At 42.3% G+C, this 144,179-nt stretch overlaps 4 protein-coding genes across 8 annotated transcripts; 3 read left to right on the top strand and 1 right to left on the bottom strand.

Annotated features, from left to right (window-relative positions):
* Nucleotides 1–6,030: 6,030 nt before the first annotated feature.
* LOC117402046 (microtubule-associated protein futsch) lies at nt 6,031–16,515 on the top strand. The gene is made up of 4 exons (XM_059007071.1): nt 6,031–6,730; nt 7,278–7,368; nt 11,316–11,494; nt 12,740–16,515. The coding sequence occupies exons 1-4, from the start codon at nt 6,145–6,147 to the stop codon at nt 16,126–16,128; spliced, it is 4,245 nt and encodes a 1,414-aa protein (XP_058863054.1). The 5' UTR covers nt 6,031–6,144; the 3' UTR covers nt 16,129–16,515.
* A 4,827-nt stretch (nt 16,516–21,342) lies between these two features.
* LOC117402015 (UPF0575 protein C19orf67 homolog) lies at nt 21,343–31,720 on the bottom strand. The gene is made up of 7 exons (XM_034002807.3): nt 31,650–31,720; nt 28,827–29,199; nt 25,277–25,421; nt 24,518–24,618; nt 23,338–23,526; nt 22,769–22,867; nt 21,343–21,663 (listed from the first exon to the last, which is right to left on the bottom strand). The coding sequence occupies exons 1-7, from the start codon at nt 31,687–31,689 to the stop codon at nt 21,501–21,503; spliced, it is 1,110 nt and encodes a 369-aa protein (XP_033858698.3). The 5' UTR covers nt 31,690–31,720; the 3' UTR covers nt 21,343–21,500.
* A 5,588-nt stretch (nt 31,721–37,308) lies between these two features.
* Nucleotides 37,309–109,596, top strand: LOC117962439 (serine/threonine-protein kinase N1-like). Of its 3 annotated transcripts, none has more exons than XM_059007069.1 (22): nt 37,309–38,103; nt 85,212–85,512; nt 85,630–85,775; nt 86,597–86,726; nt 89,766–89,911; nt 90,913–91,126; nt 91,769–91,969; nt 92,841–92,950; nt 93,418–93,561; nt 95,339–95,414; nt 97,657–97,816; nt 98,826–98,937; nt 101,186–101,277; nt 102,047–102,122; nt 102,908–102,999; nt 103,629–103,805; nt 104,376–104,438; nt 106,013–106,089; nt 106,798–106,940; nt 107,105–107,212; nt 108,213–108,293; nt 108,915–109,596. In XM_059007069.1, exons 1-22 carry the CDS (start codon nt 38,083–38,085, stop codon nt 109,116–109,118), a joined length of 2,874 nt encoding a protein of 957 aa, XP_058863052.1. In that variant the 5' UTR covers nt 37,309–38,082; the 3' UTR covers nt 109,119–109,596. The 3 variants fall into 3 exon arrangements, with proteins under 3 accessions (XP_058863052.1, XP_058863051.1, XP_058863050.1); XM_059007068.1 differs by lacking the exon at nt 37,309–38,103 and adding an exon at nt 73,758–73,901; XM_059007067.1 differs by lacking the exon at nt 37,309–38,103 and adding an exon at nt 76,405–76,680.
* A 3,429-nt stretch (nt 109,597–113,025) lies between these two features.
* On the top strand, nt 113,026–143,577 carry LOC117968273 (dual specificity mitogen-activated protein kinase kinase 7-like). 3 transcript variants are annotated; one of them, XM_059007282.1, is made up of 12 exons: nt 113,026–113,261; nt 115,828–115,875; nt 120,896–121,040; nt 122,399–122,465; nt 124,148–124,261; nt 125,226–125,345; nt 126,304–126,411; nt 127,621–127,800; nt 129,455–129,535; nt 129,971–130,113; nt 133,333–133,378; nt 135,425–143,577. In XM_059007282.1, exons 1-12 carry the CDS (start codon nt 113,126–113,128, stop codon nt 135,563–135,565), a joined length of 1,329 nt encoding a protein of 442 aa, XP_058863265.1. In that variant the 5' UTR covers nt 113,026–113,125; the 3' UTR covers nt 135,566–143,577. The 3 variants fall into 3 exon arrangements, with proteins under 3 accessions (XP_058863265.1, XP_058863266.1, XP_058863267.1); XM_059007284.1 differs by lacking the exon at nt 113,026–113,261 and adding an exon at nt 113,763–113,779; XM_059007283.1 differs by lacking the exon at nt 115,828–115,875 and having other exon boundaries at nt 113,027–113,261.
* The last annotated feature ends 602 nt before the right edge of the window (nt 143,578–144,179 follow it).

Below are 144,179 nucleotides of genomic sequence, written 5' to 3'. Positions count from 1 at the left end.
TCAAACAGTGTTTGCTAAAATATTACGATATACAACCTGGGGATTGTGTATTGGGTACCCTTTAAACAGCCCTTGAAAAATGTAACCCATGCCTCTCTCGTACGAAGACGGACCCTAAAATAAAAACACCTTCAGACAGGGGTGTTTCTGTGTTGCAGACACCCTTCTAAATGCCCTTGGATTTCTGTAGCTGGCTTTTCATCCGTCTGGTTATTTGAATATGACTCTGAAGAAGTGAAAGCCCACGACTTGCTCTCCACCACAGTCACGTCATCCGGAGGCTGGGACCCATTGGAGACTTGCCACTGGTGTTGTCGGTAGATAAAGAGAATGTTTATTCTGCAGCACAGGATACAAACAGCTCATAGCGCAGCTTCACAGGATACAAACTGCAGGCAGACCACTTCAGGTACAGAGGTACAAACGATCAGTTTCACTTTCCTCTACTATTACCACCCACCCTTATTTAGTGTGACACGCTGGCTTTGGAAAACATAAGCTCTCTAAATGATTCTACTAGTTACGATGTTTAAACTGCGTAAGACGCTGCTCCTGACAAGCCGACAAACCTGAGCATCTCTCTCTCTCTCTCTCTCTCTCTCTCTCTCTCTCTCTTCCCCCCCCCCCCCCACTAAACCACTGTGCTTGTATGCGGTACAACTCCCCCCCCCACTACTACACAGGTAGTTTATTTTAACATGTTGCTTGTTTTTACATAAACTCCTACCTATGTACTGTTGTATATTTTATACAAAAGTACATTTTTAATAACAATAATTACAACATCATAAATACAAACCCATCCTCCCGGGTAAGCTTTGTTTATTTTAAACCGTGATGGTTTTCCGTCACTGACTCAAACTGAGAGCAGGGATTATAATATTCTGAGAATGTAAAATGGAATTTGTGTTGACCGCGGTTTGACTTGTATGGGTTTAAGAGTGACCTTTCTCATCTGCAACGAGTTCCTGACTCTTCCTGTCTGTGCTTTGGGGATGTGAGTGTGTGTGGGGGGGGGGGGTGGGGGGGGGGGGGGGGAGGTTGTTCTAGTTGACCAGAAAGGAAATGTCCATTTTTCCGCCTGTGTTGATATCAAGAAGTGTTCATCTTATCTGTTAATCCAAGGTTATGTTTGTGGATATTCACTTCAGTGTTTACAGCAGGGCAAATCAACCATGTCTTCTACCAAGGACTGGTTTATCAGATTTTACACCCTTACACACAAGCTGTATTTATGTGATGTTATACAATATTTATTTAACTATTTTTGATTTTATATATATATATATATATATATATATATATATATATATATATATATATATATATATATATATATATATATACACTGTTGCAGAAGTTCCCACAAATGTGTTGCACTTGTAGGTTGCTTTGCTTTCACCCTTCTGTCCAGTTCATCCCAAACCAGCTCGATGGGGTTTAAGTCTGGAGACTGTGCTGGCCATTCCATGATTTGAAGCCTACCGTCTTGTTCTTTTCTTCTAAGGTAGTTCTGACATAGCCTGGAGGTATGTTTTGGGTCATTATCTTGCTGTACGATGAACCCCTGACCAACTAGGCGTATACCAGAGGGTATTGCATGGTGCTGCAAAATGCTGTGGTAGCAGTTTTGGTTCAGGGTGCCACTCACTCTGTGCAAGTCGCTGACTCTGGATCCAGCAAAAGAGCCCCAGACCATCACGCTTCCTCCTCCATGTTTGACAGTTGGTGTCACACACCGAGGAACCATCCTTTCGCCTACTCGACGGCGTACAAAAACCCTGCGTGATGAACCGAAGATTTCAAATTTTGATTCATCGGTCCATAAGACCTTCTTCCAGTCTTCAGTGGTCCACTGGCGGTGCTTCATGGCCCAGGCAAGCCTCTTTTTCTTATTTTGCCATCTTAGCAATGGCTTTCTTACTGCCACTCGACCTGTCAAACCTGCAGCTCGAAGTCTTCTCTTCACAGTTGAAACTGAGACTTGCTTACTTCGACCAGTGTTAAGCTGTGCTTGAAGCTGTTGTCCTGTGAGCCGCCTATCACGCAAGCTGTTGACTCAGAAACTTGTCTTCTGATTCTGTTGTGGCTTTGGGTCTGCCAGACCTCTTCCTGTCAGTTTCCTCCAGTTTCCAAGTGCCTTTTGATGGTGTAGGATACAGTACTCACTGATACCTTGGCTTTCTTTGCAATTTCTCTAAAGGAAAGACCTACACTTAAGGGTTATAATGGTCTGTCTGTCTTCCTTTGTTAATTGCCTTTTTTCTCGCCATTATGGCAGTACAATACTGTACAAATAATGCTTAAGAGGGTGTAGTAACACAGTCTGTTCCAACACTGCTTTTATACAGACAGAGGGTTTGTAAGTAATCAACAGAAGTTGGGACACCTGTAGGAATTGTTAGCATCAACTTTCAAGGCTTAATTTCCTTCCATTGCTGCAGAACATCTGTAAGTTGTTAACCCATTACTTGTTCCCTGAAAAAGGCCTTTTTGTATAACTCTGAAATGTACATTATGTTTCAGTTTTTGGTAACCTAAACTTTTTTTTTTTAACCTCTAGCAGTTTACCGCTTACCTTTGTACCATTTCAGGTTATTCACTGGACTTGAACTGCTTAAATTTCAATAAAAACTGGAAAAATGGGGGTGTTCTAAAACTTTTGACCGGTAGTGTATATTATATATATATATATAGGTGTCATAAAAGTACCTGAAAAGCTGTATTTGCAGAATTAAGTTAGATTTAGACTTGGCTTTTGTGGTTAAAACAAGAGTAAGTTACCATAACAATATAGTTAAAGAGAAAAGGCAAATAACAGCAGTTAAATATACGCCAAAAAATTACGAAGTAGCCTGACAATGGCACTTAATGGGTTGAGAGATGTGGGGGTGGGGGGAGACGTGTACAGTACAAAGGCTATACATCTCTAATGGATTAACTGCTGTGTAAATAGTCCTTTACCCTCTAAACTATCACATGTTAAAGAAAGTAGACTTGATTCAGTAGCTGTAGCCTTTTCAAATTTGACGTTGATTTTCACAAACCGCATTCAGTTAGTGGTTTAGAATGCATAGGTAATGTGAAGGGTGAAATTAAGGGCGGGCGGGGCAGGGGGTAAACATTTAAATACTACGTCATTTCGGATTTGCATTGGTGTACTGTTTTTAAACCTTTATACAATATGCATCTTGATGTCCATTATACCAAGGGATCATCTGGGACCAAATGAAGAGGTGTGGGTTGAGCCAAACACTTCTGCAAGCCCTAGCCCTGTACACGGTCTCCATCGACGCAATGTTGAGCCGTTCCTTACAGCACTCGAGCGCCTTCGCGATGGCCTTCTTGACTCAATCAGTTTTGAGAATCCAAGTCATTTTGAGTATTTCTGTTGGAGCGCGGCACTGTGCATGCTTGAGTGCGTTGGAATGGGGGAGGGTAAGGATGGAGTCCTCCATTGTGGAGGGGGGGGGGCGGAGTCATCCATTGTGGAGGGGGGGCGGAGTCATCCATAGTCTCTGAACTCTTGGGGCTCAGCTTGGTCCCTATTGAGGTCTCTGAAGGGCTTCCACTGTTCCTGGCACATAGCCACTTCCCTGTTGTGTAAGATCCATATGTCTGACACGCCATGTCGCTCCAGTCTCGCTCGCATGCATACAATGCCTCCCGTGCTGGATGCATGTCCAGTGGGATGGGGGGGTAGGGTTAGCTGCAGTGCTGCGCTTTCCTTAAGTTCTGGAGCAGGCTTGGGCGACTCCCATCCTCCAGGGCCAGTCTGTACCAAATGTAATGGGTGTCTAATGAACTAGTTTAGGCGCTGGGTGGAGGTTTAATTGGTTAAATGATTAGCATGGGCGGAACAAGGACCTGGCAGGAAGGGAAAAGGTTGCTCATCACTGTATTGTAAGGTGTGATTTCAGTGGGTGGAGGTGCAAGGGGTAGGCCTGACTATACCGTGAATCTGCCTGTACAAGCATTTCACACACAGCATCGCTGGTCACCACAATTCATGTGTCATTTTATTTAACTGCTTATGAACTACACTTAGTCCAGCACATGTGTTCCCATTTCATACGGCACACATGTTGCACCTGACCCTAGCCAGGATCATTACAGTTCAGTAGTTCCTCTACCCTTCTCGGTGCTTACCGGCAGCAGAGTCCTAGCAGTGCTTCATCAAGCTCTCGCTCTTTACCTGCGCTCAACTGCAGTCTAAAGGGCCGGGGCTGAACAAGTCTGAAAGGCATGATGGGACCAAGAGGGGTCGTGAAGATGGGAGTGAATTCAACTGTGTGAGAACCAGCCCTGTAATAATGATGAGTCTGGTGACCCATGCAGTATTTCTTGTGGTATGCAATCAGCTAACACCTTATTCCATTACTTCCTTTGCTTTGTTCTCTCTCTCTCTCTGCTCTCTCTCTCTCTGCTCTCTCTCTCTCTGCTCTCTCTGCTCTCTCTCTCTCTCTGCTCTCTCTCCCTGCTCTCTCTCTCCATTCTTGCTCTGCTGTCTTTTGTTTCCTTAACTGGCTCAACAATAACCCCCCACCCCCATTCCTCTAAACCAAGTCTCCAGTGAGCTTCGATACCCGGACAGCTGGACTAACCACAGCCCCTCAATAAACAGGGCTGTGATCGCAGGGGGATTCTGGTAGGGGCTGATGGGGAAGCACAGCTGACTAGCTTCCTTTAAGGGGAGGGTGATGTGTGTGGTTTAGGTCTAGTTTCTCTGGATGACATGCATCCCTGCTGGTAAAGGAACAACTGAGTAAACTTTGCATTAACCATCCCCCCCCCCCCCCCCCCCCATTGAGGGTCTGGTTATTCCAAACTGTTGGTTCAGCCTACATAATTACTTTTAGCTCTTTCTCTATTCTGATTAACATGGGTGGATGGGGCATTCATGACTTCCAACAAGCTTGATTTAGGAACACCCCTGTGTTGGGAATGGATTCTTGCAATGCAGCGGGTTTGTGCATTTGAGAAAGGAGAGGAAGACTCGTGAAATTAATTGGACTCAAGTTGATGAGAAGCAATTACCCTCTGCTGTACGAATTAAAACGGTGTACTGCTTTTTTTATACGAAAAATGAGAAAAAGCAGGTTGCGTAGAGGATTTATACTGGACCCTGACGCACCTGATAAAACGAGGGAGTGGTTGTACAGTGTTTGTATTTGTTTTTCTGTGGGTCTCTCGCTATATCACGGCCCTCGAAATATTTCAGATTTATATTGGACTCAGACACCCGCGATATATCGAGTGGGTGGTGTACCACTTATTTTATTTCCCTATGTAATTACTGTTTCGTTTTAACTTTTGTATTTGAGGGGTAGGTAATAGAAGCTTAGTCTGGTGGGATTGCATTGCTCTTGGGTCGTCCAGTGTTGGTTAACTCCACGTCCGTAGTGCAGTGTGTGTTCTGTACTGCGCTATACCCATCAGCCATTCATAACGATACAATGCCGTGATACCTATCACCTTATAGGCGACGGGCTACATGTGTGATGCATAATGAGATCGAATCATTTCATGATGATCTGTTAAGACACGTTTAAGAAATGGGAAGAATATGTATTCATCTCAACTATAAAACACACTTTATTCTAATTCAATAATCCTTTTACAATGAGCAGTGTTGGTGTCTTGCATTACAATAGATACCTCTTGAGATACAGTATCATCATGTAAAGAAATCACAGTAGAATAATGCATGGTAGAACGACAGTTTCCTTTTATCCTTGCTTCCCAGTTATCCCTTCAATGCTGGGAATGGGAGAACGAGCTGTGCAGAGGATGTTCAACCCCTCGATTTTTCTGTCCCTTGTTTGCGCTCTGTCCCCCTGGGGCAGTGTCTAATCTGGTGTTCATTAAGAATGACCGTGTGTGTAAGTTGCTTAAACATGTGATTACTTGCTGTTTGTTAACAAACTGCTTTGCAGTCCCTTAGCTTATTGAATGAGTTCACAACTAGAAATTGAAAAGGTATAAGGAACGGAACCCACATTTCTGTACTTCCTTGCCTAATGCACTTGTATTTCTATTTTAACAGGTTGTTTTAGCAGTTGGAAAAAAAGAGGGACTGGCTCAACTGATCCTACGAGTCAAGATCAAGCACTGCAATAGACTAAGCAAGGAAGCGCCAGGGAGATGAAATCGGATGGGGTTGCCACAGCGACAATGGAACCTGAAGCTGGTATTGGGGTGGAGCCTGTGAATGAGGCAGCACCCCCAGGGGAGGAGCAACAGCAGCAGCCTCCTCCACAGCCAGAGAACAAGCCAGCCACTGAGGAAACTACTCCCCCTGCTGAGGAGGAGGTGAACGACAAGGTCCCTGTTGCCCAAGTCAAACCCAAGACCAAAGGTGCTCCAGTCAAGGGGAAACCTGGCGCAGCAGCTGGGAAGCCTTCTGGGACCACAGGAACGTCTTCCAAGACCAATACAGCCCAGCAACGGACCAGTAACGGAGATCGGAAAACGGTTTCCAATGGAGTGGCCAAAAAAACGGTGGCGGCAGCAGTCGAAAAGAAAACCACTGCATCTGTTGCTCCAGCAAAGAGACCTGTTGGCACGGCAACATCCAAAGTGGCTGAGAGGAAGCCAGCCACAGCCAGGCCAGCCACTGCACCCGCCTCTTCCTGTGCCGCGGCCAATGGGGTGAAGCAGCCTCCGGTGAAGAAGATGGCGGCTTCAACTGGGACAACCGCCACAGCGAAAGTTCGGCCCAGTACTGCAGGTGCGTGTACGCTCACAGGAGTGTGTGTGTGTGTGTGTGTGCCCTGCAGCTCTCCATTTCTGAGCCTTTGCATGTAGCAGCAGACTGTTTTAAAGAATGTATTGGGTTAGGTAGTCTAGTCAGGGAACACTGCCTCTCTTGTTCTGGGAAAACCATGCATGTTACATTAACAAATCATTTGTGGTTGAAATGATTAGAGCCGAGGACAGGGAGGGAAGGGAAGTTGTGGGGTTTAAAGCTGAGAGGTTGATGTATGATGCTTAATTTTAACTACCTTTTTTTATTTTATTATTACTTTATTCGCCTCGTGCAGAGGACCTCAGAAGTTTGTGTGTTTTCATTCCTTAATACAGATTGAATTGATGGCACAGAAGCGCAGTAGTAGATTGTAATGGCTTCAGTTCTACAAATATCTCCTATGAAGTATTTCCAGCTGTCGTGGGCACAACTCTGAGTACCACTGAACCAGCCGGTCGTAACTTCAGTCCACATGGGTGTCGCCTTCAGTATTTGCATGTTATTTACGGTGTATTTGTTTCTCTGATAGGTTCTAAACCCGGTACGACAGTGCAGCCTTCAAGAGCAACATCAACGGCAGCAGCTAAAACCGAGAAGGCGGCAGCTCCCAAGACAGCCAGGTAAGTTGCTGGAAATAACACTCGGATTCCAGAGTGGGGAAAGTTGATAGGAAACTGGATCCCTGTGTCCGCCATGTTGGCTCTCCACATGTAGCATTCGACATAACATGTCCTTGGCGTTGGAGCCGCAATGGAGTGTCGTTGCCTTAACCCCACTTGTCAGCAACTGCAAGCCCATGTCACAATCGATGGGTAAACCCCACGAAGTTGACAAAGGAATGGAAGGTCGCGAGTGGCTAGAGGTGGCGTGGATGTTGAATTTGTTGATGTCAAAGCGTGATGTGAAAATTGTGACTTTCAATAGTGTTGGCTGCTGTTCTGTATGCCAGTGAAGCTAGCGGAGTGACACTCGTGTGTTGAACTTGTGAGCTGAAGTTCGCTTGAAAACCTGCAGGTCATTGACGCACTTCAGCCTCTTGTGTGGCACTTTAGTTGCTTTCAAAGTTTCACGTGGCATGAAGTTCTCGAATGTAAATTATAAACTCAGAGCTTCACTGAACTGAGTTTTGGCTGCTCTGGAGGTGAAATAAAGCACGGTATGCTTTTAAAAGAATCCAAGTCTATAACATTCCTTGTATCTTACAAATTAACAGTGTGGTGTACAAAAAAAAAATACATTCCACTGAGCTCCACCTTGATTAGTCATTTTTAATGTGTTGCAGCTGGTACAGACAATTGCACGATGATTTATTACTTACGAACAAGTAAAAAGCATAAAATGAGATTCTTATTTAAAGCCTTTCAGAAAGCCATAACTGGCCTTTACAGTCAGCTTTGATCAAGAAGATTGCACAGAAGGCCAAGCTGTGGAGTTTTGTGGTCGACAGACCGCAATGAAGGATAGCAGAACACCCATGCAGGACAGCTTTCAAAGGGGTTTACTGTTGAATAAGTTATGAGAGAATCGGAGTCTGGTTAATTGAACATCACATCCCCGGGCTATTGGGTGAATCTCAGGAACACGTCTGGCCAGCAGGGACTTGAAACCCCATCATAAGAAGCCCTACAATAGAGAGTGGCGTGACTTTAAATTACTATGATGAATGTACAAGCATACAAAATGCTAACGCACATGCATATTGTAGATGTTAAATGCTTGAGCTAACCTTTTAACATATGCTAATGTTTAAACATTTTAAACTCCAGTTGGCAGCCCTGCTGCCAAGATGATAGTCTGGTCCTGTGCAAAAATCTTAAGTTTAATAGCGTAGTCTCCTAGTATTTCTATCGTGTGTGTGTGTGTGCAGATCTTCTGTAGATACCACTTGTGCATTGCATCAGAGATCTCCTAATCTGGATGCCACATCATTTGTGCAATGTTCAACAGCAAGTTGATCTTGAACTGTGGGGGGGAGGGCTCTCTCCTTTTGAATATGGGTTTCAGGTTTTTCCTGTCCCAAATGAGATCTGCTCGTCTCGCTGTGAGAGGTAGACTAGAAAAAATCAAGCAAAGCGTCTGCACTGATTCTCATCTCTGGCACTTTATAAGAGACATGAAAGCTGTTCATAACCTCCCACCCCCTTTCCACTCAAGATGGCATGAAACATTAATGAAGACATTTCCAAGCTAATATCCTGCCTCGTAAACCAATCCCGGGCTGCTGTGCGCTCGGAGACCAGCTGGAGCTGCTTGATGGATCCTCTTAGGATGTGGAGTAGTTGGTGTCTCTGTGCACGTGGGAGCGGATGTGCAGGTCTACAGCACACAAGAGGAATGCAATCTTGCTCTTGGGGGCTATATTCTAGTAAAGGGCCAGCAAGCCACAAGGTGAGCTGGATTGTAATGCGCTGTTCTGGCCAGCGCTTTTGTCCTGGATTGTAATCAGCTCAGGCTGTGCTTGATCAATAGAACTGTTTCCTCGAGAGAAATCAATGAATCGGTTGGTCTCGGCTTGTGGCATTTTATTTGTATTGCACAATGTGGGTAACACCTGGAATCGGGCGACCGCTAGGGGGAATGAGTCTTGTTTGGCTGGAAAGTGGTCTGGTTTAGTGTGTGTGTATTTGTATTTATTTTTAAAGGGTGCAAAGTGAAATCTTCTTCTGCTTGACTTGGTTTTTTATAGTTCTTTTACAAAGGTCAGTTCCGCTTAAGAAATTGAGTAATTTTGCCTAAAAAAAAATTGAACCGATTTTTACTTCTGCCTTTTTTTCAGGCAGTGGCTTCCTCCAACCACTGCCTAAAATAGGCATGTGCGGGATGTTTTTTTTGATGGAATGGCTTCCTAGAAAAAAAACTGATACCCTACAATATCGGATTCACCTAATTTTGCTTAATAGTGCATTCAAAAAATGTTTTCTGGAAAATCTCTGAAAAATGATAGGGTGAGGAAAAGCCACAAACATTTGTTTTCTTTTCTTCATGTTTTTGGTTGGGGACAGGAAATAAGTAGAGGTTCACTATAGCAAATGAAATTGTGGGTTTTCCAATTTTTCGAGGGCAACTGATCAGTAAGACTGGAGAGGCGCTGTTATAAAAATTAGATTAGGTTTCTATATCCGCATCACTCATGTTTATTATAACCTGTTGCCATTCTTTTTATACAGTACTTGTAAATATGAATCGTATGACTAATCTATATAACCGCCTGTCTTCCCTGGCACTATAAAGCAATGTCTGGCACTGGGCATGTCAGGATTCAATATTGAAAAAAGCAAGACCCTGCAGTGACCTGAGGCAGAACTGCAAATCAGCTGAGGTCATGGATTTGATTTATTATACACGAGTGTTTGTACTTCAGAATTCAAGGGGATTATAGGCGCCTAGTAAACTGAACACTGCTCTTTGCAATGCCCCAGATACACTGGCCAAGACTGGGAACATTTTAAAGCAGATTTCCTATTGACTCACTTGAATCTTTTTTTATATACTGCATCTTGTGTTCGGCACTTATATTTTTATACATGGGGCGGGATTATCAGTAAGGGATTACATTTCTAGTTGATTTGTTTCAACCAAATGTAGTGCTCCTGGAAAGTGCCCCTCATTCATCCAGCTTGTCTTGACGTTCATGATAAAGGTCAGAAGCCAGGGGAAGAGAAGGGAGTTGATGTTGTGAATAGCATAATTACACATCTGCCCTGCGGTGATTTCTATTAATCCTCTGCTGCGCTGCATGCCGGACGAGACCTTGGATCATGCCGTCATGTGAAATATATAACACTGGTGTGCTTTTTTGCATAATCCCTTTGATGAACCTGCTGGAGGTAATGCATGCAAATAGATGCACTGTGTTGTTCACCTTGCTTGAATTATTCAAACCAGGAGTGTGGAAGTCTCCCTCTTTCTGAAATAAAGAAGAATGTCTTGCAGTTGATGGCGTTGGGATTTGTCCCAATTGTTTAGCAGGCTCTTGTTTTTACCAGCGATCGAAGCCTGGAGCTGCGGTTCTGTGCCTAATTAAGCCACGTGCCTAATTAAGGAAAATGTTAATTGGCTATTGAATATGTAGGAACTTCTATATCGCCACTTATTATTTTTACAGTATACAACTTGAATGGTAGAGCGTATAAAATGCTAAATTCTAAAGATGTTCAATTGTCAGCTCATTTCGTGGTTCTTGTATTGGGGGTACCCAAAGTTTAACCAGGGGGTCCCCGGGAAATTCTGGAGTCTTCTCGTTTTGTAAAACATCCACACATTTAAGGTATAGAAATGTTGTGAAAATTGGGTTTGGCAGTGCAGTCTGGTGATTGTGGTCCAGAGACAGGTCTTGTGATGCTTCCAGGCAAAATAAAACACAAAACATCTACTTGAATTGAGTTTATTACATGAGAAGGGTGTGAGGCCGGTTTTAAATCTTTTCCTCTGTTTTCCTATTCAAGAAGTTAAAGAACCTCTGGGCTAGATTATTGCATTAGTCAGGTTCCCACTGGATCTATTTAGTGCTAATCTGACTCATGTTAAATGTGCAACACTGATTCTCCTTGTGTTTTGTTCTTTTCAGACTTGCTGCTTCCTCCCGCCCAGCAACCAGTGCTGCACCCAGACCCGCCCCAGCCAGGGCTGGAGTTTCAGCGCCATCTAGTGCCAAACCTGCTGCATCGCAGCCTAGCAAGACAACCACTCAACCGAGCAGGACAACCGCCCTGCCCAGCAAGACCGGCTCGGCTCCTGCCAAAAAAGGTAGGCGGGAGGTGGGAAGGACTTTAAAGGGGGCTGGGTGAGAAGCAAGAGTGTTCTTTAAAGGGAGTTCCCAACTTTTTTTGTTTTTACGATTTCGAAAAGGTCTCCCAAGTGCCCTTTGATTTTCTTGTTGACTAAACTTGAAGAAATGAATCTGTTTCCATGCAAGTGATTTTGGTTATGATTTCATATTGCAATGCATATAAATGTTCAGCAGCGTTCTAGCCTGTGAAACACAAGACACCCAGATTTTGTGTTTTTTTTTGTTTGGCACATTTTTAACTGGCCACATTTAAACCTACCTGTTTTTAATGTTCTGTTTTAACTATATTGTTATGATGACTTTCTCTAATTGTTAACCGTAATAGTTGTCAATGTTACTGTTCTGCAAATATACAGGTAGTGAACAAAAAAATGGAAACCCCAATGTAAAGTCACTTAATAGGGCGTTGGGCCACTATGGTATCCCGCTCTGTGGAGTTCTCGGCGGACTGTTTTTGATTAAACTGGCTGCTCGCGCCCCAGGTTGAAATTTGCAGTCAATTGATCTGCAGTTGCTCGCCTGTTTTGCCTTGCACATCGAATCAATGCACGGATATCACGATCCTGGAGTATGCGCTTCTGCCCACTGTTGCCCTTTGCTGATGATGTCTTTCCCTCGGAGTTCCATGCCGACATCACCTTAGACACCGTTGCTCGTGGAACATCAGCAAGTTGAGCTGTCTTGGTCACTGAAGCTCCTGCCAAACGCGCCCCAACAATCACCCCTCTTTCAAAGTCACTGAGGTCTCCTCTTGCAGCCATGCTAGCCATAATTATAGGCAACTAGGCCTGTCCAGCATTTTATACATGACCCTAAGCATGCTGGGATGTTGTTTGCTTAATTAACGCATGAGCCACACCTGTGTGGAAGCCCTTGCTTTCAATATACTTGGTGTCCCTCTTTTACCCAGGTGTTTCCATTTTTTGTTCACTACCTCCAGATGCTTTTTATTACGCCTCAATATAAAATAAGAAAATGAAGTCTAAAATGTACCAGTTTCGTGGTGTTTTGCTCCCCACAGTAATGATAAAGCTCAGTTTTCTATGTGTTGAGCTTCATAGCCGGCGTGATATTTCACTGCTCTGAAAATAGGACGCAGCAGATGAAATGTAATTGAGGTGGTTTTATAGCCTAGATTGTTTTACTATTCTTATGCAATGAATATCTTTCCATGAAGCTAATTCCCTCCTTGACTGTTCCAGATGTCACAACCGCCTCCAAGAGGCCTACGACCACGGCTGCCCCAGCAAAGGCTGCCCCGGCAAAGACGGCTGCAGTGAAGCCCATCAGAACCGAGCCAGCAAAGGTGACCCCTGCTGCTGCTGCTGCCGTGAACAAGAACGCGGACCCCAAACGCTTGCCCTCAACTCCCAAGGCGACTGAGAAAGTAAAATTGAAACTGGATTCGAAAACCCAGTCCTCTCCGTTAAAGAGCGCCGGGAGTCCTCGCAATCCTACCAAAGCCGGGCTGATAAAAACCGCCTCCCCCAGCCCTAAGAAATCCATTGGGAGCAGCGCTCCAGTGCCGGTTAGGAGGCTGGGGACTAAGCCCACGCAGTCAGTTCAGCCAATCGTGACTAGCGTGGAATCTAAGAAAGGGTCCAAGGCGACGCCTGCTTCTGCTGCGGTTGCTGAGAAAACTATTGCTGTTGCAGCTGTTCCGCCAACTGAGCCAACAAAGCTGCTCCCCCTAGACCTGAATGAGGAGGTGGTTGTTCCACAGAGCGCTGTCGAAAGCTACACTACCCCGATAGAGGATGCTACTGTGCCGTCTGTGCAAGCTGTTCTCCCTTCCCCCGGGGCCGCAGCCAAAGAGGTGGTTGTTGGCGAGGGAGCTGCTTCAGAAATGCATTATGATGTGCCTGCAGTAGAGCTCGAGAACACAAATGACATTCCGCCCGTCGCTGGAGAGAAAGGAAATGCAGCTACTCTTCTTTCTCTAAGCGAGCCGGTTGTCCCCGAGCCTCGTGTGGAGGAGACAGCTGTTGCATGTTGTGAAAGCCAGGAGAAGGCTTTAGCTGATGAACCAGTGGTGGAATCCATGTTGCCAGAAGAACCAAAAGAAGTCCAAGTGATGCCTGAACAACGTTGGGAACACCAAGAAGAATTTAAGTTGGAGACTCCATTGTGTGAATCAGCATTACTGGAGAAGACTGAGCAACCAGAACCGGAGGAGGAGGAGGAGGAGGAGGAGGAGGAGATGCCTCCTTCAGGGGGTGCAGAAAGAAAAGAGGCAGTCGTGCCAACTGATGACGACAACATGGGAGCACAAAAAGACAAGAGCGAGATTGAAAAAGCAGATGCAGAAATTAACGAAGATGACGAGATTCGGTCGGAAGAAGATTTTAGTCACTCTTCGGTGTCGGAGATGGGGGAGTCCCAGGCCACCGAAGAGAGGTCCAAGACAGTGGCAGAGCAAACGGAGTACATGGAAAGGAGTGAACCCTCCGGGATAGACATGCACCAAGGGCTGACTTCCGAAATGGACTCGGAAGACGTTAGCCAGCCCTGCATGTCCGAACTGAGCGCACCACAGTCGGACGCTGGACTTTTAGAAGGAATGGAAAGCATGGATGATTTGAGGGAGGTTGGCCGTGGTGGTTCCCCTGATATTGGAGCGGCGCCTGATGTTCAACAAGACTACTTCCTGCAAGAAAGAGGCGCGCCGCATCCTGTTAATGCTTTGGATTTGGAAGACCGGGAATATGATATGGATGTCGGATCGGAAAAAGTTGACCCTGAAAGCGCAGAGAATGTGGAACACGAGGACGATGAAGATGTCGAGATGGTGAGCGAGGTCGTTACAGAGAGTGGGCTGGAAAGTTATGGAAATCCTGATGAAGATGACCTGGTGGAAGAGATGTCACGTGACGTGGACCTTAAGACCCCTGATAACTTGAACTTCTTGAGTGCTGCTCCTGCGGTGGTTTTTGAAGTGCCAGAGCACGCTGCCCGAGCGGTCCAGCCTCCAGCAGAACCTAAAGTACCGGAAAACCATTTGTCTGAGAACAATCCCTTTGTTTCTTTCACTCCTGAAGCCGACGCAAGTCCTGTGCAAGAAGAGCCCGCTGGATTTCAACTAAATTCTGCTGAAAATATAATGGACCCATACAGTGCGGACTTGCAAGAGGATACTACATTCAGTGCCACTAATATGGAAGGTGAGCCACAGAGTGTGGAAACTGTATTCTCAGAAAAAGGTGCAAGTGATTCAGCTTGCATGGGAGTTGAGCTCAACTCTTCAAGTCCAGATGAACTGCCTACGCCTGTATGTGAGACCCCAACGGAACAAGAACTGCTATACTCCATGGCAGCCAAGCCTCAGTCTTTGCCAGTTGAGTCCCTGGCGGAGCTGTGCAAACAAGCAGAACTTCACAATCCGCCCAAGACCGAGAAAGAGGCCACACCTGGCAGCCCCCAAGAAGAGGCTGACAAACTGCCCTTCGAGAGCCTTGCCTCTCCCCCTGAGAGGGAGCCAGAGAAAGGACCGTCAAAATCAAGCACTCTGAGTGGCCCAGAACTGGCCGCCCAAAGCAGCAGCGAGACCAGCACTCCAGAGGAGCTGAAGGATTACGACAGCAGTTCTGGGGTCGAATCTAAATCGGAAGAGAAGCTTGGAGGAATTCAGCTTCATCACCAGATTATCAGCCCGCTCGAGGACCTCCCGATAGACCAGGATTTGGGGATACACCTAGAAAAGGGGGATGAGGAGACAGAGACCCTCCCCGCTGATGACATTTTGGGTGATCCCCCAACAGAGTCTGTTGCATCTTCTGAAGATGTGACCGAAGAGGACCACTCCGACACCGAAGGGGAGATGCTGATTAATGACCCAGGAGTGGTTGGATTCATTGGGATAGACAACGTGGCTTTCGAGGAGAAAGGGAAGAAGTTGATGGAGGAGGAAGCTGCTGTGGATCCCGACTGCAAACTCCCGGCCGGGCTCCAGTCCGTAGATGAATACGAGGAGCAACATATGATGTCCACCGATGCCGGCGGGCCAGACACCCCGCATTCGACCAATTCCGTGGCTTCGTACGCCTTTGACTGCACTTCCAATGCCCACTCCATGACAGAAAGCTGCAGCAAGAGCCCCGGTATCTTCTCTCTGGAGAACGAAGATCAACTCCTGGAGGAAAGCAAGGACCCCACCATGATGAAGGAACTGAATCTCCAGCAGGTTGAGGAGCAGACACAGGGGGCTGTTCCAACAGCGCCTGACTCCAAAGGAATGGACTCTTACCAGAACAACAAAGACCGCAACGTGGATCTCCTGCCCTTGGAGGACACATCTCCCTGCGAGACTGTCCCGCAACTACCAAAGTCCGGGAACAAGGGAGACTGCGAGTATATGTTTTGTGTGAAGCCAGCGTTTCCGAATGTGCTCGGAAACCTGGATACAGACTGTTCCTCTGCAAACACCGGCATGCCAAACATGATCAGTGACTTGCCTAGTGAGGAATCCGACCGTGATTCCCCTGACCATGCACTTAACTCTCCGGCAGCTTCGCCAAGTGATGGGGACCATGCTCCACCCTACTACTCCGCTATTTGTGAAACCACTGATAGCATGCTTACAGGTAACGTATAGTAATGCATTCGGGGAATCGCCCTTTAGACTTGACCCAGTGCCACCCTTTATAAAAGCTTAAAATCTTGTATGTGCAATAGCTGCTAGAACCTACCCTTGAAGAATAACACTACAATACACTTAATCATTTAGCCCCTATGGATTGGAAGACGTTTTCCTGTGAAGCCCTTAATAGAACTATTAAAGGACTCTCACCTTTTTGTATATTCCTTCTGTTTTTAACCTGAGACTTTTCCCTTTATAATTTGTTTTTGTATGTGCGTCATTGGAATGTGTTACACCTCTTTCAAACTTAAGGGATTTGTACTCTTCATTTCCTGTTTTGTTTGTTTATTTGGGGGGTGGAATTTCAATATAGCTTTAAATAAAAGTAGATATTTAATATGACACTCTTTTTGGTAGTTTTTATTTTAAAGCGTTTAACTTTTCGAAGGTTAAGATTTGCACAGCATTGTAGAACGACACTAGCTTGCCTCCATAAGGTACAAATTATGTAACCTGTGAAAGTGACCTATTTTAGTAACACCATATTTGACACCACCACCAGGATTACATTGCCGTCATTTTGTTTGTGTCTCATTGATTCCAAACTCAAACCCTCTCCCAAGATTTCCTCCCCTACTCTATGTCTGGGAAGCAGCACCACATTGTCTTGTAGACTGTCCTTGGTGAACTGGCACACTGTAGGGAGTAAGGAACACCTTGAGAATGGGATGATGGCACCAGTGTCATGCATGACCACCTATGAGTTCCGGCTTCCCTACACTGAAAATCTTGGGTACTGCAGCTGGTTCCTCCGTTTTAGAAGCACTAAACACACAGCAGCATTTAAACATCATGGAGAGAATCAACATATTTGATTTTGAGAAGGTCCTGTTTTGACAAGTCCAAGGTTGCAGAATTATTGACATAAAAAAACCAAGGCGTCTGCAACATTAGTGCTACTGTCTTCAATCCTTTTCTAGTCTAGGTGTCAGTGACATGGTTGGATCAAGATTGTGGACTGGAATGGATGTTCATAAGTGAGCGCCCCCCATCACACATTTATTAAATTGCATGAGTCTTGGGTCCATCAGGAGTGGGCAATTCTGGTCCTTCCCATCCAGGTCATTTTATCAACTGTGTTAAATGTCTAAATCATTTAACCATCTATCCAGCCCCTACACTTGTTCTACTTGGTGTAAAATGATCCTCTAGGACCGGTGTTGCCCACCACTGTCAACACACACCACCCAACTCTCTTTAAAGATTTACTTGGTCAATTTCATGGTCCAGGGTAAAAACAAATACATGTCCTTACACCTTTTCAATCCAGTACAATAGATATTACTGCCACAAACTTTGTGTGGTGATTTTTGAAACACAAAGACCTGCAAACAGAACTTTAAGGTATATATATTCTCAAGAGGCTTCTGCACATAAGTAAATACGGTGTCTCAGAGGTATATATACTATTCAGCTCCAGAGGAATGCTGCTGGGAATGCAGCATTGGGGAGTAATCTTTCATTTCGACCACAAAGAAATGTATTACGAAGGTAATCGTTTTTAAATGTCACAGAGACACGTGACGCAATTATACAACGCAACCTTTTTTGGGGGTTTTGGTTTAAAGTTGGGTAGAACTGCTTTTTATAAAGACGTTTTTGTTATTTCATTACTATTGTGTCTTCTGCCTGTTGCGTAAATGCTGGCATCTCATACAGGACCATTGGTCACTAAGCGGATACTTTCCACTGTTCCAGAAGATTTCAAATGTCATTCTAGAATGCCACCCTTTGTGTGTTTTGCCCCTTTTGAACATTCAGCCAAGTGACTTCATCTACCTGCTTTTTAGACTGTCTTGAACTAGAAAGGGTGATGTGCAGTCTACAAGGAGTGAGGCCAAAATATTAGCCATGTTGCCATAGCAGATCCAGAAGACGAAAGCACTCAACCTTTTTTATTTATATTTAAATACGTAATTTGGGTATTTGATTATTTCCCATATTAATGGGATCAACACTTTTTCTTTTTGCCTCGCTTCTAACACTGAACCCTTTCTATAGACTTATTTGATGTTTCATTTTTGCCTTGTCCTGTGTGTGTGTGTGTGTGTGTGTGTGTGTGTGTGTGTTCTTATTTAACTGTCTGTGTTGTGGTCCATTCCGCCTAGTAAAGTCCACCTTCTGTTGCGGGTTCAGTCATAGACCCTAGCAGTAGCTGTAGTAGCAGTCTTAGCAATGTCCACCCTTTTCATCGCTCGTGTGTAAAGAAAAAATAAGACAGTCAGGCGCCCTTTAACGATCCAAAGTGATGTCGACTGTTTCGCAGGAGACCCGAACGGGAAGATGCAGATGTCCGCCGCCCCTAGTCCTCCGAAACCCCCTGCCTTACCACGACCTCCGCCCCCGACACAGATGATCATCTCCCCAGGACAGCACTCCCCCTCTTCAGTCCTCAGCACCATTTACGAAGCCATGGAAACCACCGAAGACGAAGAGGAGGAGCTAGATGAGGACGATGTGTTTGAAAAGGAGCTGGGAGAGCTCGGAGGAGACTGTGAATCTGAGAGAAACGGTGACAAGGATGAACATCCGCTCCAGACCAGGAAGCGGCTTCTCCTTCTCGGCTGCGGCAAAGCAGACATGGTCGAGCAGCTCATCAACCAGACCCTGCTGATCTCTGGAGAGAGAACCCAGCTCCTGCCCCACAAAGGGGGCACCATCAGCGAGGTAGAGATCGGCCAGTGGACGCAGCTGATTTCCCCAATGGACGACTCGCGGGCCAGCATCACCTCTGTGACCAGTTACTCTCCTGAAGACATGACATCTCCACACGGGGATTGGACTGTGGTAGAGTTGGAGACCCATCACTGACATCCAACCTGGATAATCCAGTTTAACTCTCCTTAAGCAATGATTCAAGGTCTTCCAAAAAAGATGGTGGTGCAGGAATGGACGGATGGCTCTTGTTGCCTTGCAATACTTTAAATGTCTGTGTTAGGAGCTTAGACAAACGAAGGGTCTTTTTATTTTATCCCCCCCCCCCTTCATAAACCATGCACCGTAGGAGCTCACCCAGGACAAGCTAAATGGAATCAAAGTATACAAAGCTCAATTCAAACCTGTTCGTTAATGTGTGAGTGGTGTGTGTTTTTTTTTGTTTTTTTTTCATATGCAACGTGTTTACAAATCGTCTTGTAAATGTCAAACTACTCCGCTATGGGCGTCTTACTTCCAGTCGATGGTAGAGGTTTAAGACGGGCTCCTAGATTTCCAACACTCAAAATTGTGTGTTGCCTGGTGTAAAAACCAGGAAAGATACTATGTCTTATAAGATGGTGGCCACTGCCTTGCGCATTGATTTGTGTTGGTTTTAAAAGCACACAGGTAAGATTTTATTTGTTTTTTTTTCTATAAAGTGACTGTGAGAAATATGGAGAACGCCAGGTCTTGCACACTGTAGCTTCTGTTAGTCTCTTTGTTCTCAGATCAGCCATGACTCTCCTGGATCTAATTGAAGTCAGGTGGACTCTCAAGAGGTCTGGAATGGATACACTGAATTCTACTCAGGTTCTGAATTGTTTCAGTTTTTAATACGAGGTTGAAAAAAGCAGCTTTGATTTACTAGATGACCAGATTCATGCGTTTGGGAGGGTTGACACTAAACTTAAGGTACCCAAATCCTTCCCATACGCCCAGCGCAAACTGCGTTGAACTCTGATGTCTAGATGGTACTTTTTTAGGTTAACAAGTATGCAGTATCTTGTGTCTTCCGGATTTTAAAATGCTGGATTTGTAAAGAAGTTTTCAAATGTTAAGGAGGGGTGGGGTTAAGATAGCTTGACTGTACTCCCGAAGGCAGTTTCTCAGATTAGAAATTAACTTTGTATAGGGCCTGCCCTGTAGACTGTAGGTCATTCATTTTGCTGCAGTTTTTGTTTTTAACTGGTTCTATTTGATTGTGGTTCTGCATTTCATACTGCTATAGTTTCCACATTTTAAAACAGATGAGCTCATTTCCTTTGTGTCGTTTATTTGTGGAAGCGGTGGTTGGATTTTGTTTCTTGGCATTACTCCGGTGATGGAAGGTAAAGGCAAGGAAGACTGCTAAGCAGTCCTTGGAGATGTGTTCTGTACTCTCACTACATTAACCAGGGCTAGGCAAAATAGATGTGTGTTCTGCAGATGTTTTGGATGTCCTTCTGACTTGCTATCACAGTCTCTGTGGGGAAGCAAGTCATTTTCAACTCTTTGTATGCAGGGAACTGTTGTATTGTGAGTGGTTTTATACATTTGTCGTTTCACTTTTAATGTGACTGCCTTTTTTGAGTTGAAAATGTGAGTTTTGAAAATGTGAATTTATTTATACTTTAGACATTAATGTGCACTAGTGGTGGGTATTTAGTGGGACTGTGTTCTACAGCTGAGATTAAATGTAGATTGTATGGTACCTCATTAAAAAATATATATTTACATTTTAAAACATAATGCATCTTTGTATTAGATTTTAAATCCTAGCCATATTAACACAGTAAGCTGTTAGTTTTAAGGTCTAGGATTGAAAAGGCAGCTTGATAATGGAAAAACAATATGAAGATTTGATATGAAGTTTTTGTGGCAGTTTTGTAGCATTTTAATTTATGTATTTTTTTGTGTGCGTGTGAATAAAATATTTCTTAATGTGAGGATTTTTCTTGTTTTTTAATATACAAACCTATATGCCTGACTGATATATTGCAATAAATAAAATTCTCAATTCTACTCCCAACAAAATATGATCTCCTTGCAACACAAACTCTCCCCTGGGATGTTAAATTATACTGAAACTAAAACACAAAAATATTTCAACAGCACACAAAAAACTGAACAGTCGTTTTTAATTTTGCCACAAATATACCTTACAGTCCCTCTGAGGAACATGAGTGCGTAGAATAACTATTGCAAACAATTCACGTGCAAGAGGTTTCAGGTAGGAATGTAATATCACAAGAAGCCCCTGGATCAGTCATTTAAACTCCTAAACAATCTTTCTGTACAGTGTTTTCAATGGACTAGTAATCAAAAAAAGAATAGGCACTTTTGTGCAGCAGGATATACTGCATTGACAATTTGCAATGTATTTTTACAACACTATGTAAGAGCAACAGGAGTAACCAATTTAGGAGGCGGGGGCTTTAAGAAGAATAAAAAGTACAACTGCTTTTTAATTTATTTTATTTTTTTCTACTGTGTATTGAAACAACTACTTAAACAAATCTAACTGCTGACAAATCAACATTGGTAAGAAATATATACACGCAGCGGTTCCAAGCACCTCTTTGGACGAATCTCAGTGCAAAAAACCCAGCTGTGGGGTGGGGTGTGGTTTGCAGGAAGGCTGGCAGGGGCATTCAGTGCATCGTGCTGCCCCTGTCACCGGGGGATAAAGTCGGCTGCTCCCTCTGGTTCAGCAGGACTTCCAGAAAGAGGTCAGTGGCCTGGATCTGAGAGGGCTCTTCAAACCCAATGATCAGCAGCTGCTTGTAGTCTCCGCGGGACTGAATGCACGTGATCCTGAGGAAGGAGGCAGAAGCAGGCTTTCAATTATTACAGTGTTTTGGACCATGAAACATGCGTTATTAATAAGGACGGTTGTAATGCAAGACCAAGTTCCACCACAGAGCACGTGTTGGGCGGGCAATTCCTTTAATTCTGGAAGGTTTTTGAGTAACTCCTCATGTAGTCGGCTCCTCTTTTGGGTCACCTCTGATATTTAAACAGTAGCTTTGCAATGGTGAATAATAAACTGGTGCTGCTGGGGGGGGGGCAAACACGGGTTTGAACATGCTTTCATTTTGAACTGTAGTGCTTCCTCGTTGATCCCATAACACTCATTCGGGTCATTCCTAGCTAGGCCATGTTGATAGCAAGAGTCCAGTATTGTACTGTGTATATGTCCTGTACTCGTTCACTGCTTTCAACACATTTTTCATGACAAATGGTGAAATAAGGGTGCAATTTTACTGTGTAATACTGCTATATTAAATAGAAGAATCTCACTCAAATATTACCTGTTAAAGGAGAGAACCCCTCTTCTGTACAGTAGAATGGGTGCTATTTATTTCAGACCTCGTTTATGCATTGCTCATCTGTCATATATAAATTCTGCTATCTGAACAAATACACAATTTTTGCAACCAAATGCATTCCAAGCAGTGTGTGTTTGGGTATTCAAGTATTTGTCCCCGCACTGTAACTATCGTCATGTTTGAAGCTCTGTTTACATACCCTTGGTGCTGTTTTCACTGCTCCCTTATTGTGCAGTTGATTTTTTTTTTTTTTTTTAATCAAATTGAAAACTTTTAAAACTTTCATTTTTAAAAGTGCAATACTAAAAAGCAGGTCTTTCCTCAATGTAGGTCCCCCTTAACTCTTTAAGGTACAAGAGACTTAAGTGTCCCGCAAATAAAAACAATGCCAACTTAATTCATTTTGCAATGAGGTGCACGAAACAGGGTTGGATCCGGTCATCCAAATTGTCAGTTTCCTCCTCGTGATACTTAAGTCGCTCTCAAATGGACTTTAAGAAGAAACCATTTGAACAACCGCTCAATTTCTTGTGTACCTGAAGGGGTTACAACCACAAACCCTCCCCACCCCCCCAAACCTGAAATCTTACCAGGAGAACAGGTCGTCATCCCCTGGCTTGGGGTCGGTTTGGATCCACTGACCGATTGACCACACACCCAGGGCCTTGGACTCGCAGCACAGGAAGTAACTGCCATTGCAAATGAGAGAGAAGACTGGGTAATACGTCTTTGTAAGAAATCCAAATGTATAGAAATACTGAAAGAAGCTTAAAATGGGGGTGCAAAGCTTCTTTTAGTGCTACTTTCTTTACAGGCGCTATCATATAATAATAAAGGTATGTATCATTTGTAACATGACACAAGACCAAAAGCAGAACAGAGCTTGTATGGTTCTTGAATGAAGGATAAGTGTTGTCTTATAGGTGCTATGAATACATACCCTCCCTCTCTGTTTCTTTTAACAAAACAGTCCCTCGTTATTTGATCTTATTATGCATCATACATGTATCGCGATGCGTGCCATATCGCAACCTGCATATCGTGATACGTATCGTGACATTACAGTATCGTTTATACTTGACAAACTCGATACATCTTTCTCGATGACGTTGAGTGTGAAAGTCGACCCTGCTGAACCCCCTCCAGCTCTCGTACTCACTACTCCGTCTCCACAGGGCTCCCATCCCCTGCGTTGGCGCTCTCCAGAACCTCCACGTTCCACCTCATCCTCTTGTACAGGCCGGGGGGCTCCCCGGCCGCGCTGTAGGGCACCGGACGACAGTAGCGGAAGATGGAGATGTGGTACCATAGCCCCAACTGCACCTCCCCGCAGTAGAAATACGAGACACTGCCAGGGAAGAAGGGTACAGCTGCAGTTATTACAACTGTAGGCATGTACCTTACAGCACGGGTTTACTTACACTGAGGGAATACAAAGCCACTTTGTGGCTTGGGACTTGGTTTCAGGACTGCACGGCACAGCAGGGGAGACTTTGGGTTTGATACATCAAAGTTGCCTCAAACTCGGTCTCCTGATCTCCTGGAACCAGGTTTCAAGCCGCTGTTCCTGAAAAAGTGGCTTTGTGTTCTCTTAAACCTTTTAGTCTCAAGGCCCCTATGACATTAAGCACGCTGACAGAGGTCCCCCACCCGAAATCCAGATTTGGATTCCTTTTGTGAGAGAGGGTGTTCGTTTGTACTGGCAGAAGTACTAATGCTTTCATGATGTTCAATGTCGTTTCTATGATGTTTGAGAAACCGCTCCGCATAACCCTACGTGGTCGTGGTACGCTGTCTGCAGATGCAACTTAAATCTGCCTATAAAGGTGAGTGGGAGCGGTCTGGTTTATTTTATTTATGTAGGGGGAAGACAGTATATCAAGAACTTCTACTGTAAAACCATACATTGACAGAAATCCTGCATTTTTATTAATTTTTTTATTGAAAAATATAAAGTGCATCAATATAATTGCCTATTTTGTTCTTACAATCGCCCTCTTTTGTTGTATAATGGTACATAATGTGCTGTTAGTACAGGCATGAGCGGATGTTAATGTTATATTCAGAATAACCCCAAGTGTTCGTATAACATTTCTTTGTCCGGGTCGTTTGGAAGAGAACACTTCTGTATGTGTTCTGGCCCCCCTGAAACCAACCTGTGGCCCCCAGGGGCCCCCTGCTGTACAGGTATATAACTGCAGTTCCATGTGTCAGGTTATCGAACCCTTGTGAGCAGTGTTACCTAGTCCTGTCCTGTTAACTCAGTCACAGGCGGAAGTGTAGCACCGATGGCTTCCATTGGAATTGAATTGGTTAAGGGCGCAGTGGCAGCGGCGTACCTGCAGGGGTCAGTCTCCTCCAGTGAGATGAAGTCGAAGGAGGCGTACATCAACACCAGGTGCTCAAGGCTGCTGGAGAGCTGCTGGGAGAACTGCAGCAGCTGCAGGAGGACAGCGACAGACAGCCTGTTACACAACGCACTGCACCACACCCATACACTTTCAGTGATGCAAGACTCCCCATAGCAGCTTGAGCTCAAAAACACATTCCTGAGCTTAATCTAGACACAGCCTAATTTAAGAGCATGCAGATGTTAAACGTTTAAACATGACATAATACTAAGTGTGCTGGCCAGTTTATCTCGTACAGCAGCCCCTCGCACATAGACACCATTGTGCCGTATACTGTATAGGCCTACTGTACAGATTTAGATTTTTACATAATGTAATGTGTACAGAGAACACATGCATGTTTTTTAGGACAACCTGTCTGTCTCCCAACATGTCCGGTTTAGCGAGGGACTACTGTAGTCAATATTTCTTCAGTCTTTTCCATATACAGTGCTGCACACACATATAGACATGTAGCAGTCTTTTAACAAAATGTGTTTAATCCTGCAGTTTAAACGCAGATGACTGGTTTCACAAGACCCCAATCAGCACTAATCTTGATACTGTGTTATCTCAGGTCAGGTAGCCCAAGATTAGTGCTAATCAGGGTCTGGAAACCAGTCACTAGAAGATTGAACAGAAGCCCCTACCATGCCTCTATTAGGATCCCCTACGGGTACGTGTTTGCTCAGTGGCAGTGTTCCTCACCCGTTTCTTGATGTATTCAGGCAGGGGTCTGCACTCGGGCAGCAAGCTGCGGGCCGTAGACTCCAGGTACCCAAAGTACGGCTGGCACGTCTTCAGGAAGGTGGGCACTGCCCGGGCAAAGTCTTCCTTGTGCATGCGATCTCGGCTGCAGGAAAGGGAAAACAACACAGCAGCAGCTACATGTGAATTATACTTTCAAACCTGATCTGCTGTCTTGTAACTAGTTCTGCAGTATAAAGGGCTTGCTTTGTAAATGGAGCACACTATGTATATATAAATATATATATAGTGATTGTCTGTTTCCCAGTTTAAGTTTGCAAAAAAAATAATGTTTAATTAAAGGTAAATTACTTCTTTTTTACAATAGGAAAACACCCATCAGATCACAAATAATTGCAACTGTGCCAAAATCTGACAGCATACCACTTTCTTACATTACAGGGGTCAAGTTTTGGTACACGTTCCACATTCTAATGATGTACCACTAACACTACACCGGCTCTATAGTCCAGATCACGTCTTCTATCAAAGTGAAAAACAATGTCCACAAACTTGAACTTGAAGCTTATTTATAAACTTCAGGTACATTCAAACAGTATTCCAATTCCAAAAGAAAAGAAGATGGTGACAGACAAGTAGAAAAAGGCATGCGAATAGAATAATCTAGCTAGAAAAAATAAATCAAATTCATTTTTTTTGTATTTTTTTTGCATTTTTTTTGCATTTTTCCTGAGGGATATCAGACAACGTCTGTTAGGTAAACTGTTCCCCCACTGCTACCACTAGTTTAATGAAAATTGATTTGAGTTTGTTTCAAGGACTCGTGACTCAGACTCGAATGATAGTGACTCAGATTATCCTATATATATATATATATGTGCTGAGATGGTCGCTTATAAATTACGAAAACATTTCAAGCAGCTTTTGTTTGAATTGTGCAATATTTGCCCCCACACTAATATTTATCAAAAAAAGAAATGTATAGGTGTTTTGAATGTACTTTTTATAGCATTAGTATGGCAGTTTTCACAGTAAAATAGACAGTTCCAAAGAACCTTAACCTGACCTGTACAGAAATCATTAAGACATTCAATAAAGTCACTTTCAAAGGTCAAACAAAGTTCAACGTCAACAGAAATCAGTAACGGGTATGCCCACCATTGGCATCGATGACGGCCTGACATCTCCTGTCCATGGATCGAATCAGAGCCTGGATAACATGCCGGGGAATGGCAACCCACTCCTGCTCAAGTGCCTGGAAAAGTCCTTGTGACCTCTGTGCCTCGGGGTGACGTCGTCGCACACGTCGATCAAGCTCGTCCCACAAATGCTTAATGGGGTTCAGATCTGGTGATCGAGACGGCCAGGGAAGCACTTGAACTTTGGTCTGAGTGAGGAAAGCTGTGGTGGTCTGGGCTGTGTGCGGTCGTGCATTGTCATGTTGGAAAGTGACGTTACGATGCTTCATGAATGGGATCACGAGCCGTATGATCTCATGACAATAGCGCTGAGCTGCCAGGTTGCCTTGAACGTGAACAAAGTTGGTTCCGCCCCTGCCTCCAAAGCCCGCTCCTTCTCCACCCTTGCTCCGCAGTGGTGGAATGACCTTCCTACAGATGTCAGGACTGCCCAGTCCCTGACCACATTCCGGCGCCTCCTTAAGACTCACCTCTTCAAAGAGCACCTGTAGAACTCCTCTGTTTGTATCCTGGGACACTATCACCCTTCATGTAAATGTGCTTTATTTTGCTCTTATCAGCCCCCTATTTTACTGCATTTAATCCTGTACTTCAGAATACTCATATCATATCCTGATGTAACTATCACTATTACCTGCTGTATTATTGAATTGTGGTTTGTCAAACTTGTACTTTGCTTGAACAAAAGTTATTGTATTTCTTGCTCTTATTGTATTACTTGTATTAACGCTTGAAATGTTTTTGCTTACGATTGTAAGTCGCCCTGGATAAGGGCGTCTGCTAAGAAATAAATAATAATAATAATAATAATTCTGTGATTGCCGCCCACACCATGACACTCCCACCACCAAATCTGTCAACCTGTCGCACACAGCTGGCCCCAAAACGTTCATGACGTCGCTTGTGTACCCGGGCTCTTCCATCTGCATGTCGAAGCAGAAATCTGGATTCATCACTCAACACCACGTTTCTCAATCTTTGTATGGGCCATATTCTGTGATCATGACACCAGTGAAGTCGTTGTCGACGATGTTGCGGTGTAAGAATCACTCCTCTAACTGGCCTTCTTGCTCGGATACCTGCCTCCCGTAGGCGGTTTCTGACAGTCTGGTGGAAATTCTATGCATGCCTGGTACTGCAGATGTTGTAGAGGCTGCAGTGGTGAACCTGTCAGGCGTATAAATCTGTCCTGGGCTGCTGTCGTCACACATGGTCTACCGGATCTTGGGCGGTCAAGTGTTGTTCCACGTTGCTGGTATCAGTGCCAAAGTCGTCCTATAGTGCTCTGGGAAACATTCAGACGCCATGTCATGGCAGACTGAGATTCTGGTTCCCAAATGTCCAATAGCATTATTCCGTTGAGCCTCGGTAAGTCTAGGCATAACTTCAAATGTGTCTACAGTGAGCATCAATAAGACATGCAAGCTGAGAACCCTCCACTTTTATAGCCACATCTCTGCATGTTGCACATGCAGTGAATGCACGAGAAGTCTTAAGCAAATGGTGTTAATTTTGGGAATATTCACGTGTTTTGTCGTTCTGGCGTACGTCATGCGTTTTTGAGCCTGACAATGTGACACTGTCAGCAAAATGTGTTTAAATAATATACAATTCTTTTGAGGGGCTCCCAAGTGGCGCATCCAGTAAAAGCACTCGCTAGAGTGCAGGATGCGCTCTATAGCCTGGACGTCGCCGGTTCGAGTCCAGGCTATTCCACAGCCGACCGTGAATGGGAGCTCCCAGGGGGAGGCGCTCAATTGGCCAAGTGTTGTCCGGGGGGAGGGAGGGTTAGGTCGGCCAGGGTGTCCTCGGCTCACCGCGCACCAGCGACCCCTGTAGTCTGGCCGGGCGCCTGCGGGCTTGCCAGTAAGCTGCCCAGAGCTGCGTTGTCCTCTGAGGCGGCTGCACGGTGAGTCTGCAGAGTGTAAAGAAGCGGGCGGCTGACGGCACACGCTTCGGAGGACAGCGTGTGTTCATCTTCGCCCCTCCCGAGTCAGCGCAGGGGTGGTAGCTGAGCCTAAAAATAATTGGGCAATTCAAATTGCGGAGAAAATAATAAAAACTAATTGGCAACGACTAAATTTAAAAAAAAAAAAGAAAAATACAATTCTTTTGATCAAGTTTTGTTGCAAGAGATTGAAGAAAAAATATCTGCTATGCTATATATAGATCAGCTATTTATATCTGACTTACCCATTTTCTGAAGCCCCTGATATGTAAAGAGTGATAATAATCCTGCACATCGCAGACTTTATGTGATATTGGACTTGGAATACAATAGTGACTGTGTGATATTTGTTAAAATATGCAAATAAAAAGTATTTTAAATGTATGAATAAAAAATAAATGACCTGTAGACGAGATGCGTTTGAAACTCCTCTGCCTTCTTCAGAAGGTACTGGAGCTGCTGCTCTACTGGCTGCAGCTTCTCCTCCATAAGGGTGATGTCATAGTAGGACGGGGCTGTCCGGGGGTCTCCTGCATTCTCCTGAGCGTCCTGGAAGACGTACGGGCCTTGACAGTTTGAAGGGAGCCCAGGCGAACGCAGGAGAATCGTGGTTTCAATCTTTTCTCCGCCACTTTGAGCTAACTCCTGGTTGTCTCCGTGAATGTTGTCTGGACAATACTGGCCCATGGCTATCTCAGTTTCGGAGATCAAAGTCTTGCCGTGCTGGCTCAGTTCTTGACTAGTGGTGGCCGGCACGATAACTGAGATTGAATCTTCTGAGTGAGACATGTTGAGGCGGAAACGTTAAAAAAACACATATTAAACACATGGTTATCAAGATCATAAACAATAGTAAGAGAGTTATTTCCTAAACAGGGGAGAAACGGAATAATAAAAAAGTAGGTAGCAGATATACAGTCAGCCTCGGTTAACTCGACTGGTGGATAACTCGACACCTTCGCTTAATTCGACAGACAGTCTAGGTCCCGAATTTTCTCCATATAAAATATATTCATCCTGCCTCTTTTAATTTGACACCGTGCTTTACTCCTAACGCGACACTTATTACAGGTACCGAAGGGATAAAAACTATTAAAAAGATTAGTGGATAACTCAACACTGTCGTTTCATGTGACTGACCTCTGACTGGAAACGGATCGTTCATTCATTCAAACACAACTACCAAGTGCAGCTGGTCACAGTGTCAGTTCATAATGCGTGAGAAGTGAAAAATTACTTCTCCTTTAATTGGTTTTAAAGCTCAGGTTATTCGGGTTAACAAGCTTGTCAGCAGAACTTTCAAACCATGTCTTTTTGCATGCGAAACAATCGACAATGCTTGATTTCTGTGTGAAACTGTAAGTTGTTTATTATTGTTTTTGTTCACCGAGTTAATTCTGTATGAAGTACATTTGTTAACTTTCACTATTTAAGTCGTCAAATTAGACAGTACAAGCCAATACCTAAAAGTATAGCCAACAGTTTTCTTGGTTGGATTGTTTTTCGTAAAAATAACTCTAGTTATTTTATTAATTCTTATTTCAATCGAACCATACGAGTTTGTACAGTACTGTATACTGTAATTGATTCATTCACTGCAGGTCTTTAAACCGTTTTCATAAGGACATTTAACTAAAAATAAACTTGTAAATACCGTAATACTGTAAAGGTGTGAGTTCTGTTACTTATATGCATGTTAATGCCATGGCTAGTGTGCACCCGTGGTTAACGCGGATAAGTCAACACTAGTGTGTTTTCCATCCAATTATCGAGCAGGTTACTTGGTAAAATTGCTAAAAAAAAAATAGTAGCAACATAAGGACGAAAAAAAGGTTTTCCATCCACTACAAATTCTAGAGAGTCCAAGGGAATTCCCTGTGACATTTCGTGATGTCATAACCTAATTTGCATGTGTTGCTACGTTTTCAGGTTATTCGCAAAAAATATGACTTGAGGAGACTAGTGGCCCCAGATCAGCCAATCAAAAGCCGAGTTTTAAAATGGGAGAAAAAAATTACTGATTATGAAAAGATTAACAAATTCTGACATTATTTCTCAGTTTGTGTTATTATTGCGTACATCCGAAATGATACAAAATAATGCTGACAGTTCTCCCATTTACAAATCGCAGGTGAGGGGAGGGGGGGTGTTTACTGAGTCATTTATTTTAAATTAATATTTTTATCAAAAGGTGACGCATTCTATAAGATTTGCTTGTGTGATTGTCAGGCAAATCAGTACATTTTTGGCAGTGCCACGGTAAAATGAAATAAAAAATACTGATTCATCTGATTGGTTTATATTTGGGGAAACCCCTGATAAGTCCATATATGGATAGTATTCATCACATGATTTGAATTAAAGTATAATATGATTCAGAAGGATTCCCTAAAATAGTCAGGGAGCAGACTACTTGTTCATAGAAAACAAATTCATGATTTCAAAAGTACAGTTTAATAGCATAATACACATTCAAACAACTCACACTGCAGGAAATTAAGTTTCTACCACTTTATCAGTAGTCTAACATAAAATAAAAAGGTCAATTTCTTTCACATTTTATAGATTTAGATAGAGAGAGACTAGATAGATAGATAGATAGATAGATAGACAAGATAGATAGATAGATTGATTTGTGCTAAAACGTTTCTTGCTCTTATGTTCTTAGCTTGTTTTTTTTTTTTTGTTTAGTTTAGTTTTGTTTGTTTTTTGCCATGGTTTTATTAAACAAAATTGCATTTTTTTTAGACCTTTTTTTTAATTGAAATGCATGGGTAGAAACTTTGAACTTAAAACTTAAACAGATCAAGTGCAGAGACATCATCATATTCGTTCAGTACCGCAATTGTAAGAATAATTGTGTTTCTTATTTGCTCCGTGTCTGCCAACTTGTTTTTTTTTTATCACTGGAGCATGCGCATTAAACAATCTGACGTCACTGGAATGCCAAGAAGGGCGTTAGGAGTAAAAATTCAAACCACCTCTAGCGAGGGAGCTTGTCACACGAGTAAAAACTTCTTAAAAGTCGACTTAAACCGTTTTCCATGGCGTTTGTCGCATTTATTTTCTTATTGGCATAACTTTTACCGAGCTTCAAAGGTGGATGGAAAAAGCCAAGGCCTACTATTGTCATCCCCGTGGGGTGTCGCGTTAACCGAGGCTGACTGAGTTGAAATTACACAACAAAGACATTATCTGAAAAAAAAGTACTTCTTCACAATCTTACCAGCCTCGCTGCTTGTCCTTGCCAGATTAAAATCCTGCATTATAAGTTTTAATCGAAGTATTTGGCGTGGATAAAGCCATTCAGAACGCGAGTATACGTTAGAAGCGTTCAAACGACGCTTGCCGTTGGCGTCAACTGTCGCTTCTCGACTCCTAATCCTATTGGTTGATGGATTCAGTTGTTTTTCAGTTAATAGATACACAGGACATTTTTTTTAGTGTGATGCAATATAAATTATAAGATAAGAATAAGGACTAATACTTTTTCAGATTTCAAATCTACGTTCGTTTTTGCTATATGTAATTTGAGAAAACGCCAGCCGCTGTGTCGTTTCCTGCAGTGCACGTGTTTACCTCTGACATACATATTCGGTTTTAATGTCTTTAAACACCGACCAGCGTTTGGCTAACCTTTGAATAGCAGCTGCCTGGCTAGCATTTCTATTCCCAAGATACTTGTCCTGTAATTCACGTTTTCGTCTGTGGCTAAAGCCACTCACACGCCCAATTTGCTCTGAATTAATAATTTAAGCAAATACTGTATAGGCGTTATTTGTTCTTACCGGTAGATGGCGCCAGACTACCAGACGCTGCGTGTGAAAATAAATGACCGTTGCTACAGTACGTGGTATGGTAATCCATTCTAAATAATGGATATCCTTTATTGTGGTATTCATTTAATCAGCAGACTGTAAGAGTGCCTAACATTGCTACCCACAGATCTTTTGCTTTTATTGAACTTTCTTCATGGCAAAGGCGCATCAGTGTAAAGCATGATTTAATGTGACTAAATTAATTAATCACAGTGCCATTGCAAAGCCCCTCCACATTAGATACAGCACAACCATCTGACTTCCATATATATATATATATATATATATATATATATATATATATATATATATATATCAAACTACGTTTTTTAGTAATTATACAACATGCTTGTTGGTTTTCTGTTAATTTGGGACCACTGTACACACTGTTGACTTTTTAGTTTTTCTCAATACTGTTGTAAAAATAAATGCTGTCTTTGACATCACAATCCACTGTAGTGTCAAACAGCTTTCAGGACTTAACATTAGAATGTGTATATTATAGACATGCTCATCTGATCCTATTATCAATTAGTCATTTAGCAGACGCTTTCATCAAAAACTGCTGCTGCAGAATCACTTACAATAGGATCTCGGTTTTACATCTCATCCAAAAATTGCAGCACAAGGAAGTTTAGTGACTTGCTCAGGGTCACACACACAGTGAGTCAGTGGCTGAGCCAGGATTTGACGCAACCTCCTGGTATTATTATCATTATTATTATTTGTTTATTTAGCAGACGCCTTTATCCAAGGCGACTTACAGAGACTATGGTGTGTGAACTATGCATCAGCTGCAGAGTCACTTGCAATTACGTCTCACCCGAAAGACGGAGCACAAGGAGGTTAAGTGACTTGCTCAGGGTCACACAAGGCAGTGGCTGAGGTGGGATTTGAACCGGGGACCTCCTGGTTACAAGCCCTTTCCTTTAACCACTAGACCACCAAGTACATTTGTTTTCCTGCTACAGGGGCTAGCACTGCTCATCCTGTTCTGCAGAATTTAAATGACAACTACTCTGAGTAAGGTTACCAGATTACCAGACTGAAAAAACAAGATGTTGTCCTTCAATTCATGGATGCTGTAGCAACTCTGAAGCAGTTAAAATGACTATATATAATAACACAATCTTAATTGAAAATTTAAACATCGGGTGTGTTTATTGCAGATCACAACAATTCACTGTTTTCACACTTTTGTCGCCTGATCAAAACATGTTAAATATACAAAGAGCCAGGTTAGGAAAATTCAGTTTTCCTGGGACGTCTGGTAACCCTAGTTTTGAGCATTTCAGATTAACTCTGTCATTTAAAACTCAATCCATCAAACCGCAGATGAATAACAAGTTGGCTTCCATGGTGTGAAAATGCTGTTCTAGGTCTCAGACTCCACTCATGAGTAAAATGGCCTGTATGGCTATCTTGTGGCTCTGACATGCTGAAATCACCATGCCTTCCTCACTCGGGCAGGACAATGGGATATTACTGAAAGCTCTCCATACATCACAGATCACACACACTCGGGTATTTTCACCTGCAATACCTCTAGAACTTTATCACCAGTGACACAGTCAAATATCGAATTTGCATAATGTACTCTTGCCCTGTCAGTGATGGAAACAGCCTCAAGCATGGCTGTAGTCACAAGGGAACAGCTCATAGATGACTATAGGCTTTAGTAAGCCAAAGAAACCCAGTGAGGGACAGAATCAAACACCCAGATTCAGAAACAAAGTGTCAGTGCTCACTTAAGCAGGGGTGCAAAGCGTTTTGAAAATTGGTGCTAAATTGTTTTGAAAGTTTAGCACCAGAGAGCCTACTGGTGCTTAATGATCAAACCCTGCCCCAATCAAGAAGCGTCTCCTTCAGCCTCTCCTACAGGACTAGGTAACCCATTCCATCCCCTCACCACTCTCTGTGTGAAGAAGAGTCTCCTTCAGCAACATGACTAGGAAACCCATTCCATCCCCTCACCACTCTCTGTGTGAAGAAGAGTCTCCTTCAGCAACATGACTAGGTAACCCATTCCATCCCCTCACCACTCTCTGTGTGAAGAAGAGTCTCCTTCAGCAACATGACTAGGTAACCCATTCCATCCCCTCACCACTCTCTGTTTGAAGGGTCTCCTTCAGCAACATGACTAGGTAACCCATTCCATCCCCTCACCACTCTCTTTGTGAAGAAGAGTCTCCTTCAGCAGCATGACTAGGTAACCCATTCCATCCCCTCACCACTCTCTGTGTGAAGAAGAGTCTCCTTCAGCAACATGACTAGGTAACCCATTCCATCCCCTCACCACTCTCTGTGTGAAGAAGAGTCTCCTTCAGCAACATGACTAGGTAACCCATTCCATCCCCTCACCACTCTCTGTGTGAAGAAGAGTCTCCTTCAGCAACATGACTAGGTAACCCATTCCATCCCCTCACCACTCTCTGTGTGAAGAAGAGTCTCCTTCAGCAACATGACTAGGTAACCCATTCCATCCCCTCACCACTCTGTGTGAAGAAGAGTCTCCTTCAGCAACATGACTAGGTAACCCATTCCATCCCCTCACCACTCTCTGTGTGAAGAAGAGTCTCCTACAGCAACATGACTAGGTAACCCATTCCATCCCCTCACCACTCTCTGTGTGAAGAAGAGTCTCCTTCAGCAACATGACTAGGTAACCCATTCCATCCCCTCACCACTCTCTGTGTGAAGAAGAGTCTCCTTCAGCAACATGACTAGGTAACCCATTCCATCCCCTCACCACTCTCTGTGTGAAGAAGAGTCTCCTTCAGCAACATGACTAGGTAACCCATTCCATCCCCTCACCACTCTCTGTGTGAAGAAGAGTCTCCTTCAGCAACATGACTAGGTAACCCATTCCATCCCCTCACCACTCTCTGTGTGAAGAAGAGTCTCCTTCAGCAACATGACTAGGTAACCCATTCCATCCCCTCACCACTCTCTGTGTGAAGAAGAGTCTCCTTCAGCAACATGACTAGGTAACCCATTCCATCCCCTCACCACTCTCTGTGTGAAGAAGAGTCTCCTTCAGCAACATGACTAGGTAACCCATTCCATCCCCTCACGCTCTCTGTGTGAAGAAGAGTCTCCTTCAGCAACATGACTAGGTAACCCATTCCATCCCCTCACCACTCTCTGTGTGAAGAAGAGTCTCCTTCAGCAACATGACTAGGTAACCCATTCCATCCCCTCACCACTCTCTGTGTGAAGAAGAGTCTCCTTCAGCAACATGACTAGGTAACCCATTCCATCCCCTCACCACTCTCTGTGTGAAGAAGAGTCTCCTTCAGCAACATGACTAGGTAACCCATTCCATCCCCTCACCACTCTCTGTGTGAAGAAGAGTCTCCTTCAGCAACATGACTAGGTAACCCATTCCATCCCCTCACGCTCTCTGTGTGAAGAAGAGTCTCCTTCAGCAACATGACTAGGTAACCCATTCCATCCCCTCACGCTCTCTGTGTGAAGAAGAGTCTCCTTTCCTCCACTCTCTGTGTGAAGAAGAGTCTCCTTTCCTCCGTCCTGAGTCTCCACTTATGGTTGTTGGTAACGTTGAACCCCCTCAGAAATGACTGGCTTTGAAATAGAAAGTAGAATGTGGGGGACTTGTCTTGTAAATAAGCATTATTTAAGGGTTGAATTTCAATCGGATTTTGATGTAATTTGATGTTGAGCTGTGCAGAAAGTGCGTCATTCGTCAAGCCTATAATGAAAGGGCGTTGATGACGACATTAGCTAAAAACGTGTGTCTGCTTGATATAGTTTCTTGCACAGTTCCAGGGTTCTTCAGTGCATGAGTGTACAGAAATAAAAATCCTGAATGGATAGAGTCTCTCATAAAAGGAATTTTGCACTGTAATCTTTTCCCATGGTTGGCCATGTGTTTTTTAACATGCATTACCATACATCTCCGGGCTTCACAATGTTTACCTATTCTTAACCATGCTGTACTACACTGTGCTGCGCTTTTACTAACTTTTATAAATACATGACCTGTAGACGAGTTAGAAATAGTAAATAAAAATATAGTGAGTCAAGGAGAAGTCTCCACAAAAATAGGAATGCAAATAGGAACGTGTACGTGTGTGTGTGTGTGTGTGTGCGGATGCGCCAGGGAGGTCGTAAATAAGTTGGCTCCGGCAGCCTCATTACACTTCAGCCATCAGCACAAGGCTAATAGGAAATCAAATTACGTGGAGGAAAAGCGCTGAAGGCTCATTTATTACAGTGAAGCTACGGCATGTTTGGTCCCCACCGCTACTATTTCATCTTGGCGAAAGCGAGTCCAATACTAGCATGAACTCAATAAACAGCTTCTCTCATGTAATACAGATCGGCAGTGTGCAATTTGGAGAACCTTGCAGAAATGTGAACAGCTTCTGTCATGCATGTAGCTGTGTGATTGTTTATTTTATTTATTTATTTTTTTAAAAGCCACAGGTATTACGGCTTCATGCAGCGAGGGAAGATACGAGCCGACCCCGTGCACCGGGGCGCCTATTCCACAGCGTTTGATTTGCGGGTCAATGAGACAGGAAGACCGAAAATGTTTGTCCACTGGACCGTGACGTTTATTTTAGTTTATTTATTTATTTATTTATTGTTATTTAGATTTTATCTTGAGTGTTTAAAGTTGTATATGGATTACATTCATCTCTGGTTCGTAAGCGTGCTGTTGAAAAGTAGCGTATTGCGGTAGATCACTAGTAAAAGCACGCTGACTATTATTAGTTTAGCCAGGCTGTTGCAATAAACCCAGTGGTGGCGAATTTGTGCTTTTCTTATAGGCTTATAATAATAATGATGTAGCAGCAGAAACGACACATTCCAAATGCCACTAGCAGGTAATTAACGGTCCCTATAATTAATACATCCCCATTCAGTAATGATTTTTTATTTGAATTTTTAGAAATTAAAAAAAAAAAAAACATTATGAAATAGATCCATAATAGGAATAGTGTACGGAACTGCAATAGTCGCTTGAAAGTACACACACACACACACACACACATATATATATAATTCTTTTGAAGGACTGGTCTGTTCTATCAACCCTGGATGACGTGACCGCGGGCGCGTTCCCGTGTCCTTTCTCTCCCTTGCTCGCTCGCTCCAGCGGCATCAGTATCAGCCTCTCAGTCTGCTTGCAAACCAACTGGCCGAAAACAAAACAGAAACAGCAGCGAGAGGGAGGGAGAGGGAGAGAGAAAGAGAGAGAGAGAAAGAATAAACTACATCGGGACTTGTCACAACAGCTGCCTGTTTTAAAAACACCTATTGATCTTACCCGACTACCGGGATACTGATAAACAGATCTTACTGAACGCGGAGTGGCGATGGCTCGTTGGTGCACGGAATAAGTCGGTTTTTTTTTGGTTTTTTTTTTTACATTTTGTTTTGTTTTGACAAAAGGGAGGTGTTGCAGCAACTGGGAGGGAATTTTTTTTATAGTGTGCCCGAATATATTCGCTGCGGACCGATAAACCAGACCAAACCGCAGCGGTAACAGAATTAATATTGCACCAACGCTACGCCTGATATTGATTTTAGTTGAAAATAACAATAATATCACGGGAACTGCCACTCTTGTCAAATAAGTACTGCACGTAGGGTGAAGGCAATTTCACGTTTGCCAATGATACTAGACTGGGAGGAAGCGATCAGTAAGCTAACCCCGCTTCTCTCGTCTCTATCTCCCGTCATGAAGGATTCGTTTACTCGTAGATCGGAATAAAACACCGCTTTAAGAAGACGATTTGGGGGGGAAACCAAGGCGGTCTTCAAAGCATAACAACATACACTTTGTTCGTGGTTTCTGATAAGAAGAGAAGAATGGCTAATGATTCATTGCAAGTAAGTTAAAATAAACGGTTTTGTTTATTTATGTATGTATTTATATTTGTATTTGTTTAACGCCCGGCTTGCTGTTTGGGAGGCAGCAGCGGGCGTGTGTTGTGTTTTGTGGTTTGATGATACATGTACAAGTTTAATTTGCATTGAAAGACAATGGAAATACACGCGATCCTAAATTACTGCGCCCGGCAATGTTCAGTAATATTTCAAGTTTGTCAGTCCGTGTTTCGCCGTCACGCGTTAGTTCCAGGGAGCACGATCATGTTTTGCTGTAATGATTGGTAATGTTGCCTTCGCTTTTATTAGTGTTATTGTTCCTTTTAAAGTCGCAAAACAAGTATTATCCCAAGTTTAAAAGCATTTGTAAGAACTGATCGGTTTGCTTGCGTTGCACTGTTGTGGTATGAGCATTGAGCTGGGTATTAATTCGTTAAACCGCACTTTCACATTATTATTATTATTATTATTATTATTATTATTATTATTATTATTATTATTATTATTATTATTATTATTATTATTGCATTTTCCTTAAGTCCCTAAACCTGTATTATCATAAGTTTAAAAGCATTAAATAAATAAATAAAAACGAATCGTGTGCTTTCATTGCACTGTCCTGATACAATGTGATCAATACGCGGGGTATTTAAAAATTAAACAGCACGCGATTGCGTGTAACTTGAGCCGACGTCTGTTAGACAGTAAGCAGGTCTTTTATGAAAGCAACATGTTACCGCATACACACTGAACCACTGACCGTAAATAAAAGCATGGCGCAGAATATTTATGAATGTCCTTTATAACAATCTTGATACGATTGAGTCGCTTGGCAGAGCCTTGGCATTTATTTATTTCATGAATGCATTTCTTGTTAAAGGACACACTCTTTATTTAAAATGCACCTGTCTGTGTTATGGCCGTCTTTCTACCATTTATGCTTGAACGTGTATAAAAATAAATAGAGAAATAAATAAAAACACAAGCATTGCGCTTGCCACCCGTTCCTTCCTCTTCAATGGAATGGTCCTGATCGTGTCACATCACCCTGCCAGTCTTTCACGCTCTAATCCCTCCCCAGTTACGTAGTGTGTTCACTGCGCTGTGGCACAGCGTTTCCTAGTGGAACCGGTTGTTGTGTATTGCTTGCATATGCTTGCGCATTGCTGCCTGCACGCTGCTTGCGTTGTCCCTGCAGCCAATCGGGTAAGTCATGGTTTGACGAACCGGAGTGATCCGCGCACGGCTCCATTCTGTCAGTTAAGTGCGGTTTGGGAAAGGTGTGGAAGCAAAGGTTATCAATTTGCATGCAGTCAACGCTTTATTACGAAACCGCGTGGTCTCTATGGTGAGGTGGGGTAGTAGGGCTGCCTATAGTGGCCATTCTTTGAACTACTGTACGCAGTATGAACCCTTTTTTTATTTGTAGGTCTTTCCATATTCAGTTACAGCGGTTTACAATTCATTATGGAACTATAAAAACGTTTCTGTTGGGTCCTAGTGATATATTTATATACGTGTGTGTGTATATATATATATATATATATATATATATATATATATATATATATATACACACACACGCAAAAGCCATCTTGAGAAACCCTCCATCACAGCAACATCTTTTTGGGAGTGATTTTGTGGTCTCCAAAAAACAATACCTTGTCTGTTTATTGAACAGTTTGGCCAATGCAGCTCATTCCAGTTGTGTCTTTATTTTGTCTTCAAATGCAGTGACGAACCCACAGTGAAAACTAGTTTCCATTGATGTTCCACACATTTCAACTTCATCTTGGCAATGTTTATAACCAGCCAGAACGTTTTAAGGGTTAACACATATCTGATGTTTCAATGCCAAACACTAACACCCTTACCACAGTGGTTACCACCCCTGCCTTTGGGGTCACTGATCTGAACAGCGACTGACCAGGGCTAGCAATAAGGGCTGAATGAATGTGCAGAGATGGGAATAAGACTCCAGGTGCACAGCAGTTAGATCCATTCCTGGTTTCACTATGAGTTTGATAAGACATACCTGAGCTTGTTACCAACACACTGTGGCTTATCAAGCTGGTAGTAAAACCTGGAATGGGTGAAACTGCTATGCACTGGGAGTCTTATTTCCATCCCTGATTTGCCTAAATGACACAAACCCTGTGTGATTCCCTCAACCATCTCTGCAAGCAGGTTGACTCTGTCCAGGCTCAGAATTCAGTGCTCAGTCCAAGCATCCTCTCCAGTGACTGCTGGAGTCTCCTATTGTGTGCAAGGTCCGACCCGCCCCTGTACACACGCTCTGTCACTGAGAGCTCAGACCAGTTTGCAGGGCGCCAGATCCTGCCAGAATGGTTATCAGCAGAAAGCTGAAGTCACGTCCTGTTTTGTTAAGTGTTGCCTATAGGCTAACCCATGCTTCTGCTCTTAAAAATGTGGCCGTTCCCACTGCATTGCAGGTCTAGCATGCCATGCAGATGGGTCTGCAGTTGGTACAGCTCAGCGTTGGTGTGCTTTTTCTGTTTCATTTGAACAACAGGTTTAAACCAGGCGCACAGAATGCTCATAATCTCAGACTAATGTAAAGGTTAAAAAAATGTTTGCAGGAGCAACTGTTAATCAATCTATAGCCAGATGAATCTGAAAGGTGAATAGGAGGATAGGAGTCAAGTTTGGGGAAGATCTGTGAAAATTCATGGCATTGATCTTGTTCACTGTGGACAGACAGACAGACAGAATCTCTACGTAAGGCAGTCCTCTTTTTAAATGATGACCTTAAACAGGACTGGGTGCAAAAATCTTGGAACATTTTTTATTCTGTTTTTTAATTTATATATATTTTTAATATATATATTTTTTCAATTTGAATTTATACATTAGAAAAAGTTTGGTGCTTTAATTAACGTAGAATAAAGTGCTCGGATGACATCCTTGGCGTTGACCCTTACAGAAATGCACCGGGAAAGCATAGCAAAATTGTAATAAAGCATATTGAAAGCCTGGTAAAGCATTGCAAAATGTAACAAAGCATAGGTAAGCATTGTAAAACCCAGAGAGGGATGGTAAAGCATATTTAAAAAGAAAAAAAAACACATGGCAAACCAGGGGGAAAAGCAAAGGGAAAACTGCAGCATTTTCATAGAAATCTACCATGGTAAACTTCTATAAGGAATGCCAGTGATCTACAAACCAGTGCACACCCTAGCACTGCATTAATCTGCCTAACAGCTGGATCTTGTTTTGCACAGTCAGCACGAGGGTAGGTATCCTATGATGACTAACAAAGGAGAATTTCTTTTCAAGGCAAAAGACCAGGCGTGACTGGGGTAAGCCTGTTCCATCCCCAGCGCAAGCAAGCCGTCAATTAAAGGCTTTGGAAAGTTATATACACATATATAGTCATGTACAGTGGATCAGCAGGCAGCTGTGTTTACAGTGTTAAGACAGGCCTTGCTGCTGATCTGCTAGGCGGTACAGTGTATGCAGTCCATGCATGTGCCATGCCCTTTCTGTTCATGAGTTTTGTTAGAGGCTGGCTCTTCTAGTTTAGATCTGCATTGCAGATTGCATTTGTACTGTGTTAGGGTTAGGGTTATACTGCAGTAGCACTGGAACCTCTGTGCTAACCAGGCTGTTGGTTCGCTTAACAATAAAAAAAGAGCCTGAAATGTCATCAGTGAACCTGATAAAGATGAACCGTTTGGTTCCAGCAGCATATCGTGTTCATAGGTTAATACGTCCAGTGGCGGCTGGTGGTTATTTTTGGGTGCTCACACCTGAGGTGCAGGTGAGGGGTGGGGTACAGGGGGTCCTCCTCAGTGGTAGAAGCACTAGTGGATCTGTTTCTTGTTGGAAGCGATACAAAAAGTTTGCTTGACGTCACCCCTACAGCCAGCCTGTTCACAGGCTAGCAACAAGATTTAAAAAAAATAATATAAAATATTATATAAATATTTTAAAAAAACACAAATATACTGTACAGTATATTTAATAACCGATTACCCCAAACAGGCAGTAGTGGTCTGTAAAAAAACAAAGAAAAATAGCCAAACACAGCACCTGCATGATGTTGGAAATCCGACAAAACCCAGCAGAGCTTAACCAAGTGTGTGTGAAGTGCTGCAAGATCCAGGACTTGCTTAAACGAGTAAGCATGCTAGAAATGGAGCAGCGGGAAGTGACAGAGCAACAGGAACTTGAGGAGCTGACACACCCCGAGTTCTTGGAAGTTTTCACCCCAAACAGACAGAAAGCCACCATGGAGATAGAGGGTCGAAACAGCTGGATTCAGGTAGGCAAAGCCAGGGAAAAAAAGAAACTTAGTCAAACACAAGCACCAGAAATCAAAACATAAAAATTTAAATGATCAAAACCAACATCAAGAGAATGAAAGGAACAACATCCAGGACCCTATAAACAGTGCTGGCCAGGCAGCAAAAAGAGGAGGTCATGATTGTTGGGGACTCCATATTGAAAAACACAGCAAGTTCAGTGTGCAGCCTGGACCACCTCACAACAACAGTGTGCTGCCTTCCAGGAGCCTCTGTCAAGCACATCACTGAGAATGTGAACAGGCTCCTAGAACGAACAGGAGACAACCCGGTAGTAATCATCCACATCGGTACAAACAACATTGGAAGAGATCCCTGCAAAACAAATTCAGAGAGCTAGGAAGGAAATTAAAAGACAAGACCAAAACTGTGGTATCTTCTGGGATACTACCAGCACCTTGCAAAGGACCATATGGACAGCTGGAAATACAAAATCAAAATGCATGGCTGAAATCGTGGTGCACACAGGAAGGCTTCACCTTTCTTGAACACTGGAGCACATTCTACAACAAGGACTATCTATACAGGTGGGACGGACTGCACTTAAATAAAAAGGGAACCAATCTACTCAGAGAAAGGATCCTCAAGGAGGTTCAGAAGCATTTAAACTAGAAAGGAAGGGGGGAGAAATCAACAAAAAACAGAAGGGAGACCACATCAAAATAAGGGCAACAACTCGGGTATGATAGCCATTCTAAAAGTCTCAAAAATAAAATGTTAGAACTTGAAGCTACTGCACTATCAAGTAACTACGATGTGATAGGTGTTATAGGAACTTGGTAATCCGAGAGTGATGGAGACGAATATAATATTAGTGGGTATACACTGTATAGGAAAGACAGGCAGGACAGAAGAGGTGGAGGGGTAGCGTTATACATAAGAAATAGTCTTGAAGCCCAGGTGCTAAATCTGGAAGAAAAAAACAATGCAGAACAATGGACAAAAATTCAAAGGGCATAATAATAGGGCCATGCTATAGACCGCCAAATTCAGACGCCGAGCAAAATAATCTGTTATACAATGACATTAGAAATGTGTGTAGCAAAGGAGAAGCCATACTAATGGGGGATTTCAACTTCCCCCATATAAAATGGGAAAACCCGACGGGGAGCACGACAGCCGAAATTGAAATTGTAGAAATGATAAATGACTGCTTCCTAACGCAATTTGTCAATGCACCAACTAGAGGGGAGGCATACCTTGATTTAGTCTTTTCAAATAACAAAGCCAGAATAACTAACTAAAACAGAAGTCAGAGAACCATTGGCAAACTCAGATCACATCATTAATAAGAGACTGGGGGGGTCAGCGAGCAAGCAAACACTGGTAACCAGCCGCCCCTGAATACGTTGTGTGTAGCGTGCTCTAGGATAAATGTTTGCCTGCCAGGCTCATCCTTTCAAAATACGCAGTCAGTTACATTTCATTATCTGTCAGTACCTGGCACTTAACTCCCCTCCCGTACTTGATTCTCAAAACACTGAGCAAAATAACAAAAACACAATCTGAGGTTATAATTAGTATTGGGAGAGACCAAGATGCATCACAGATTAAGCATTTAATTACCCCCTTACAAGTTCCTGGTAATTAGCTTCTGAACAGGTTATTATGATCAGCTGTTTCTAAACAGCTGGGCTATTGCTTAGCAGTAAGCAGAGGCTTATTTTGAATGCAAACACAGTTTCTTCCCAACTGTGTTTATTTATGTTCTTTCAAGATAGGCAAATATTTCAGTGTCAGTAATTCAACTCTATTGATAAACTGCTGCTTGTCACAAAGGCTGATTGCTGCTAGAGCATTGGACTGTGTTTGAACTACAACACATTGAAATGATTATATGGAAGTAAGCAGACATGACTTTTCATCTATAGATCAGTGGTTCCCAACCCTGGTCCTGGGGACCCCCTGTGAGCTGGTTTTCATTCCAGCTACGCTCCCAGTTACTTAGCTAGACCCTTCATTCAACTGATAATGTATTAATTAGACCTTTTTACTTGTTTTCAGCTCTTAAACAGTGGCAGCTATGACATTTTATAAGTAACTTGAACTTTGTGTTCTCTTTGTGGTGTGTTCTCTTACTATTTTAAATTAATTGCAAGTGTGGCCTTTTAAAGTAATCGATTTTAAATTCGACAATCACTATCTTGCCTATTTTGGCAGGGTTTTTTTTTGACTTTCAGTGAAGTGGTTTGGTTTCATATGCATAACATATCCAAACTACAGAAGTAAAGGGGTGATCTAATAAATTTGCACACAACTCTAGACTTCAAAAAGCCTTCAGACACAGCATGTGTTAGCTGGTAATGTAGGTTAGGACAAACCCCCAGCACAAAGACTTTGGGATCAGCAGCATGTATTTGGGGAGCATGGAGTACAATGCAAGATAAAGCATTCGGACTCGCTCGATTTGGGGGTCCATGGCTGGGCTGTTGGGACACAAGGTTGACAACAGGATAACTGAAGAAAGGTGGAGGGATGGGATTCGATGGAGAGAAAAGAGGGGTGAGTGACAGCTCCATGTATATGTTTTATCATTGGCTGAAAGGTGATGTGTTTGGGGAGGTACAGCAGGAACACAAACTCGATTGCCTATCATCTACAGCTATGGCCAACATAACTCGTTTTGCTTCATAAAGTCGAATGAAAGCTGCTGAATAATGTTACGGTAACATATTGAATTGCATACCGCGTTGTAGTTTTCCATATACTGAGAGAAATTGAAAAAATGTGACATTTCGAAATCTAACATGAAATACTGTACTACTAGTATGGCTTCCGGTGGACTTTTTGCAATATCATTTTGTAGTTTCTTTGATTAAATGCATGTTAAGTAAAACATTTAATTTATGTTCATATAGTGTCAATCCTAAAATTCTAGGTGATGGAAAACTTTTGGCCAAGCTGTACATGTCTGGCAATCTATCTTAGAGCCGTTTAATCTTTCCTCAACCCTGAACACTTCTATTCCTTTTGGCAAGAAATTGAATTAAACCAATCTGGAAATATCCTGCAGCTGAAGAACAGGGCTGAGCCTCGCTGCTCTCCCTCAGGGACAGTCTGCCCTGCTGCCCTCCTCCCTCTGATTCCTTTAAAGCATCAGCCAATTGGCAATCGAGCTGCAGTGTCTCTGTCCAATCAGAAGGGCCGGTCGAGCAGAATGTTTTGGTGGAAGATGTAGAGATGAGTAAGAACAGATTGCTAGCAGCTGTCCTTAGTGTTTATGCTTAGAAACGTTCTTTCTTTATTTCTGCTGTTGGCAAAAGGTTCTGAAATTACATTTAAACCACAAGAGCCCAACCCACCCCCAAATTTCTAACCCTGCTCAGACATCTGGCTCCTGATCATTTCAATAATAGACTTTATTGAGGGGAGTTCTGAACCCCAGGACTGGGTGAAGCAGCAGGGCTAGTGTGAGTTTCTAACCCTGCTCAGACATCTGGCTCCTGATCATTTCAATAATAGACTTTATTGAGGGGAGTTCTGAACCCCAGGACTGGGTGAAGCAGCAGGGCTAGTGTGAGTTTCTAACCCTGCTCAGACTCCTGGCTCCTGATCATCTCAATAATAGACTTTATTGAGGGGAGTTCTGAACCCCAGGACTAGGTGCAGCAGGGCTAGTGTGAGTTTCTAACCCTGCTCAGACTCCTGACTCTTGATCATCTCAATAATAGACTTTATTGAGGGGAGTTCTGAACCTCAGGACTGGGTGCAGCAGGTCTAGTGTGAGTTTCTAACCCTGCAGATGATTCCAGGGCTAGCGTAAACTCTGTGGTTCATGACTGTGTCTTATCTCCCTCCAGGTATGTCCAGTGACACTTGCAGTTAAACGTGGAATGACTCAAACTGCTGTGCAACGGGAGTCTTAAGTATTTAAGCCCTGATTTCACGGGGGTTCGTTGACGGATCCTTTTATTAAAAGGAGGTTTGCCTCCCCGAGCTTCCAGATTGCACTTTGCTACGCTAATCCAGTTAATGCATTCCTCTAAAACAAGGGTGAATTTTAATAGGCTTTTGATTGTGGTTCGGAGCCCAGAAGGTCTAGGCAACAGATATTGATGTGAGCTTCTGTTAACCCGAAAGCAGATTCATCCTTTGTGGACAGCAGTCCGTCTTGAAGCAATGTAACCTCCACCCTGGTCCATTAATCCATTATGATGTTGTTATATTATCCCAGAATTGAGCACCCCTGTTTTAGTTATCCCAATAGTGATGAAACTTGCTTAGGATGTTCTGTAGTTATTGGGAGTTCTATCCATTAGAGGTGTACTCAATCAGCCTCCTGTGTCCTGTAATAAGCAATGCATTAAAAAAAAAAAAAAAAAAAAAAAAAAGTATTCAACAGCAAGATGCAAAAAAAACAAAAAACACTTGCGTCTGCATTTATGCATTGATAAAACGTTATCCTGCATATGCATAATATATGCATTGATAAAACGTTATCCTGCATATGCATAATATATGCATTGATAAAACGTTATCCTGCATATGCATAATATAATATATGCATTGATAAAACGTTATCCTGCATATGCATAATATAATATATTAAATATTCCAGATTTTACCAAAAGCTTGGTTTAGCTTGATTAGCCATAGTGTTGAGGTACAGTAACAAACTCAAGTGTGTCTTATTACTTATTAGGACTGGGTGCAGCAGTAGGGCTATTGTGAGTTTCTAACCCAGCTCAAACTCCTGGCGCCTGATCATTTCAATAACAGACTTCATTGAGGGGAGTTCTGAAGCCCAGGACTGGGTGCAGCAGCAGCAGGGCTAGTGTGAGTTTCTAACCCAGCTCAAACTCCTGGCTCCTGATCATTTGCAAAATATGTGAAATACAGTTCAATTGCTCATCCGAAAAGCCAAACACAATGTATAAAACAGAAAACTGCAGAATGCGTTGTACGGGGGTGTGTGTGTGTGTGTGTGTGTGTGTGTGTGTGTGTGTGTGTGTGTGTGTGTGTGTGTGTGCTTGTGCGCACGCGTTTATGTGAGGGATGGTTGTGTGTATTTGTGGGATTGCTTACAGTAATCACAGCTGTAGATCTGTGTGTAGATAGGATTCATTTGAGCACTGCAGTGTGGTTCAGAATGCCTCAGCTTGCCGTTTCTTGCACTCTGGTATTAGTGAAGGTGAATGCATGAATCCCCCTTGTTCTTGAGAGCTGTTATTATAACAGCTGTAATGACACGCGGGGTTAATTTGCACCGCTAAGATCTTACACGAGGAGACAGTTGTTTTTGCTAGTGCCTTGGTTTGGCTTGTGATACGTTTTACTATAGTATTGACCCCTGGGCCTCACAAAGGTAGATATTTAGTTTGTCGCCCTGAAATCACGTGGCTGGAGGTGTCTGATGGTCTAGATATCGATTCATTTATTTTTATTTATGTTTTTTGTTTGAAGGGTCATACAATTGCACAATGATAAGGTCATTACAATACAGTGTAACTTTTTTTTTTTTTTTTTACTCTGTTATACAACAAAATCATTCGTACATCTGTACATACAGTTACAAAACCATCAATGCATCAAATGCCAAAAAAAAGGAAATAATTGACTGTGACATTAAAAGATCATTTTGCAAGGCCAAATTTACTGAACCTTTGTTCTAGTGCATTGTATTTAAATATTTGTATTTAATAGATATATATATGTATCAATAACAATCAATAATAACCTGTTACATGCAATGCTTTCTACAAGCTGCCTATGGCAGAAATAATTCATTTTCAGGGTCCCCGAGTGGCTCACCTGGTAAAGGCATGGCCACGCTGTGTGCAGGGTAGTCATATGGGGCAGGTTTGAGTCCTGGCTGTGTGCAGGGTAGTCATACATCTGGAGAAAGCGCTGCAGAACCCGAAGGGACAGTTTCTCCTCATCGTGCTACAGCAGACCCTGCTGGCCAGGCGTCCAGTGAGCTCAGAGTGGACATCTGCAGGGCTGGCCTTTGTCCTCCGGAGGCCAGTAGCTCGCTGACATCGGCTCTCGAGTTCCTGGGTGCAGAAGAGGAAGCTGGCTCGGCCGTGGGATTGGAGGACGCCCGCTGAACCTTCAGTTCTCCTGAGCAGCTGTGTGGGGAAAAAATAATTGGACATTCTAAATAAAAAATGTAAAAATCATAACAATTAGTTTTTACAGACACCACGTTTTGTGGTAAAAAAAAAAAAAGTGTCTAAATATCAAATGAGGGATTGCATTTTACTTCACGTCGGAAAAATCCACTTTTAAGGATTTGTCAGTATATCTTGTATTGTGCCTAGAACATACATCGTAGTTCTAAAGTCAAATAGTAGTTCATTGTTTGTGATTTATAATAAGTAAACTGCATGCGATGACATCTCTGATAACCAGAAGAGACACCCTACAGTACACACCGTGCATTACTGTCCTTCGAGATCGAATGAAACACGCCAAGGTTAACATAGAGCACTGTGGCTTTTTGTTGTGCTACAGGGGCTCCCCATGTTTACTAAACACAGCACTGTACCTGTTTAAACTGGTTTCGCCAGAAACCTATATGACTTTCCATTCAATTATCCTTTCTCATTAAATAAGCAGGATGCTGTTCATAAAATAAATGAATCTGATTTATACCTGGCTGCCTCTGTGTTCATTCATTGGAGCCTGGAGTGTAAAGAACGGGTTTTGATGGGCTGTGTTTTCTTTGTTCGGTGTGAAGGGATTCCTAGTATATCTACGCATCGGGATGGTAATATAGTATGCATTTATATACAGTAGTGTGCAGATTTAGTTACATCCTTTACTACCTGCATGAAAACCTCAATTTCAATTTTCAGTCAGTAATCAGCGATATAGAAACATCAGGCACTCGTGTGTGAAAATGTTCGACCACTTTGTGCTTTAAACAACTTCTAAAAAGTCTCCTGCATGTCAGCATTTGTGGCTGCGTGTTTCTTTTCTCCTTCTGTTTTAAAGCAATTGCACATCGCAGTGGTTTGATTTCATATGCTCAAATCAGAACCATAGAAGCAATGGGGTGCTCTAATTAATGTGCACGCTGCTGTAGATAAATAGCACATGGGGTGCTGCTGCCGTTTCCTGGTACATAATCGCTTTGTGCATCTCGGTTCAAATTCACTACACTGCCCTTGTGACCTACAGCACAGGAAACACAATGTCACTGCTTATTGTTTCTGAATATAAACGTATCCTAAAGCAACATTTAACCAAACAAACAGAACAATACAAATATTGTAGGCACAGTAAAATGGGAGGTTGGGACAGTCATGTCAATAAAGCCCTTAAGAGGGAAGATAATGTTTTTTAAAAGCATTCATTAGCAGTAAGGGCGCACAGGGCAGATTAGACAGGTGGTTTTCAACACTGCTGTGAAACGTGAGCCCTGTGCTGGTGTAACATGATCAATGATGTCATGTTGTTGCACTGTGTGAGTTTCCATCTTCATTGCGGGAGGCCAGCCTCATTGCAACACTGTGTAACACTCAGTAACAGGACATAATCCAGTGGAATCCAGAGACATTTTAACCTCTACCCCTACTGGCTCCAGAACAGCAACAGAAGACCAACACCAGTCATTTAAAAATAGAAACGAATAGAAAGCTCAGTTTGGTTTAAATAGCAAGTTCGGTGTGGTTGGGACAGCAACATCTTACCAGTGGAGACTTTATATATATTTAAAAAAGAGATAACCTTTAAGAGCAAAAGCTGTGTCCACAGAACTTTAAGGCCTTTTTTTTTAAGGACTGATTTGTGTTTTCAGAAGTTTTTAGTTGAACTGAACTTCTAACCCTATCTAAAAAAAAAGCTGAAAAACCGGTCTTTACAGTTGTGAATAGGGTCCAGTTTTAGTTTCTAGTACTAGTTGTGGAGTAGTGGTTAGGGCTCTGGACTCTTGACTGGAGGGTTGTGGGTTCATTCCCAGGTGGGGGACACTGCTGCTGTACCCTTGAGCAAGGTACTTTACCTAGATTGCTCCAGTAAAAATCAAACTGTATAAAATGGGTAATTATATGTAAAAATAATGTGGTATCTTGTAACAATTGTAAGTCTCCCTGGATAAGGGCGTCTGCTAAGAAATAAATAATAATAGTTGTGAACATTATTGTTTTTTTTCTTTCCTTTTAAAAATAAAAACGTGTTGATTGCGCTCTGAAATATGCAGCTGTTTCTCTCTCTCTCTCTCCGTCTCCCTCTGTCTATCTCTTTTTTCATCTGTGTTGTTCAGTGTCTGACCTTCAGCGTCTGCACAGCTTTGATTGCTTGTGTTGCTGCTGAGCTGAAAGCACTGCACTGTACAGATCTGTGCTGCGCTGTGCCCGTCTGTCTGCCTGCCTGCCGCCTGCGTTATCTGTGGGACTGGCTGGGGGGGGGAGCAGGATGTTGAGCGCTCCCTGTTAACCGTTTTTCTGGTCGTCATCGCTGTATTGAACTTGTCTTGCGTGTATCTATATATTACTGACCACAATCACCTAGTATGCTCTTCATTTGTGGCAATTTGCATGAGAGAGCTGAGACAGATGGAGAGTTTTCCCCCATAACCCTCCCTTCCAAACACAGGAATCTGTTCTGTTTTTCAATCACTGTATGCCGTTCAAATCAATAATATTGCTATTCTAGAATATGCCCTGGACTGGAGGGAGCACCCTTTCTCTTAGGCAGTGAGGGAGGGAGCAGTTCAGTCTCCATGCCTCAAGCCTGCCCTGGACTGGCGGGAGCACCCTTTCTCTTAGGGGGGTTAGGGAGGGGAGCAGTTCAGTCTCCATGCCTCAAGCCTGCCCTGGACTGGAGGGAGCATCCTTTCTCTTAGGGGGGTGAGGGAGGGGAGCAGTTCAGTCTCCATGCCTCAGGCTTGAGGCTTGAAACTTAAACTAGCTCAGTGGTAACTGCACAAGTCATTAATTAATGCCAGTACAAAACAAAAGATTGAAAGAAGGTCATTAACATTAGTCTCTGTAGTTGTGACCTGAATTGAACACGGTTTTTATCACTCTGCAGCTTTAATAGCTGGTTTGCTGGCTAACTCTTAGTCAGTGAAACTGTGTTGGGGCCACAACCAGCCGTGGTATCTGGGTGTGTCTCTTAATAGCATGTTTGGTCTGTGATCAATGAGGGCTAAAAATATCTTCAGTAAATAAAGAATTTCTCCACGTCCCGGCTGGTCTGTGTTTTCTCTTCCAAAATGTAAGGGTCTCTTTTGCTCTACTGCAGACAGACCAAGTCTTTTCTTTCTGTCTTTTTCTCTGCTCTTTTTAAAATCCTTTTTTGTTAATGCCAAAAGGTTAACATGACACCAATCAATGTCACTTCACTTCCGCACCGAGTGTTTTAAAAGCAGGTTGGAAGCCAATTTTCCTCTCGTCCAGGGCGCTGCCATTTTTCACTGCCATCCTCGGTTGTAAAGGTGAGGGAAGGACATCTTTTCTTTTCTAGTTTGGAAATCAACACGTTAAAGAATGGGTTTATTTAATACCGGCCGACGAGCACGGGTATCAGCACAGCCCTGTTAACTACATCACTATGTGACTCGGAGCGCCTCTCTGTGTTAAAATCACTAAACAGTTGGCGGGGAGAGTGCTCTAGCAGTTTGTTACACGTCTGATTGTTTAAAAGCTGTCGGCCCCTGATCCTGCCCCGTTTTAAAGGGACAGATTCTTATTTGTATTCTGTGATCAGTTACGGTTCAGGTAGGCATGATTCGCCATAATTTCAGAATTTAATAAATGTGACGCACAGCATATCAGGAACATCTAATCACAGCGGCATTGTTAGCTTGACCCGTTAGGTGCAGCTTAACCCATTCAGTGCCTTCGTTCTCCTTTGAGGACAGGCTTCTTCGTAATTTTTTGGAGCATTTTTAACTGGCAGCCTCTACCTGTTTTAATTTTCTCTCTAACTATATTGTTATGATAACTTACTCTAGTTTTGTTAACCGCAATTAGTCACGTTTAAATGCAATCTATCAAATTACATAAATACAACTTGTATTTGGTACTTAATGGATTAAACAAGTCAAATCTAATTGCATTTAGTAAGAACGTAAGAAGTTCTACCCCCTGATCAGAGACCAGCGATGCAAGTTAATGACACTTGAATTTCAAATACATGTGAAGTGCTAATCATGAGCTCTGTATAAGGACACACCTTTCCAAGCTAAATCATTCGCAGTTCTGTTTTGTGTTTTACACTGAGCGATCCTTGTTCTTGTATTTGTATTGGGCAGCAGTGTGGAGTAGTGGTTAGGGCTCTGGACTCTTGACCTGTGGGTCGTGGGTTCAATCCCTGGTAGGGGACACTGCTGCTGTACCCTTGAGCAAGGTACTTTACCTAGATTGCTCCAGTAAAAACCCAGCTGTATAAAAGGGTAATTGTATGTAAAAATAATGTGATATCTTGTAACAATTGTAAGTCGCCCTGGATAAGGGCGTCGGCTAAGAAATAAATAATAATAATAATAATTTGCAACCACTTTTAATCAGTTTGAAACGATAATCGTTTGAAACGATTGTTGTACAGTAGAATTCTGTATTTGTACCTGTCTGGTTATTTAGAATAAAGAGAGTAAACATGTGAATGGGTGTGTAGCTGTTTATGCTACTATTAGTATAACTGCAATTATAATTGTAATCACTGCAGCATAATCGTGTTTTGCAATTGAACACAATAGCATTGCAGTTGCAATTTACACAGAGTTATAAATGCATGGAACAGCCTACCAGCTGAAGTAGTATGATCTAAAACACTGGGAACATTTTAAAAAAAAAGACAAGATTCTGTGCTTCCCTCTGCACATGAATCGAGATGTATTCCGCTTCTCGCAAGTGAAAAAACCCTGTCGTTGGTTCAGACATCCTAAATAAAGTGGTGATTTGAATACAGAATTGCGAAATGCAGCCACGCGGTTGCAACGTGTGTTTGTCGCTCCTTAGTTAGGCGCTGTGATAGGGGGTTCATTTGTAAACTAAAAAGCACCAGAGATTATAATGAGGAAGAGGGATAGCAATTCTGTCTGTAGACCTGATGTACTGACCTGGATTTACAGCATATATGCTTCAAGCTCTCCTCTGCTTTGTTGGTTTCGTGACCTCGCTGTGTTTAAACTTAATCTTCAGGTTTGAACAACACCAGCGGCGGAGCGACAGATCTGATGCACAGGAGAGACGACACTGTTGATGTTAAGAACGCTCGTTTTCTTGTCGTTTTGAGGTGTAAGAAAAACAATGTTCTTCGTAGACGTTGCAAACTAAAATATATCATTCAGTTCATGGAGCATGCTGTGTATGTACGGTTATTATACGGTTCGTCCTTTGAAAACGGTTTCATTCTCGCCTGTCGGACAAAAAGGTAACGGATGTGGGATCCGGTGCCATCCGGCACAAATGAACTCCTGCCGTGTGGATTGTGTATAAGAAGAAAGAAGTCGCCATGTTTGTGTCAGCCTGCCTCAGTCTGTGTGAGAGGTGTTGATTAGACAGAGAGAGTCTTTATCACTGTGTTCCTGAAAAGGACAGGTCAGTCTAGCACCGCACAGACACAGCCCAGTAAGCTGTACAATCTGAATCAAACATACAGATGGGCTTCAAATAGTGCAGAGGAATTTAACAAGGCAATCAGTTCTACTAAAATAACTAACCTCATGAACACTTTCCTCAACACACAGTACCAACCAAATGTGTCAGGACTAAATCTGGCAGTTAAAGACGTCAATAAGATATTTGAGAATGCAGCCACAATGGCAAATCTTAAAAAGAACAAAAAGAAAATACAGCAGAAACAAAAACACAAACAAAGCTGGTTTGATGACGAGTGTAAATCTATTCGAACAAACCTAAGAAAATTATCTAATCAAAAACACCATCAACCACAAAACCCAGATTTACGCCGGAGGTACTGTGAGACCCTCAAATACTACAAACACACCCTGACACAGAAAAAACAAAAACACACAAACAAAACCCTCACTGACATAGAACAAGCTGTCGACAAAAACCAGTTCTGGGAAATGTGGAACAATTTAAACTCAACAAAAAAACAAGAACTGACCATACAAAATGGAACAACCTGGAAAAATTATTTTGAAAACCTTTATAAAGATATCCCTCAAAAAGATCTAACAGATACACAAAATGAAACTAGAGAAAAACTTAACTTACTAGAAAAATCAATTAAAGATAACCAAAATCCAATTGATGCTCCAATCACCCCACAAGAATTAACAAAGAAGCTCCAGGCACTTAAACATGGAAAAGCCTGCGGCTCTGACAGCATCTGTACTGAGATGCTAAAACACAGCAGCCCTAAATTACAGGAGGCAATGCTTAAATTGTTCAACATGGTACTAAGTACTGGTTACTTCCCTGACATCTGGAACCAAGGGCTTATATCCCCAATTCACAAGAGTGGAGACAAATTCGACCCCAACAACTACCGGGGCATCTGTGTGAGCAGTAATCTGGGGAAGGTGTTCTGCAGTATCATTAACGCCCGGATACTGGCCTTCCTTACCGAACACAATGTCCTGAGTAAGAGTCAGATTGGATTCCTACCAAACCATCGCACAACTGACCATATTTACACCCTGCACACCCTAATAGATAAACATGTACACCAAAAAAGTAAAGGCAAAATTTTCGCCTGCTTCATTGACTTTAAAAAAGCCTTTGATTCAATTTGGCATGAAGGTTTATATTATAGAATTCTTCAAAGTGGTGTAGGGGGTAAAGTCTATGATATAATAAAATCAATGTACACAGAAAACAAATGTGCAGTAAAAATTGCCAACAAAAGGACAGATTTCTTCACTCAGGGGCGGGGGGTGAGGCAGGGCTGCAGTCTGAGTCCAACACTGTTCAATATTTACATCAATGAGTTAGCAACGATGTTGGAACGGTCTGCAGCCCCTGGCCTCACATTACATGACACTGAAGTCAAGTTCCTGCTCTACGCAGATGACCTGGTCCTGCTGTCACCCACAGAGCAGGGGCTGCAGCAGAGCCTGGCACTGCTAGAGCAGTACTGTCAGTCCTGGGCCCTGGCAGTAAACCTCAAAAAGACCAATATAATGATTTTTCAAAAAAAGGCCAGATCTCAGGGAAACAGATATCACTTTACACTCGGCAACACCACCCTAGAGCACAGCACCAGCTACACTTACCTGGGTCTGACCATCAGTGCGTCAGGCAGTTTTAACCTGGCAGTGAATGCACTAAAAGCAAAAGCACTCAGAGCTTTTTATGCCATCAAAAGGAGATTCTATAAAATCAATATACCTGTCAAAATCTGGCTAAAATTAATTGACAGTGTTATCCAGCCCATTGCGCTGTATGGAAGTGAGGTATGGGGTCCACTCAGTCAACAAGACTACACTAAATGGGACAAACACCCAATCGAGACCCTGCATGCTGAACTATACAAGAATACACTGCAGGTGCAAAGAAATACACCAAACCACGCATGCAGGGCAGAATTAGGCCGATATCCAGCTCTTATTAATATAAAGAAAAGAGCACTCAAATTCTGGTTGCACCTTGAAAAAAGTGAACCTGACTCACTTCAGTACAAGGCCCTCCAGACCCAAGAGCTCAGCCCTGAAAAGAGTCCCCTATGCCAGCTGGCTTTGAAGCTCATCACACTGACCCCCTCCAATACTAACTCCAACCAGCTTCAGGTCAGCACTGCTTACCAGCCCCCAATCAGTGTAAACCAAATTATAAAACAAACCAAAAACTCCTATCTGGAACACTGGGACACAGAAATAAAATCCCAAAATAAACTTGATTGCTATCGGGCCCTAAAAAGAAACTACAGCCTAGCAGAGTATCTCTCCACTGTCAGAGATACGAAGCAGAGACAGATCCTGACCAAGTACAGGCTAAGTGACCACAGCCTGGCCATAGAGACAGGCAGACACAGGCAGACCTGGCTGCCCAGAGAAGATCGGCTCTGTGGTCACTGCGAGACAGGAGAGGTGGAAACTGAGATGCACTTTCTCCTACACTGTATAAAATACAGCCATATCAGAGAATCATTCTTCATTAAAATACAAGAAAAATATCCTCTTTTCAGACAAATGGCAGACTCAGAGAAACTTGCTGTCCTCCTAGGGGAGGGACACACAGCTCCACTGGCTGCCAAATATGTAGCCACCTGCCACAACCTGAGGGGCACGCAGTGACGGCACAATTTAATAGTTTCAATATCATTATTTCAATATTTCAATTTCTGTATTATTATTATTTATCTTCTATTTTATTTATTATTATTTTGTTACCATTGTTCCTTGTTTGTATATAGATGCATCTGTTCATAATATGTATGTATTTGCTTTGGCAACACTGTGGAAAATAAGTCATGCCAATAAAGCACTTTGAATTGAATTGAATTGAATTGAGAGAGAGAGGTTACTAAGGTTACCTGACACTGTGTCACCATAGCGATGGGTTCTATGAGGTCACGTGTTTACCAGATCAACAGGGCAGGCACCTGCCGTGTGGGAGGGAAGGAGGCGAGCGGTTATTTTTAGCAACAAGTAATCCTCAAAGAGTAAACCGCAGGTGATCCCTTCAGGCAAGCGCATGACGCACAATTATTATCTTTTTTTGTTTTGTTTCCTGAAAGATTAGTTAGTCGTTTACTGGAAGTGTTAGGCTTCCTGTAACAAATCAGGCCATTCTGTACCCTAATAAAAGGAATGTCAGAAGCATAGCAAAGTGTAATAAAGCTTAGCGAAAGTGCGGTGAAGCATGCTGTAGGTGAGCACTGTAAAGCCCAGAGAGGTATGGTAAATAATATTGCAAACTATGCCAAACTGTGCTAAACATGCCAGTGTCAGTAAGGGTGTCCAAAGGACAACAGCCATCATAGGAGGCTTAGTGGTCCAGTGGTTAAAGAAAAGGGCTTGTAACCAGGAGGTCCCTGGTTCAAATCCCCTCTCAGCCACTGACTCATTGTGTGATCCTGAGCAAGTCACTTAACCTCCTTGTGCTCCGTCTTTCGGGTGAGACGTAGTTGTAAGTGACTCTACAGCTGATGCATAGTTCACACACCCTAGTCTCTGTAAGTCGCCTTTGATAAAGGCGTCTGCTAAATAAACAAATAATAATAACAGCCAGATTACCACAAGAGTTAAGAAGAGTAACTGCAGTGTGGAAATCCACCACTGTTTAGATCATCTTATTTTATTTATTTTTAATTTAGTGTGCCCAATTATTTTACCCGTGATTTTCTCCCAAGTTTAGAATGTCCAATTCTTTTATTTTCCCTCACCGCAACAATTCCCCGCACAGCTCAGGAGAACTGAAGGTTCAGCGGGCGTCCTCCGATCCCACGACCAAGCCAGCTTCCTCTTCTGCACCCAGGAACTCGAGAGCGGATGTCAGCGAGCTACTGAAGGACAAATGCCAGCTCTGCTGGTGTCCGCCCGAGCTCTCTGGGTGCCCGGTCGGTAGAGTCCGCTGTAGCACGATGTGGAGAAACAGGTACATCTGGTTTTGCTTCCCTAACCCAAGAGTAACACTCCCTGTGGAATCACCAGACAAGACTGGAGGCTTGGCACAGCCAGGATGCGAACCTGCGCTTCCCTGACTGTGTGACTCGCTGATCACTGAATCATGAATTATTAGGGGAAAACCTGGTAAAGTAGACCCAGTGTTTAATCTGTGTTCTGAATCCTCCACAGAGAAAGAGGACTCAGTTTTTTTTTGTTTTTTTTTAAATAAGTAATAAAGAAATGACAGACGTTTTGGCTAGAAGCCTTTTCCAATGTCTTCAAATGATTTCTGTGAATCAAAACTCCTTTCAACATGAAAAAAGACTTCTAGTCAAAACATTTGTCATTTAATTTATAAAGTTTCTTCTGTTTTTTGCGCTGAATGTAGCACTGTTGAACGTTTGTTAGTTGTGGATAGAGAGCAGTTTGCCTGATTAGACGTACCTGGAGATAGATTAGACACAGACTTGATACAGTAAACCTTTTTTCATTGCAGGGCTGGGTACTCACACTAGCCCTACTGCACCATCCTGGGGTTCAGAACTCACCTCAATGGAGTCTATTATTATTGAAATGATCAGGAGAAGGAGTTTGAGCAGGATTAGAAACTCACACTAGCCCTGCTATTGCACCCAGTCCTGAGGTTCAGAACTCCCTTTGTTCAAGAGGCTGTGTGGTCCAGTGGTTAAAGAAAAGGGCTTGTAACCAGAAGGTACCCGGTTCAAATTCCACCTTAGTCACTGACTCATTGTGTGACCCAGAGCAAGTCACTTAACCTCCTTGTGCTCTGTCTTTTGGGTGAGATGTAATTGTAAGTGACTGCAGCTGATGCATAGTTCACACACCCTCGCCTCTGTAAGTCGCCTTTGATAAAGGCGTCTGCTAAATAAACAAACAATAATATTTTATTGAAATGACCAGGAGTCAGAATAATCTGGATAAATCTGATAAATGGTGATAAATCTGCTCTTGAGTCTGAACAGAGTTCTGTAAAAAACAGCTGGAGGGGCTGATTTACATTCAATTGCAAAACCTTTTGGAAAAACTAGAGGTCCACTCCCAGCAGCATCTACTAACAACTGCACTGAAAGAAAGAAAGACATGCAACCTCCAGCAATGACTCCCGTGTCATGCCTCTGGAAGTCAGGATTGCTATAATAGTCCTGCAGTGGTGTGAAAGATTGCAAGATATCCCTCAGAGGTGCAGTGTGGTGCCAGGACCCTAAAATTAGACGTAGCTGAGGCTTAGAGATTTAAAACCACTCTCTAATGGAAAAGAAAATCTCTTTCAACTGGCGTTTCTAACTCCTCTGTGGTCTTTGACGCTTCCTTTGATGCCTTCGGGTTATTTTTTTTAATTTGCAGGCGCAGCTGATAAAATTAAAGTCGATAGCACTGACCTACTTCGGTCACAATTTCTTATTTACATTTTTAGACATTTTTAAACAGTTTGTGTGAACTCTGTGGAATTTGAGAAGCTGCCCTGCCATAACTTAAAAAAAAAAAAAACATATATGCATTATAAAATAAATATATATAGATCAGAAACTTAACGTGGTACAATTATGCACGCAGCGACTGAAGGGGATATCTGTGAAAATAAGGTGTTTTTTGCTGGTTTTTAAAACCTGCTCAGTTTACAGCAATCATACTTATTAAAGGAATCTTTTAAAGCACAAACATTTAACATGTAATGGGTGTGTAGAATTGTACATGCCTATTGCCTTATTGTAATTAGGGCAGCAGTGTGGAGTAGTGGTTAGGGCTCTGTACTCTTGACCAGAGGGTTGTGGGTTCAATCCCCAGTGGGGGACACTGCTGTTGTACCCTTGAGCAAGGTACTTTACCTACATTGCTCCAGTAAAAACCCAACTGTATAAATGGGTAATTGTATGTAAAAATAAATAATGTGATATCTGTATAATGTGAAATAATGTATAATGTGATATCTTGTAACAATTGTAAGTCGCCCTGGATAAGGGCGTCTGCTAAGAAATAAATAATAATTATTCTTTCCCTGTGTATTGGATCATTCTTACACGCAATTTGTTCCATCTTTAAACAATATCATCTTGCAATATTTATCACACCTCTTAATGCTGAACAACATACAGAGTTGCTACGGTGTCAGTAAATTTAAAGGGAAAAAAAAAACATTCCAGTTTTTAACTCTTGACATTAAAACCTGCAGTTTTGATAAAAATTTGATAACATTTCCGTCGTACAGATTCTGCTCCTTTTGTTCTTGAATCGGTGTGACCTGCTGAAAACCGTACAAGCAGATCTGGTACACTGTCTGTAGAGGAGAAGTCTGGTTTCTTTGAGAAGGAATGACGTTCTTGTAATGTGTTTGAATCTGCGATGGCAGATAACTGAGAATCGAAACTGATCCCAGCACACCACCACACTGCAGCCCGTCTACAGATCAGAAGCCAGTCAGATGAGCTTGATAGAAAGGTGTTAAAGATCAGCTTTTCAAAACGAGACAACATAAGAAGTGTCTTGTTCTAGGCAAAAGGTCTCTCTCAGCATTTTACACGTCTATCGAGATCTCTCTGTTAACTTTATTAGTACTGCAACGAAGCATCTTCTCAAAGCGTTAACTTTGCAGTGTCCAGCAAAAAAACTCACAACCCACATTTTCATTTTATTGAGATCTCCTTGCTTCTTATTACCAACTGAATACAGCTTTCTGAGAACTGAAATGTTTGTGGGTTTTTGAGGTTTTCCACAACAGCTTTTTTCATTTTTTTTACAATAGTGTTTGATGGTAATATTCAGAAAAATGAGGTGATTTGAGGGATACCTTTTCTTTCCCCAATTTTTTGTTCTGGTTCTGCGAAGTGAAAAAAAATCAAAAATTGAATTTGAAGGAAAACTTCTGTGTGTATCCGGCTAGAGGATTTCTTTAGTAATACTCCGATTTTATGATTGACTTTTAATCCAGTAATTACCAATACATTTTTCTTTGAAAAAAATGTCATTTGATACATTCTATTTTGAGGACAGTGAAGTTAATCAGACCTGTGACATTTCAAGCTGGCTGTGGAGATCAAAACTGGAGCTTTATCGTCACTGTGGGGAGGAAAACACAAAGAAATGTATCATTATTCCGTTTCTAATTTTATATTGAGGCATCATAAAAGCATCTGAAGGGCTGTATTTAGAGCATTGTTACATTCAGACTTAACTCTTGCGCGTAACAAAATCATAACAATATAGTTAAAGAGGAATTTAAAGTACAAACGAAAACAGTGGCACCAAATGGGTGAAGTTGATTATGATATACAGTATATTACAGAAAACAGACACGTAACTAGTAATGTATTGTGCTGCGTTTTACCCACAGCTCTCCCTCTCTCTTTCCTGCTCCGTTTACATCTCCCACCCCCACACTCATGGGGCCCCATTCCAGGGCTTGTTGTTGGGAATTCCCTAGAAAACAATTCCTGTGTAATCGCTGGCAACTGGAGTGAGAGAGTGGTATCGCTCTGAGTGGAGAATAATTAGAAATAAGCGGGGGTTTGAATTATGTGCTCGGTGAACTATATAGAAAGTGCAAAATGTCAAGTGGAAATTAAATGACAGTGTACAAAGTTCAAAGACGTGGTTTCCACAGATGTATTCTATCATGCGTTGGCAGCTTTGTACTGATCTATATTTAACCATCTATCATAAGGTGATGGCTGGGATATGAGCATAATGACCTGCTTGACTGAAATTGGCTTATGACCAGTTTAAGAACAGACACAAGGAAATAGTGAAGGGGCCCCACCCTTATTTTTTCAGTATAAACACCTCCAGATCTCCTATCCACCCACTGAAGTATACCGACACCTCCCGGCAGAAACAACTAACCTGGGCCTTGACCTTAAAATCTGCTGTGTGGTGCTAGTGTCCGCCTTGCATAACAAAACATCATTTTTTGCTGTCAGCATCATTTTTACTTTATTGATAATCATTGATAATGACAATAACAGAATAAATGCTGCAGTTCTAAGACACGGCCCTACAGGTGTGCATTATGTCACTGGTTACGCATTTTGACCTGCTTTGTCAAGGGCTTTTTCTCTTCTCTCCGAACGCAGTTGGCAACCAAGTAAGTATTTGTACTAAACGAACATTGCTGTTGATATGTAACAGTGTTAACAAGCACACCACCCAGTTTCAGTGGAGGAATCTGAGGATAAAGGGGAGTATTTGTAAAGAGAAGCAGTGTTTTTGTAAAGAGACGAGAGTTTCATACCTCTCTGAGTCAGGTGACAAAGGAAAATAAACTGACCGGAGAGAGAGAGAGAGAGAGAGAGAGAGAGAGAGAGAGAGAGAGAGAGAGAGAGAGAGAGAGAGAGAGAGAGAGAGAGAGAGAGAGAGAGAGAGAGAGAGAGAGGGAGAGGGAGAGGGAGAGGGAGAGGGAGAGAGGGGGGGGAGGTGTCTGGATTAAGGGGAGCATTCTTGGGATGTGTTCTCATGGCTGCAGAAAGATTAGAGAAGTATGCAGGGATGCAGTGATATCCTCAGGCTGTTACCTCAGTTTGCGATTGTTTAGTTTAATGTTTTGAACGTAAGGGATATCTGTTTTTTGTTGTTTTTTTTTTGCCCCAATAACAAAAAATATGATTGTTGTGCCATTTTTGCGGAAGGTGATTGCCATTGATAACTCCGTTGTAAAGGTGGGGGAAGGACGGCTTTTCTTTTTTCGAAATCAACACACCTGCTTGTTCTCACTGAAAATTAAGATAAGAATGTTTAAAAAGGTAGAAAATAGTTGTTTACCATATTCCTTTGAATTTAAGATGCACTTTTTATACCATTTTTTGCATCTCAAAAATAGCCTGCGTCTTAAATTCGAGTACAGTATAGTGATGCGTGTATTAAAATCACCAACAAAAGATGTGACTACCCGAGTACACAAGCAGCAACGTGACTGACTGCCGAGAAATACAGGCAGCCATTTTCAACGTCATTAGCTTCCTGAGGAATTCAAAGAGAAGCTTTTACAATGTCAGCATTTCTAACAAACAGTACCAGCTTGGACAGATCGGAAATGCTGATCAGACTCTCGTAGTTTTCAACGTGCCAAGCTATAACACAGCTCACAAACTGGGAGAAAAACCAGATGCGAGTAATCACGACTGGAAATGAGAAGCAGCACAAAACTGTAATGCTCTGTGTGACAGCAGACGGCCGCAAACTGCCTCCATATGTGTAACTGAGGTTGTGTCTTTGTAAACGCAGATTTATTTGATGTTTTATTTTTTTCCTCAAATTGAGGGTGGGAAATTTGGGCTGCGTCTTCGAAGGAATACGGTATTTGGTGATTCCTTAAGTGGGAAATGTTTCTGGACTGTTCATTTTGTGAATATTGAATGCACTGTATGTTTTAAGTTGTCTTTCTTTTTAGTAGTGTTTTGGTGGCATATACTGTAACACTGATACAGACTGTTTGAAATCATGGTCAAATCAACATAGTCCTAACTCCCGTGTTGGTCTGCACATATTAGGAGTCCTCTATGCTTTCTTGTTAGTTAAGCTTAGGGAGTGGGAGGTAGTAACTTTATTAAAATAACCTCGTGGCCACTGGCTTTGCACACACCAGGGAAGCACAGAGGCGAGGAGATGAAAAGAGATTTGAGGAGGGATCTGGGAACGGGCGTGTCTCAGACACATGGGGTAATCAAAACAATCTGGAGAAGGGTGACCTCATTGACTAAACATTCTAACCCACAATGCACTCTGCCTTCTGGGGAGGAATGGAACTGATTGTCTGTCCTGGGGAGGGGGGACAGGAGGTGCAGGACGATCCAGACCACATTGTAGTAATAAAAAAAAAAAAGCACAGCAGTGTGCACATTTATTAGAACGCCACGTTGCTTCTGTAGTTGTGATTTCATGAAATCAAACCACTCTCACTGAAAATCTTGGAAAATTGTCAAATTAGGTGCATTCATTAATTTAATTGATGACTTTCATAGGCCACACATGCAACTGATTTAAAATAGCAAGAGAAAAGGAACACAGCCACAAATGGTAAAATGCAAGAGACTTTTTAGAAGATTAAGATGCCTAATTAAAGCACAAAAGTGGCCTAACATTTTCACACACAAGTGCCTATTGCTTCTATATCACTGATTACTGAGCGGAAATGTAAATTCTCACCCCCAGAGGTTTTCATGCAGGCAGGTATATAAAGCATATAAATGACACATCTTGAGGTGTTCTGATAAATTTGCACACAACTGTATGTGTCAAAAGATCAGTGCTGCTTCTGGGATTTTGGTGAGGTTAAGATCTCAACACAGATTAACTGAGCAGCAGGTTCACTCACACTAATTGGATTGTGCTCAGATCTCAGAAAGATCTACAGCTCTGGCCTGAAGTGTTGCATCACCCGATAGAATGAACTCATTTTGCTTTATAAAGTCGGGTGAAACCTGTTGAATAATGTTACCTTAACATATTGAATTACATACCGCTTTGTAGTTTTCAAAAATCTAAACATGAAATACTCTGCTACTGTTATGGCTTCCAGTAGACTCTTGCAATTTTTCTTTGATTACATGATAAATAGAAGATATCAATTATGTTCATATAGCCTCAGTCTTAAAATTCTAGGTGATGCAAAACTTTTAGCCATAGCTGTGCAAGTAGTATGTACTGTATAAATATTTATAATAATCCCCAGCCCTTTATACAGTATGCAGTAGATCAGGTTATTGTCAGTACTCTGCTGCTAAACTCTTATTACTGTGATCCAGCACTGTCCTAAGCTCCTGGTGAATGGATTTTCAAATAACTGGAGGGGGAAAAAAAGATTACAGATTGAGCAAAAAGGAATGAAAGGAAAACTTCAATAGTTTGGCGTAAGTGGGACACAGAGAGATATGGCAGCAGAAGAATTAAGGCATTATAATAGCCTTTCAAGTGAAGAGGCTGTTGGAACAAAGCTTAAAGCAATCATTTTTCAGACTGGTACAGAATTGCTGTCAGTATTTCCTGTTGCATGCCATCAGAGCATACGAAAGCATTGTGTGTGCACAGGGTTGCTCTTGTAAAATAGTGTAATAGTGGACTTTTCCCTCAATGCTTTTTCTGTAGTTATAATATGCATTTGTTTGCCTTTTAAAAATATGCTTTATTATACCTCTCTGGGCTTTACGATGCTTATCTATGCTTTACCGTGCTTCCACTGTGCTTTATTACACTTTGCTATGCTTTTACCAAAAAAGAGCTCTGTTGACATTGTATTGCACTGTGTTGTACTGTATAGTATTGTACAGTAAAGATTACACAAGGGCTTTGGTCTGAGAATGAGGTTCCAGTAATAGCAACCACACACTGTCATCTGCATCGCAGCCTAATTGGGTGCTGTGGAATGGGCTGGAGAGAGGGTGAATGGGAGCTTTATATTGCAGACAAGGCCGTGACAAAGGACTGTCTGTAAAAGGGGCCAGTGTGTCCACAAGCAGTGCCGCAGAGATGAAGCAGGCTGCTCTTCAGCAAAGACATTCACTTGAGGGCCTGCTGTCCCTCCCATTAAATCAGAAACACCCCCAGCAACCGCCTGGCCGTCCTGTACCGTGCAGAGCGACTGTCCCGCGGTCCAAGGTGCACGTTGAGGGCCCCCTTACCCAAATGTGACGAAACCTGCGATGTTAATCTGGGGGTATGGGGAGGAACTTGTCCTGTCTGTCTGTCACATTTACATTTTCATGCATGCGGCGCATGTAGGTCAGGGGTGTCCAATCACGGTCCTGGAGGCCATTCCAATCCGGGTTCAACAGATAAAATGAGATCATGAACTACTTCAGAGTCTGCATGGAGGTTTCACGGGTTCAATTAAACAATTTAGAACAGGGTTGGAACAAAGACCAGGAGTGGAAGGGCTGACTTTCGCTGTAATTATGTAATTATGAGAGCAGGTTAACGATGCTGCTAAGATAATTGCGCTAATCGATTTGAATAACGGACACTGTTTGTTACATTAGCTGTGATGTGCAAACGCTGGCTTTCTCCACAGTCGGTTCTTCGTTTTAGTTTTGCTCCCTGGCTCAAGGAAGAGTGCAGCTGCCACTTGTGAGTAGAAGAGCTTAGCCTCTTCCCCCCCCCCCCCCCCCACCTTCCTGTATCAATGCCCTGTAATAATAACACAGTAATTCAGTAAGAAGGATGTAGCTGTACACTCACAGCAGGAAAGCCAGATCAATGTGCCAGGGCTGCCTCATGCACCTGTCATATTCCCCAGGCTTCTCACACTGTATCCGCAGGTCGAGGCGAGGCCCCACAGTTAAAGCTACAGTGCAGATCAGTGTTGCTCCAAACCCAAGGATTACATTAGAATCACGATGCACTTGTCTTTTAGCAGTCCAACCCCTTAGTTTCTTCTTTTCTCTTTTGTCAGAGCAGTAGAAATTGGAAAACCATTTTACAAACGAAAGAAAAAAAGACGGAGAAAGACTGCTGTGTGAAGCTACGAATACCCTATTCACACAATCTGAAAATGTGATTGTGAGTTTCCTGACAGCAAAGCATGACAACTGAAAACCATCTTTAACCCATTAAGTGCCATTGCCCTCATTTCCCTGTTATTTACCTTTTTAACTATATTGTAATGGTAACTTACTCCTAGTTTTGTTAATTGCAAAGGTCAAGTCTAAATGTAGCTGTTAATTCTGCAAATATAGCCCTTCAGGTGCTTTTATGACGCCTCCCCACAGTGATGATGAAGCTCCATTTTCTGTGTGTTGAGCTTCATAGCCGGTGTGATATTTCACTGCTCTGATTACGGGCACGTCTAACTTGACTCCTCAAAACAGTTTTTAGCCAAAAATTCGGTACTCGACGTGTTAATCTAATGGAGAGCCGTAGAGCATGTTTTGAAATCAAAGCGCGCGTTTGCCGCAACATGTGTTTCTTTCAAAACTGCACATTTTGAGACAAAACGCAGCCAGTGGGTTTATGGAAGCATTTTGTTAAGTGCAATCACTTTGAAAGCAGAAGGAATAAAGAGAATGTTTTCACAGCCCTCCCTGTCCCCTTTGCAGGGCTCTGCTGGAAACGAGAAGCCTGTGGAACTGAATGAAACTGAATGAAAGGCTGCTTTGTGCAGAGCTGGGCTCAGCTGCTCATGATTTGATACACTGCGGCACAGAGAGGAATGACCCACAACGAGAGGGAGAGAAGAATGAATAGACTAGTGCAATACTGGCAGTGTAGCTCCCACCCTTTGAAATGCGTGTTATAAACTCATTGCATGTTACACCCTCTTCAATCACTAATATTAAAGGGTACATGAGGACCTTTCTATTGTGGTACATGCTCCCATGTGTTGCTACAACTGTTTACGTAAGGTGTATGTGCTTTTAATTTTTTTTTTTTAACAGTTTGACCACTTTTTTAAACTTTTTTAATTGCATTCCCTGCCTCAAGATGGCTTCCCATGTACCCGCATTGACTTCTCAGAACTACATTTCCCATCATCCTCCTGCTCACATATGTAACTGAGATGGATGTACTAGTTAGCAGGAGGATGATGGGAAATGTAAAACAGTGGTCAAAATGTTAAAAAAAAAATGTAAGCAATACACACACCTCACGTAAAAACAGTTGTAGCAACACGTGGGAACATATAACACAATAAAATAAAAAGGTCCTTATATACCCTTTTAAGAAATGTTAAAACTGTTTTTGTGAACTCCACAGGGTTCGAGAAGTTGCCCTGCCAAAACACATGTGTGTTGTAAAGTAGGTACAGTGCCTTGCGAAAGTATTCGGCCCCCTTGAACTTTGCGAACTTTTGCCACATTTCAGGCTTCAAACATAAAGATATGAAACTGTAATTTTTTGTGAAGAATCAACAACAAGTGGGACACAATCATGAAGTGGAACGAAATTTATTGGATATTTCAAACTTTTTTAACAAATAAAAAACTGTAAAATTGGGCGTGCAAAATTATTCAGCCCCTTTACTTTCAGTGCAGCAAACTCTCTCCAGAAGTTCAGTGAGGATCTCTGAATGATCCAATGTTGACCTAAATGACTAATGATGATAAATAGAATCCACCTGTGTGTAATCAAGTCTCCGTATAAATGCACCTGCACTGTGATAGTCTCAGAGGTCCGTTTAAAGCGCAGAGAGCATCATGAAGAACAAGGAACACACCAGGCAGGTCCGAGATACTGTTGTGGAGAAGTTTAAAGCCGGATTTGGATACAAAAAGATTTCCCAAGCTTTAAACATCCCAAGGAGCACTGTGCAAGCGATAATATTGAAATGGAAGGAGTATCAGACCACTGCAAATCTACCAAGACCTGGCCGTCCCTCTAAACTTTCAGCTCATACAAGGAGAAGACTGATCAGAGATGCAGCCAAGAGGCCCATGATCACTCTGGATGAACTGCAGAGATCTACAGCTGAGGTGGGAGACTCTGTCCATAGGACAACAATCAGTCGTATACTGCACAAATCTGGCCTTTATGGAAGAGTGGCAAGAAGAAAGCCATTTCTTAAAGATATCCATAAAAAGTGTCGTTTACAGTTTGCCACAAGCCACCTGGGAGACACACCAAACATGTGGAAGAAGGTGCTCTGGTCAGATGAAACCAAAATCGAACTTTTTGGCAACAATGCAAAACGTTATGTTTGGCGTAAAAGCAACACAGCTCATCACCCTGAACACACCATCCCCACTGTCAAACATGGTGGTGGCAGCATCATGGTTTGGGCCTGCTTTTCTTCAGCAGGGACAGGGAAGATGGTTAAAATTGATGGGAAGATGGATGGAGCCAAATACAGGACCATTCTGGAAGAAAACCTGATGGAGTCTGCAAAAGACCTGAGACTGGGACGGAGATTTGTCTTCCAACAAGACAATGATCCAAAACATAAAGCAAAATCTACAATGGAATGGTTCACAAATAAACATATCCAGGTGTTAGAATGGCCAAGTCAAAGTCCAGACCTGAATCCAATCGAGAATCTGTGGAAAGAACTGAAAACTGCTGTTCACAAATGCTCTCCATCCAACCTCACTGAGCTCGAGCTGTTTTGCAAGGAGGAATGGGCAAAAATTTCAGTCTCTCGATGTGCAAAACTGATAGAGACATACCCCAAGCGACTTACAGCTGTAATCGCAGCAAAAGGTGGCGCTACAAAGTATTAACTTAAGGGGGCTGAATAATTTTGCACGCCCAATTTTTCAGTTTTTTATTTGTTAAAAAAGTTTGAAATATCCAATAAATTTCGTTCCACTTCATGATTGTGTCCCACTTGTTGTTGATTCTTCACAAAAAATTACAGTTTCATATCTTTATGTTTGAAGCCTGAAATGTGGCAAAAGGTCGCAAAGTTCAAGGGGGCCGAATACTTTTGCAAGGCACTGTATATAGATAGGAAACTTAACATGGTTCAATCACACACGCAGTGACTGACGGTATTATACAAGGTGTGTAGTCCACTGATAATACAAATACTACGCTACAGTGTTTCTCACAGTATGGACAGTAGAGGAGAAATCTATACATTGTGCTTTGGGTTGCCAGAATTCCAGAGTGAAAAACTGGGACGTTTCTTCTTTTGTCTTCAGTTCACTGAAGGCGTAGCAACTCTGAAGCAGTTGAAATGGTATCGGGTGTGTTTATAGCAGATCATAACAACTCATTGTGTTTTTTTTTTTTTTTAAATAAAAAAATAGAATCAGCTATTACCATTGTATACATAATCAGACTTATTAAACAAATACTCCGTAAGATTGTGCATTTTATTTTTGAGTGCTGCTAGCACAACCTAATAAATTGCTCTGCTGTCAACTTGCTTAGCACACTGCTGCAGTTTTGAATACAAGAGTAAAACTGGGACGATTTGAACAATTTTACTGTTTCTGATCAGGACAGAAAGTGAAGGCTGAAAACTGTGACTGTCACAGGTTCCGCGGGATGTCTGGTATCGTTCATTCTGCTGGCGTGATACAGTAGAGGAGGATGTTATACAAGGGATAACTGCCATACTCTATTCCTTATAAAAGTGTCCCATAGTAAAATAAGTCTAATAAAGCATAGCAAAAGCACTGTGAAGCAAAGGCAATCATTGTAACGCCCAGAGAAGCAGGGAAAAGCTTAAATAAACATGGTAAAGCAGGGTAAACTATGGTAAATGGTATAACCATGGCAAAGTCATGGGGAAAACAGCAAAGCTGGCATGCAAATTACTGGAAATGGATTCATGCATGCGTTATGCAAGGTAATATATAACAGCTGCATCTCCCTGATGCCAGTTTGGTTCAAATATATATTGTATTAGATGCCTAGTTGATGTATTTTTTAATGTGGGGGAGAGAAAACAAAAACAAGAAGTCCTTCCAAAAGTGAAAGTAAATCTCCCTGTCACAAGGACACAGGGGTAGCTTGGCGGGTCTCTGTGGGAGTGTTGGCCCTCTTCCCTCACAGCTGAACTGCATGCCGATGCAGGCCTATCCTAAACAATAACCCCTCTGTCTCTGCGCTCCCCTCTCTCTCTCTCTCCAATCTGCTCTCTTTTCTCCGGGAGATCAATGGGCAGTGCCTTCGGGGTGAGTGGGTGCGGGGGGGCAGCTCTCACTCCCACGCCTGACCAGGGCTCTGCAAGACGAGATCAAACGCAGCCCTTCTGAGACCCTGCTCTGTAGCACTGTGCATTGTGTGCGCTTTGTATTGATCCAGAACGAATATACTGTAACCAATCACAGCGCAGACAAAATTCCAGTGCCTCTTATCCTGTGTACAGATGTTATCCCGTGCAACACCACACCCAATTCCAATATTCCCCAAAAATTGCAACTTTCTCCGGCTTTGTTTTTAATAAACATTCTCACCACCACACAGCACTTGTCGGTCTACACGCGTTAACTGTGGCAGTAGATTCTGGACTGAACCATTTCAAAACCGGGGGAGGTGGGGGGATATAAGTAGTTTACAAAAATAAAAATGCTTTATTGTCCCGAGTCCAGTCTTCATGTGCGTGATTTATAGTAAGTTAATCCGTGGGGTGCAGGGAGCCTCTTCCTGTAGAAGGGAGGTCATTTCACACAGTTTGAGTATTCGAAGTGCTCACCTTCGCTCTGCAGTCCTCTCGCCCAAACTGCACGCTATGACATCTCATACAAGAAGAGACACCCCACACATGTCGCATTAACTTATAGAGAGACTCGTTACAGGTGTGAAATATGACAGGTATTTCAGCTAATGTATTTCCACAGCATGATTGTAGGTGTTCCTTTGGCTGCCTCTGTCCATGTTGAGAGTGCATTACTCACGCACGCTTTGCTGTGTCAGGCACGCAAGGGAAGTACAATTAGAGGGAGTCAGTGAACACTTCAGAGTCACTTCCAACAGGACCTTGTTTGTTTTACGTCTCATCCGAAGGACGGAGCACAAGGAGGTGAAGTGACTTGCTCAGGGTCACACACAGTGAGTCAGTGGCTGAGCTGGGGTTGAACTGGGAAACCTCCTGGTAACAAGCCCCTTTCTTTAACCGCTGGACCACCAAGCCTCCTATGATCGGAATCATGTCTAATTTTTAAGTGCATATGGTACACCAGTATGTAACCATTAACCTCCCCCCCATTAACAATACCCTAGTGTATGTGAACACAGCAGCGTGCATGTGTATTAGATTAGAGCACCCCATTGCTTCTGTAGTTTTGATTTGTTGTGCAAAACCACTGGAACTGAAAATCTTGGGAAAATCGTCAAAATAGGAACATTAGTCATTCTCTAATTTAATTGATGACTTGAATAGGCCACACATACAATTCATTAAAAACAGTAAGAGAAAAGGAACACACAAATGGTAAAATGCATGAGAGTTCTTAGAAATTATTTAAGATGCCTAAGGCGCAAAGTGTTCTAACATTTTCACACGAGTGCCTGTTGTTTCTATATCGCTGATTACTGAGCGGAAATTGAAATTCTCACCCCCAGAGGGTTTCATGCAGGTAAGTATATAAAGGATATAAATGACACATCTTGAGGTGTTCTGATGAATGTGCACACTGCTTTAATAGGCAAGCCAAATCACATGACTCCCATCTCATGCACACCTGTCTGATTCACTCATCAGTCCTCTTGATGCAATGGAAAGAGCATTAGGAACTTGTATTACCAACTGGTTCTTTCAGAAGGCTGAAAATGCTCACGAAGACCGAATACGACTGTGGACACAAACACAACGTGTGTTTCACAGCTACAAATTGAGTTTTCTCTTAACAAACTTGGACCGAGATGGTTGCCTTAGTTAAGATAGTGAGATTAAGAAGTATTGACCTGTATCACTCCATCGTTACAGTAAGTTCTTGTGTTGTAGAATTCACTGGTGTTTTGCTGGTTTATTAAAGGCCCATAATAGCGTGTAAGGATTGCGCTGTAAATAAAAGTTCACTGCAAACTGGGCAGAGACTAAAAAGTTCTGCTGAAATAATCAATCTGACGCCAGAACGGCCAGATAACCTCATGCTTTGCACAGCTGCATTCAAAATCATTGTTTTGTGCATCTAATCTTGCCATTGACTCTTTTACAGTCTTCCTCTGTTATAATCTGGGTAACAGAAACTGTCGGATTGGATTGCAATAGCAGTAGCGCACTATCGCTTTAATGAAGCCGCCCGCGTGACTCCGAAGCAGGAAGTTAGCAGCAGAGATCAGGCCATGTGTGAGGAAATGAGAGAGGGAAGCAGTTTAGGGGTCTAGTGGCAGACAGGGCTTAAAGGTGCAGTGTCCCTCACAGTGTGCGCAGTTCAAGACTGTTGAAAATGCCTCTTTTCATGTCCTTTAAATGGCTACGTTTGACAGCCTGTTGCAATATACAGTAAATAAACGTACTTAATTACAGAAAGAGCACTTATTATTTTTACCATACTAAATTAACTATACCTTATTGTTAGGTCTTGTGTTGTCAATGCCCTTATTAAAGTTTGCCCTGGTATTTTTGCACAGTATTTTACCCTGCTTTTCCCATGGTTATACTATGCATTTACCATAGTTTACCATGTCTATACCTCGCTTTTCTTTACCATGCTCACCTATGTTTTACCATGCTTTCACTGTGCTTTATTACACTTTGCTGTGCCTTACTACAGTAACTTTCGTAAGGGCTTCTAAGCAGTAATACTGGTATCTGCTCTGCTGTCGTGTGCATCACTCTCTCAGCACACCCCTGTAAATTGTTGACAACCTCTTTGCTGTCTAGTCGCATCATTTCTTAGATTTTCTGTGTTTGTGTTGTTTGGGTTTAGGTTTTATAAGCAGATAGCAGATGGCACATGCTGGAAATACCAGTGCTGTAAAAACCAAAGACTGTGTAAAAGGTACAGCAGGGTGCAAATGCATTCGAACACCTCAAGATATGTAATTTATATTCTTTATATAGCTGCCTGCATGAAAACCTCTGAGTGTGTGAATTTCAATTTCCGCTCAGTAATCAGCGATATAGAAACAATTGGCACTCGTGTGTGAAAATGTTAGACCACTTTGTGGTTTTAATCAGGCTAAACAACTTCTAAAAAGTCTCATGTATTTTAACATGTGTGGCTGTGTGTTCCTTTGATCTTATTATTTTAAATTAATTGCACATGTGGCTTATTACAGTCATCAATTAAATGAGACAATCGCTAATTTGTCTATTTTGACACTTCCAAGATTTTCAGTTCCAGTGGTTTGATTTCATACGCACAACAAATCAAAACTACAGAAGCAATGGGCTGCTCTAATACATGTGCACACTGCTGTACATTGGTGATTCCATTATGAAACACTTTCATCTGACAGACCTAAAGATGTGGCAGTTCTGCTGTTCTGCACACAGCACAGGGTTAAGAGCACTGTCGCTGGCCCTTTAAGACCTGGAGCAGCGCTCTTCAGCTCTGGTGATTGAATGTGGTTAGGGCTGGACGCTCCGTAGTTTTTACCTGATCAAAGCAACGAAACGCCATGAAGCCGAGAAGATAGGACCCTCAATGCTATGGATGGGGATTGTTGTGAGTGTAGGTACCCCGTTTTTTTTCATTTGTCTTTGAGAGAGAGAGAGAGGCAGAGTATCCCATTACACTGTTTTTGGTTAATCACACCACCTATGCAGTTTGCTGGCAGGAAGTGCTTCGCTGTAAATAATGCAATTCAGGGAGCTCAGATGCTGCCTGTACAAACTATTTATTCATAAATATATTATTATTATTTGTTATTTAGCAGACGCCTTTACCCAAGGCGATTTACAGAGACTAGGGTGTGTGAACTATGCATCAGCTGCAGAGTCACTGCAAGTGCATCTCAGCCAAAAGACAGAGCACAAGGAGGTTAAGTGACTTGCTCAGGGTCACACAATGGCTGAAGTGGGATTTGAACCGGGGACGTCCTGGTTACAAGCCCGTTTCTTTAACCACTGGACCACACACAGCATGCATTTGCTTTCACATTCCAGATTATCATCTCTGTTTGTTAAAGAAATGGGTATGGCAGTAACGTGCCAGGAATGCTATTTTGGTGTTTTTGGGATATGTTGATTATACAGAGAAGCACCAGTATTGGAGTATTGGTGTGCATAATTGCCTTGCAGTGACCTGGGGGGATTCATCGGATTTTGAACCCAGAGCAGGTTTGGAACCAAGAAGAACATTCCAAAGATTTGCCCAAGGGTTGCAGATCTGCTGTGGAATGAAATGTGGAGTGCAGGGGTGGTGAATGGTTTTGCGTTAGTGGAATTTGCGCTGTGAAGACACTTCTGCAGGTGTGAAGACTGAGTATGGAACAGGACAGGTGTACTGAACCTGAGGGTTAATGTATAATGCTATGACTGTTGTTTCCCCTTCTAAAAGTTTACCATGATAAATTAGCATGGTGAATTTCCAGTTTTCCCATGCGTTGTACTATGTGTTTACCATAGCTTACCGTGGTTTGCCATGCTTTTTCATATGCTTTATACCTGTCTGTGCTCTACAATGCTTGCCGATGCTTTACCATGCTTTCACTGTGCTTTATTATATTTTGCTATGCTTTTACTGTGGTAAACTTTTATAAGGGTTACTCAATTACTCAAGCAAAAGGAGTTATCAAGCCAAGCCCCCAAACACAATGTACTGTACATTAGTGTGATCACTAAACAAACTCAGTTCAGCACCATTGTCAGCCACTGCTTGTATTGAAAGAGGCCCAGGACTGAATGGCACGCAGGCAGGTCATGATTGAGGTCTGTCTGTCTGTCTGTCTCTCACTCTCTCTCTCTCATGGCTGTGCTCTCCTAGCCCCAAAAGTATCTGTAAGAAAACAACGTAATTTAATTAGTTTCGAACTCCTGAGGTCTGTGTGCTGAGTTATCTGTTTCAAATGGACTGGCTGTGAGACCCCATTACCGCTCTGAATGCTGCACTAATTCATAGCGCAGCATCGATCTGGAGTCTATCAAGGTAGTAACTTGTACAGCAATAACACTGAGCATGTTGTTTAGAGTCTCAAGCGTCTAACATTTCAGTGCTTCCCTCTATTCAATTATTAGTTCTTAGTACCAACTTCCTGCTTTGTTTGTTGAGACTGCTGACGAGTAATTCACAGCTTTAACTTTTAACAGTGACTTCCCTGTAATATAACCTGTATGCTGGACGTGGCGTTTTCATGTTCGAATACCCTTTCAAAATTGAAACAAATGTTATTTTGAATTAGCTGCAAAGTGTGATCCATACCCTATTAAGGTAATTACAGTACCCCCTCAAAATCATATTAAAGAAAGGAGAGGAATGCTGTTCTGTACAGAAGTTTTTTTTTTTCGTGCATCAGCTTCCTTTGTAGGATATCTGGGTCGTATGCAGTGGTGTGTATATTAGAACTCCTCAAGATGTGTCATTTATATCCTTTATATAGCTACCTGCATGAAAACCTCAGGGTGTGAGAATTTACATTTCCGGTCAGTAATCAGCAAACAGTAGTCACTCATGTGTGAAAATGTCAGACCACTTTGTGCTTTAATTAGGCATCTTAAACAACTTCTAAAAAGTCTCCTGCATTTTACCATGTGTGACTGTGTGTTCCTTTTCTCTTTACTATTTTAAATGAATTGCAAGTGCGTCCTATTAATGTCATCAATTAAATTAGACAATCACACATTTGCCTATTTCGACAGTTTTTCAAGATTTTCAGTTCCAGTGGTGTGATTTCATAAGCACAACAAATCAAAACTACAGAAGCCACGGGGTGTTGTAATGCATGTGCACACTCCTGTATACACAGCAATATACAATATATACAGTAAATTCTGTTACATGTCACAATTTTGCCACCGAATACATTTCAAGCAGTGTTTGCTCATTAACTCGAGTATGAAAACTTTCTGGTAATTGAGTAACATTTCAGCAAAAAAAGAAAAGCCTGCCATGATCAAATCAATAAAGAACAGACTTCGGAGAATAACCTACTTCCTTCCCCCTCCCCCCATTTTATAAAGCCGTTGCTAAATCTGGGTGTTTAAAAGGAGGTTCAAACTTGCTGTTCATGGTATCAGGAAGGAAGTTGTGTAGCTAGCCTAGTTTGCACAGAATCCCCCTGTCTCTCTCTCTCTCTGTATTGAGCTTCGCTAGAACAGGAAACACAGGGGTGGGGTCCAGCTATAGGAGACACCAGTACTGTCAGTTTTCCAACCGATAGCAGAATCCGAGGGGGGAAAAAAAAACAGCGGGATTTCCCAGGATGTCAAGCGAGGCTCCGTCCGCTGAATCCCAAAGCAAGTTATTCACGGATCAGGGAGATACCGCGTCAGAACACGAGCATGAGAGCGAGGTATCAGCCTGGGCCTGTTTTTATAGCGGGGTTACCTTCCACTGTGTCAGTCTGTCTGTCTGTCTTTTCATCGTATGTTTCCTTTTGAGCTTCGAGAAGGGGGGCTTAAAACTTGCGTGAAAATATCACATTTAAAAACCTGAGACGTATTTTCAGTTTGTTTATTGAATTAGGTGAACGAAGTTCGGTTTGATTTGGATACGTGCGCTTTGATGACGCAACTTCGTGGTGTTTGGGTTTTCTTAACAGAAGACGTTTGTCCCTCTCTCTGTAGCCTCTGTCTTGGTTTTTATTTTATTATTATTTTTTTTATTTTTTTAATTTCTCCTTTTAAGTGACGGGTGTTAAATTGTGGTTTTACTTGGGCGACGCATTGCTCCCAAGTTTTAAATACTGTTTACTGGGAGTTTACTGCCTTACAAATAGAGTTGAAACGTTTCCTAAGCATTAAAAGTTTAGCGTTTTACTAAACGTTTAATCGGTGTTAAGAGATTTGCAGGGCAAATATAACTTGTAGTGTTTATACCGCAGTAGTATGTGCACAGTGTATGGCGACTGGTTTTTAGATCAGGCCTTATTTTGAGTGGCATAAATAAGTGTTTGATTAACATGCATATAACCATTTGCTGGAGTTTAGTGACATGTTAATAAGCAGGCAGTCGATATGCCATGCATGTGCGTGTCTATCATTAGGCTGCCATTGGAGCTCATATTTCATATGCATGTTTTTTGAGACTTGGTAGTTTCCTGCTCCAGTAAACAAAGACCTGCAAAGTCTGGTATGTAAAGCTACTAATGCCCTATTCACACAATCATCGCAAGTTGAAATCGTGATTCTGAATGGCGATCATGGGGTTTAAATGCGCATTATTGAGGTGGTGTGGATAGCTGAGAGAATAATATCACTAACGCTACATACAAGTCTGTGTATGTCTGTTTGTTTTTCTTTTTCAGGAAACTATTTATTGCAGATCATAACCATTCATTGTTTTCACCAAAACATGTTAAATCTACAAAAATGACCATCTAATACATATATATATATAAAAAATGACTGTGTTAATACATAATCGGGACTAAGTGGGATGTTTAAACACACAATCAGAATTATAAACAAGTAATCCATAGGCTTGTTTAATTTATTTTTGAATGGAGCAAACACAACCTGTTTGCTCTGTAACCAGAAGGTCCCCGGTTCAAATCCCAGCTCAGCCACTGACTCATTGCGTGACCCTGAGCAAGTCACTTAACCTCCTTGTGCTCCGTCTTTCGGATGAGATGTAATTGTAAGTGACTCTGCAGCTGATGCATAGTTCACACACCGAGTCTCTGTAAGTCGCCTTGGGTAAAGGCGTCTGCTAAATAATATTAATAATAAATAATATTAATAATAATATATTAATAACCTAACGAGTGACTCTGCTGTTAACTTGCTGAGCGCACTGCTATGGTTTTGTACTTTCAACACACAAAAAAAATGGAATTCAACAGCAAAACCTGGATGATTTAACAAATGCACCTTTTGTAACCGAGACAAAAAAATGAAGGCTGAAAACACGCTCCGTCCCAGTTTCCCCCAGTTCCAGCTCGCTGTGAATACTCTGTGAAATATGCAGAGTCCCCAAGCTGATCGTTGTTTTTTTTTTTTTTTTACTTGTTTCAAACCCACTCTTGCACCACAGCAGTGTTCATTTTCCTCATGGAAATAACCCTCAGCACCTCTTAAGCATTGAGATTGTTTTGCTTCTCAGTTTAAAAAGCAGAGTTTTTTTCTGTTACTAAGGCTGAAGAGTTGACGCTTTTGGAAAACAAAACAAAAAAAAAACAACGTCCCATTGTCTTTGTCACTCCGTCTACAGTGTTCACCTTGTCGACCCCGTTCATTAACAGCCTGAAGGCTGCTGTAGAGACACACTCAACACCTTGAGAATGGAGGTTCTTCACAAGTCCGTAACTCTGAAAATGAGTTTTCAGTGGTTTTAATAAATGTGGACACCTGCTATCTACATCCTCAATCTGGTGATCAATGATACAAGGATACAGCACATTAACATTAATGCAATACTCATATTGGTATGGTTTGAAAGGCTTTAAAATCGTACTATAGGCGGGGAAAAATGCAAAATTGAACTTACTATTCAGATTGTAACTGTAGCAAAAACACAGATTTAAACATCCAGGAAAAGCTGGGTTAACGTCATAAAGATTGATTGCTGAAGATACTGCTGATGCCGTTGCAGAAGTAACAGGGAGCTCATGGCAATATTCATTGGTTGTTTCAGACAATGGAGGTATTGGAAATAGACAATGCGAGGTGTAGGTTGTAAGTAGGAGTGTGCTGATATTCGTACTCATAAGTGCCTTTAAGAAGTAGACCTGCTTTATGAAAATGGTTTATGGCCTGGGTACGACAATAGAAATGTCAGAGAGGAAAATTTACTTCCAGTCGGCTTTTAAAACACTCAGTGAGAGAGGGACAGACAGAGAGAGGGACGGAGCGGGGGTAAATGTGGGCGGTAACGCCAGCCTGGAGGTCAGAGGTCACCGGGCCACATGGTAGCGCTGCTGTCAGCTGTCACGAGACCTGCCAGAACAGGAAACAGGAAGGGGTGCTTTCCGCTCCACAAGAGTCACTGCGACACCGGGAGAGCGCCTTGTCTTTTTATTACTTTTCTTTCTGCTGTTGCATTTGGAGCTGAGCTGCTTCCTGGCTGTCTGTGGGGGGGATTCTAGGCAAGTGTTGTGCAACTCCCCAGAGCAAAACGTGTTTACTATTGCCAGGGTAGCAGATACACAAGTAAACGTACTTCAAAGATCTTCAGCCTCCCACATTGCAGTACTATTGAGATCACCCTTCTATACTTTATGCTACATCAGCTGTTTCCTGTCAAATTACACCTTGGTAAAAGCGCGGCAACGTGTGGTAAAGCAAAGCAGTGGGATGGTGGAAGCCTGGTATAACCCAGCCTAGCATGGTGCATCTCAGATGGGTATTGCATTGTGAAATACCTGGTTAATCATAGTAAAGGGTGGCATTGGATGAGCATAGTAAGCTGCAAATTCGCTGGTAAGGTTTCCTAGAAGGAAGTTTCCTCTCTCCTCCTTACTAAACAGACATGCTCCTTTGACTACCTACAGCAGCAGGAGGTTATTAATGGCATACGCATGGAGGCAGCTGACCATTGGATCGTTAGTTTGACCTAAAAGCTTTGTTCCTCTTCGCATTGCTGAAGATTTCTTGTGTGATTTAGCTCAGGGAAGCAAACTCGTGTCTTGTTTTTTGTACACTGCGAGAGCTTCTTACTGGAATGCACTGTACAGGAAATGCATACAGGGCTGATGTTTTGTGGTAACGGCCTTTGCAGATGTGAATGAGATAGCTGGAACCCCTCTTCACTTTTATTAAAACATTAGTTTAAGGAAGACAGTTATGACCCATATAGCTGCTCTGAATTGGTCAGGCTGTATTCCAGATTGGCACACTGCCTTCAAAATCTGCCCTACTGTATGCATAGTTAATGCATGCATGAGTTAAATGCGTGGTAATGCACAGGCAAGGATGGAAACTGCAAAATTACTGTGCACGTTTTCCAGGGTCAACTTCTATAAGGGTTCTGTAGGACCCGTGTCTAATATTGGGTTTGGTCACCGTGGTGCACCTTATCACAGCCTTACAGTAACCCCTTCAGGTACACAAGGAATTAAGCGCATGTTCAAACGGTTTCTTCCTAAAACCCATTTGAGAGCGACTCAAGTATCACGAGGAGGAAACTGTCCATCTGGATGACCGGATCCAACCTGTCTACATTTTAACCCTTAGTGGTCCATTTATTCAGCGTGTCTCAGGCGCGTCAGGTCCAGTTTATTTTCACATGTGCAGTTTATTTTAGACGCGCTGTTTAAAAGTGTTTTTTTTCACAGTAAAACAGGTTTAAAAGGCACTGCATATCAACAGGACACTCAGTTCTGCATCTCCAGCCCCGGCCTACCCCTCGTTCGCTGTTTTTTTCACATACCTCTTGATAGTAGTGCATACCGATAAATCACCTCCTGATCACTCGTTTTATCACCAAACTCCTCAATAATGCAATGCAAGTCATTATTTTATTACTATAACATATGCCCCTTTTTTTTTTGGCTTCTCTCGGCTCCTATCGATCTCACTCGGCCATTGAATGGTTTTCTCGACGTTTTCCAGAGAAAAATGACTAGAGACCTGTTTTTTGCGTCTTTTTGATGATGTCGGACAGGGTCCGACATAGGACCGCAAAGGGTTAAACCCTGTTTCGTGCACCTCATTACAAAAACAAGAAAGTTGGCATCATTTTTGTTTGTGGGACACATATGCCCCTTGTACCTTTTAAAGGATTAACGTGACGCGGTATAGACGCCACAAGGTGCTGGAAGGTGTCTTGAGAGATGCTAGTCCAGTCATCCATTAATATTTGAAGCAACTGGTGCAGACAGGTAGGCAGAACACTAATGTGTTATTCTAGGGACTGTAGTGTTTCAAAAGATGTTAATCCATTCCGTCATTAATAGGACGACAAATGTGTCGTTCAAGTTCATCCCAGACTTGCTCAATTGCATTGAGATCCAGGGTGTGGTTGCCGTGGAAGATGTCTGGAGTGCCTGCCACGCTCTTCAAACCGTTCACACACAATTCTGGCTCGGTGGATGGGTGCATTATCGTCTTGAAAGTCACAGAGCCATCGGTGCAAGTGCAGCATTGCTGGGTGGAAAAACAAGGGTAGACAGCCTTAAAAAAAAAAAAAAAAAAAAAAAAGTGGCTAGACAGTGTTTATATTTAACAAACGGGGAGTTTCAGTTCTACTGTATGTTAATTCACCTTCCCCAGAAAAAAAAAAACAGTCTTTTAAAACAAGCAGAAAATCACATCAGCAAAAAATAGCTCCAGCTTGTGTTAGACGTTGACCTGTCACCGCCAGGCTCAGACAGGAAGTGAGCTGCGCGAGACTCGGTTTTGTTTACTTCCTGCCTGGTTATGTAGGTGGCATTACGAAGCCTTGCCGCGTTGTGCCAGAAACTCGATGACCTCATAAACTGAGAGACTCTGCAGGCGCTGAGCTTGGAGCTGTACATACCAGCAGCGATATGCCAAAGATACAAAACAGATAGGGAAGGCATCGCTATGCACATGATGGTCCTGATTGATTCTTTCTGTTGCCCAAAATAGCTCTTATAAAAGTTTCCCACGGTATTTTTGCACAGTATTTTTACAGTTTTACCATGATTTTCCCTTGGTCATACTATGCATTTATCATAGTTTGCCATGGATTGCCATGTTTATTATTGTTCTTTACCATACCTCGCTATTTTTTTACAGTGTTTGCCTATGCTACTGTGTTTTATTGCACTTTGCTATGCTTTTACTGTTTTTATAAGGGACCTCAAGTCACAATGTCTGTGTACCTGCATTGCAAAAAAAAAAAAAAATACAATCATTTTGTTGGAGTTTTTCAGTTCTGTGTCTGCTGATTAAGAAACTGGGAAGAATGTGCAAAAGAACTTCAAGGATGCAGTGCAATTCTAGAACCTGTCTAGTTCTTGTATTCACTTGTCTAGTTCTAAGGGTGTACTGACCATTCTCGGATCCATGCAACAAGTTGCTAGTTTACAGAAAAAGCCAGATTTGCATTGTGTGCTTTCCCATTGCTGTTTATGTAAAAAAAGGATGTAAATTGGTTGAAACCTCATCTTTGTTTTGGGCCTCCTACTTAAACAAAAGCTGATAGTTTGCACACTTCCCTTGTTTGCAAAATGCTGAGCAGTGTCGGTTCCGCTTTAGAACAGGTGCCTGTTCATTATGAAGTGCTGGATTGATGTGGAGCAAGCGTGGAGGCTTGCTTCAGTGCAGTTCAATCGGAAGTCTTCAATTGGTCCAGTTAGGAAGTTTGTAAGTTGAGTTGATGTGGTTCAATCAGGGTTTAAAGATCTCTAAATTATCATTTAGAGATCCCTCAAATTTATTTATAGAGCTCTCTAAATATTTAAAGAGATCTCTAAATCATGTCCAGATGTCTTTAAATATTTTAAGATGCCTCTAAATCATTTAAGATTACTCAAATACATTTAGAGATATCTCAAAGTGATTCCCAGATATCTTTAAATGCATTTTCAGGTATCTCTTAAGTCATTTAAAGATATCTCAAAATAACTTCCTGTTTGTTTTAGAGAGAGCTGTAAATAATTTTAAGATATCTCGAAATAACTCCCTGGTCATTGTGGCAAAGTGGTTTGCAGTGCGCAGCTGTAGTGGTGATGCGATTGTGAAACAGAAGACAGACAACAACATTCACGATCAAAACAGGTTTTATTGTTATAAGCCTGGTCTGGGGACCACAAAGAATAATCCCAGGCAATACACAGCAATGTGTATTGCACTGTTTCAAAACAACGGGTTGCAGTCCTGAAATAATAAGACACCGTTTGTTAATAATAAACACAGTATAACACACACAAAGACACACGTTCACAAGTCCAGAGTGATTGTTATTGTGTTTATGGTGATTTACAATTGATTTGTGATTAAAGGTGCAGTGTTGTCCGTGTTTAGTGCTGGCCTGTAGCGACAGCTCTGGATCATGTTAGCTGTTTAATAATAACAAACAAGTAGATTTTTAGACACGACAAAACCAACAAAACAGTCACGATATTTCCACAGTACATCCTTCCGGTTCAGCTTAACCATAACAAAGGAACAGATCACCTCGCTATGTCCCCTTTTGTACCGTCAGTCACGCCCCCTTGGTTAGCGAGTGCACCGCTCCTCCAATCCGCGGCTACCACATTGCTTCCCTTCCGGGTCGATGACTTGGTGTACCATAGCTCCGCCCCCTTTCTAGATGGCTGACTTCCCACCTAACCCTGGGAATGAATTGTCAGGCCATCCAGTCCAGGGCACTCTGTTCCCATCACACAGCGCCCTCACAGGTCGGGAGGGAGATTTATAACCAAGATTCATTCTTTCTCTGTCGCATCATTTAGAGATATGTCTAAATGGACAGGAGGTCTGTTCAAAACATAGAGCATTTTCACAGGAAGTCCATTGAGAGATCTGTAAATCCATTTGAGATCTCTCTGTTTTGGTTTTTAGATACCTCAAAAGTGAAATGAAGATATCTATCTTCCAAAGGGTTTATTTACACATAGCTCATATTCATTTAAATATATCTGCAAATGGTTTTAAGGTGTCTCCTAAATATTTCAAGATATCTTAAAATGCAATTTGAGATATCTGTAAATGATCGTTTGGCTTGACCTAGCAGTGTATACAGAAGTGTCAGATCTTATTGAATGTTTTTAGAACGATGTTAGAATGCAGTCCTGCTTGCAGCTGAGGTTGAGAACCAGCGATCCAGAGAAGCACTGTATACCGAAGGCTCCAGTGTTGAATCTGCGGTTTTGGTGGCTAATGTCTATATTTATAATACACTGAAGGTAGTTTCAGCCACTCGCAAAGGCACAAAACCATGTAAATGTATCCTCTACTGTATAGTTATACTGCTCAACATGTACTTATGCAGTTATACTGCATCCACTGATAAAAACCTGTAGTTAGAAGCGTGGATGTGCCCTGGTTCAGTTCAAACACAGCAATCCTTGCTTTCGTATTACCTCATTTGTAACCTGAGTAGGCCACTGTGCCTGCACTGGCCCAGTCTCCACTGAGCTCACAACCCCTGCCCTTTCTAAAAGCACACAGACAGAAGGAACCATGAGCGTCAGTATCCAAGCTGATGCATGAATGAAGACACTGCTATTTTGTATCGTGACAATTTTACAGTTTCTGACTGGGACAAAAAATTGAGGCTGAAAACTTGGACACTCCCAGTTTGATTAAGGCCTGATTTATTTATTTTTTTACGGTTGTCACAGATTTCATGATGTCTGTGAAATGTATCCATTGGCGTGTAATATGTAGTTCACCTTGAAAATTCCCATTTCTGAAAGAATAGTGTAAATATACACATTTTTTGAGCTTAAAAATAATTCCAGCAATTTTCTTTACTGACGCACTAGCTGTCACGTTTAGGAACCTGGCAGCCGGTTTAGTTTGCTTCCAGTTAATGCTTGAACACACTGCAGAGATCTGCATGATTTCTTTAAAATGTCTTCAGTGAAAAAGATCGCTCTGTCCAGTACAAGGGGACATTTCACTGCCATATACAGTATATTGTTTGATAATTCACTGATGGGGGGGGTGGAAATATAATGTCTTTAAAAGGTGGACATAAAAAAATCAAAATCTTCTGCAATATAACATTTATTGTTGTTCAGGTAAATATTTTAATGTTTCATGTCTAAAAACTTAAGAAAAATAATCAATTTTGAATGTGACAATGCTTTTAAGATATATATAAAATAAAATAGACATTATGTTTAACTGTGAAATATCTATTTCTTAGACCGTGAAGTGGCGTGAAATAAGCCATTCTTTTACTGTGAAAAAAATTCAGCCCATACGATGACATGTGACTGACACCCCCCCCCCCCCCCCGTTTCTCCAGAGTGAGCCGGGCAGCCTGTCGGTCCTGGAGCAGCTGGGTCTGGACCAGAGCTCGGACTTCTCGGACACGAGCGTGCAGCAGCGCCTGGACGAGGAGAAGGAGCGCATCCGCAGGGAGATCCGCAAGGAGCTGAAGATCAAGGAGGGAGCGGAGAACCTGCGGAGAGCCACCACCGACAAGAAGAACCTGCAGAACGTGGACAACATGCTGAAGGACTCCAATCGCAAGCTGGAGGAGCTGCACTGCCAGCTGCAGGAGCTCGACGCTCACATCGTGGTGAAGGACCCCGACGACATACGAGGTGAGGGGGGCGGGACGGGCGGGGGGGAGGTATAGGGTTGACACATGAGAGACCCAAAAATAATAGTGTTTTCTGATGTTAAAGCCTCGTCCTGTTTGTCTGTGCGTTGTGTTTCAGGCGCGCCCCAGTCTCCCGGCACGCTGAGCCGATCCACAGCCAACAAGAACCGGATCTCGGCCCTGGAGAAGCAGCTGAACATCGAAGTCAAAGTGAAGCAGGGCGCAGAGAACATGATCCACATGTACTCCAATGGGTCCACCAAGGTACTGCAGCAACCCAGAGACAGGGCTGCCCAGCAGAGCTCTCTCTGTCAGTAGTCTGAGCCTTTAAATGATAGCCAAGTGTTAATGGTTTGCCTCTTAAATGCACAGTGAAGCACAGGCAAGGATGGTAAACTGTATGACCCGTGCCAAATATTGGGTTTGGCCACCATTGTACATGACAGCCTTACAGTAACCCCTTCAGGTACACAAGGAACGGAGTGCTTGTTCAAATGGTTTCTTCTTAAAATACATTTGAGAGCGACTCAAGAATCACAAGGCGGAAACTGACCATTTGGATGACCAGATCCAACCTGTTAGTTCATTTTAAACCCTGTTTCGTGCACATCGTTGCAAAAACAAGAAAGGTACTATCATTTGTATTTGTGGGAGACGTGTCCCTTGTACCTTAAAGGATTAAGGACCACCAAGCTTACTGAAGCTTTCTTGGCTCAGTTGGTAGCCTGCAGTGTACAAGATGACACTCAGTAAGACTCTCAGATTGTCTGAGAGTGACTTCATGATTAATAACCCTTATAAAAGTTTGCCACGTAAGTGTAATAAGGCGCAGCATGGTAAAGAATAGGTAAGCATTGTAAAGCACAGGGAGGAGCGGTACAGCATATTAAAAAACAAACCATGGTAAACCTAACCCTTATAAAGGTTTCCAATGGTAAAAGCACAAAATAGGTAAGCTTTGCAATAAAGCAAATTAAAAACATGTCAAACCCACAGTTTGGTAAATGCATACTTTAACCATGGGGGAAATGCTAAAAGATGACATTAAGTGCTCATGAGCGTTCTTGTTGTTGTTGTGGTTTCAGGATCGCAAGCTGCTCCAGACGGCTCAACAGATGCTGCAGGACAGCAAGACCAAGATTGACATCATTCGCATGCAGGTGCGCAAGGCCGTGCAGGCAGACGAGGTGCAGCTGGACTTCGAGGACGGGACGGGTAAGAGGCCAGCCTCCGTGGGAATCCAGCATCTTTTAGGAATTCTGAAAGTGCTTGCTGCCTGCTAAATAATTCCATCAAGCTGTTCCCCACTTCCATTAGCTCATTGGTCTCCGATGTGCAGATTAGAACAGTTGTCTGAAGCTCATGTAACACCATGATACATCTCCTGGCAGCTTTTCAAGCAGGGAGGGGGATGTTGTCAAGCAAATTTCACGAACTAGCTCAAATAACCATACTAGAACAATTTAATTTATACAGCGTCCTTCCTGTGCAAGCATCCCAGGGCGCTTTACACAAATACACAGCAAGCCAAAAGAGCTCCAGACTGCTCACTAGCGAAAGGCCAAATCAAAGAGATGTGTTTTGAGCTTAGATTTAAAAATGCTGACAGACTCAGCATTCCGGAACTAAGATTTGGAGTTGAGTTCCAGAGTGAAGGAGCTCGAAAACTGAAAGCCTTTGAACCCGTAGGTTTTGAATCGGGTTCTTGGGATTACCAAGAGAGCATCGTTTACTGATCTCAAAGTACGAGCCGGTTTACAGGGAACAAGTAACTCATGCAGACAGGTAGGGCCAGAACCATAAATAGGTTTCAAGGCAAGCCAATGTGACCATAAAACAGGAAATACATCAAATAGACTTAGCGTGAGGAAGTATTTTTGCTACAGCATTTTGTATTCGCTGCGACCTGTTCCAAGAGGCATCAGAGAGACTAGCAAACAAGGAATTACAATGATCAACCCTAGAGGCTACAAAAGCGTGAATCCGTGTCTCAGTGTCTTAGCGTCAGTCTGGGACAGCGTAGGGCTCAACCTGGCTATATTCATCAGGCGCCAAAAAGAAATCTTAGTAATAATAAAGCTTGTTAAGATGTCATAACTGTTCAAGTGAAGAACATTGGTTTAAAATGTCACCTGTAATCACATCAAGCCTTTCTGTTTGTGATACCTGTGTTTTATCAATAGTCAGTAGCATTTGAATCGGTACCAATCAAGCGATTTGAATACAAAAGCAGAGACTGCTGTACATGTCTTACACACTCATCACAGAATTATGATCAGGATTATTTTTTACAGGTGCAATTAGCGTGGATTTCACTATGACAGCATGGTTTTGGATTGTATGTTTCCATATAAAAATGTATTAACGCTGTATTTTTGCAGGTTTTTTTTGCAGTTTTCTCATGCTTTTCCCATGGTTATACTGTGCATTTACCATAGTTTACCCTGGCTTGTCACGTTTTTTAATATGCTTTACCATACCTCGCTTTTCTTTACAATGCTTACCTCTGTTTTACCATGCTTTTACTATGCTTTATTAAACTTCCTGTGCTTATACTATGATAAACTACTGAGATTAGGAGGAGAGTCTGCAGCGTTTGTTATTTACTGTTTTATAAACTGTTGAGTTTCTGTATTTATGAAAAGCTTTTTCAGCTGCTGGTGCTGTAATCCTGTCCAAAATCAATACACTATTACTGCGCCAAAATGTGTTCCCTGAGATAATGTAAAAATCGGTGTAATGTGATGGTAAAGTGCTTAAACAGATTCTGAATGGCTGATGTAAAATCGAGATTGTTTTTCCCTGTGGTACAGCAAGGCTAGTGTTCTGTATAGATTGCCAGAAAGTGAAGGTTGGCATCTTCAAAGTCTTAAAAGGAGTTTAACCCTATTTAACCCGAACCAATACTTTAACAGCACCAGAGAACACAATTGGAAATGAAACAGACTTGGGAGAGAGGGTCGGAGAGCCGTTCTTGGGGTGTGGAATGGGTTTACCATGTTGTTGATGCTGAATTATGGGGATCCTTTAAGACCTCCTGCCCCCCTTTGCTTCCAGCGCACTTATCAAACTGTATTTCAAAGCCACAGCATATTTACAGGAATGAGGTTCGTCTATTGTGCTGTGCAATCAACAGAAAGGGATTATTTTAAAAATAGTGCTGATCAATGGCATGTCATTAAAAGAGCCTTTTTAAAACCTTTTATGCGCCATTAGCTGCCGTTCAGGGCTTGTTAAAGCCGTGGTAAATCCTGACCTTTTAAATCACAGACAGGATATTGACTGCAGTGACCAGAGACAGTTCTTACACTGGGGGGGGGGGGGTTGGGGGGGGGGCACTGGAGCAGTGTGTCCGAGCCTTCTGGGTCTCTTAATTTCTCTCTTTTGTAAAATCATTTTTATTTAATCACAGATTAAGCAGTTTGTTTTTGTTAATAATGCAAGCCATTATCCAATTAGTTTGACTGTTTTTGTTTGTTTATCCATAACTACAGGATGCAACCATAGTAGCTCTTGGAAATAATACAAAGACGTGTTTTCACAATGACTCAAATGAAGACATTGGAAAAGACTTCTAATCTGCAAAATGACTGGAGAGGGTGTCGGTGTTTGTGGACCACACAGTGCTACCGTGCCTTCTCTCTGCAATAGGCTCTTAAATAAACAGACCACTGCTGGATAGTGTTCAATGTTAGATGTGTCAAACCACACAGAACCCCACCCCCTCTGCTTCGCCTCCCAGGATGGGATGTTTATCAGAGAGTTCTGTCACAGAGGAGTCTGCAGAGAAAAGCACTGCTGTCCTAATAAGGAGAGGAAAGGAGCTCCCAGGAAAGGAGTCCTCTAGTTTGTGTGTGTGTGAGTCAGTGTGTGTGTGTGTCAGATCTTGTAGTTAAGGAAGAGGGATAGCATTTTTCTCTCTGGACCTGTTTCCCATAGTAAAAGCATAGCAAAGTGAAACCATGGCAAAGCATAGGAAAGCATGGTAAAGCACATTAATAAACATGGCAAATCAGGGTAAACTGTGGCAAATGCATAATATAGCCATGGGAAAAGTGCAAACAATGATGTGATAAACTTTTATAAGGGGTGTTACTGACAGAGCTGGTTTGAACGGTCCTGTGCTCTGTAACTGCATCAAGTAATACTAAAAGAAACGTAATAAATTCAATGAGACGTGTTTCGACTGCAGTCTTTCTTAATGTCTTTGAATTTCTGTGCTTCCCTGTAATCCCTGCTGTGTGTCTGCTGCAGGGAAGCTGGACCTCAGTGTGCTGGAGCTGCGAATCGAGGAGCTGCGGCATCACTACCGAGTGGAGCACGCTGTATCCGAGGGGGCCAAGAACGTGCTGAGACTGCTGGGCTCGAGCAAGACACACGACAAGAAGGCCATGTCTGAAGTGAGGACCCGGCCAGACTCACACGCGCGCAGAGAGTCCGCCAGGCGCGCAGAGAGTCCGCCACGCGCGCAGAGAGTCCGCCACACACGCAGAGAGTCCGCCACGCGCACAGAGAGTCCGCCACACAGACGCGCAGAGAGTCCGCCACACAGGCGCGCAGAGAGTCCGCCACACAGGCGTGCAGAGAGTCCGCCAAACAGGCGCGCAGAGAGTCCGCCACACAGGCGCGCAGGGAGTCCGCCACACACGCAGAGAGTCCGCCACACACGCAGAGAGTCCGCCACACACGCAGAGAGTCCGCCACGCGCGCAGAGAGTCCGCCACACAGACGCGCAGAGAGTCCGCCACACAGACGCGCAGAGAGTCCGCCACACAGACGCGCAGAGAGTCCGCCACACAGACGCGCAGAGAGTCCGCCACACAGACGCGCAGAGAGTCCGCCAGTATGGCGCAGAGTCCGCCATACAGACGCGCAGAGAGTCCGCCACACAGACGCGCAGAGAGTCCGCCACACAGACGCGCAGAGAGTCCGCCACACAGACGCGCAGAGAGTCCGCCACACAGACGCGCAGAGAGTCCGCCACACAGACGCGCAGAGAGTCCGCCACACAGACGCGCAGAGAGTCCGCCACACAGACGCGCAGAGAGTCCGCCACACAGACGCGCAGAGAGTCCGCCACACAGACGCGCAGAGAGTCCGCCACACAGACGCGCAGAGAGTCCGCCACACAGACGCGCAGAGAGTCCGCCACACAGACGCGCAGAGAGTCCGCCACACAGACGCGCAGAGAGTCCGCCACACAGACGCGCAGAGAGTCCGCCACACAGACGCGCAGATAGTCCGCCACTCGCACAGAGAGTGGATTTTTGAGGTATTTATGTATTGATGACTGGGTTATTGACGACTGGGTTATTGACGACTGGGTTATTGACGACTGGGTTATTGACAACTGGGTTATTGACAGCTGGGTTATTGATTGCTGCATTGCCGTGTCGCTCAGGCCCAGGAGAAGCTGTACGAGTCGAGTCAGAAGCTGGACCTGCTGAAGGACTCTCTGGAGCAGCGTCTGAACGAGCTGCCCGAGGATCACCCCAAGGGCTGCCTCATCAAAGAAGAGCTGGTCATGGCCTCCTCGCCAGCCTTCAGCTCCCGCCACAGCGCCTCCTACCTGCACAACCAGTACAACACGCTGAGCAAGCCCTCCCCGCTCACAGGTACAGCAGGGGGCGTTCACTCCCACCCAGCTCGCTTTCAACACACTGAGCAAGCCCTCCCCGCTCACAGGTACAGCAGGGGTGTTCACTCCCATCCAGCTCGCTTTCAACACGCTGAGCAAGCCCTCCCCGTTCACAGGTACAGCAGGGGTGTTCACTCCCATCCAGCTCGCTTTCAACACGCTGAGCAAGCCCTCCCCGCTCACAGGTACAGCAGGGGCGTCCACTCCCATCCAGCTCGCTTTCAACACCCAGCTCACTTTTTATTTTTATTTTTTTAATCTATATATTTGATCTGAATGGCTCCACTGCAGATCCACAGGCGATCTATCAGCCACAGGGGTTGCTGGTGCGCGGTGAACTGTGGATTCCACTGCCAACCTAGTGCAAACTTAATGCAAACTTACTGTACAAAAGTACCCTGGTAACCTTTTATAAGAGCAACTTATTGTAAAGCATTTTAAATAAGTTAAGCTGTTTTTATTTCTTATATTGTAACTTAAAAGGTGGTGTTATAATTTACATTCTGAAGGAAAAATAGCTCTGGTGAAAAAGACTTGTAGCCGTTTTCAGAGTGAATGGACTGTTAGTATTTAAAGTTCTAGTTCTGTGCATTGACCCCCTGTGCTCCTCTCCCACCAGGCACGCTGGAGGTGCGTCTGATGGGCTGCAGCGGTCTCCTGGAGGTGGTCCCTGGCAGGACGCGGGGCTCGACAGTGACCCTGCCCTGCTACACCCCCGCGGAGGGTCGCCCCTCGTTCATGGGGCGCAGCGGCAAGGCGCTGTACAGCCGGAGCGGCAGCCTGGGCAGCAGGAGCCCACTCAAAGCAGAGGAGCTCTCCAGTTGAGTAGCGCTCTTCACAGAGCGGGGGCGGGTATCTAAACCCCCAGTCTGGTGATTTTATTACAAGGATACAGCACAGTAATGCAATACTCATATAGTTATGCGTCTAAAGTCTTTAAAACGATACCGTAAATGGAAAAAGGTTACATTTAAAGTTACCATTTTCAAATTCTAACTTATCAAAAACACAGATTGAAACGTCCAAGAAAACATTAGGCCTCCTTTGGCTTGAAAAAAAGAACTGTGCTTTGTTTAAAACTAAAATGCTCCTAGTAAAATGACCTGTACTTGCTTTGAAGTGTGTGCAGGTGAGGTGAGTGCTGTGCTGAAGTACAGTAGAGTACAGTGTGTGTCTGTGTGTGCAGGTGAGGTGAGTGCTGTGCTGAAGTACAGTAGAGTACAGTGTGTGTGCAGGTGAGGTGGGTGCTGTGCTGAAGTACAGTAGAGTACAGTGTGTGTCTGTGTGTGCAGGTGAGGTGGGTGCTGTGCTGAAGTACAGTAGAGTACAGTGTGTGTCTGTGTGTGCAGGTGAGGTGGGTGCTGTGCTGAAGTACAGTAGAGTACAGTGTGTGTCTGTGTGTGCAGGTGAGGTGAGTGCTGTGCTGAAGTACAGTAGAGTACAGTGTGTGTCTGTGTGTGCAGGTGAGGTGGGTGCTGTGCTGAAGTACAGTAGAGTACAGTGTGTGTCTGTGTGTGCAGGTGAGGTGGGTGCTGTGCTGAAGTACAGTAGAGTACAGTGTGTGTCTGTGTGTGCAGGTGAGGTGGGTGCTGTGCTGAAGTACAGTAGAGTACAGTGTGTGTCTGTGTGTGCAGGTGAGGTGGGTGCTGTGCTGAAGTACAGTAGAGTACAGTGTGTGTCTGTGTGTGCAGGTGAGGTGAGTGCTGTGCTGAAGCTGGAGAACACACTGGTGGGACAGACGGCATGGAAACCAATCGGACAGCAAGCCTGGGACCACAGCTTCACTGTGGAGCTGGAGAGGGTCAGTATCTCTGTCTGTCTGTCTGTCTCTGTCAGCCTGCTGGCCTGTCTGTCTGTCTGTCTGTCTCTCTCTTGGCCTGCCTGCCTGCCTGCCTGTCTGTCTGTCTGTCTGTCCGTCTGTCTGTCTTTATCTGTTTTACACCTTGCAAAGCTCCTGTTATGTAATGGCTAGAGCTTTCACTAGAACTCCCTCGACGTTCAGATTGTATCCACTTACTGTTATGTCCTTGTTCTCTTGAAGAAGCTCTATAGCTATCACTTGTATATCTCAGATAGATGTCTATAATATGACTAACTCTCGTCTCTCTCTCTCTCTCTCTCTCTCTCTTTTCTCTCTCTCTCTCTCTCTCTCTCTCTCTCTCTCTCTCTCTCTCTCGTCTCTCTCTCTCTCTCGTCTCTTTCTCTCTCTCTCTCTCTCTCCTCTCTCTCTCTCTCTCTCTCTCTCTCTCTCTCTCTCTCTCTGTGCAGTCCCGAGAGCTGGAGATCTCAGTGTACTGGAAAGACTACCGCTCGCTGTGTGCCTTAAAGTACCTCAAACTAGAAGACTTCCTGGACAATCAGAGACACGAGATCCACCTAGATCTGGAGCCCCAAGGAGTGCTGCTGGCAGAGGTAATATCAAGCACGGCACTGCACTGCACTGCATTGCACTCTCTCACACCATGTAACATCAAGCACTGTACTGCACTCTCTCACTGTAACATCAAGCACGGCACTGCACTCTCACACTGTAACATTAAGCACGGCACTGCACTCTCACACTGTGTGACATCAAGCACGGCACTGCACTCTCACACTGTGTAACATCAAGCACGGCACTGCACTCTCACACTGTAACATCAAGCACGGCACTGCACTCTCACACTGTAACATTAAGCACTGCACTGCACTCTCACACTGTGTGACATCAAGCACGGCACTGCACTCTCACTGTGTAACATCAAGCACGGCACTGCACTCTCACACTGTAACATCAAGCACTGCACTGCACTCTCACACTGTGTAACATCAAGCATGGCACTGCACTGCACTCTCACACTGTAACATCAAGCACTGCACTGCACTCTCTCACACTGTAACATCAAGCACGGCACTGCACTGCACTCTCTCACACTGTGTAACATCAAGCACTGCACGGCACTCTCACACTAACATCAAGCACGGCACTGCACTCTCTCACACTGTAACATCAAGCACGGCACTGCACTCTCACACTGTGTAACATCAAGCACGGCACTGCACTGCACTCTCACACTGTAACATCAAGCACGGCACTGCACTCTCACACTGTATACCATCAAGCACGGCACGGCACTGCACTCTCACACTGTAACATCAAGCACGGCACTGCACTCTCTCACACTGTGTACTATCAAGCACGACACTGCACTGCACTACACTGTGCTGTGGATCACCTCTTAGCTGCTATCTATTATATACTGCATTAATATTAATCACAAGTTAGAAATCCAGATATATTTAGTTTTCTAATCATTAGCAAACTTTATTTAATCCACTGTCCACTGAAAAGAGGTTGATGAAGAGAATACTGTTCAGTGGCTGAGGTACGCGGTATCGATTGTGATGTCATGTTTTGATCGGACTTTGCAGTTGATTGGAATCCTGAGTGCTGCCTCAGGTATGCCTTTTTAAAGCAGGGGACCTGGTCAGCCGTGCTGATATGGAGAGTACAGCAGGGTTAAAACTGAAAGCGTGCGATCACGAATAGGGCTTCTCTGTGATGTGTCGTGGAATACGGAAGGTGAAACATGCTCTCTGATTGGCTGTAAGATCCTGAGCAGTCTAATGATACCGACATCAGCATGACCCATACTTGCCTCTCGACTAAGCTTGCTCTTTTGGATGAATGCGTTCGTCTCTCCATTCAGTTCACTGCACTGAGATGCCAGTCCAGTACAACTACACACCCTTCTCTGACATCCTTATGAAATCAGGCTGTACAGCTATGGCCAAAAGTTTTCCATCACCTACAATTTTAAGATTGAGAGAGAATTTAAAAAAAATAAAAAAGCTTTATGAACATAATCTAGATCTTTTATTTAACATGTAATCAACTACAAAATTATATCGCAAAAGTCTACCGGAAGCCATAATAGTACAGTATTTCATGTTTGATTTCGAAATGTCACATTTTTTAAAAATGTTGTAAGTTTTTTGTGAAGTACATGGGAAAACTACAGAGCGGTGTGTAATTCAATATGTTCACGTAACATTATTCAGCAGGTTTCATTCAGCTTTATGAAACAGAATGAGTTTGTTCTATAGGGGCGATGCTAAATTTTGTGGCCATAGCTGTACACTCCTGCAGGGTATACAGGTGTAATTGCCAGTTAAAAAACAGCTAACTGGGTGTTTGATTACATTGCAGGTGACCTTCTTCAATCCCGTTATAGAAAGAATACCAAAACTTCAGAGGCAGAAAAAGATTTTCTCGAAGCAGCAAGGTGAGTTAGGAGCAAGCCGCTGAGGAGCTGTTCAACGCAGAACAAAACGCAAAGCAGGGATCTACTGGCACTTTACACTGTGAGAACTGCTTTAATGAACAACACAGACAAACCTCCACTGTATACTATACACATCTACTACAATATATATCATTTATAAAATGGCTTGGTAAAATAACAACCTCTGATTGGTTAAACAGCATCACATGACCGTAGTGAGCCGCTTCACACTGTATGAATCAGTATGCACCACATTCTAAATTCCATCGCAAAATTCCATGACAAACCTGCCATTTCCTTCATTGTTATAAAACCACTACCACAAAATGAGTGACATTCCACCCATTTAATATGTTTGGAGGTGAAACTCCAGAGAACTGGTAAAGCACCAACTTTCCCTGTGAAGACGGGTCCATCTGAAAAAAATTAAACAAAAATAAATGCTACAGCAGCTGTCAACAGAAGACCTATAAGATGAACTGAGGCACAGCTAAATGAAATACAGTTGAATAAAACACAGATGGCACAAGGGCTTTGTTAATGTAATTACAAGGCCCTGAATGGATTAGCACCTAGTTATTTGCAGGAGTTACTGACCCTGTATCTTCCAAACCACACTCTGAGATCACAGGATGCAGGGCTGCTGGTCATTCCTAGGGTCAACAAAAGCAACACGGGAGGCAGGGCTTTTTCTTGTAGAGCTCCTAAATTATGGAATGCTCTGCTTTCGTTTGTCAGGGAAGCTGGGACCGTTACAGTTTTCAAGTCAAGACTAAAAACACACTTTTATAAAATGCGTTTCTTATCTTAGTGGGTTTTAATGTAACTTTAAAATGGCTGCTTTTGTATTATGTGTATACTGGTATTTAAATGGTGTGACTGTGGCAGTTGTATGTGTGACATGCTATACAAATGTATTGTGATTTGTTATTTTTTTCTGCTATGTACTGCACAGTGCTTTGCGATACTTTCGTATAAAAAGCGCTATATAAATGCAATAAATATAATAAATAAATAAGTCCAGAAAACCTCAACAGCATTCTGATGGAATTGTATGCCAGTGAAAGAAGTCCAGCTGGTGACCAGTGTCCATTTTATTTAACACTGAGAGCTGGAATACATTTTTTCACAGTAGAAGTTTTAACATCTCTGTTGAGAGTGAGTGTAAGACCAGCGATAATGTCTCCCTGACGGTCATGAAAGCTTTCAGAAAAGCCGCTAAAGCATGTAGGCTACCAATTAAACCTAACACTTAAAATCAACCCTGTGCTGCCATTTAAGTCACATTTCATTTCCAAATCCATGTGCCTGTAAAACATCCCACCTGTATTTGACTTGTAAATTCCAGTTTCCTTTCTGCGTAGTTATTGTTGCTGGTTCATTCAAAGTGGATGACTTTCTATTGAACAGAATGCCAGTGCTTAGCCCCACCTAGTGGTCAAGTTTGTTTCCACTAATATCACAGCAGTTTCATGATTTAACCGCTGGTATACATTATCAACGTGCATTAATATTGTTATAATTTATTTTTTATGGATGACTGTTTTAAACACTGATGTGAGCAGATGTTATGTTTAATATATTCAACTTCTTTTTAAATGTTTAAATATTTGATATGTTGTTAGGCGCTCAGATAACCCTAACAAGAGGCAATAGAGATTAAAATAAAAGACAGCACTATTAATGTGTATAGGACTACATATGTATAACACTAATCTGTATCTGGAGTTGATTATGAAAAAATACTGAAATATTAAATACATAATTACTCTGTATAGTCAATTCTGTATAAACACCAGCATCTACAGTGTAGCTCACTCGCATATTTTTCATGTCATTTAAACTAGGGGTGTGCTGGTACTCCTACTTGTAATTCCCTTTGAGACCTATTTATCAGCAGGTATTCAATAAATCCATTCATTAATATTGTCAGCGTCCCGAACGAGAAGAAAATTCGCTCTCAATCGGCTTTTAAAACACTCAATGCAGAAGTTAATTGCTGTTGATTGGTACTCAATTGCAAAGGTGAGGGAAGGACAGCTTTTCTTGCTTTGAAATCCAGCACGTTAATGAATGGATTTATTTAAATCCTGCAGATAAATACTTCTCAAAGGCAAGCAGGAGTATCGGCACACACCAAGTTTAAACGTGAGGTCGTTATTTTGAACAGAACTATCTGGATAAGCTCTAACCTGTAAACGCTGTTAACACCCCCAGTCCTGTGTTTCCTGTGTGTCTGCAGGTAAAGCCTTCCTTCGCGCTCGGCAGTTGAACATTGACATTGCCACCTGGATGCGCTTGCTGAGGCGGGCCATACCCACTGCCAACTCTACAGGCACTTACAGCCCCTCGACGCAAATGACACCTGGCACAGCTGGCGAGAGGTCTGAAAACACCACTGGGTAAGAACCTAACCAAGAGCCCTGAACCGTACTGCTGCTAGCAAACACAAACTAAAAATAGGTCAATTCAATTGAGGTCAATTAACTAACTCACTGTGGGGGACCAAAATACTGTGATTGTTTTATTCAATGGGCCGTGTCTTTTAAGATGAAAATCCAACAGTAATGTAATCATTTAAACAGTGGCTCTATTTAGATTCACTGCTGTTGAGATCAACTTTGTAACTAAGTACTGCAGTTTTTAAGTTTGCAGTGTTTTTTTTATTGACAGCTGGCAGCTGAACGCCTTCCTCTGTACATTATCTGCACAGACAAACCCCTTGCAAACTGCAGAGCCCATTTCTAAAATCATTACAGTGAAGAACCTTACAGAAGTTCCCTGTAGCAAAAGCATTGCAAAGTGTAATAAAGCATATGGAAGCATTGTAAAGCACAGAGAGGTATGGTAAAGCATAGGGAAGCATTGTAAAGCACAGAGAGGTGTAGTAAAGCATAGGGAACATTGTAAAGCACAGAGAGTTCTGGTAAAGCATAGGGAAGCATTGTAAAGCACAGAGAGGTCTGGTAAAGCATATGGAAGCATTGTAAAGCACAGAGAGGTCTGGTAAAGCATAGGGAAGCATTGTAAAGCACAGATAGGTGTGGTAAAGCATAGGGAAGCATTGTAAAGCACAGAGAGGTGTGGTAAAGCATAGGGAGGCATTGTAAAGCACAGAGAGGTGTGGTTAAGCATATTAAAAAAACATGGCAAGCCGTGTTGGCAAATGCATAGTAAAAATACTATACTGATGGGGGGGAAGCCTATCCCATGTACAAACATGCAAACACTGTATAGATACAAAACAGATGTAATATTGTTATCTTAAAGGAAGAGTACTGTTTTGAATGGTCTTCTCAGTCAAATAAAGGCTGTCAAACGCACATGAATGTGGCATCTTGCTTGTATCAGCAGGCACGTTTCCCCTCCACCCTCATTCAAACCCAACACAAGTCTCTGTTTGTTTTCCAGTGATATTTCTGTAGAGAAGCTGAACCTGGACACTGACCTGTTGCCACGGAAACGGACGTCGGAGTCCCGGAATTCCCGTGGTGAAGCCGACACTCCGGAACCATCTCCGCAGGTACAGCTTTCCGATCCCATTCCTGGTCTCGTCTCTTGTGGTCCTTGGAAGGGGGAGCGCTCTGGCTCTCCGGAGGGGTTGTAGCTAACGAAATACTTCCATAAATCTGACCTGTCCTGCACTTCCATTTCGATTAGATTTGAAAAACAGGTGCAAACATTTTCATTTTCCGCCTTACTGCGTCACTTCCGAGGCCATTTCACAGGGTCTTAGAAGTTGCCCCTAGTAAAAGCATAGCAAAGTGTAATAAAGCACAGTGGAAGCACGGTACAGCATAGGTAAGCATTGTAAAGCACAGAGAGGTGTAGTAAAGCAGATTAAGAAAACATGGTAAACTATGGGAAATGCATTGGACAACTGCAAAACGACTTTATAAGGGTTCAGGGTCAAAGCATGTTTCAGTGTGAAAACGTGGCAGTCAACAGAGCGGATCAAGCTATAAAACAAGAGCGAGCGAGGGCATATTAGTGTACAGAGAACGGAGCGCAAGCTTGAAAAGCAGTGGTTTAGCTAAGCCGGAACTCGCATAAAGGCAAGCCAAGTCACATGACTCCCATCTCCCGCACACCTGTCCGATTCACTCATCAGTCCTCTTGATGCAATGGAAAGAGCATTAGGAACTTCTTCTATTACCAACTGCTTCTTTAAGAAGGCTGAAAATGCTGACGAAGACGCCAGCAACAGACAGTGCATCGACTGTGGACACAAACGCCAACGAAGCCACTGACACACAGGCACGTAAATAAAGTGAAGCATTCAGACAAGATGGACACTTGGTGGAAATAAATGCATTACCACTAGTTCAGTATACAAATAAGAAAGTTGAAGAAAGTCTCTATTTTAAGTGTGCCTTCGGATTTAGGACTCCGCTGTTTGAAAGTGGGCCTGTCTGTGTTTGCTTTTTGCACCGCCTGTACTGGAACAGAAGGAACACATTTGGGGGGCAGATTTGTTTAGAGAGGGTGACTGTTTTGATTCCGTTTCCCCCGGGACTCTGGCACGATCCCAGCAGACGCTGTCTAGTCTGCGGCAGCCTCCCAGTATGAAATGGGAGACCCGCTACCAGTTTAATTAGATTTAATTAGATTGGTTTCCCTTCCCTGCAGCGGCAGCCTCACGAGGAGATCTTGTATTAGCAGCTTCCCTGGAGAAATTCCAGTTCCAAGCCACAGCTCGGCATCTGTTACAAACAGAGTCAATTCCTGCTTTTCAATTCCAATTCTGTTTCCCGTTCCTTTTTTAAAATCAATTCCCAATTCCAGTTCCTTCAAAGGAACTGGAATTTATATTTGACAGACATAAGAAGTGTTGTGATTGTTCAACTGCTTTCACTGTGAAGCCAATTTAATTGACTTTGAGTTTAGTAATTTGTTGCCGTTGTGAGAAGCTCATTTGAACAGAATACTGCTCATTGCAATTTTGATCAGTGATGTGTTGGAATTGATTACGAGGGAATTGGAATTGGGAATTGATTTTGAAAAGGAATTGGAACAGGAATTGACCCTGACCCTGGTGCTATCCTTGCTTTGATCAGCGATACAGCCCAGCCTGGATTATCCACACTCCTCTGTTATCCAGACAGCCCCTTGGTGCCCTGTCCTGTTGTGTGCTGAGCTCTTCTGTCCTGTCTGCAAAAAAAATGCACCAACCAGCCCTTACTGTGCGTTGTATATTTAACAAATGATGGGCTATTTACTCCAAAATTTCATGAGCATGATTTTTTCCTACATAAAGCATCCCACCCCAAGGGTGGGCATTCATTTCTCATTTATCACACACTAACCCCATGCAGTATTTTTTATAATCTCTGATGAGCAATTATTTTTTCCTGGCAGAGTTCTAAAGTTGTGTGTTGCTTGCTATGGGGGGCTTACTCTAGTTGGTCTGCATCAGTGAGTTATTGGCTCACGCTGGGGTCGCACTCTGTTGCTGGTGTTAATGAGAGCGTGTTTTCCTAACCGTCCAGTTATTACAGGAAATACCAACTGCTCACCAGTTATTGTAGTTAAATAACACATGGGAATAAGTATTAGCATGCATGGATAGATAGAAAATTATTATTGACACTGTCTGAAAATCTCACTCCTTGTTTAACCAAATTAGTAAATTTATCCAGTGCTGGAATATCAAAGGATCACTGTGAGAAAAGCACGGGAAAACTGCAAAATGACCGTGCAAATTTACCTGAACTTTCGGAAGTGGCAGGTTTTGAAGCCCGCCTGAGCTCTTTGTGTTTTGTGGTTTGTAGGGCGAGGGTGTGGCTGTGATCGAACCCTTCTCCCCTCCTGAGCTCTTCCCTGCCAGAGCCAGTAAAGACCCCTCGGAGCACTCCCTGCAGAGGTAAGCAGCGAGACAGAGCCACTCGGACGCCCCTGACCTGGACTGCACCCTCACTTCTTACTGTTGCCAAAACAATCTTGTAGAAGCTCATGCGTCCGGTCGACCCTGTCTCTCTTATGGTGTAAGAGGCTGTTCTCGTGAGTACTTTGGGAGGGCTAGAGGACTGTGAAGAGCTCACAAGAATACACTATTAAACCGTAAGAGACAAGGCAAGCTGGGACGGAACAATAAGCGATCATTGTTGTATTGTTGTTTTATTGAGTTTGGTCTGCTTAGGTCTTTTTGTATTTGTGCTCCACTATTGAGATGTACCTGTGCTGGCCCTGCGGACTCAAAGTGAATAAACTAAACTAACGCTAAGCGATCAGTGTGACGGTATTAATAATTGGCTTAGTTGTTATTATTTATCGTACTGAAATATTGTTATGTATGTTTCCAAGTGTTCGTGGGTTGCCTCTCATCCAGTTGAGAGTGTGCACTCTTTGCTGTGTCAGGGTCTGTCTTACAAAGAGCGCAAGAGAAAGTACGCTCTCAACTTAATTAGAGGCGGCCACCGCACACTTAGAGATGCCATTAAATCTAAATAAAAAACAGACGAAGAGCTGATATGAACATGTTTAAACAGCCGTGGTTTTAAACGTTTTGAATGCTTTGACGTTGGGTGTGAGATCTGCGCTAAGCGTAGTTTTTGCTAACAGGTTCCAGTGGGGAAGTGACTTGTAATAATTTGCAGCTGATTGTTTGACTGGGTCTTGTGTGCTCTCTCTAGCAAGCACAGGAAAGCCCTGCTGTCCCTGCAGGACTTCAGATTAATCGCCGTGCTGGGGAGAGGACACTTTGGAAAGGTACGCTGAGCAGGGGAGTTAACACTGTCCGCAATCTGTTCATGGGAAAGAAAGAAACTCCCATCAGGGTAGAGACTTTCGCACACAGCAGTGTCTGAAAGTGCTTCACAGACTCCTGATCCTAGGAGCATTTAATATACAGCATGGATGGTAATAGGACTCCTATTGCATAGCAGTTTCACCCGTTCCAGGTTTTAATATGAGCTTGATCAGCCACAGTGTATAGGTAAAATGGATCAAACTGCTATGCAATGGGAGTCGTATTGCCATCCCTGTTCAGAGACTAGTAGACAATCAGTCTCTTATATGTTTAACACAGGTGTGTATTTAGGGTTTGTCTTTTATAAGCACTATCTAACAAGAAGTGTGAGACATTGTTTAATTAAAGTGCTGCATTCAATTAAAAAAGTTGTCTTTATCACATAGATTTTGTTACTTTTTTAAAAGGAGCTATGAGGATAGCAATGCCTTCAATAAAACGCATTAGTAGAATAAGCCTCTGTATATTTGCTAAAAAAAGTATTTGGTTTTGCTAGTCTCTGAATGGTTGGTCAGTACCCTTACACACGTTTCCCATAGTAAGAGCATCGAAAATTGTAATAAAGCACAGTGCAAGCATGGTAAAGCACAGGCAAGCTTTGTAAAAAAAAATAGAGAGGTAAGGTATGGTAAAGCTTAAACATAGCAAACCATTAAACTAGGGTACTTCCTGGATTGTGATGTGCTCAGATCTCAAAATGATGTTAAAATTGATACATTCTGTGTCCCCCCCCTTACACATACAGGTGTTGTTATCGGAATACCGTAAAACCGGGAATCTGTACGCCATCAAAGCACTGAAGAAGGGCGACATCGTGGCACGGGATGAAGTAGAGAGGTATTTTTTTTTTTTTAATTAGGGTTAGGGCTGTGGTGTTACTCCACACTCGCAATTACCTTCAAGACATATTTATTGGCAGGTATTCAATAAATCCATTTATTTAATGAGTTGATTTCAAAACAAGAAAAGCGGTCCTTCCTTCACCTTTACAATAAACGGCAGTTAACTTCGGCAGTGTTTTAAAAGCCGATTTGGAAGCGAATTTTCCTATCATCCGGGGCGCTGACATATGGGCAGCAGTGTGGCGTAGTGGTTAGGGCTCTGGACTGTTGACCGGAGGGTTGTGGGTTCAATCCCTGGTAGGGGACACTGCTGCTGTACCCTTGAGCAAGGTACTTTACCTAAATCGCTCCAGTAAAAACCCAACTGTATAAATGGGTAATTGTATGTAAAAATAATGTGATATCTTGTAACAATTATAAGTCGCCCTGGATAAGGGCGTCTGCTAAGAAATAAATAATAATAATAATAATATTTACTGCCGCACCAAGGCTTAAAAGGATTTATTTAATGCCTGCCGATTTTTAAAGTTCTGACAGAAGGGTTGTATATCTCTGAATGCAATGTGAGTCCTGCTGAAGCCTGTGCTCCCGTCCCTCCCTCTCCCTCTCCCTCTCCCTCTTCAGTCTGATGTGTGAGAAGCGAATCTTCGAGACGGTCAACAGCTCCTCGCACCCCTTCCTGGTGAACCTGCTGGCCTGTTTCCAGACCCCTGAGCACGTCTGCTTCGTCATGGAGTACACGGCTGGGGGGGACCTCATGATGCACATCCACGCCGACGTCTTCACAGAGCCCCGCGCCGTGTGAGTCTCACTGTCTGTCTCTGTGTGTGTGTGTGTGTGTGTGTGTCTGTGTTGAGCCTGTGTTTCTCTAAAATGTGTGTGATTGTGTAAGTCTGTGTGTGTGCGTGTCTGTGTCTGTGTGTGTCTCTGAAATGTGTGTGAATGTTTGTAAATGTTTGTGAGTCTGTCTTACTGTTTGTCTGTATGTGAGTCTGCCTGTCTGTCCGTGTCTACTTGTTTGACTGTATGTGAGCTAGTGTGCCTGTATGATTGTGTGTGTGTGTGAGAGTTTGTGTATGTGGATCTCGCTGTCTGACTGTCTGAATGTGTGTGAGTCTCTCAGCCTGCCTTAGTGCGTCTCTCTGCCTGCTGTCTGAGGTTGTATGTCTTTCTGTATATCTGTTTGACCATGTGAGTGCCAGCCTGCCTCTGTGACTGTGTGTGTGAGTCTGTGTGTCCTGTCAAATTGTGAGTGAGTCAGTCTGTGTTTCTCTCTGCCAGCAGAAGTGGTGTGAGGTTTGGATGTCAGTATTGGAAAGCCAACCCACTGAAGCCTCTCTCTCTCGCTCTCTCTGTCTCTCTCTCCTCCAGGTTCTACTCTGCATGTGTGGTGCTGGGGCTGCAGTTTCTTCATGACCAGAAGATTGTCTACAGGTGAGTGAGCAATTAAGGTATGAATGAAGGTAAACATGGAATTAAGTACTTTGGCATGCCATAAGGATGAGACCAGACCATGTTATTAGTTCCAAATGGCCACATTACGTTCTGTATTGAATGTTGTTGTTTAGATGTAGTGCTTGCCACTAGTATTAACAGAACCCCTGGAGAGAGCCCTCAAACGACTCCATGCCTGGTATTTATACTATAGTAGGCTCAGAGCATACACGACTGCAGTCTGTTTTTGTTATCTTACTAATTAGCAATAGAAATGAGCCATTCAGCTGTTTCCCCATTCAAGTGCAACCAACCGCTAACTACTCTCTTTTACAAGGTCACTGTGGTTAATTGTTTGCCCTGTGTTCCTTCCCCATACATTTCTGCACACGCTTTATCATTCATCATTTTAAAGTTACCTTAGCAACTGTACTTGCGCATACCTGTCAAGGTCCCATGACACTTGACCAGGAGAGTTTTTTCCTGGGGGGGTGGGGGGGGCGAGAGGAGGTGGGGGGCGAGCAGTTCCAGTATTTAAAGCACGGTTTTAAAATGAATGCATGTCCCTGATTGCTTCAGTTCCGTCCCAATTCTACCACTGCGTAAGCGAGTCCCTGTAGTCAAAACACAAACTTTCAATGTTCGTTACAGGATACTGAGTGTAAATAAATCACAATAAACGAAATGCTATGAACTTTATATAGTTCATTTTGGTCATTTTTATTTTTTGTTTGCTTTGTATTTCAACTCCGTATTTTCTATTTGAACACATTGGGATCTTATTGTCGTCGAGTGGCTGTGAAAGACCCCGTCCTGTCCTCCGAAGAGGGAGTTCACGACCGCAAAGAGGCGCCAACCTGAATGAAATTCACATTTATTTTTTATTTTATTACTGTATGCCCCAGCTACAGAAACTGCCCCCTCTGCTTTTCAAACCAAAAAAGTAGACTGAGATTACCCACCTCTCTTGGATAATGTGGAGCTTACCCACTTCTCTCTTAAGGAATAAAGCGTTTATTCGTCCTACTCTCCTGTGATAATCAAATCCTGGCTCTACCAAGGGTTCAAGCCCAGGTATATTCCAATGTATTTTATAAAGCGACCCGGGTGCATTTACTGATGGGCAGAATCTTTTCCAATTTGATTTTAACCCACAATTCTGCACAACCACCAGAAACGCATGCGGGTAATCTAGTGGGCATCTCTGTAGAAACTCGGTGCCTACCCTGCCACTGCCCGGCCTGGAACACCAAACAGGATAGTTTAACCCACTTCATTTTAACATGACACCACTGCAAAATATACCTGGTACACCAGAGTGTTATCCTGTCCCTTCAGCGTGGAGAGCCACGGTGAACAGACGCTGTGTTTCTTCCAGCCACAGTTTGAGGCTCATTCACTCCGAGGTGCTGCTGCAGAGTTAATCTTCTCCGAGGTGCTGCTGCAGAGTTAATCTTCTCCGAGGTGCTGCTGCAGAGTTAATCTTCTCCGAGATGCTGCTGCAGAGTTAATCTTCTCCAAGGTGCTGCTGCAGAGTTAATCTTCTCATTCTGTTTATTTGTTCACCTTCCCAGGGATCTCAAGCTGGATAACCTGCTGCTCGACAAAGATGGATATGTGAAAATAGCCGACTTCGGACTCTGCAAAGAAGGTTCGTGCTGCATTTTAATACATGAGAACATAAGAACGTTTACGAACGAGAGGAGGCTATTCGCCCTGTCTGTGCTCGTCCAGTTCCTAGTAGCTGATTGAACTCAGAACTTTGTCAAGTTGGGTCTTAACCCTTGAAGGAACTGAGCCGTTTGAACACCAGTTCAGTTCCTTGTGTACCTGAAGTGTCTTCTGCCCTCTGTCCTGAGTCTGTCTCCACTTAGTTTCCAGCGCTTCTTTTGTGGATGAATATAAAATCTGAACATCATGACCGAAATCATTTTATATCCAGTCGTTTCACTGAAGTACATTTAAAATAGTATTTTTTTTGGATTTTGAAATATCATTTTCTTGTGCATACAAGTAGATGAGCAAAACTACATACAAAGACACCAGGGCTCTAAAAAATGTGTCCACGTAATGATGCATAATAATCTGCAGTCTGTAAAAAAAACAACAAACTCAATTACAGCAGGCAATAAGACTCCCACTGCATTGCAGTTCGATCCACTCCTGGTTTTACTATGAGTTTAATCAGACACACCTGAGCTTGTTACCTATACACTGTGTCTTATCAGCCTCATAGTAAAACCTGGACTGGGTGAAACTGCTGTGCAATAGGAGTCTTGTTGCCATCCCTGATTACACCAGAACATGTTTAAAAAGGAAGACCGAACAATGAGAATGAAGTTATTTGTTCTCCCGGCAGGAATGGGATACGGAGACCGGACAAGCACGTTCTGTGGGACCCCTGAGTTCCTCGCCCCTGAAGTACTGACTGACACCTCGTACACCCGCGCTGTGGACTGGTGGGGACTGGGAGTGCTGGTTTATGAGATGCTGGTGGGAGAGGTGAGCTACTGCATCCTTAACTTTAAATGTGTGTGTGTGTTAGACATTTTAGACATTTGCTGACCCAACAAATCTTTATATATCGCATGCTAATGTGATACCTACAAGGTGTGAAATTATTTTCACGTGTGTCCTGAAGCCGTGTGTCTGTCTGTCTGTTTCAGTCTCCGTTCCCTGGTGATGATGAGGAGGAGGTGTTTGACAGCATTGTGAATGATGAAGTGCGCTATCCTCGCTTCCTCTCTACCGAGGCCATTGGGATCATGAGACGGGTACGAACACTCGCTCTCCACTGGAGAATCCCTCTCCGCTCGCTTTAATAAAGATACACTGAAGCGAGGTGGCTTGCTGGTCCAGTGGTTATAGAAAAGGGCTTGATACCAAGAGGTTCAAATCCCGGCTCAGCCACTGACTCTCTATGTGTGTGTGTGTGACCCTGAGCAAGTCACTTAACCTCCTTGTGCTCCGTCCTTCGGATGAGACGTAAAACCGAGGTCCTATTGGAAGTGACTCTGCAGCAGCAGTTGTTGATGCATAGTTCACCCCCTAGTCTCGCTAAGTCGCTTTAGATAAAAGCTTCTGCTAAATGACTAATTAATAATAATAATAATAATAATAATAATAATATACTGACCGGAGAAGCGTCATTTACAAGGGGTCCTGCTCAGATAACACTGAGTGGGGTGCTGGTAGTTATCTTGTCTTTAGTAAACGTATTATTTTGGAGTACTAGGTAAAACGTGTCATTAGAAATACTAAAAGATGCCTTGAAGACACTGAGAAAGACTTCTAGTTGAAATGTATGTCATTGAGTTTCATAACTTTCTTTTAATATTTCTAAATTTAGCACAATTAGGTGTTTAATAGTTATAGATAACATGCGTTGTCATTAAAAGTCGACCTGTACAATAGTGTGCAATTTCCGCTCAGTAATCAGCGATATAGAAACAATAGGCACTCGTGTGTGAAAATGTTACACCCCTTTGTGCTTTAATTATGCATCTTCAACAACTTCTAAAAAGTCTCCTGCATTTTACCATGTGTGGCTATGTGTTCCTTTTCTCTTAGTGTTTTTAATGAATTGCACGTGTGTTCTAATAAATGTGCACACTACTGAATGGGCACAGTTGCAGTTCTGTATTGGCACGTTCACTTGGTTAAAGATCGGGTATGATCTCCGACAGCTAAGCGGAACAGACACGTTGACCTGAGCTCCTTCATCTGGTCTGATCTCCTTTTTGAAAAGGTCTGTGTTTTGCTTTCTTCCCCCAGCTGCTCAGAAGAAACCCTGAGCGGCGATTAGGCTCCGGCGAACGAGACGCAGAAGATGTGAAGAAGCAGCCCTTCTTCAGGGTGAGCGAGGCGGCAGTCTGTATCAGAGGACTGTTGTTATATCAAAGCCGAGTTTAATCTGAATGTTAGCTTTTCTTTTACATTGCGTGAGCTTTTCTTTTACATTGCGTCCCTTAGACTGTGCTCTGCTTCCTTCTTCTTCTCCTTCTCCTCCTCCTCCTCCTCCTCCTCCTTCTTCTTTATCTCCTCCTCCTCCTTCTTCTTTGTCTCCTTCTCGTCCTCCTTCTTTGTCTCCTCCTCCTCCTTCTTCTTTGTCTCCTCCTCCTTCTTCTCCTCCTTCTTCTTTGTCTCCTCCTCCTTCGTCTCCTCCTCCTTCTTCATTATCTCCTCCTCCTCCTCCTTCTTCCTCTCCTCCTTTTTTGTCTTCTTCTCATTTCTTCTTGTTGTTCTTCATGAATTCGGCATGATCTGTAAGTGTATACTAGACTAGAGCTGCACAAACAGATTATTGACTGGGCTACTGTACCATTCCTAGTGAAACGAGAGAAGAAACAGCTGCTTGTCTTTGTGTGGATTGTCTTTGTGTGAGTAATGGGTTTGTGCAGCGCTGCTGGAGCCAATCTGCCATCATTGCTCTGCGGTTGTGTTTCGCTGAACGGCGCTTCTCTTTGTCCGTTGCAGACCGTCGACTGGGACGATCTGCTGAGTAAGAAGATGAAGCCCCCCTTCATTCCCTCCATCAAGGGCCAGGAGGACGTCAGCAATTTCGACGAGGAGTTCACAGCTGAGGTGCCGACGCTGACGCCCCCAAGAGAGCCGCGAGTCCTGACCAGAAAGGAACAGGACTGTTTCAGGGACTTTGACTACGTCTCGGACATGTGTTAGCGCTTTGGGATTGGGCAGGAGGAGAGAGAGAGAGACTCACGCTTGTAAATCAATTCAAAGTCATCACCCTTGAACCCTTAAACTCCAAAAGGCTGGGTTTCTTTGTAGCATGCCCGTCCAGGGACCAATGTGAAGCGAGGATTTTACTCCCCGAACCTTTCTCAAGTTTTTTTTTTTTTTTTTTAAAGACAAACTTATTTTATTTAGTTGTTTTATGTCTCTGCCCACTTCAAAACTCTTCACGTACAATACCTGGATCCAACAATAGCTAAACTGAAGCACAGGACTCTCTGCTATCCACTGCTGTGGTCCGAAAAAAAGAATTGCAGCAAAAACAAGACTCACGTTCTTCTTCTTATTTTTTTTTTTGGTTTTTAAGTTATGTAACACGATGCATACACTGGTAATCATAAGTTTAAAAAAAAGAAAAGAAAGGAAAGTTTAATTTTATTTATAAAGAAACAGTATGTGATGCTGAGCCCATTGTGTCCTTTTTTATTTTGTGTCCTTTGCTTATTTCAGTGCTGGGACAGATATTTGAATATTCAAACACACACTGTACTATTCCTTTTGTTTCCCAGCTGATAAAGAGAACTGAAATAGTTGGTTCTATTTTGAAAGAATATTTCCATCACAGATTATTTACACCCAAGACAGCCAGGGATGGGAGCAAGAGTGGCATTGCACAGCAATTAGATCCATTTCTCATTTTACATTAATAAGACCCTCCTGAGCTTGTTACCTGTACACTGGGGCTGATCAAGCTTGCATTAAAACCTGGAATGGGTGAAACTGCTATGCAATAGGAGTCTTATTTCCATTCCTGACAGTGGCAGATCTTAATACCACCATCCTCATGGGCATAACTATTAGTGATTTGTTTTCATTCTCTAAGTTGATATGTACAGCTGGCCCTGTATGGAATAAGGGTGTCCTCTCTTGGGTGTCAGCACACTTTGGTTGAGCAAGAGGACTGTGAAGCTGAGTGGTTCTGCCGTAAGAAAACGAGACAACCGTACATATGAAGTTATTTTTAAATCTATTGTTAATGCTGTAATCAAAGTATTTTAGAATTGCTGGGAGTTGCCAGTCTGCTGGGCAGAACACTTCAGGCAAATGAATAATTTGTTTCCATGCATCACTTTTTGTAAACGAATGTGACCTTGGCCGCAAGGCTTGCTGGAAAAGAATCACTGACATCCGTCTCAAGCTGGCATTGCAAGGAAACAGAGTCTTTTCACTCAACTCGGGTAGACTATCCATGGGGGTTCAGGAGGAATGCGGGAGAGCTCGGACTGGCGGACAATCCCTGCTCATGGAAATGAGGTATAGGATGTGCTGGATAAGATCTGGCATTCTGATGGTCTGAGACTTCACAAGCAAGCTCTTTTTAACACTAATACAGCTACGCTAGCCTCAGAATCGCTGTCCTGGTTGCATTCAGATATCCTTCTCATTTTGTATTGAGGATTTTCTTGCACAGTTAGGGGTTCTGATCCTAACAGACACTAGGAGAAATCAAGCTGCCCTTTCATGATTCGGTGTGTGTTCTTAATTTAAAAAAAAAAATGAGAAAAGTTTATTTGGTCAGTAGGTTGTCCTCTTTGCAAAAAGGTTCTGTTGGTCTCTCAAAATTATTCAAAGCAGAAAACTCTGCAGTGACTTTCACGATGTTTATTTAAAAGAATCGATGGAATATGAAACTCCAGGGTTAATGAATTCAGAGTCGCATCAAAATTAATTGGGCTACACTGGATGGATATTGATGACACTGGAGTGTATGGTGCCAAATATGGATTCCTAGGTGCGAAGTGTCATCCACTGGAGTGCTAGTCCAGACTGTTTTCTCCAGGGAGGGGGGCATTTTGGACAATGATTGATCTGACCTAAATGATTAAAATTTAAAATCAATTAAAAAGGAAAAGAAAACAACAACACTGGTAAATTTAAAATGACATCATTGTAGTATTTATTTCTTAGCAGACGCCCTTAGCCAGGGTGACTTACACTTGTTACAAGATATCACATTATTTTTACATACAATTACCCATTTATACAGTTGGGTTTTTACTGGAGCAATCTAGGTAAAGTACCTTGCTCAAGGGTACAGTAGCAGTGACCCCCCAGCTGGGATTGAACCCACAATCCTCCGGTCAAGAGTCCAGAACCCTAACCACTACTCCACACTGCTTTGCAACTTGAATTAAGAACCCATCAATGAATGGAGTGGACATGCAATCATATACTGATAATGACAAACACCTTTTTATTTTTTTTTTACACCTCCCAAACCGTGATGTTGAACAGAAGTTTGATTTTGCGGGTTGTACGATGACTGTCGCAGGTCTGAATGTCTATTTGCGGGTCACGTGCTTGGTCTGGGGTGTTTAAGCATATGGACAGTCAAAACAGCTTCAAGCTAGATGTAACATACAGGAGCAAAGGACAACGGTGTGGTAACTAAGGGTTTCATATCAGTGTGAAACACGTGTTCCATCTTCTTATTTCTAATCACTTTTCATAAAAAAAAATTAAAAAACACATTTGCATATATATATATATATATATATATATATATATATATATATATATATATATATATATATATAATGCACTGCATGTATCTAAGTGTTCGGTGGCTATCTCGAGTGTATTTCCCGAGCCACCGAACACTTAGAAATTGCAAGTCGTTAAATCTATTGAAAAGCAGACGACACCCCGATATTATTTAAAACGCGCTTGATCTGTTTTATAGAACCTGTCCCTGTTTAAGCATTTAGAATGCTTTGTCAGGAGCATTCTGATTGATTACAAGTGTAGTTGCTGCAAGGTTCCAAAGGGGGCGTGATTTATAATGTAGACATTCTGAGGTTAGACTAAAAAAATCAATGAGACAGAGGAAAGCAAATGTTGTGTGGTGTGTGTTTGTGTTTCTTCTGCTGAGGAACAGATCTTGCAATACAGAAATACAAAATGCATGGTTATTCACAGGCATGGAAATAAGACTCGGTGTGATCCATTCCTGGTTTTACTATGAGCTTCACCAAGACACACCTAAGAACATAAGAAAGTTTACAAACGAGAGGAGGCCATTCAGCCCATCTTGCTCGTTTGGTTGTCAGTAGCTTATTGATCCCAGAATCTCATCAAGCAGCTTCTTGAAGGATCCCAGGGTGTCAGCTTCAACAACATTACTGGGGAGTTGGTTCCAGACTCCCACAATTCTCTGTGTAAAAAAAGTGCCTCCTATTTTCTGTTCTGAATGCCCCTTTATCTAATCTCCGTTTGTGACATGAGCTTGTTATCTATACACTGGCTAATCAAGATTGCATGAACACCTGGAATGGGTGACACTATTTCCATCACTACTTTATTATGGGCTTTATAGGGCAGCAGTGTGCAGTAGTGGTGCGGGCTCTGGACTCTTGACTGGAGGGTCGTGGGTTCAATCCCAGGTGGGGGCCACTGCTGCGGTACCCTTGAGCAAGGTACTTTACCTAGATTGCTCCAGTAAAAACCCAACTGTATAAATGGGTAATTGTATATAAAAATAATGTGATGTCTTGTAACAATTGTAAGTCGCCCTGGATAAGGGCGTCTGCTAAGAAATAAATAATAATTATGTCTGATGTATATTGTAAAACTAAACATTTCAGAAATACAGTAGTATATATATATATAGTTGCAAATGACGTCAGTGCCTCCTCAAAAGAAAACAACAACTGGATTAACTAAAACTGACTAAATGTGTGCCTTCACTGTTAACGGCGTACCTATCCTTTGTGCTGGAGTTTCTAGGTCAAAAACACTTTGGCACCAGAACAGCGTTTACTCCTCCTAGCCTGGAGGAGGCGCTCGTCCTCGAACTCACCAGCGTGGTCGCGCCGCGAGTATTTTTCCCCTCTATGGTGCTCTCTTCCAGCGTGTTCCCGGAAGTGGCTGCGCTGGTCCCGAGCAGTGTAAACTGTGTACTCTCTGGCACAGCGCCCCGGGTTGTTTTCTGTGGTATGAGCTCTGACATGTCGTCGCTAGAGCAGAGACTCTCCCGGATCGAGGAGAAGTTGAAGCAGGAGAACATGGAGGCCCGCCGGAGGATCGACCTCAACATCGAAATGAGCCCCCAGCGGTCGCGGCCGAGACCGAGTAAGTGTTTCCCGTTACCCGGGGGAGCAGAGGGAGAGAGACCGTCCGCTCGCTGCTCGGGCCCGGTACAGAGAAGGGGGACGGCTGGACATAAATATTAGGGACAGTGTATAAACAAACGGACCCGACAACGAAACGGCCGGGTGGAGAAGCGAGCGGCAATTTGGGAAGGGTGTTTCAGACCGATAGTTTTGACAGTATTTAGTGTGGCTAGTTTGGTATTTCTAATCGTTTTTATTATTATTTTTTCTGTGTGTGTTGACGGCAGGCCTATAGTCTGTATCTACACTGAGCACAATACTACTAGCCGGTCAGAGAAATCAGTGATCAGAAGTAATACCGCTGTGGTTTTTGGATTCTAATAATTTTATTTCTGAAATCTCGACGCCCCATTTCCATCGCGAACAGCGCCGAAACGGAGGTGTCGTGTGTTATTGTTTTTGGTCTGTTTTTGTTCTTCATTTTCCACAATACTACTAGAAGACGAGTTTCAGAAAGTTCTCCTTTCTCCGATCTGAGTAAGCTGTGACAAAGTGATTGCGACAACAGACTGACATGTCGATACTTTGAGTGAAAACAGGAATAGGCTAATTTGATATTTTATTCAACACAATAAACGTCGTGTCAATAATAATAAAAATATATTCTTGCATTTGGTGACATTGATTTTACCCCAAATTGTAAACGAGGTGGTCTAGTTTTAGTTTCTGATACTGTCTGTTGTAGTATCTATTTAAAAGCGCATGACAATTTGAATCGGCTTTTACAACTGGTCAAACAAACCCTGCGAACTTGCGATATCATGATGTACCCATGTATTGCTTTATTGCCCTATAATATGAAGTGAAGCGTGTGTGTGTTTCCTACATTAGCGCGATTTAACAGGTGAGCCGCCTGGCAGGGCGAATTCAAATGGAAAATCCTCTGTTCACAATCAAATAGATATCATACTGTGACTTTTCAAACGTGCAGCCACAGTTGCTTCTCATTGCAATAGCGCTTTTAAGGTCTTCCCTGCACTTTTCCTGTTTGCAAATTTATAGTTATTGTATTAATCCAGTTGCTGAGCAGTGTTTTCTTAACACATTGTAGTAGGGTGTCCTGATGGTTTCCACAGAAAAAAACAGGAATGGCTCAAACTACCCAGCAACTTGAGACTAAATGATTTTCTGTAAGGGAATGCAAACCAATGAGATATTATCACCATGGCCTGTTTAGGTAGTCTAAATGCTATTGACGTTTTTAAATCAGTGCTATTGCTAACAGATTCTGATTGTTACCAGTGTTCAAGTTCCATTATTGTTACTTTTTAGTAATGGAACTTCAATGCTTTGTATTGAAATCAATGCTCACAGTCTGGTGTCTTATCTGTGGTTGTTGCTACGTTGATGAGCAGTTTCCCCCATTCTGGGTGTTAATACAAACCTGATTCCCCCCAGTGTATAGGTAACAAGCTCAGGTGTGGATCAAACTGCTATGCAATGAGAGTCTTATTCCCATCTGTGCTTCACCTAGGACAGAGCGGAGAGTGCTTCGTTTTTCAAAGAGAGATTTGCTGTATTCGCTGGTATTATGAAATATTTTGCTTGTTCAGGCTGGTAGATTGAGGCGTGTTGTGTTCTCTGGTCCATAGCCCAGTTAAACAGTGTCACATGGTTCATGTTATGTAATAGCAGACTGTCTGTCAAGGCTGCTGGACTCGAGACTTCTGCTTTTTTTCCAATCAACCATTTACTGAGTTAAAAGGAGCTGTCAGTTTGGGTTAAAATTATCCTTTGAAATCCAAATCCGTAACTAACTCTGGACATGTAGTTCCTTTTTGTAAGAAGGCTTTTTAAGTTGGCAGTAATTCAGGTTTAAAATCGGTTTCCCCTCACCGTAGTCTAGCTTGAATTTCAAACACGTTTTGTTGACTTTGAAACATTAGGTGCAACACTTTAGAGCGGCCCTCCGTATTGGTCCGGCGGTATTAAAGTCCTCCAGTGAAGGGATGGCAATAAGATTCCTATTGCAGAGCAGTTTCACTCCTTCCAGGTTTTACTATGAGCTTGATTAGCCACAGTGTATAGTTAACAAGCTCAGGTGTGTCTTATTAAACTCCTAGTAAAACCAGGAATGGATCAAACGGCTATACAATGGGAGACTTTGATGCAGCTGGTGTCTTTTTCGTTGGAGACATTTTAAAGAAATCGTGCAGCTCTGTTCAAGCATTTACTGGAAGCAAACTAAACCGGCTGCCAGGTTTCTAAATGCAGTGTAACAGGTAGTATTTATTTTTAAACAGGAGTTTTCTTTCCATCAATATTAAATGTTTTCTGACTCCCAGTCCCTGCTGTGTTCCAGCAAGTGGAGCACTCTGCTTTCTTGGCACAGAGTTTTCTTTTGAAATCCCTGTGCTGCCTGTATGATGCATCATACATTTCTGAGTTTGTTTTGTGCCACCCACTTATTAGTTTTGTTTCATTTGGTTCAAATTTGGTCAGTCTGGTGGTTTGTTTTATTATTTTTTGGTCCCTATTTAATTTGTGTTTGTGTTTTTTTTCTTCTTTTTTTATCCCTCCTTCAGTTATCGTCATCCAGCTAAGCCCTGCTCCAGCCCCATCCCAGCGCGCAGGTATTAAATCTCGTTTTATCGTCGCCACTGCAGCCAAATTCCCTCTCCTCTCCCTCTCTCCTGTTTCTTCCTCCCTCATCTCCTCAATCCTTTTTCTCTGTTTTTCTTTCTTGATCTGTGGCTTGCACTAGCCCTGCACTCAGTCCTGGGTTTCAGCACTAGCTTTAGTCCTTATTGAAATGATCAGTAGCTGGGAGTCACGGTCCTGGAATGTCATTCCATTCCAGGTTTAACAGGTAAAATGAGATCATTAACTGCTTCATTAACTGCTAAACAGTTTAGAACAGGAGTGGAGGCGACAACTTTGGCCACCTCTGGTCTAGATGTTAAAATAAATTAAGGCTTTGAAATCTCCTTTTCTAGAGCTACAACATTTTCTGTGAAAAAGTAGACTTGATTTAGTGTTTCTCTTTAAATGTATTTGTTTAAATTTATATTGATGTTTCACAAACAGGATTTGATGACATAGGTTTGCAGTGCATTAGATCGCTATAAATGAGTTAACATTTTAAAACAAAATAAAGTCAATGTAAGATCATCCTCATGAATAGGACAAGTTTAGGTTAGACTTAAAATAAATTTATAACTGCATGAACATCTCCTACCAACCTGCAGACTCGGTGTGACTTCATGCTGTGATGAGAAATGAGATCAGTTCATTCAGAGCAGATTTAGCAGGGGCCTGATAGTTCAGACTCCTGGCACCTGAGCATTTCAATAGCGTACCTACAAGGGGAGCTCTGAAACCCAGGACTGGGTGCAGCAGGGCTAGTGCGAGTTTCAAGCCCTGTCAGTATTGGGGAGCAAGTTAAGAATCATTTGTAAAGGTCTGCTTATTAAAGGGTGATTTGATAATTGAATTTTGTTAGTGCCAGTGCTGACCACCAGAGTGCAGTATTGCCCTCTGTTTATTAACCAAGTAAAATCCACAATACCTGTAAACTGGCTATAACTACACAGTACAGGGTCAAGTATACCAACTGTGCTTCAAGTGTCCACAGTTCAATTTAACCGGCAGGTTCTTAAAATCATATCTGAATGTTCCTAGAATAGTTAACTTCACAAGTGGATATCAATATTTTATTTACATAAGCTTGTTCAATTTTAGGAACAGTTTTCTTTCATTCTTTTTTCTCTTTTCCTTTCTCTATCTCTCCTTCCCTCCCTCCCTCCCTCCCTCCCTCCCTGCCTGGCTGTTTTGCACCCTCCATACCCATTACTTAAAGCGCCTCCTTCTGGTTGGTTTGCGTCTGCAGCAGCAGCAGCAGCATGGCTGTCTCTTGGTTGGCATTAACCATGTTACCTGTGTCTGCATTGTACTGCATGCCGGCTTTCAACACTGCATGGCCAGGACCACAGGCCCCCATGGGGGTGAGGGGGGCGTCTCTTCAGTGATCTTTTGTATTTATTTTTATTCGGAAGTGGGATTGAACTAGCCACTCATGACGCTGCATGCTGTTTGATAGTCTGTCTGTATAACAAATGCACTGGGAGATCGTGACTGGATCTGCACAGCATTTCATATTGTTGCCATCCCTGAAAAGTGGGGGAATGACCTTTTAGACTGGTGGTTCTCAACCCCAGTCCATGGGGAACCCCTGTGTCACCTCGTTTCATTCCAGCTGAGCTCTTTTACTTAACTAAACTCTTAATTGAACTGATCATTCGCTTAGACCTTTTTAATTGTTCTCGGCTCCTAACAAGTTGCAGATTTCAAGTTATTTATACGATTACACAGTTCAGTTGAAATCTCCAACTGTTTTAAGAGCTGAAAACAATTAAGTCCTAATTAAGCTAATTGTTGGTTCAATGAAGGGTCTAGTTAAGTAATTGAGAGCTCAGTTGGAATGAAAACCAGCAAACACAGGCGATCCCTGAGGACCGGGGGTGAGAACCACTGCTTTAGACTAAAGGTATTCCAGGAGGCTGCCCTGGTCTGTTCTTGAATCTCATAAGCCATGTCTTCTGGGCCTACTGCACTACTGGAACGTTAAAACGTTTTCTTAGTAGGTCTTACCCCTGGATGTAAAATAAATAAATTAATGTCTGAATATTATTTACTTCCTTTTTTTCAGCTTCCGCGCTCCAATTTGAATCCACAAAGCCTCTAGGTTCTTAATGCCTGTTATTGTGGGTTTTTTTTGTCTGTTTTTAATGTATTTCCTAACTTCAATAGGCCTGCAAGCCTCCTTCAAAAGGCACAATGGAATGGCTTCTGCAATATTTGCAATGTAATGATTATTATTAACATGCATTTCTGTTTCTTCAGTGCTGTAATGCATTGTGCTCCTTGAAGGTTGACCACAGTTTGAGCGCAGGGCAGGTCTAGGTTTCATTGCGAGACCGCAGTACAGTCTGGGATTGGTGAAACTGTACAGGCGGCATTTCCATCGCTGAAGTGGGTTTTGTTTCCTCACTACTGCATTTCTTCTAGTGTAAAGCCCTGGCCTGGGAAAGCAAAGTGGCTGGAACTTGGTTTCAGGAGACTAAAGCCAAAAGTTTTGCATCACATCATTTATGAACATAATTTAAATATTTTATTTAACATCATGTAATCAAAGAAACTACAAAATGAGAAGCCATAATAGTAGTGCAGTATTTCATGTCACATGTTTAATTTGTCAGTGTGACAGGATAGCGCTGTGGCCCGAGCTGTTATCGGCAGGAAGGAAACTCGGAGACGAGAAGCGGCAGTTTAAGTGCTAAAGCACACGTTTATTTAACAAAAAAATAAATACATTTACAAGAGCCAGGCTGAGCGATGCCTTCACTGGCTTTTCTTTTCCAAACACCACCCACACAAAGGGTTTTTACCTCCCTTTTTATACAGGTGGTCATTCCCCAGTGACCTCATTAGGGACTGACCACACCTGAGATAGGATTTAACCCTATCCCTGCCACAGTCAGGTTTTCATTAGAGTTAGTAGAGGGGTTTCCGAAAAATATAGCGTTACATGTCCTCAACTGTTTAAATAATGTACCTGTAATTCTTCTTTTTATTGTTAACATCCTGACAACTTTTTACAATTCTAACTTTAAAGTCTGTTTCAGAGCTCTTTTGAAAATGTCCGCTCTAGTGCACTGGCAGTGTCAGGATTATTGTCCACATTGTCAACCAGGTAACACAGCGATCCATGATGTGGTACGGAAGAGAAAAGCAGAGCACTTGTAGCTTTTTATTCTTTTTAAATCGCTCTTCCTGCAGTGATTTAGAGGACAGATCTCAAACCCCAGTGCACTAGAGCGGCCGTTTTGGAAAGAGCTTTAAAACAGACTTTAAAGTTATAAGTGTAAAGATTCAGTATGTTAACAATGAAAATGAAAATTACAGGTATGTTATTTAAACAGTTTCAGCAACACTATATTTTTAGGAAACCCTGCTACTTACTCTTTAAGTATATGGGGAAAACTACAAAGTGGTATGCAATTCAATATGTTAACGGAACATTATTCAGCAGGTTTCATTCAACTTTATGAAGCAAAATTTGTTAATTCTGTAAGGTGATGCAAAACTTTTGGCCACAGCTGTAGATTTCAAACCACTGCGCGGCACACCAGGAGAGACTTGGGTTTTGTTACAGCACAGTTGCCTCAAACTAGGTCTCCTGGAACCAGGTTTCAAGCCGCTGTTCCTGAAAGTGGCTTTGTGTTCCGTCAACTTAAGGACGATCACCAGAGAAAAATGAAGAAACTGCTGATTCTGTATCCCGATCTTTCAAAATCTTGCTTCAAATACTCTTCTCTTAAGCATTGCTCTGTGCCTCACACATATTTTCAGTATGCCAGGAAAGTCTCAGAGTGTGAGTGGGTGGGTGGAGTGTTTGTAAAAGATTTAAATTGCTGCTGTCGGGTTGTACCGCACTTTTAAAGATGGCTTTTAATTGTCATGAAACGTGCTGTGCGGTAGAAGCACAGAAAATGTGTCTTTGTTCCTTGTTTGCGATGCTATCCCATCGATTCCTTATGAAAGCAGCAGCACCAGAGCAGTGTTGTCAGATTTGGGTGCAAACGCTGAATTGTCCATGTTTCATCTCAAACTGAGCTAGCTGGTTGCCAACCAATCACCATGTTCTAACTAACTTTCCAAACCTTTTCTATTCCAAAGACAACCTGGATTATCCAGTAAACAGGGTTGGGGTCAATTACTGTTTTTTTTATCAATTCCCATTCCCTTTTAATCAATTCCAACATACTGATCAAAATCGCAATTTGCAGTGTTCCGTTAAAATGAGCTTCTCACTGTGGCAACAAATCACTTAAGTCACTCTTCGTCAACTGAATTGGCTTCAAATGAAAGCAGATGAACAATCACAACAATTATGTCTCCAAAATATGAATTCCAATTCCTGCGATGGAATTGGGAACTGATTTTAAAAAAGGAACTGTACTTAAAAAAACCCCCCAAAAAAACCCAAAAAACCCCAGGAAATTACCCCAACCCTGCCAGTCAAGTCCCCTTACATTTTTAAAAAGTAATGTTGAAACCAGCCTTAATCTGACAAGTAGTTTTTTTTTTAAAGGATTGCAATCAAAGTTTCTGACTGCTAAAAAAAAAAAAAAAAAAAGGTAGTTTCTCTGGGTTTATCCATTAGAGCATGGTAGGAAAAATAAATTCTAGTGAGAGCCTTATAATTCCAAGCACCTGAAGAGCTCTAGTGAGATCAGCAGCAGCAGTGGTGGCAATAGCTCAGCCTGTTTATCAGTTCTGTTAATATCATAGATTGGGATCACATTGATGGAAATAAGACTACTCCTACTGCATAACGGTTTCACCCATTTCAGGTTTTACTACCAGCTTGATTAGCCCCAGTGTCTAGGTAACAAGTTCAGGGGTGTCTTATTAAACTTAGTAAAACCAGGTTGAAACCGCTATGCATTGGGAGTCTTATTTCCATGCCTGGATCAGTAGCACTCAGCAGTGGCGGTTACAGGTGCGTTGAACCATCAGGAGGTGTGGGGCTCCTTCACTGACCTGCGCTGTGCTCAGCCTCTCTCCCTCTCTCCTCCTCCCTCTCCCCAGCCCTGCAGCTCCCGCTGGCGAACGATGGAGGCAGTCGGTCCTCTTCCTCGGAGAACTCTCCTCAGCACAACTCGCACCCCAGCCGGCCCAGGCACATGCTGACCTTGCCCACCCCTCCTTACTGCCTCCCGAAGAGCCTTGAGAAGTAAGGGAGGGAACCAGCCCAGTCGCAAGGCCGCTCCGTTCAGACGCTTAGATCATTTAAGGCAAATGACAAGGGCGGGGGAACTTACGTTGTTCCAGCACTGTTCTAAATGGTTTAATTGAACCAATTAAACCTCAAGTAGTTAATGATCTCATTTTACCTGATAAACCTGGAATGGAATGGTCATCCAAGACTGTGATTGGACACCCTTGGACAAGGGCCTATAATTTACCTACAAGTGATGGCCGAAAATGAAATATTTACTAAAGAAGTTGTTTTACCTTATAGACTTGCCTTTTTCCAAGAAGTGCAAAACAGACGTAATGGTATTCAACTAGCAATAAGAAGTATAAAAGCCATAAAGTTTACAGACGAGAGGAGGCCGTTCCACTGGTCAGCACTTGTCCATTTCCTGCCAGCTGGTTTAATATCAAAACGTTATCAAGTTGGGTTGTAAAAGATGGCAGTGATGGAGCATCACCATGTCTTGGTAACCCTTTGTAAACCGTTCCATCCCGTCACCGCTCTGTGTGTGAAGTGGTGTCTCCTCCCCTCTGTCCTGCGTCTATCACTGCGTCGTTTCTAACTAGCGGTTTCCTTTTTACCCAAGTTGCTGTTTTCTGCTAGTTTTATACCATTTAGTTTACCTTTCCACTTGCATCTGCAGCTCTGGCCAAAAGTTTAGCATCACCCTATAGAATTAACTTCTTGTGCTTCATAAAGTCAAATGAAACCTGCTAAATAATATACAATTGCATACCACTTTGTAGTTTGAATAATGTTACGTTAACTTATTGAATTTTGTAGTTTTCCGTATACTTAACAAAAAAACGGACAAATTGAAAAATGTGACATTTTAAAATCTAACATGGGGTACTGTACTACAAGTATGGCTTCCGGTAGACTTTTGCAATATCATTTTGCTTTGATTACATGATGTTAAATAAAAGATCTAAAATATGTTCATCCTATTTTTTAATTTTTTTTATTTGTATGTTTCAATTCTAAAATTCAAGTGATGCAAAACTTTTGGTCATAGCTTTTATATAGGGCTCATAGTGTTTTAAAGATAATTTTCTGTTCATTTGACTGCTAAAAACTGTCTTCTCCGTTAACAACCGCAGCCCAAACAGGTCAGAGGAGCTGGCTGTGTTTGTTCCGGCAGTTTTGAAACACTTAAAGAAATTGAATCAATTTGAAGAGGTAATCCACAGAAGACAAACAAAGACTGAAATAGACTTCCAAGTCCAAACCCTTGCATTGGCTTAAACGATTTCTGTATTCAGCACTATTGAGTGTTTTAAGAGTGATGGCTGTTCTGGGAGTTGTAATGCCTTTTTTTTTTTTTTGTCTGACAGTGCCGAGATTGACCAGAAGCTACAGGAGATAATGAAGCAGACCGGCTATCTGAAAATAGATGGGCAGGTGAGCTGCTTTTACTGCAGGATGTGTATGGAGAGTAAAAACTTTCTCAAACCGTTCAACTTTGCTACAAAGAAAGTTCTCTAAACCAGTGGTTTGCAACCCTGGTCCTGGGGACCCCCCTGTGCCTGCTGGTTTTTATTCCAACTGAGCTCTCAATTATGTTACTAGACCCTTAATTGAATGGCCATTTGCATAATTAGACCTTTTTAATTGTTTTCATCTTCAAGTAAGCTATAACATTTTTTTATAAGGCCCTTGAACTCTGCAACTGTTTCAGAGCTGAAAACAATAGAAAAGGTCTAATTAAGAAAATGATCATTTCAGTTGAGGGTCTCGTTAAGTAATTGAGAGCTCAGATGGAATGAAAACCAGCAGACACGGTCTAAACAAAGGATAGTGGCAGTAGCCATGAATAATCCAGGAGTGTAAAGATCCACGCAGCGCAAGAAGAAAGACACAAGCAGAGGCATTGGCTGTAATGTTGGTTTGCTTGATTGGTGCCTCATTTCTGCTGTGGGCCGATGCGTTTCAGTGCTTTTTCCAAACGTGGCCAACCTCTGAAGTCTTTGTCCTGCATCAAAAGGTCCCTGGGGGATTGTGGGATGGTATTGTGCTGTGTTTTATAGAAACCCGTAGCAGTGTTACGTTCAGCAGTGAAAGAACGTCCGTCGCTGTTTTTATTTTTCGATCTACATACAGTTTGGTGCAGTGCCCATGAACTGTTTCTGGATTTCAGAGTCCGCCCAGATTGTTCGAAGAATTTCCGTTTCTTCGTTGTCACACATGCCGCAACAGTTTATCTTCTTTGGCCAAACTCTTCTCAATAGCTATTGCAGTCGTGAAAACAGCTTGCAATGTGTAGCGCTGTTCCCCTGTCGGCTTCTTATCCAGCACACGCCTCTCTGCTACGCGATGACGGAGTTCCTTTGTCTGGCCACATCGGGTACGATACAGCAAACCAGGCTGGAAAAAGTGGGGTATAGGTTTCTCCTAGCTGTGTGAGTGTGCTGTCGTTTTGTCCTGGATACAGGGAAGTGCATTTCATTTGGATTAATCAGCACTCTTATCCGACCCCCTCCTGGGCCTGCTTCCCCTGACAGATAAATAAGAGCGACGGTTTCATGAAAGACCCACTAGGTTGTGAAACTGTATCAGAAAAAAAAAAAAAAAAAGATCTGACACCATTATACCGGAAACGGACACGAAAAGCAAGTTTTGTATAAAAAACAACAGTATTACATTTACAGTAACATGCCTACAGTTTATACTGTAGTTACATCACCAGGAAAACAACATTCACAGCACAGTTTTGTACTGTGCTGTATTTAAATGCACAATCATTGCACTACTAATATGTCATTGTAGACAGAACTTGCTGCATCCTAATTCATATTGTATTTTAGTGGTGTTATTTGCACTCACTGTAAACTATACTGTATTGTATAAAGATTGCATTGTAATCCTGTACTGCTCTGTAACACTTAAGCAGCCTTGGATAAAGGCGTCTGCCAAATAAATAAATAATCATCATAATTTCAAGCAGTGACAAAGGCATTAAAACCGAAACAGCAAACCTACAACACTGAAACCTAGAGTAATGAAAAAAACCACCCCATAAAGACTGGTGTATGTGTACAAGTACGAGCGGTACTGTTGGCTAGCCCATGCTTTTGCTCTTGCAGCGGTACCCTGCGGAGGTGAGCGATCTCCTGAACGAGGGGGAGATCGGCAGTGGGACGTGCGGGCAGGTCTTCAAGGTCCGCTTCAAGAAGACAGACCACGTCATTGCGGTGAAGGTAAGAGTTTCCACACACACCTGCACGTACCCTTAACGCTTCCCATGGTATTGTTATAGATTCCCATGGTTATAATATGCATTTATCAGGGTTTGGCGTGTTTTTAATGTGCTTTACCATACCTCGCTGGTCTTTTTACAACGTTTTCACTATGCTTTATTATACTTTATGCTTTTACTATGGGGCACTTTTATAAGGGTTAGTTTACAATGTTTACAATGCTTTCATTGTGCTTTTATTACCCATTGCTTTGCTTTTACTAGGGGAAATTATTATTATTATTATTATTATATAATTCTTAGACGCCCTTATCCAGGGCGACTTACAATTGTTACAAAATATCACATTACAAAGTATCACATTGTAAAATATCAAATTACAGAGTATCATATTAGGGGGTAAGGGTAGTAACGTGCAGAATGCGACTGACTGTTCCCTTTAGTCCTCTTATATTGATATTTACAGAATCTGACCTGGGCTCCGGCTTTTCTAAGGGTACACACAGAAGCACCTTTTATCAACTTCATTTTCTGCAGAAGGGTAAACATGGTGCATGTGGCAAAAGAAAGTCTTGAATAAAGAAATAATCAACTTGGTTTTATGAAAAAAAAAAAAAAAGCTGTGGGTGCATACGCAGGGCTGGAAATAAAACTTCTACTGCATATAGGTTACAAGCTCAGGTGTGTCATTAAAATCATAGTAAATCCAGGAGTGGATCAAACTGCTATGTGTTGGGAGTCTTATTTCCATCCCTGCATATCGGCAGTCGTGGAGGGAGGTTTTTAGTGGCTTAAATATCAGCAGAACAAATAGCACCATAGATACAGAGACCAGGAATACGGGATAAGAGACTTCCCTGTGTTGGCTGTTAGCTTTCCTATTCATGCCTCTGTCCCTTTTAGTAGCAGCTTGTTTGTCAGCAGCAGTTGGGTCCCCGCTTTAATACCCGGTCTTGTTTCAACAGCAAATGCGTCGGACCGGAAACAAGGATGAGAACAAGCGGATCCTGATGGATTTGGACGTGGTGCTGAAGAGCCACGACTGCCCTTACATCATACAGTGTTACGGAGCCATCGTCACGAATGTAAGAAATATGACTTGCCTTTTCATTTTTTTACTAGAGTTTTTAACCTTTGAACGTTAGGCAAGTCTTAAATGTTTTGAATGTGGGGGGGTTGGGGGTGCATTCAGGTCAAATATGGGTGTTCGCCTTGGTGTTTAGATAGTACTGTGTGTACAGTGAAAGACAGTGCATCTCATATTCAGTATTTCTTCAGTCTGTTCCAAGATTGGGGTCAATTCCTGTTTTTCAGTTCCCATTCCCTGTTTAATCAATTCCAACTCATCAGTGATCACAATTGCCAGCAGCAGAATTCTGTTAAAATGAGCTTCTCGCAGCGGCAACACAGGATGTAAATTGAAGTCACTGATTGTTAGTCAATTTTAAATTGGCTTCAAATGAAAGCAGGTGAACAATCATAGCAATTACGTCTCTAAACGATCAATTGGAATTTATTTTAAAAAGGAACTGGAATTGAAAACCAGGAATTGACCCCACCCTGGTCTTTTCCATACACGGTAAAGTGTTGGGCTAGAGCCCCCAAGTACTTCACTCCGAATCGTCATTCGCGTAATATTTTTCAGAATGGAAAAAAAGCACCCAATAGTTACCAAACCACAAATAAACGACGGAAACATCTAATTTAGTGGTGTGTAAACAGACTCATGATGTTTCTTATTTATTTTAGAATTGTAATTGGTTGTTCTTTACCTTTCAGAAAAAAAAAATATGCTAATGATGATTTGGAGAAAGTAGCTTTGAGAATCTAGCCGCTACAGTCTAATATACAAAGACATGTTGTGGTAGTTAAAAAATAAATAAATATGACAGAGGGCTTTTATGGTTGGGTTTCTAAATATGATAAGGAAATGAAATGGAAAATCCTGATTGGTACTCTGCACTAGCCCTAGTGTGGGGGCGTCAGACACACTACCCTGAGGAATTTGCTTCTTTTTAACCCTTTTCCCGACTTGTGTTGCAGACGGACGTGTTCATAGCCATGGAGCTCATGGGCACGTGTGCGGAGAAGCTGAAGAAACGAATCCAGGGCCCCATTCCAGAGAGGATTCTGGGCAAGATGACCGTGGCGGTGAGTCCTTCCTTCTCCCTAGACAGTTGCAGAGAAGGTTTCTCGTATGCCTTGTTTCAAAGCACCAATCAACCCGGGTTGAAAAGCCTGCTGGCCCTGATACTGCGTTTCCATGTTCATTTAGCCAATCCACGTTGGCTGCCAATCCGAGCTGCCCCGTATTTTTTTTATAATAATAATAATAATAATAATATTAATAAACTTTATTTTATATAGCGCCCTTAAAAGCATTCGTCTCGGAGCGCTTAACAAAAAGAAAAGACAACAAGTCATAAAAACAGAGGCCAAACAGAAATACAGAATCATACGAAAGCCTTTCTAAAAAGTAAGTTTTAAGACTTGATTTAAAAACACTCAAAGTAGCAGAGTCTCTAATCTCTATAGGAAGGGAGTTCCACAATTTTGGGGCATAACAACTAAATGCCCTGTCGCCCGTAGTGCGTAGGCGAGCACGAGGGACACTCAACAATCTAAGATCATGTGGCGAAGGTTGCGGGTAGGAGTATAAAAAGATAAAAGATCAGATAAATAAAGTGGGGCCAGCCCATGAAGAGCCTTATAGGTAAGCAGTAGAATTTTAAAATCGACTCGGAACCTAACAGGCAGCGAGTGCAAGGTAATATGATCTGATAAGACCTGGACAGAATTCTGGCTGCAGAGTTCTGGACATATTGAAGTCTGGCAAGACTTTTGGACTATTTCCCAAAGTGGAATGGGTGGAAGTACGTCACAACACTGACCAATCAAGGGACAAGTGGCCTAAACATTGAATCCACTTCTGAGTTGAGCAGGCTTCTCCGTGCTTTAATATTCTTGTATGTTTTTTATTACTTTAGTAACACACAGCTCTAAAGAATGGTTAGGATTGTCGAATGCAAAGCAACAGCGTCCGTCTTTTTTGGGTTTCTAAACAAATTAATGTGACCTTTGCTGCAAGGCTTGCTGGGAAAGAACCGCCAACATCCGTCTCAAACTCGCACTGCATGGAAACAGAGTCTTTTCACTGGGGGGGGGGGGGGGGGCCAGGAGGACAGCGATGCTCGGATCGGTGGAATAAGAAGTGAATCCTAATGGTTGTGTTGCTCTCTCTCTCACGCTCTCTCTCTCTCTCTCTCTCTCTCTCTCTCTCTCTCTCTCTCTCACGTTCTCTCTCTCTCTCTCTCTCTCTCTCTCACGTTCTCTCTCTCTCTCTCTCTCTCTCTCCTCTAGATTGTAAAGGCATTGCTGTATCTGAAGGAGAAGCACGGAGTGATCCACAGGGATGTGAAGCCCTCGAACATCCTGATCGACGCTAAGGGCCAGATCAAGCTGTGTGACTTCGGCATCAGCGGGCGGCTCGTTGACTCCAAGGCTAAGACGAGGAGCGCTGGCTGTGCTGCTTACATGGCTGTGAGTCCCAAACGCATACACACACCTGCACAGGACCATGTCGACCTGTAAATGTCGACCTGTACCTGAGCACACCTTCTCCCTACCTGAGCTACCCTTATTAAAGTTTACCAGGGGATTTTTGCATGGTCATTTTCCCCGTTCTTTTTCGATGCATTTACCTTGGTTTGCCATGTTTATTAATATTTTACCGTACCTCGCTGTTCTTTACAATGCTTGCCTATGCTTTGCCCTGCTTTCAGTATACTTTATTACACTATGCTTTTAGTATAGGAAACTTTTATAAGGGTAGTTACATGTGTTTAACAGGGGTTGCTCAAACTCTAGGATATTGAATGATTTAAATAATAAGCTTAATTGATGGTATTTTGGAAACCAAGGACTGATTTAGAGGGCTAGAGTGAGTTTCGAACTCTGATATTACTAACGAGGGGAGGGGGGGAGGGAGGAAGGAATGTGTTTACTTACTAGTAGCAAAGTTATTTTTAAATAAATAGATGTGGTTTAACTGGACTGTGCCAAGACACCGGTTCAGTCTGATTGTGATCACTGAAACACAGTGCACACACTCTTATGCACTGTGTTTTGATTATTTTTATATTTTTTAATTAACCTTGCTATTCAATTAACCTTGCTATTCTATTTTTTTTTGTTTCCAAAACTATATTTTGTGTGTGTGCGTGTGTGTATGTGGATGGAGGTCTCTCTATGTGTCTGTGTGTGTCTCTCTTTTTTTTTTTTTTACTCTGTTGTGTTCTGTTTATTTCAGAAATATGTAATCCTGCACAGTCCTTGAGATGTGAATTCAAGGCTGTTGTCCTGGATGAGAGCGGTGCAGATTAAACGCATCGCAATGTTACTCAATACCCTCAAATATCTAATTGCAACAACACTTTTTTTATTTATGTTTTTTATATAAGAGCCCAATTTTTTCCCTTTTTTACCTATTGCGATCGAAACCATGCCCAAAATTATTCATGGTATCACTGTACAAGACATTTTTATAATGTATCTTTAAGATTGCAATCTTTATATGATTCATGGCTACCGTTTCAAAAAACGGTAGCCCCTAAACACAACCAGTTACAGTATAGGTGATGAGCAAAATCAGTTGCCTTATATGAGTTTTCTACTTTGATATTGCTCTGTATAATGCTGTAGTTAGACCTAGAATACTGAGGACAGGACAGAATCTGTAAAAGTTGGGATGGCCAAATGGCCTCTTCTCGTTCCCAGACTTTTCTTATGTTCTGATGCGTCTGTATCGGCTGGTCGAGATCCAGTCCAGGTCTTTATTCCCAGCACCTCGAGACTCAGTACTGTCTGAGGTGTAGCTGAGTGTCCATGGAAATGCCCTCCAGCTACACCTGGGGAAAGGCAGTGGAAACGATCTGTTCGTTAACTGAACCTGCTCTGTGTTAATTAAGTACTTCTTTGTACCTGCTTGGAAGAAAACCCCAGACTGGCTCTGATGGGACACATTTACGGGTCTGCATACATGTTCTTACTGTGACCTGATTGAGGTTTCTTGAGCTCAATCTAGAGTGACAGCTCTGCAGTGAGAGTCCTGTTACACTGCACTTGAAGTAGAGCTGTATAGAAATCTGTGCTGCCAGGGTTTTCTTAATGAAAAGCTCTCTACTTTTGCTCACAGCCTGAAAGGATAGACCCTCCAGACCCCACCAAACCTGATTATGACATCCGAGCGGACGTGTGGAGTCTGGGCATCTCTCTGGTAAGCGACCGCTAACAAGATCTTGATAAGAATTGATTTATTTTCATATCGTTACAAAGCAAGTCTGAGCAAGGCAAGTTATTTTATGGATTTAGATATTAAAGGTTCTGTCTCTAGTATACACCTTCCATCATTTCTACAGTATGTTTGAACACCAGCTAAAATCAATCTCAGTCTGGTTTAAACCCGCCATATTCATTTCTCTTTTAAAAGTGCATTTCTTTCGCACTGGCTTAATCTGGTGAATAATACAAGGATACACCAGCATTCACTTATAGGAGCACCTGTCTGGTTGCATTGCATGCATGGTTGAGTGATTGCATGCTTCCGGCTGAAAGTGGGGTGTTGTGTAGACCGGTCAGTTTGTAAGTTTGGTGTTCGTAACTCCCGAGGTTGTACTGTGTTAAAGTATAGCCCCCTCTCTGTCTTCTGCAGGTGGAGTTGGCCACAGGGCAGTTCCCCTACAAGAACTGCAAGACGGATTTCGAGGTGCTGACCAAAGTGCTGCAGGAGGACCCCCCTCTCCTTCCCACCGGAATGGGCTTCTCCCTGGACTTCCAGTCCTTCGTCAAAGACTGGTCAGTGCCACTCCTTAGAATTAGGGGTGTATTTTTTTCATGGTAAAAAAACGGCTTATTTCACGGCATAAAAATAAGTGTATTTCACGATTTAAACTTGTGTATTAAAGCAGAAAAAATAGCGTCACAGTGAAAATTGATCATTTTTTTTTCTCGAGTTCATTATACAATAAGTGTTTAACCCTTTGCGGTCCATTTATTCAGCGCGTCTCAGGCGTGTTAGGTCAAATTTATTTTCACACGTGCAGTTTATTTTAGACGTGCTGTTTAAAAGTATTTTTTTTCACAGTAGAACAGGTTTAAAAGGCACTGCATATCAACAGGACACTCAGTACTGCATCTCCAGCCCCGCCCCCCCCCCTCGTTTGCTGTATTTTTCACATACCTCTTCATAGTAGTGCATACCGATAAATCATCTCCTGATCACTCGTTTTATCACCAAACTCCTCAATAATGCGATCCAAGTCATTATTTTATTACTATAACATCTAAAAAAAGTTCTGCAAATGTCTGTGATATTCTTTGAGTGCTGGATGCAGAAGCAGCTATCTTGTTTGTTTATGTCCGTTGTAACACAGCAGGGAGGGGGTTAATCCTCCCTGCATGAAAAACATGTGCGAATGCACAGTGGTTTAATTCAATTGTTTTTGTTTTATTGTTTAATTATTTCTGTTAATTGTTTTATTGTTAATTGTTTATTGGTGAGTGTCCCCTGCACCTGGTGATTATTATTAAATTAGAGCCAGGTGCAGGGTATAAAAGAGAGGCAGCCAGTCTGTGCGGGGCTGCTGTGTGTATAGCCCGCTTGTGAGGATGTGCAGGCGTACCAAGTAGTGAAGGTTTGTTTGTGAAAAAACGGTGCGTTTTGTTACAGGTAAACGGCTTAGCCGTCCTGTTTTATAGGTTAGGTTCCTGTTTAGTGTCTAGTTAGCGCTCTAAAAAGGAGCTAGGTGTTTATTTTGTTTTGTGTTTATTAAAATTAGCACGTCAGCGCAGTGCAAAAATCCATTCCTGTGCCTGGGTCAGTGTTTTTAAAGGGGCAACGAACCCGAGTGGGTGTGGTTCTTTTACACCGTGTTATCTATGTGATGCCGGGGCTATCTGTATTCATGAGATACGCCCCCTTTTTTTCTCGGCTGCTATCGATCTCACTCGGCCATTGAATAGTTTTCTCTGCTTTTTCCGGAGAAAAAACGACGAGAGACCTTTTTTTTGCGTCTTTTTGATGCTGTCGGACAGGGTCCGACATCGGACCGGAAAGGGAAAATTGCAATGTCAGACCAGGTCCGACATAGGACCGCGAAAGGTTAAATGCCTACTTGAAAAATGGTAAATTCTAAATTGTAGAATAGTTTCTGTTTTTTTTTTATGTCCACCTTTTTAAAGACATTCTATTTTCACCATTGTGTGTGCATGTGTGTGTGTGTTTATAATTTATAATTTATAAGTTCTAGAAATGTCTCAAACAAAGAATTTTAAGAAAAATGTATCAAAAGTTTTGCTTTTGTGGATGAGGAAAAAAAAAGTTACAATAGATGTCTACAGTTATTTATTTCAGCAATTTTTTTTCAGAACTCCAAAAATGCTAATTCAAAAGTATTCATACCCTGACAAGGAAAATTGAATTAATAGCTAGTTGAGGCACCTTTAGCAATAATAACCTCCTTCAACCAATTAGGATACTTGTCAATGAGCTTTTGGCATGATTCTTTAGTGATGTTTTGACCATTCTTCAACGCATAATTGTTCCAGTTCATTCAAATTGAGGACTCTTGTGCACAGCCGCCTTCAACTCACACCAAAGATTCTCGAATCAGATTTAGATCGGGACTTTGACAAGGCCATTCCAGAACATTGATTTTATTATTCTTTAACCATTCTGAAGTAGATTTTGGTGTGTGCTTTGGACCATTGTCGTGTTGGAACGTCCAGCTGTGCTTTAAACCAAGTTTTGTAGCAGTTTCAGATGATTGGCCAATATACTTTGGTATGCTATGGAATCCATTTTACCATGTATTGGAACTAAATTTCCTGTGCCATTAGAGGACAAACAGCCCCATAGAAGGATATTGCCACCTCCATGCTTGACAGTAGGTACGGTGTTCTTTTCTTTGTACGCCTCATCAGACTTTCTCCAAACGTAACGACTATCAGCGTGACCAAATAGCTCGATATTTTTTTTAATTTATTTATTTATTTATTCATTTTTTTGTTTCATGTTTCTACGGAAGCGTCCTAGTGCCAATGAAAAAAAAAAATTTGAACAAAAAAATCTCCTAGCTAGGAGAAAAAAAGTCCTACGTAGGACTTTTTATCTCCTAGCTAGGAGAAAAAAAAGTCCTAGCTAGGAGATAAAGTCCTACGTAGGACTTTTTGTCTCCTAGCTAGGAGATTTTTTTTTTTCATTTTTTTTTTTTCATTGGCACTAGGACGCTTCCGTATGTTTCTGCCCAAGGTCTCCAGATAGCTGTTTACTTTTCCCCCATATTGACTTATTGGTAATGACAGCAATCATCCTATGCCTAACCCTTTTATACATAGAATGTTCACCTACAATCCAGCATTTTCTAGACTTTTCTGGAATTAGATTCTGCATTATCATATTGAAATGACTAGCACCTTGTAGACAATACTATCATAGCATCAAAGGGTAAGAATACTTTTGAATGAGCATTTTTGGAGTTTTGCAAAAAAAAAATGCTGTAATAAATAATTGTAGACACCTATTTCTTTGTAACTTTCTTTCCTCGTCCACAAAAGCAAAATGTTTGCTACAAAATATTTTATATATATATATATATATATATATATATATATATATATATATATATATATACATACTAATTTTCAATCCTAAAAATTCTAGATGATGCAAAACTTTTGGCCATAGCTGTAGTTAAAGAGAAAATAACAGGTAGATAGCAGTTAAAAATGCTCCAAAAAATAACAAAGTAAGCCTGTGCTCAAATGAGGGCAGTGGCACTGAATGGGTTAAACAGCTTCTGCCTCCAGTGTGTTTAGCATTGTGACGTGCGATATCTATTGAAGGAGCTTCCTGTTTCATTAAAGATGGCGCTCGCATTAAGAATAGATGTAGCTGACCTCTCAGATGTACTTATTCACTGCTTCTTTGGAACTGCTGTACTGTGAATGAAATTAGTTTGGATGCAATTGCCTTTAAACTTTTGTAACCAACTTTTTTGGTTTTCCACCCTCCAGCCTTACAAAGGATCACAGAAGGAGACCAAAATACCACAAACTACTTGTAAGTTTTCTTTACGGAATTACGGATTTGAGGGTCAATTCCAGTTTTTCAATTCCCCTTCAATCATTTCCAACACATTGATCAAAATTGCAATGAGCAGCATTCTGTTAAAATGGGCTTCTCGCAGTGGCAACAAATGACTTGCATTTGAAGTCGCTGTTAGTCATTTAAATGGGCTTCAAATGAAAGCACCTGAACAATCACAGCAATTATGTCTCTAAAATATAGAAATGTGTTCAAAGGAATTTGAATTGGGGAATTGATTTTTAAAAGGAAGTGGAATTTGAATTGAAAAAAATTTGATACTTTTATTTTAGAGAGCCATTTATAGATTTCACGTAATATTTATGACTAGATGTCATCAATTGTGTAGTAATTTTGTATTGTGGTAAACTGATGTCTGCAGTGGTTAAAATGCTGCTGGGATGTTGGCTACCTTATAATTTGGGAATGCCATTTTGAAACTGCTGCAGGCCTAATATTAGTGTAAGAAAAAGATAACTGGTTGTAAACGTACAGTATATATAGTTTTTTCAATTATGTCCTTTGTTCACAAGCACTTATTTTTGCTATGTTGAAATTTTTTTTTTTTTTTTAATTTGTATGTTGCCCATTTGTCTTTCTGTCGTCTGGGTAGTCCTGGCTCAAGTTTATAAAAATAGAATGAAATCAAGAAGAGAACAGTCTGTCCTGACAGTGCTGCTGGAAATCAACCATCACTGCTTGCCCACATTCTGTCTTCACCAGATATGCTTGGAATTAGAAAAAGGGGGGAAAAATGTGGTTTGCTACAGTACGGCTATTTAGCACCAAGCTGTTCACTCCTTACCTCCGAGAATAACAATACAGTACATGCTGTGTCCTAGCAAAAGCTTATCTTCAGAACATCTTGTAGGAATTTGATCATTTGCACAGGTGGGGAAGCATTTTGCTGTTGCACAGTGCTTGGGATGTGGGTTTTAGTGCACAGTGCAACGCTAATATGCTTCCTACCTTCTTTGCTCGCAACACATTTTTTCAGACCTTATTTTGGTGCTAACAGCAATGAAGAATCTCTCACAACACACACAAAGGGTTTTACACAGGGAGGAAATTCAGCTTTAGGAGGTAATAATATCTAGCAGAGCTGTGAAACCTCGTTGGTTTGCAATACCGATGACTAGGGAGTTTGTATAAAGCGGTACCAAAAATAATACAATACTAACAGGGGGGGAAAAAAGACTAACGTAAAATAAGTTTACTTAAACTAAATGGCTGATTTGAATAGGAGCAAATATCTTTTACAAAAAAGAGCTGAGATCTTTAAACACAACATAAAGGTGTTTGCATTTTGACTGTCCCTGTTTCACCCAGAGACAAACCCTGCTAGTCTTTTCAGACCCATTAACTCATTAAGTCTAATTGTCCTCATTTGAGGACTGGCTACTTTGTTATATTTTGGTAACTTTTATTCTGATTTTGTTAACCGCAAAAGTTAAGTCTAAGTGCAACTCTTAATTCTGCAAGTCTGACTGAATGACTCTGCTGTTAACTTGCTGAGCACGCTGATACTGTTTTTGTTTAAAAAAAAAATTGTGATTACAATATCAAAACTGGGACGATCTGTTTCCGACTGGGACAAAAATTTAAGGCTGGAAACTGGGACAATCCCAGTTTTCCCGGGATGTCTAGTAACCCTACACAAGAGCCATCCGATAGCCTGATCTCTGCTGTATACCATTACACTGTACACACGTACAATGCACACGTAAAATATAAGTGAAGTGCCGAACAGCTTTCCTGTACGTGCCAGTGAAATACTGCAAGATAGAAAGAGCGAGAGGGAGAAAGAAAGAAAGAAAGAAAGAAAGAAAGAAGGGAGAGTGACTGCAGCCCTGGCACAAAGAGGAACAGTTTTAAAGCCACTGGGAGTTCGTATCTCAGCTGTATTCCAGTCCTGAGCTCAGTGGTGAATGGTTCTTTAGCGCTGGAACTAAACTGAAGCAGCAAGCTTTCCTTAATCCTCCCTCTCACTTCCCCTCTCTTGCCTCTCCCCCGTTCCTGCAGGAGCACAACTTCATCAGGCGCTACGAGGTGCTGGAGGTGGAGGTGGCAGCCTGGTTTCAGGACATCATGGAGAAGACGGAGTCTCCTCGCACCAGCCAGTGTTACACCCAACACCAGATGCTGTCGTTGTTCAGCAGGTAGCCAGGGGGCGCCAGAGAGACAGCTGCCAGCTGCCAGCGCCCCGCCACTCAAAACACAGACTGACTTAACACGACTATCAGCGACAAGACGAAACAAAACCGCTTCTTAGTAATTCAGTATTTTTTTTATTTTTATTTTTTTATATTTTGGGGTTATGATAAGCTACAGAAGATTTTTTTTTTTTTTTTTGAGTTTAGGATGAATAGGGGGAGAATCGACCTCTTTTTTTTTTTTTTTTTTTTTTTTTTTTTTTAAACATGGTTTTATCCAGTAGGTTTTTCAAACTGCAAGATTTCTGGTGACTACAAAAAATGAAGCTTTCTTTTCTGATCGAGACATTTACTGCAGAGGGAGACTGCGTTTTTAACTTCCTGAATACTACTCGGCGTAGTAAAGCAAGGTTTTTATTCTATTTCTTTTCTTAAACGTCGCTAGTTAAAGTAATCCCAAAGGTTTCACAGGGGGGAAAAAAGCAAAAGCCACAGCAGTGTGCCAGACTCCTCCTTGTTCCCTAACACTACACATGCACATCTCCCTGGACTGTATGCAGTACACTGTAATCGTTTGCCCTCCCTCTATAACCACTGCATTGTGATGTCCCCCTGCTTCCTTTCAACACAATACAAGATGACCCCTTCCCCGTTTAATACAGTAAAACCTGTCTAATCCGGCATTGATTGGGACTGAAAAATTGTGCAGGATTGTACAGTGTGCTGGAATACGGAGGTACTGTAAAATCTAACACTGTACCCAAAATAGGTTATCAATGGCAAACTATTTGAACACTTTGAAAAGCTATGACGGTACTTCTCCAGTAGTTCAAGGATTGTATTTAAATGTTACTTCCGTTATGTAAACAGGGACTTTACTGTAGACTTACCCATACCAGCAGGACATGTTCACTGACGCAAAATACTTAACACAGGACTCTCTGCCAGGCTGCACAGTCAGATTCACATTGATTTTAAGACTTGTAAATCATGCTGGATTCCAGAAGAGACAGGTCCTGGATTGTAGAGAGGATCAACCCAGAATTATACAGAGAGAGGCTGGATTGGGCAGGTTTTACTGTACTTGCCCTAAATAGCTACAGTTTCCAGTGCATACCCAGCTCCTGCCCCTCTGTAGCAGGGTGACAGCCCCATTTTATCTGAAGTCTGATGCACACAGCTCGTTTCGCTCCCACCGTGCATGCAGTTCCCAGGGGGCAGAATTGCATCAGCTTGGTTTGGGGATTTCTGAGCTGATGCAGCTTTAGCATTGCTTCTATTTGCTGGCCTCCCTGTGGTTTAACCTTGAGATGTTTTTATTGGGAGCGGGTGGGAGTGAGGGAGGGAGGGGAGTGGTGATGGTTGCTTCAGGCAGCCTGAGAGACTGTGCAGACATTCACATGCTGGTAAAATAAAATAACACGTGGAGCAGGAAAAAAAAGATCTGAGCTTCTCTCTGTTTTAACCCGTAACTTTTAAACCAGTCCGAATAAAACCCGCAGAAACGTCTTCGTTCACCCCTGAGACGAGCATTACATTAGATCGTAATTTTGTATATGGAGAGAAGGGACTGGGATTTGTAATGTCATTATTTATTTATTTTTTTTTTGCTGTTTCTGCTATCTGTGTTTTATAATCTCACTCGCACAGTGTAGGAGCAATTAGTTTGAACATTTTAGGGTTGTGCACACATTTCGTTTCTGATCTAGAGGAGGCACTAGGCATTTTCAAATCTGTTAGTAATGTCCCAGTACTGCTGTGAAAAACTGCTTGACCGGCAGCGGCATTATTAACAGCTCTTGGCAAAATGATTCTGACCTTTTTTCATTCACAGCCAACAATAAGCTCTCTGCTTGTCCTGGGAACGCTAGTGGCTGATAATTGGACAGCTTTATGATGGCAGTCAGATTTTGTTCTGGTCGGTGAAGAGGGTCGAATTGGCTTCGACAGGCAGGCATGCCGTTCCAGACTGCAGAGTCCTTTGTCTGTTTAGCAAAGATATTAGTTTTCGCACTGAGACACAATGCAATTTCTTGGAAAGATACTTACAATGTACCCAACTGAATCCAAAGTTCAGGACGTTACAGACAGCATGTCCTTAACCTTGCGTGCGTGGGTTTTTTATTTTTATTTTATAGGGTGTATTTTTATTTTGTATCCCTCTAACTACTATAATGTACTGATTTCACTGGGGATTTTTTTTGTTTTTGTTTGTTTAAACATGATCATGCAGGTACTTTTTATCATTATTGTAATAATCTTTCATTTTAAGCAAACTATTTAAAGAGCAAATCATTTGTATCATTAATTAGGGTTATTGTACCCATCTAACTACAGTCAGCACTCGCATGTCCGACCCTATATAATTTTGACTTCAGTGATGGTTAAACGAGTGTGAGGCATATCTGATTTATTTCATCTGATTTGACGTGTATGTAGGCAAGCACGTTGTAACCTGCCCCCTACCACTCAAACACCCCCTGCCCTGCACACACACACACATTTCGTACAAAGAAAAAATATGACTTGCGTTTGAGGAACTGTACAGGGAGACGTTGATTCTTTCATTGAAATTTGTTAGCGCACAGTTGGGGAATAACAGCAGTAAAAGACAAAAACGTGTCAGTTTTTTCAGGGAACACAAAAAAGATACAATGTCAAAAATGCATAGCTGAAAGGACTGTTTTAAAATGGGCTTCCATTTAGATGTACTGTAGTTGGTATTGTTGGTACAGTACTGTATTTTAATTCAGTACTGTAATACAGTACACACTTTTAAATCCATATTGTAGCAGTATGTAAAATTCCCCATTAACGACCCAACAGCAAAATGAAATCAAAATGTTAGCCATGCACAGAACTGCTTAAACGCAATGCAATTTATCAAAAGATTAAAAAATAACAAGTCTCCAGAATTAAAACCGTATCCAAAGTCAGTATTCAAAATTGCAGAATATAGTGCTCAATAAGGCCCAAATGTTACAGTTCACTTGCAAATGAAAATGCATAACCACAACTAAAGATCACAGATTTAAAAAGAAAAATGCATCACAGTATCTTAAACTGTTTAATGATTAACCGTGCCTTCGTTCGCTTTGTTTTCGGAGGAAGCGCTGTGTAACTGCAGTGCACAATAAAGACAGACTGATTTGCCATCCCAGACTGACGTGTATCTGAGTGTCGTATATCCGAGTGCTGACTGTACTATAATATACTGATATCGCTGGGAAAAACAAAAAAAACCATAATCCTGCAAGTACCTTTTAAAAATATTTAATCTTTTTTATTGATTAAAGAGGAAATCGTTTTTATCAAGTTTTGAATGCAACCGAAGGAGTTGAACATGTGTCTGTCAACGCAAGGAAGCTAGGCTTCATGAAATAAACTGGAAGCGTTGCACAGTTGAGTATTGTTTGGAGAGAGGGAGCGTGGGTATTACACCTGTTTTTAAATCTGGAATTTGATTGCAATCGGCAAGTAAAGATAGACATGTCGGGGAAATCTTTACAACGCTGACGTACAGAATTGTATAACATTGGCTTTAACAGGGGTGGAAATTAAAATAAATAAATCCAAGGACAAACCAGTTTCTATTACAGACAGCAATCTGAAGATTAGTCATTGCATTTATCTGGCCCATTTAGCAGTTCTAAATGGATGTTTTAAGGGCTGTATTGAAGGCGCAGTGTAATGCAGTTAATTGATGGAGGATGTAGACTTCGCTGGACATGGTTAAAAGAATATTTGGCGGCTGAATGTTGGTAGTTTGAAGAAGGCAGCAGCTTGACAGAACGCAGAGAGGGAAGCTAATTGCATCAGCAGCTCCTCAATCATGTTTTAATTATGCTGTTTTTAATACTGAAACCGTACTGCTGGTAAGCATGGGCTTGGGGCTGGAGCGCTAGGAGGTTTGTCATTGCAGCGGTTCAGGCTGATTTGCAATTAAGGAGTCTTTTAAGGTTTTCAATTGCCTTTGCTCTTCCCCAGCTGAGTTCCAAGCATGACGCTTTCCCGAGCTTTCTCAGACAACAATTTTATTTCTACATCTTTTTCCCCTGATGTTAGAAATAGAAACTCAAGTGAAAGGGATCTTGTTGACTGCACACGTTGTAGAAAAAACATGGGCAAGAGCTGAATATCAAATATCCAGGCTGGTTTATAGGTGGGAGAGCTCCCATCAGGGGATCTGGGAGTACTTTTAAGGTACACAAGGAATGGAGCACTTGTTGTTCAAACGGTTTCTTCTTAAAATACATTTTGAGAGCGACTCAAGCATCACGAGGTGGAAACTGAATTTTGGATGACCAGATCCAGTAAATGTTTAAACCCTATTCAGTGCACCTCATTGCAAATAACTGTATATGTGTAGGACACACACACACACGTCCCTTGTACCTTTTTTAAAGGGTGAAGAGTATGTTATTGAACCAGTGGGAAGGAGTTTGTATCTGTATTTCCAATACAGTTGCTGTTTTTGATTCAGTTCATGAAGGGCTCGGTTTAACTGGTTTTGGTAGATAGGGGAGCGCAGGTGTCACAATGAGGTTCACAATGGCTCGAGGAGTGGAGCGTTGTGAATGAGGAAAGACGCTGTATGTGAGAAAGCAGAAGCATGTGGAGAAGGTTACTAGGAGTAAACAGAGTGGTACTGAAGCAGGTATTTCTAAGTAAAAACACAGACTTAATGGAGACAAATTATTTTTATTTTTATAGTTCTTTGGCAAACATTTTAGTAGTTTTTTCATTTTTTAAAGCAACAGAAAGGGTTTTTAGTTTATTTATATACAAGAAAGAAAAAATCTACGTGTTGGTGTTGATTTGTTCTTGAGGTATGCGAGTCATCCTTGTTGAAGCCGAGTTGGGAAACCACTGCAGTTAGCATTTTTAATGTTAGTAGCCGCTGGCACGATTCAGGTGTGTAACAGTCATGTCAGAGGAATGTGTGGAAGTTTATACAGCAGCACGCTTTTCTGTTGGGTTTATATATTAGAAATCAAGCACACTCGATGGAAAGGGTCATTAGAATAAAGGCAGAACGCTAATACGCATTGCAATTTGGTGTTAACATTAGTAAATATAAGTATTACATTTATTTTTGCATACAGTATTACAGCACAGTAATATACTTGGCAATACCTATTGAAAAAAACATACAAAAAAATGAACAGTTGCAATTTATCCTGTTGAGCGTTTTGTGGAGCTAAATTTAATAGCTTTATTTAAGGTTGCTTAAACATAGGTGAATGTTTAGGTTATGTTTTATTGATATCGATGTCTTTTTTATGTAACTTTTTGTTTAATTTGTATTGTACCACGCTGCTTTTGAATGATTTTCTTTCTTGTTCTCTCGTGTTATTACCAGCATGTGAATTCAACTTCAATCTTTAGCTTGGTTGGATAAAAAAAAAAGAAAAAAACCAATAATTTAAAATTAAAAAGTGCAGTTTTATTGCATTTTTTTTAAAATCGCGATATTTTTTTACATTTTATTTAGAACAAAAAGGTTTTGTTTTTCATTATTATTATTATTATTATTATTGTTCTATTGTTATACAGACAGGGATGTTCACAAAAGAGTATGCGATGCATGCAAAACCACACCATTTTAACTTGACAAGCCAAAGGTTTTAAACAAAACTATATAAGGTAGTGTCACAGGGGACTGCAGTTGACTCAAAGCCAGGGTTACTGCATGGTAACACATGAAAGAGATCAGTCATTTGCTGGATCCATATTAGCAATCGCATGTTCACGTTTATAGGTCTAACGGCTATCCATTTCAAGTCCTTTTATTTATTTATTATTTTTTATATGTATATCTATCTTTGCAAAAAAGAAAATGTTTCAAAAGGAAGTCACACTTTTGTTTAATGGTCCCTCCTCTTTCTGTTTTTAGTTTGTGAGCAGTGTCCAAAAACGCTGAATGCAGAAGTGATGTTCAACACAGACAATTATGCAGTGCTCCCTCTTCTAAAGGAGCGCTGCTGTATATACCAAGTGTGTCAGACCCTTTAAAATGCAATAGGATTGGGTCTTCTGTTTGTTATTGATCGGCGCTAATGCGTCAAATTTGTGACAGAGCAACAAAAGTGTGTCTTTTTTTATATATAAATACAGTATAATATTGTTTATGAATTTATTGATTGTATTTTTTTTTTTTGTTTCGAAAGGAATTTCCCTTTTTCAATTCACCGTCGCGGCTCTGAAAGAGCTGAAAAAAAAAATCAAAACGTGAAAGATACTGCAGGGTATTGTAGACGAGTCTTACTTGTTTTTTGATGAAATATGTTTTAAAACCGATATAATGAGATCCATAGAACTGCTGAATTATCGACATGTGTTAGTGCTGTTCATGGGGGGTGCTGCAGTGCAGAAGTGAAACATGATCACAACCAGCCCTTCCAAATTCAAACAGCCATGCCCAAAGATAACCTGTGCAATCTCTCCTGTGAAATTCAAGATGAGGGGTTTCAATAGAAAAGAACCCCCCTTTCTGCAAATGTGACGTGCACACAACACCGTGCAAAAGCTCGTCACAGCAGTAGCGTGTTCAATTTGAATTCGAACCCTCTTTTCCGCGGAGGGAAAATGCTTTTTACTTGCAGGGGTTTTTCAAAACTCCCCAAAAAAAGTGAGTTTTTCTTTTCAGTATCAGTGTACCAGGCTTGCCCAATGGCAGCGACTCAAGTTTGCTTATTGACTATCGTGAGCCTTGTTTGGGGCTGCAAGCAGTCAAGGGAGAACTTTCAAAAGTATAGGAAATGCATTACGGATTAAATGTTTTTAAATGGTTGGAGACCACCAAGTGTTACTACCAGACTAGCAGGGACATACAACACAGCTAAATCCCATCGCCATCGTAGCCACCAACTTTAATGAAACCAAAGCTGATCTCCTGTCAGCGTCTCAATCCTCCGAAGACAGACCTGGATATGGCATTCTGGTGTGGCGGCTGCTGCTGCTGCTGGTGTTTGTTGAATGCTGTTCTGGTTGCAGGTGTCTGAGAGACTGCCGACCCCCAGTATTGTGCACAAAAACGTCCGCTTGCATAATAGCATGAGGTGATCTGTTCCCCCTCCTCTCTCCTGGCTCCACTTGGCTGTATAATCTCACAAGGACACACATACAGGGAGAGAGAGCAGGGGCAGTGGCTACTGTTCTTTTAAATCACAGTGGCAGAAAAACAACTAAAACGCATTAAAATGGGGGTAGTTTGTTCTATTGAAACCAAATAGATGTATTTTAGATTTCACAGGTGTTTGTGTTGGCGTTCACCATGCTTGTAAACTTAGGCACGCTGCACATAATATGTAATCAGTCAGGGGGTTTCAGTAAATGTCAAATCCCCTGTTTTTAAATTCAAGCTAGTTTTATAATGACAGCACATTGCACTGCAGCACCCTGTCCTCAGTAGAATCTTGATGTATGTAAGGTGGGAGGGGACATGGGAGAGGGAGGGGCTTGTTTGGTTAAGGGGTGGGGCTTACATGGTGACATGTCATTGTCTCTTGCATGAGTAATGTTTAATTTAAAAAAAGAAGAAAAATTACAAAAAAAAACAACAAAATGCTATTATAGATTTATATTTATTTTATTGTGTTTTTGTTTGTATGTGAAATTGTACGGTTAAGAGTGATTTATTTTTTTTCTCTTTTTTGTTTCGTTTCATATTTATATATATAAAAATGCCATTTTATTGTGAATACCTCAATTTCTTTTTGGAAAATGCTCATTTATTTATATTTCTGTTTTTCTTGTGGGTTTTCTTTCATTCATCACCTGAAAATCAATCTGCTATGTTGAAACGTGTAGCATCCCATATACTTTACCAATATGTTTTTTTCTTCTTCCATATTTTAATTTGATTCTTATTAGCCAGTGTTGATAACAGTAGGTTGTTTCTTGTTAAATGTTTCACTTTAGAGCTGGCAGATAAACCTTTATAACTAGGCTTGCTCAGTTTCAACATTCAATTTTCAGGGTCTCACAAAATACCATAATAAATCTCTCACCTTTTCTGTATTGGACTCTGTTTCTTCATTGGAACACAGTGAAACATTGTACAGCAGGTTTGACCACTTTCAGTTTGAGTTGTTTCTGGCCAGCTGAGCTGTGATTGAGCGGGGCGGAGATACCCAGTCGACAATAGGAAAGAAAGCGTCGGGTAGGATTGACACCCGTTTCGTTTGCTGTGATTTTCCTTGGATTGGATATCCCGGCTGCATTTGGTCACCTGCTGGTCAGAAGCAAAGAATAATGTATTTTATTTTATTTGTAATTTTTTTTTTAATCCAAGGCGACTTACAGGTGTTACAGGGCAGCAAAGGGGTACAATGCAAGCTTAATATTTAAGTAGTGTAATTTTACAGTAAGTGCAAATACTACTAAAGTACAATATAAATCAGGATGCAACAGTTTCTATCTACAAAGAGATTGTAGTGCATTAGCTGAGGTCAGGCAAGTCCAGTGCATGGTAGGAGGGGTAGAGCAAGAGATCTAGAAGAGCAGTCTAAACAGGGGGGTCATGAGGAGGCGTCTGAAGGCGGTGAATGACTGGGCAGTCCTGAAGTTCTCCAGTCGCTGGTTCCACCACAGAGGGTCGCAAAGCCCCTGCAACTCATTGC

Source organism: Acipenser ruthenus, chromosome 34 (genome assembly GCF_902713425.1).
Source record: "Acipenser ruthenus chromosome 34, fAciRut3.2 maternal haplotype, whole genome shotgun sequence".
Taxonomy (NCBI): Eukaryota; Metazoa; Chordata; class Actinopteri; order Acipenseriformes; family Acipenseridae; genus Acipenser; species Acipenser ruthenus.
The sequence above is the reverse complement of the archived record's forward strand: the minus strand, read 5'-3'. Positions and strand labels throughout refer to the sequence as shown.

What these genes read in the sequence shown, in the direction of transcription:
- LOC117962439 (XM_059007067.1), top strand. Translation starts at nt 76,591, where the DNA reads ATGTCAAGCGAGGCTCCGTCCGCTGAATCCCAAAGCAAGTTATTCACG. An exon ending in TCACTGTGGAGCTGGAGAGG is followed by an intron (nt 92,951 to 93,417) that starts GTCAGTATCTCT and finishes CTCTCTGTGCAG; the next exon opens with TCCCGAGAGCTGGAGATCTC. An exon ending in TTCACAGAGCCCCGCGCCGT is followed by an intron (nt 103,806 to 104,375) that starts GTGAGTCTCACT and finishes TCTCTCCTCCAG; the next exon opens with GTTCTACTCTGCATGTGTGG.
- LOC117402015 (XM_034002807.3), bottom strand. Translation starts at nt 31,689, where the DNA reads ATGCAGGATTTTAATCTGGCAAGGACAAGCAGCGAGGCTG. An exon ending in AAGGACAAGCAGCGAGGCTG is followed by an intron (nt 29,200 to 31,649) that starts GTAAGATTGTGA and finishes TGTCTCACTCAG; the next exon opens with AAGATTCAATCTCAGTTATC. An exon ending in GATGACGACCTGTTCTCCTG is followed by an intron (nt 21,664 to 22,768) that starts GTAAGATTTCAG and finishes CTCCTTCCTCAG; the next exon opens with GATCACGTGCATTCAGTCCC.
- LOC117402046 (XM_059007071.1), top strand. Translation starts at nt 6,145, where the DNA reads ATGAAATCGGATGGGGTTGCCACAGCGACAATGGAACCTGAAGCTGGT. An exon ending in AGTTCGGCCCAGTACTGCAG is followed by an intron (nt 6,731 to 7,277) that starts GTGCGTGTACGC and finishes TTTCTCTGATAG; the next exon opens with GTTCTAAACCCGGTACGACA. An exon ending in GCAGCTCCCAAGACAGCCAG is followed by an intron (nt 7,369 to 11,315) that starts GTAAGTTGCTGG and finishes TGTTCTTTTCAG; the next exon opens with ACTTGCTGCTTCCTCCCGCC.
- LOC117968273 (XM_059007282.1), top strand. Translation starts at nt 113,126, where the DNA reads ATGAGCTCTGACATGTCGTCGCTAGAGCAGAGACTCTCCCGGATCGAG. An exon ending in ACCACGTCATTGCGGTGAAG is followed by an intron (nt 124,262 to 125,225) that starts GTAAGAGTTTCC and finishes TTGTTTCAACAG; the next exon opens with CAAATGCGTCGGACCGGAAA. An exon ending in GGAGTCTGGGCATCTCTCTG is followed by an intron (nt 129,536 to 129,970) that starts GTAAGCGACCGC and finishes TGTCTTCTGCAG; the next exon opens with GTGGAGTTGGCCACAGGGCA.